We start from the raw sequence: 143,214 nt of genomic DNA on the forward strand, positions 1-143,214 counted from the left end.
CCTGTCTTTCTCTCTCTCCTTCTCACAAAGGGGCCTATCATCTCTCAGTCTCTCTCTGTCTCTCTCTCTCTAAGGAGTCTAGCATGTATCTCCCTCTCTCTCTCTCAAATTAGTCTAGTATCTCTCTCTTTCTCAAATGATCCTAGCATCTATCTCTTCCTCTCAAAGGTGTCTAGCATCTCTCTCTCTTTCTCACAGTAGACTAGAATCTCTCTCTAAGAGTTGCATAGCATCTCTGTCTGTCTCTCTCTCTCTAATTAGCCTAGCATCTCTCTCTCTCTCAAATTAGTCTAGATACTCTCTCTTCACTGTCCCTCTGTCTCTCTCTGTAATGAGCCTAGCATCACTCTCAAAGGAGCCTAGCATCTCTCTGTCTCTGTATATCTCTCTTTCTCTCTAAGGAGCCTAGAATCTCTCAACCCCCCCCTCTCTCTCAGAGTGGCCTGTTATCCCTCTCTCTCTCTCTCTCTCTCTCACAAAAGAGCCTATCATCTCTCTCTCTGTCCATTTCTCTCTGTTTCTCTCTCTGTGAAAGGAGACTTGCATGTAACTCTCTCTCTTTCAAAGGAGACTAGCATCCCCCTCTCTCTCGAAGCATAGCATCTCTCTGTCTCTGTATATCTCTCTTTCTCTTAAAGGAGCCTAGAATCTCTCTCCTTCTCTCTCTCTCTCTCTCAAAGGAGCCTACCATCACCCACCTCTCTCTCTCAAAGTAGACTAGCATCTCTCTCCACCCTCTCTCTCTCAAGGAAGCCTAGCATATCTCTCTCTCTCTCCAAGGATTCTAGCATCTCACCCTTTCTCTCTCTCCATAAGAAGCCTAGCATCACTCTCTCCCTCTTTCAAAGGAGCCTAACATCTTTCTCTCTCTTTCTCTCAAAGGAGACTATAATCTCCCTGTCTTTCTATCTCTCTCACTTTACCTATTACCCCAGGGTCCTGGGAATTTGTCCCCATGAGACCATCTATGGGATGTCCAGATAGAAGGAATATTGGAAAAGCTTCCCACATACACCCAGAGAAATCTACCACTTCTCCCCCAGAGTGGAGCTAATGCCCCTGTGTGGAAAGAGCTATGGAGGAACACAAGGAGGGTAAAAATATTCACACTTTGTTGGACGTCCAGGTTCTAAGTCTGTTCAAACTCACATTCGAATGTGGGGCTTGGTGTCATCCTTGATAACACAGCTGCCAGAAGAGTCATCCAGTTGATCTAGAAAACGCACAACAGAAAGCATCAAGAACACTGACTGGAAGTGATGCAGGATCCCCTTTTACCTGCTTTTGTAGAGCAGCTGAAAGCAGGGTTTCCAAGCTTGCAAGGACGGGAGCTCCCTCAGAACACTAACAGCAGTACTACCATATGATCCAGCAACCACACTTGTGGGTATTGACACAAAAGGACTAAAATCGGGCCCTCAACGAGACACCTGCACTCCATTGTTCACTGCAACGTGATTCTGAATAGCTCAGAGGTGGTAACAACCAAGATGCCCATCGACATATGAATGGGGAAAGAATATGTGGTTTATACATACAATGGAATCCAATTTAGCCTTGAAAAAAGGAAATTTTGCAATATGCAACAACATGGATGAATCCCTTGAGAACATTAAATGAAACAAGCCAGTCACAGGAAGAGAAATACTGCGTGAATACACTTAACATGTAGTATCTAATGTAGTCAAATCCATATAAACAAATGGTGGAATGGTGTTGGCCAGGGTTAGGGTCATGGGAAATGCGGAGTTACTAAACAAGGAGTGTAAAGTCTCAGTTAAGGAAGATGAATAAACTCTGGAGATCTGCTGTACGGCACTGCCAACAATACTACATTAAACACTAAAAAAACATCTGTTAGATGGTAGGTCTTATGTTAACTCTTAAAGCCACAACAAATATTGTTAAAAAATCACGAGGAGGAGGACTGGGACTTCTAGAAAGACAAATTGTAAATCAACAAAGTAACAGGTAAAAATTATTTTTAAAGCAGTTAAAGTCTCTAGAAGTTATCCTAAAGGTATACAGCATTTTAAGAAATATTCATTCAGGACAACTGAGTATTTGTCGGTAAGAATAGCGAGTTTGTGGCATCTGAGGTATGACTTGTAACCTTACCTACCAAACCCATGCACTGTGTATCAGAAGCTCTACTTGGAGTGCTCTACTCCTGGGAGGTGCAGGCAGGGACAAAGTGGGTACCTTTCCTCACAGCTCTCACACGTAAAGAGCTAAAGGAAGGTACAGTGAAAAAAGCTCATCAAAGAGAGAATACTATTGAGAGGTAGAAATTGTATTGTTTTAGAACCAAATGGAAATCTTGGAGTTAAGAACCATAACCAAAATGTAGATTTGAGCTGGCAGAAGTAACCAGCAGCCAACTTAAAGCGAGATCCATGGAGATTATGGATTTTGCAGAACAGAGAGAAAAATTAATGAATGAAGGAAAACGAAGAGCCACAGAGAAATGTGGGGCATCAATAAGTGCAGCCACACGTGCAATGCGAATACAAGCAGGATTGGAGAAAGTAACAGAAAAATATTTAAAGTGTTTAATGGCAGAAAATTCCCAAAATGTGACCAAGAAAGAATACATACATCCAAGAAACTCTATAAATTCCAAGGAGCATAAACACAAAGAGCTCTCCATCTGGGCACATCATAGGCAAAATACCGAAAGCCAAAGATAAAGATCTTGAAGGCAAAAAGAGAAAAATAACGTGATATACATGTACACTCCAGTAAGATTAACAGCTGACTTCTCATCAGACATGATAGCAGTTGGAAGGCAGTGGGGACAACATGTTCTCATTGCTGGAAGTAAAAACTCAAACAAGAATCTTATATCCAGCAAATTACCTTTCACAGATGAAGGTGAAAAAAGACATCCTTAGATAAATAAAAACTGAGGAAACTTGTTGCTAGCTGACATGTCTTACAAGGAACATTAAGGGGAGAGAATTATTCAGCCATGAGAAATATGAAGTTCTGATACACGCAACATGGGTGAAACCCTAAGTTTTCATGCTAACTGGAGGAAAACACAAAGAATCACACATTGTATGATTCTCACTTATATGAAATGTCCAGAAGAGCCGAGCCTACAGGACAGAAAGTACATTCGTGATTACCTACGGCTAGGGACAGTTCTCCCTTGTGTCATAATGAAAATATCTGAAAATTGATGGTAGCAATGGTGGCACAGCTCTGTGAATATACCAGCCACCACTCTATTGTGTATTTTAAGGGGATGAATTGTATGACATGTGAATTACACCTACACAATGAAAATAAATGCTACAGGAATTTCTTCAGACTGAAAAATTAAATTAAATGAGACAGCTGTCTGAATCCAAACAAACAGAAAACACTGGTAAATGTACTTCTATAGGTAATTATAAAAGTCAGTATAATTGCATACTTTTTCTCTTTACTTAATTCTCTCAAAGAATCCTAGCATCTCTCTCTCAAAGGAGCCTATATCCTCTCTGTCTCTCTCTGTTTAACTCTCTCTCAAAGAGCCAGCGTGTATTGCTCTCTCTCTCTCAAAGGAACCCAGAATCTCTATCTCTCTGTCTCACTCTGTCTCTCTCTCAGAGAAGCCTAGCATCTCTCTCTCTCTCTCTCTCTCTCTCTCTCTCTCTCTCTCTCTCTCTAAGGATTCTAGCATCTCTCAAATTCTCTCTCTCCCTAAGAAGCCTAGCACCACACTCTCCCTCTTTCAAAGGAGCCTAACATCTCTCAATCTCTCCCTCTTTCTCTCAAGTAGACTAGAATCTCCGTCTTTCTATCTATCTCTATTTCTCTCAAAGGAGCCTAGCATCCCTCAACCTCTCTCTCTCTCAAAGGAGCCTATCTTCTCTCTCTCTCTCTCTCTCCCTCTCTCTCTCTCGCTCTCAACAGTGTCAACCATCTCACTCTCTCTCTCTCCAAAGAGTAAATCGTCTCTCCCTCTCCCTCCCTCCCCCTCAAAGTGTACTACCATGCCTTTCTCTCTCTCTCTAAAGGGATTCTAGTATCTCTCTCTTACTCCCTCTCGCTAAGAAACCTACCATCACACTCGCTCTCTTTCAAAGGAGACTAGCATCTCTGTCAATCTCTCAAAGGACTCTAGCATCTCTCTCTTTCTCTCTCTCACTAAGAAGCCTAGCATCACACTCACTCTCTTTCAAAAGAGCTTACCATCTCTCTAACTATCTCTCTTTTTCTCAAAGGTGACTAGAATCTCCGTCTTTTTTCTCTCTTTCTCTCAAAGGAGCCTAGCATCCCTCACACTCTCTCTGTGTCTCTCAACAGAGTCTTGCATGTATATCTTTATCTCTCTCATTCTAAGGAGCCGAGCATGTCTCTCTCTCTCGAAGGAGCCTAGCATATCTCTGTTACTGTATATCTCGCTTTCTCTCAAAGTAGCCTAGAATATCTCTCCCTCTCTCTCTCAAAGAAGCCAAGCATCTCTCTCTCTGTCTCTCCCAAAGGAGCCTAGCAACTCCCTGTCTTTCTCTCTCTCCTTCTCACAAAGGGGCCTATCATCTCTCAGTCTCTCTCTGTCTCTCTCTCTCTAAGGAGTCTAGCATGTATCTCCCTCTCTCTCTCTCAAATTAGTCTAGTATCTCTCTCTCTTTCTCAAATGATCCTAGCATCTATCTCTTCCTCTCAAAGGTGTCTAGCATCTCTCTCTCTTTCTCACAGTAGACTAGAATCTCTCTCTAAGAGTTGCATAGCATCTCTGTCTGTCTCTCTCTCTCTAATTAGCCTAGCATCTCTCTCTCTCTCAAATTAGTCTAGATACTCTCTCTTCACTGTCCCTCTGTCTCTCTCTGTAATGAGCCTAGCATCACTCTCAAAGGAGCCTAGCATCTCTCTGTCTCTGTATATCTCTCTTTCTCTCTAAGGAGCCTAGAATCTCAACCCCCCCCCCCTCTCTCAGAGTGGCCTGTTATCCCTCTCTCTCTCTCTCTCTCACAAAAGAGCCTATCATCTCTCTCTCTGTCCATTTCTCTCTGTTTCTCTCTCTGTGAAAGGAGACTTGCATGTAACTCTCTCTCTTTCAAAGGAGACTAGCATCCCCCTCTCTCTCGAAGCATAGCATCTCTCTGTCTCTGTATATCTCTCTTTCTCTTAAAGGAGCCTAGAATCTCTCTCCTTCTCTCTCTCTCTCTCTCAAAGGAGCCTACCATCACCCACCTCTCTCTCTCAAAGTAGACTAGCATCTCTCTCCACCCTCTCTCTCTCAAGGAAGCCTAGCATATCTCTCTCTCTCCAAGGATTCTAGCATCTCACCCTTTCTCTCTCTCCATAAGAAGCCTAGCATCACTCTCTCCCTCTTTCAAAGGAGCCTAACATCTTTCTCTCTCTTTCTCTCAAAGGAGACTATAATCTCCCTGTCTTTCTATCTCTCTCACTTTACCTATTACCCCAGGGTCCTGGGAATTTGTCCCCATGAGACCATCTATGGGATGTCCAGATAGAAGGAATATTGGAAAAGCTTCCCACATACACCCAGAGAAATCTACCACTTCTCCCCCAGAGTGGAGCTAATGCCCCTGTGTGGAAGGAGCTATGGGGGAACACAAGGAGGGTAAAAATATTCACACTTTGTTGGACGCCCAGGTTCTAAGTCTGTTCAAACTCACATTCGAATGTGGGGCTTGGTGTCATCCTTGATAACACAGCTGCCAGAAGAGTCATCCAGTTGATCTAGAAAACGCACAACAGAAAGCATCAAGAACACTGACTGGAAGTGATGCAGGATCCCCTTTTACCTGCTTTTGTAGAGCAGCTGAAAGCAGGGTTTCCAAGCTTGCAAGGACGGGAGCTCCCTCAGAACACTAACAGCAGTACTACCATATGATCCAGCAACCACACTTGTGGGTATTGACACAAAAGGACTAAAATCGGGCCCTCAACGAGACACCTGCACTCCATTGTTCACTGCAACGTGATTCTGAATAGCTCAGAGGTGGTAACAACCAAGATGCCCATCGACATATGAATGGGGAAAGAATATGTGGTTTATACATACAATGGAATCCAATTTAGCCTTGAAAAAAGGAAATTTTGCAATATGCAACAACATGGATGAATCCCTTGAGAACATTAAATGAAACAAGCCAGTCACAGGAAGAGAAATACTGCGTGAATACACTTAACATGTAGTATCTAATGTAGTCAAATCCATATAAACAAATGGTGGAATGGTGTTGGCCAGGGTTAGGGTCATGGGAAATGCGGAGTTACTAAACAAGGAGTGTAAAGTCTCAGTTAAGGAAGATGAATAAACTCTGGAGATCTGCTGTACGGCACTGCCAACAATACTACATTAAACACTAAAAAAACATCTGTTAGATGGTAGGTCTTATGTTAACTCTTAAAGCTACAACAAATATTGTTAAAAAATCACGAGGAGGAGGACTGGGACTTCTAGAAAGACAAATTGTAAATCAACAAAGTAACAGGTAAAAATTATTTTTAAAGCAGTTAAAGTCTCTAGAAGTTATCCTAAAGGTATACAGCATTTTAAGAAATATTCATTCAGGACAACTGAGTATTTGTCGGTAAGAATAGCGAGTTTGTGGCATCTGAGGCATGACTTGTAAACTTACCTACCAAACCCATGCACTGTGTATCAGAAGCTCTACTTGGAGTGCTCTACTCCTGGGAGGTGCAGGCAGGGACAAAGTGGGTACCTTTCCTCACAGCTCTCACACGTAAAGAGCTAAAGGAAGGTACAGTGAAAAAAGCTCATCAAAGAGAGAATACTATTGAGAGGTAGAAATTGTATTGTTTTAGAACCAAATGGAAATCTTGGAGTTAAGAACCATAACCAAAATGTAGATTTGAGCTGGCAGAAGTAACCAGCAGCCAACTTAAAGCGAGATCCATGGAGATTATGGATTTTGCAGAACAGAGAGAAAAATTAATGAATGAAGGAAAACGAAGAGCCACAGAGAAATGTGGGGCATCAATAAGTGCAGCCACACGTGCAATGCGAATACAAGCAGGATTGGAGAAAGGAACAGAAAAATATTTAAAGTGTTTAATGGCAGAAAATTCCCAAAATGTGACCAAGAAACAATACATACATCCAAGAAACTCTATAAATTCCAAGGAGCATAAACACAAAGAGCTCTCCATCTGGGCACATCATAGGCAAAATACCGAAAGCCAAAGATAAAGATCTTGAAGGCAAAAAGAGAAAAATAACGTGATATACATGTACACTCCAGTAAGATTAACAGCTGACTTCTCATCAGACATGATAGCAGTTGGAAGGCAGTGGGGACAACATGTTCTCATTGCTGGAAGTAAAAACTCAAACAAGAATCTTATATCCAGCAAATTACGTTTCACAGATGAAGGTGAAAAAAGACATCCTTAGGTAAATAAAAACTGAGGAACCTTGTTGCTAGCTGACATGTCTTACAAGGAACATTAAGGGGAGAGAATTATTCAGCCATGAGAAATATGAAGTTCTGATACACGCAACATGGGTGAAACCCTAAGTTTTCATGCTAACTGGAGGAAAACACAAAGAATCACACATTGTATGATTCTCACTTATAGGAAATGTCCAGAAGAGCCGAGCCTACAGGACAGAAAGTACATTCGTGATTACCTACGGCTAGGGACAGTTCTCCCTTGTGTCATAATGAAAATATCTGAAAATTGATGGTAGCAATGGTGGCACAGCTCTGTGAATATACCAGCCACCACTCTATTGTGTATTTTAAGGGGATGAATTGTATGACATGTGAATTACACCTACACAATGAAAATAAATGCTACAGGAATTTCTTCAGACTGAAAAACTAAATTAAATGAGACAGCTGTCTGAATCCAAACAAACAGAAAACACTGGTAAATGTACTTCTATAGGTAATTATAAAAGTCAGTATAATTGCATACTTTTTCTCTTTACTTAATTCTCTCAAAGAATCCTAGCATCTCTCTCTCAAAGGAGCCTATATCCTCTCTGTCTCTCTCTGTTTATCTCTCTCTCAAAGAGCCAGCGTGTATTGCTCTCTCTCTCTCAAAGGAACCCAGAATCTCTATCTTTCTGTCTCACTCTGTCTCTCTCTCAGAGAAGCCTAGCATCTCTCTCTCTCTCTCTCTCTCTCTCTCTCTCTCTCTCTCTCTCTAAGGATTCTAGCATCTCTCAAATTCTCTCTCTCCCTAAGAAGCCTAGCACCACACTCTCCCTCTTTCAACGGAGCCTAACATCTCTCAATCTCTCCCTCTTTCTCTCAAGTAGACTAGAATCTCCGTCTTTCTATCTATCTCTATTTCTCTCAAAGGAGCCTAGCATCCCTCAACCTCTCTCTCTCTCTCAAAGGAGCCTATCTTCTCTCTCTCTCTCTCTCTCTCCCTCTCTCTCTCTCGCTCTCAACAGTGTCAACCATCTCACTCTCTCTCTCTCCAAGGAGTAAATCGTCTCTCCCTCTCCCTCCCTCCCCCTCAAAGTGTACTACCATGCCTTTCTCTCTCTCTCTAAAGGGATTCTAGTATCTCTCTCTTACTCCCTCTCGCTAAGAAACCTACCATCACACTCGCTCTCTTTCAAAGGAGACTAGCATCTCTGTCAATCTCTCAAAGGACTCTAGCATCTCTCTCTTTCTCTCTCTCACTAAGAAGCCTAGCATCACACTCACTCTCTTTCAAAAGAGCTTACCATCTCTCTAACTATCTCTCTTTTTCTCAAAGGTGACTAGAATCTCCGTCTTTTTTCTCTCTTTCTCTCAAAGGAGCCTAGCATCCCTCACTCTCTCTCTGTGTCTCTCAACAGAGCCTTGCATGTATATCTTTATCTCTCTCATTCTAAGGAGCCGAGCATGTCTCTCTCTCTCGAAGGAGCCTAGCATATCTCTGTTACTGTATATCTCGCTTTCTCTCAAAGTAGCCTAGAATATCTCTCCCTCTCTCTCTCAAAGAAGCCAAGCATCTCTCTCTCTGTCTCTCCCAAAGGAGCCTAGCAACTCCCTGTCTTTCTCTCTCTCCTTCTCACAAAGGGGCCTATCATCTCTCAGTCTCTCTCTGTCTCTCTCTCTCTAAGGAGTCTAGCATGTATCTCCCTCTCTCTCTCTCAAATTAGTCAAGTATCTCTCTCTCTTTCTCAAATTATCCTAGCATTTATCTCTTCCTCTCAAAGGTGTCTAGCATCTCTCTCTCTTTCTCACAGTAGACTAGAATCTCTCTCTAAGAGTTGCATAGCATCTCTGTCTGTCTCTCTCTCTCTAATTAGCCTAGCATCTCTCTCTCTCTCAAATTAGTCTAGATACTCTCTCTTCACTGTCCCTCTGTCTCTCTCTGTAATGAGCCTAGCATCACTCTCAAAGGAGCCTAGCATCTCTCTGTCTCTGTATATCTCTCTTTCTCTCTAAGGAGCCTAGAATCTCTCAACCCCCCCCTCTCTCTCAGAGTGGCCTGTTATCCCTCTCTCTCTCTCTCTCTCTCACAAAAGAGCCTATCATCTCTCTCTCTGTCCATTTCTCTCTGTTTCTCTCTCTGTGAAAGGAGACTTGCATGTAACTCTCTCTCTTTCAAAGGAGACTAGCATCCCCCTCTCTCTCGAAGCATAGCATCTCTCTGTCTCTGTATATCTCTCTTTCTCTTAAAGGAGCCTAGAATCTCTCTCCTTCTCTCTCTCTCTCTCTCAAAGGAGCCTACCATCACCCACCTCTCTCTCTCAAAGTAGACTAGCATCTCTCTCCACCCTCTCTCTCTCAAGGAAGCCTAGCATATCTCTCTCTCTCCAAGGATTCTAGCATCTCACCCTTTCTCTCTCTCCATAAGAAGCCTAGCATCACTCTCTCCCTCTTTCAAAGGAGCCTAACATCTTTCTCTCTCTTTCTCTCAAAGGAGACTATAATCTCCCTGTCTTTCTATCTCTCTCACTTTACCTATTACCCCAGGGTCCTGGGAATTTGTCCCCATGAGACCATCTATGGGATGTCCAGATAGAAGGAATATTGGAAAAGCTTCCCACATACACCCAGAGAAATCTACCACTTCTCCCCCAGAGTGGAGCTAATGCCCCTGTGTGGAAGGAGCTATGGGGGAACACAAGGAGGGTAAAAATATTCACACTTTGTTGGACGCCCAGGTTCTAAGTCTGTTCAAACTCACATTCGAATGTGGGGCTTGGTGTCATCCTTGATAACACAGCTGCCAGAAGAGTCATCCAGTTGATCTAGAAAACGCACAACAGAAAGCATCAAGAACACTGACTGGAAGTGATGCAGGATCCCCTTTTACCTGCTTTTGTAGAGCAGCTGAAAGCAGGGTTTCCAAGCTTGCAAGGACGGGAGCTCCCTCAGAACACTAACAGCAGTACTACCATATGATTCAGCAACCACACTTGTGGGTATTGACACAAAAGGACTAAAATCGGGCCCTCAACGAGACACCTGCACTCCATTGTTCACTGCAACGTGATTCTGAATAGCTCAGAGGTGGTAACAACCAAGATGCCCATCGACATATGAATGGGGAAAGAATATGTGGTTTATACATACAATGGAATCCAATTTAGCCTTGAAAAAAGGAAATTTTGCAATATGCAACAACATGGATGAATCCCTTGAGAACATTAAATGAAACAAGCCAGTCACAGGAAGAGAAATACTGCGTGAATACACTTAACATGTAGTATCTAATGTAGTCAAATCCATATAAACAAATGGTGGAATGGTGTTGGCCAGGGTTAGGGTCATGGGAAATGCGGAGTTACTAAACAAGGAGTGTAAAGTCTCAGTTAAGGAAGATGAATAAACTCTGGAGATCTGCTGTACGGCACTGCCAACAATACTACATTAAACACTAAAAAAACATCTGTTAGATGGTAGGTCTTATGTTAACTCTTAAAGCTACAACAAATATTGTTAAAAAATCACGAGGAGGAGGACTGGGACTTCTAGAAAGACAAATTGTAAATCAACAAAGTAACAGGTAAAAATTATTTTTAAAGCAGTTAAAGTCTCTAGAAGTTATCCTAAAGGTATACAGCATTTTAAGAAATATTCATTCAGGACAACTGAGTATTTGTCGGTAAGAATAGCGAGTTTGTGGCATCTGAGGCATGCCTTGTAACCTTACCTACCAAACCCATGCACTGTGTATCAGAAGCTCTACTTGGAGTGCTCTACTCCTGGGAGGTGCAGGCAGGGACAAAGTGGGTACCTTTCCTCACAGCTCTCACACGTAAAGAGCTAAAGGAAGGTACAGTGAAAAAAGCTCATCAAGGAGAGAATACTATTGAGAGGTAGAAATTGTATTGTTTTAGAACCAAATGGAAATCTTGGAGTTAAGAACCATAACCAAAATGTAGATTTGAGCTGGCAGAAGTAACCAGCAGCCAACTTAAAGCGAGATCCATGGAGATTATGGATTTTGCAGAACAGAGAGAAAAATTAATGAATGAAGGAAAACGAAGAGCCACAGAGAAATGTGGGGCATCAATAAGTGCAGCCACACGTGCAATGCGAATACAAGCAGGATTGGAGAAAGGAACAGAAAAATATTTAAAGTGTTTAATGGCAGAAAATTCCCAAAATGTGACCAAGAAACAATACATACATCCAAGAAACTCTATAAATTCCAAGGAGCATAAACACAAAGAGCTCTCCATCTGGGCACATCATAGGCAAAATACCGAAAGCCAAAGATAAAGATCTTGAAGGCAAAAAGAGAAAAATAACGTGATATACATGTACACTCCAGTAAGATTAACAGCTGACTTCTCATCAGACATGATAGCAGTTGGAAGGCAGTGGGGACAACATGTTCTCATTGCTGGAAGTAAAAACTCAAACAAGAATCTTATATCCAGCAAATTACCTTTCACAGATGAAGGTGAAAAAAGACATCCTTAGGTAAATAAAAACTGAGGAAACTTGTTGCTAGCTGACATGTCTTACAAGGAACATTAAGGGGAGAGAATTATTCAGCCATGAGAAATATGAAGTTCTGATACACGCAACATGGGTGAAACCCTAAGTTTTCATGCTAACTGGAGGAAAACACAAAGAATCACACATTGTATGATTCTCACTTATAGGAAATGTCCAGAAGAGCCGAGCCTACAGGACAGAAAGTACATTCGTGATTACCTACGGCTAGGGACAGTTCTCCCTTGTGTCATAATGAAAATATCTGAAAATTGATGGTAGCAATGGTGGCACAGCTCTGTGAATATACCAGCCACCACTCTATTGTGTATTTTAAGGGGATGAATTGTATGACATGTGAATTACACCTACACAATGAAAATAAATGCTACAGGAATTTCTTCAGACTGAAAAATTAAATTAAATGAGACAGCTGTCTGAATCCAAACAAACAGAAAACACTGGTAAATGTACTTCTATAGGTAATTATAAAAGTCAGTATAATTGCATACTTTTTCTCTTTACTTAATTCTCTCAAAGAATCCTAGCATCTCTCTCTCAAAGGAGCCTATATCCTCTCTGTCTCTCTCTGTTTATCTCTCTCTCAAAGAGCCAGCGTGTATTGCTCTCTCTCTCTCAAAGGAACCCAGAATCTCTATCTCTTTGTCTCACTCTGTCTTTCTCACAGAGAAGCCTAGCCTCTCTCTCTCTCTCTCTCTCTCTCTCTCTCTCTCTCTCTAAGGATTCTAGCATCTCTCAAATTCTCTCTCTCCCTAAGAAGCCTAGCACCACACTCTCCCTCTTTCAAAGGAGCCTAGCATCTCTCTGTCTCTGTATATCTCTCTTTCTCTCTAAGGAGCCTAGAAACTCTAAACCCCCCCCCTCTCTCTCAGAGTGGCCTGTTATCCCTCTCTCTCTCTCTCTCTCTCACAAAAGAGCCTATCATCTCTCTCTCTGTCCATTTCTCTCTGTTTCTCTTTCTGTGAAAGGAGACTTGCATGTAACTCTCTCTCTTTCAAAGGAGACTAGCATCCCCCTCTCTCTCGAAGCATAGCATCTCTCTGTCTCTGTATATCTCTCTTTCTCTTAAAGGAGCCTAGAATCTCTCTCCTTCTCTCTCTCTCTCTCTCAAAGGAGCCTACCATCACCCACCTCTCTCTCTCAAAGTAGACTAGCATCTCTCTCCACCCTCTCTCTCTCAAGGAAGCCTAGCATATCTCTCTCTCTCCAAGGATTCTAGCATCTCACCCTTTCTCTCTCTCCATAAGAAGCCTAGCATCACTCTCTCCCTCTTTCAAAGGAGCCTAACATCTTTCTCTCTCTTTCTCTCAAAGGAGACTATAATCTCCCTGTCTTTCTATCTCTCTCACTTTACCTATTACCCCAGGGTCCTGGGAATTTGTCCCCATGAGACCATCTATGGGATGTCCAGATAGAAGGAATATTGGAAAAGCTTCCCACATACACCCAGAGAAATCTACCACTTCTCCCCCAGAGTGGAGCTAATGCCCCTGTGTGGAAGGAGCTATGGGGGAACACAAGGAGGGTAAAAATATTCACACTTTGTTGGACGCCCAGGTTCTAAGTCTGTTCAAACTCACATTCGAATGTGGGGCTTGGTGTCATCCTTGATAACACAGCTGCCAGAAGAGTCATCCAGTTGATCTAGAAAACGCACAACAGAAAGCATCAAGAACACTGACTGGAAGTGATGCAGGATCCCCTTTTACCTGCTTTTGTAGAGCAGCTGAAAGCAGGGTTTCCAAGCTTGCAAGGACGGGAGCTCCCTCAGAACACTAACAGCAGTACTACCATATGATCCAGCAACCACACTTGTGGGTATTGACACAAAAGGACTAAAATCGGGCCCTCAACGAGACACCTGCACTCCATTGTTCACTGCAACGTGATTCTGAATAGCTCAGAGGTGGTAACAACCAAGATGCCCATCGACATATGAATGGGGAAAGAATATGTGGTTTATACATACAATGGAATCCAATTTAGCCTTGAAAAAAGGAAATTTTGCAATATGCAACAACATGGATGAATCCCTTGAGAACATTAAATGAAACAAGCCAGTCACAGGAAGAGAAATACTGCGTGAATACACTTAACATGTAGTATCTAATGTAGTCAAATCCATATAAACAAATGGTGGAATGGTGTTGGCCAGGGTTAGGGTCATGGGAAATGCGGAGTTACTAAACAAGGAGTGTAAAGTCTCAGTTAAGGAAGATGAATAAACTCTGGAGATCTGCTGTACGGCACTGCCAACAATACTACATTAAACACTAAAAAAACATCTGTTAGATGGTAGGTCTTATGTTAACTCTTAAAGCCACAACAAATATTGTTAAAAAATCACGAGGAGGAGGACTGGGACTTCTAGAAAGACAAATTGTAAATCAACAAAGTAACAGGTAAAAATTATTTTTAAAGCAGTTAAAGTCTCTAGAAGTTATCCTAAAGGTATACAGCATTTTAAGAAATATTCATTCAGGACAACTGAGTATTTGTCGGTAAGAAGAGTGAGTTTGTGGCATCTGAGGCATGACTTGCTCCCTTACCTACCAAACCCATGCACTGTGTATCAGAAGCTCTACTTGGAGTGCTCTACTCCTGGGAGGTGCAGGCAGGGACAAAGTGGGTACCTTTCCTCACAGCTCTCACACGTAAAGAGCTAAAGGAAGGTACAGTGAAAAAAGCTCATCAAGGAGAGAATACTATTGAGAGGTAGAAATTGTATTGTTTTAGAACCAAATGGAAATCTTGGAGTTAAGAACCATAACCAAAATGTAGATTTGAGCTGGCAGAAGTAACCAGCAGCCAACTTAAAGCGAGATCCATGGAGATTATGGATTTTGCAGAACAGAGAGAAAAATTAATGAATGAAGGAAAACGAAGAGCCACAGAGAAATGTGGGGCATCAATAAGTGCAGCCACACGTGCAATGCGAATACAAGCAGGATTGGAGAAAGGAACAGAAAAATATTTAAAGTGTTTAATGGCAGAAAATTCCCAAAATGTGACCAAGAAACAATACATACATCCAAGAAACTCTATAAATTCCAAGGAGCATAAACACAAAGAGCTCTCCATCTGGGCACATCATAGGCAAAATACCGAAAGCCAAAGATAATGATCTTGAAGGCAAAAAGAGAAAAATAACGTGATATACATGTACACTCCAGTAAGATTAACAGCTGACTTCTCATCAGACATGATAGCAGTTGGAAGGCAGTGGGGACAACATGTTCTCATTGCTGGAAGTAAAAACTCAAACAAGAATCTTATATCCAGCAAATTACCTTTCACAGATGAAGGTGAAAAAAGACATCCTTAGGTAAATAAAAACTGAGGAAACTTGTTGCTAGCTGACATGTCTTACAAGGAACATTAAGGGGAGAGAATTATTCAGCCATGAGAAATATGAAGTTCTGATACACGCAACATGGGTGAAACCCTAAGTTTTCATGCTAACTGGAGGAAAACACAAAGAATCACACATTGTATGATTCTCACTTATAGGAAATGTCCAGAAGAGCCGAGCCTACAGGACAGAAAGTACATTCGTGATTACCTACGGCTAGGGACAGTTCTCCCTTGTGTCATAATGAAAATATCTGAAAATTGATGGTAGCAATGGTGGCACAGCTCTGTGAATATACCAGCCACCACTCTATTGTGTATTTTAAGGGGATGAATTGTATGACATGTGAATTACACCTACACAATGAAAATAAATGCTACAGGAATTTCTTCAGACTGAAAAATTAAATTAAATGAGACAGCTGTCTGAATCCAAACAAACAGAAAACACTGGTAAATGTACTTCTATAGGTAATTATAAAAGTCAGTATAATTGCATACTTTTTCTCTTTACTTAATTCTCTCAAAGAATCCTAGCATCTCTCTCTCAAAGGAGCCTATATCCTCTCTGTCTCTCTCTGTTTATCTCTCTCTCAAAGAGCCAGCGTGTATTGCTCTCTCTCTCTCAAAGGAACCCAGAATCTCTATCTCTTTGTCTCACTCTGTCTTTCTCACAGAGAAGCCTAGCCTCTCTCTCTCTCTCTCTCTCTCTCTCTCTCTCTCTCTCTCTAAGGATTCTAGCATCTCTCAAATTCTCTCTCTCCCTAAGAAGCCTAGCACCACACTCTCCCTCTTTCAAAGGAGCCTAGCATCTCTCTGTCTCTGTATATCTCTCTTTCTCTCTAAGGAGCCTAGAAACTCTAAACCCCCCCCCTCTCTCTCAGAGTGGCCTGTTATCCCTCTCTCTCTCTCTCTCTCTCACAAAAGAGCCTATCATCTCTCTCTCTGTCCATTTCTCTCTGTTTCTCTTTCTGTGAAAGGAGACTTGCATGTAACTCTCTCTCTTTCAAAGGAGACTAGCATCCCCCTCTCTCTCGAAGCATAGCATCTCTCTGTCTCTGTATATCTCTCTTTCTCTTAAAGGAGCCTAGAATCTCTCTCCTTCTCTCTCTCTCTCTCTCAAAGGAGCCTACCATCACCCACCTCTCTCTCTCAAAGTAGACTAGCATCTCTCTCCACCCTCTCTCTCTCAAGGAAGCCTAGCATATCTCTCTCTCTCCAAGGATTCTAGCATCTCACCCTTTCTCTCTCTCCATAAGAAGCCTAGCATCACTCTCTCCCTCTTTCAAAGGAGCCTAACATCTTTCTCTCTCTTTCTCTCAAAGGAGACTATAATCTCCCTGTCTTTCTATCTCTCTCACTTTACCTATTACCCCAGGGTCCTGGGAATTTGTCCCCATGAGACCGTCTATGGGATGTCCAGATAGAAGGAATATTGGAAAAGCTTCCCACATACACCCAGAGAAATCTACCACTTCTCCCCCAGAGTGGAGCTAATGCCCCTGTGTGGAAGGAGCTATGGGGGAACACAAGGAGGGTAAAAATATTCACACTTTGTTGGACGCCCAGGTTCTAAGTCTGTTCAAACTCACATTCGAATGTGGGGCTTGGTGTCATCCTTGATAACACAGCTGCCAGAAGAGTCATCCAGTTGATCTAGAAAACGCACAACAGAAAGCATCAAGAACACTGACTGGAAGTGATGCAGGATCCCCTTTTACCTGCTTTTGTAGAGCAGCTGAAAGCAGGGTTTCCAAGCTTGCAAGGACGGGAGCTCCCTCAGAACACTAACAGCAGTACTACCATATGATCCAGCAACCACACTTGTGGGTATTGACACAAAAGGACTAAAATCGGGCCCTCAACGAGACACCTGCACTCCATTGTTCACTGCAACGTGATTCTGAATAGCTCAGAGGTGGTAACAACCAAGATGCCCATCGACATATGAATGGGGAAAGAATATGTGGTTTATACATACAATGGAATCCAATTTAGCCTTGAAAAAAGGAAATTTTGCAATATGCAACAACATGGATGAATCCCTTGAGAACATTAAATGAAACAAGCCAGTCACAGGAAGAGAAATACTGCGTGAATACACTTAACATGTAGTATCTAATGTAGTCAAATCCATATAAACAAATGGTGGAATGGTGTTGGCCAGGGTTAGGGTCATGGGAAATGCGGAGTTACTAAACAAGGAGTGTAAAGTCTCAGTTAAGGAAGATGAATAAACTCTGGAGATCTGCTGTACGGCACTGCCAACAATACTACATTAAACACTAAAAAAACATCTGTTAGATGGTAGGTCTTATGTTAACTCTTAAAGCCACAACAAATATTGTTAAAAAATCACGAGGAGGAGGACTGGGACTTCTAGAAAGACAAATTGTAAATCAACAAAGTAACAGGTAAAAATTATTTTTAAAGCAGTTAAAGTCTCTAGAAGTTATCCTAAAGGTATACAGCATTTTAAGAAATATTCATTCAGGACAACTGAGTATTTGTCGGTAAGAAGAGTGAGTTTGTGGCATCTGAGGCATGACTTGCTCCCTTACCTACCAAACCCATGCACTGTGTATCAGAAGCTCTACTTGGAGTGCTCTACTCCTGGGAGGTGCAGGCAGGGACAAAGTGGGTACCTTTCCTCACATCTCTCACACGTAAAGAGCTAAAGGAAGGTACAGTGAAAAAAGCTCATCAAAGAGAGAATACTATTGAGAGGTAGAAATTGTATTGTTTTAGAACCAAATGGAAATCTTGGAGTTAAGAACCATAACCAAAATGTAGATTTGAGCTGGCAGAAGTAACCAGCAGCCAACTTAAAGCGAGATCCATGGAGATTATGGATTTTGCAGAACAGAGAGAAAAATTAATGAATGAAGGAAAACGAAGAGCCACAGAGAAATGTGGGGCATCAATAAGTGCAGCCACACGTGCAATGCGAATACAAGCAGGATTGGAGAAAGGAACAGAAAAATATTTAAAGTGTTTAATGGCAGAAAATTCCCAAAATGTGACCAAGAAACAATACATACATCCAAGAAACTCTATAAATTCCAAGGAGCATAAACACAAAGAGCTCTCCATCTGGGCACATCATAGGCAAAATACCGAAAGCCAAAGATAAAGATCTTGAAGGCAAAAAGAGAAAAATAACGTGATATACATGTACACTCCAGTAAGATTAACAGCTGACTTCTCATCAGACATGATAGCAGTTGGAAGGCAGTGGGGACAACATGTTCTCATTGCTGGAAGTAAAAACTCAAACAAGAATCTTATATCCAGCAAATTACCTTTCACAGATGAAGGTGAAAAAAGACATCCTTAGATAAATAAAAACTGAGGAAACTTGTTGCTAGCTGACATGTCTTACAAGGAACATTAAGGGGAGAGAATTATTCAGCCATGAGAAATATGAAGTTCTGATACACGCAACATGGGTGAAACCCTAAGTTTTCATGCAAACTGGAGGAAAACACAAAGAATCACACATTGTATGATTCTCACTTATAGGAAATGTCCAGAAGAGCCGAGCCTACAGGACAGAAAGTAGATTCGTGATTACCTACGGCTAGGGACAGTTCTCCCTTGTGTCATAATGAAAATATCTGAAAATTGATGGTAGCAATGGTGGCACAGCTCTGTGAATATACCAGCCACCACTCTATTGTGTATTTTAAGGGGATGAATTGTATGACATGTGAATTACACCTACACAATGAAAATAAATGCTACAGGAATTTCTTCAGACTGAAAAATTAAATTAAATGAGACAGCTGTCTGAATCCAAACAAACAGAAAACACTGGTAAATGTACTTCTATAGGTAATTATAAAAGTCAGTATAATTGCATACTTTTTCTCTTTACTTTATTCTCTCAAAGAATCCTAGCATCTCTCTCTCAAAGGAGCCTATATCCTCTCTGTCTCTCTCTGTTTATCTCTCTCTCAAAGAGCCAGCGTGTATTGCTCTCTCTCTCTCAAAGGAACCCAGAATCTCTATCTCTCTGTCTCACTCTGTCTCTCTCTCAGAGAAGCCTAGCATCTCTCTCTCTCTCTCTCTCTTTCTCTCTCTCTCTCTCTCTCTCTCTCTCTCTCTAAGGATTCTAGCATCTCTCAAATTCTCTCTCTCCCTAAGAAGCCTAGCACAACACTCTCCCTCTTTCAAAGGAGCCTAACATCTCTCAATCTCTCCCTCTTTCTCTCAAGTAGACTAGAATCTCCGTCTTTCTATCTATCTCTATTTCTCTCAAAGGAGCCTAGCATCCCTCAACCTCTCTCTCTCTCAAAGGAGCCTATCTTCTCTCTCTCTCTCTCTCTCCCTCTCTCTCTCTCGCTCTCAACAGTGTCAACCATCTCACTCTCTCCCTCTCCAAGGAGTAAATCGTCTCTCCCTCTCCCTCCCTCCCCCTCAAAGTGTACTACCATGCCTTTCTCTCTCTCTCTAAAGGGATTCTAGTATCTCTCTCTTACTCCCTCTCGCTAAGAAACCTACCATCACACTCGCTCTCTTTCAAAGGAGACTAGCATCTCTGTCAATCTCTCAAAGGACTCTAGCATCTCTCTCTTTCTCTCTCTCACTAAGAAGCCTAGCATCACACTCACTCTCTTTCAAAAGAGCTTACCATCTCTCTAACTATCTCTCTTTTTCTCAAAGGTGACTAGAATCTCCGTCTTTTTTCTCTCTTTCTCTCAAAGGAGCCTAGCATCCCTCACTCTCTCTCTGTGTCTCTCAACAGAGCCTTGCATGTATATCTTTATCTCTCTCATTCTAAGGAGCCGAGCATGTCTCTCTCTCTCGAAGGAGCCTAGCATATCTCTGTTACTGTATATCTCGCTTTCTCTCAAAGTAGCCTAGAATATCTCTCCCTCTCTCTCTCAAAGAAGCCAAGCATCTCTCTCTCTGTCTCTCCCAAAGGAGCCTAGCAACTCCCTGTCTTTCTCTCTCTCCTTCTCACAAAGGGGCCTATCATCTCTCAGTCTCTCTCTGTCTCTCTCTCTCTAAGGAGTCTAGCATGTATCTCCCTCTCTCTCTCTCAAATTAGTCTAGTATCTCTCTCTCTTTCTCAAATGATCCTAGCATCTATCTCTTCCTCTCAAAGGTGTCTAGCATCTCTCTCTCTTTCTCACAGTAGACTAGAATCTCTCTCTAAGAGTTGCATAGCATCTCTGTCTGTCTCTCTCTCTCTAATTAGCCTAGCATCTCTCTCTCTCTCAAATTAGTCTAGATACTCTCTCTTCACTGTCCCTCTGTCTCTCTCTGTAATGAGCCTAGCATCACTCTCAAAGGAGCCTAGCATCTCTCTGTCTCTGTATATCTCTCTTTCTCTCTAAGGAGCCTAGAATCTCTCAAACCCCCCTCTCTCTCAGAGTGGCCTGTTATCCCTCTCTCTCTCTCTCTCTCTCTCTCACAAAAGAGCCTATCATCTCTCTCTCTGTCCATTTCTCTCTGTTTCTCTCTCTGTGAAAGGAGACTTGCATGTAACTCTCTCTCTTTCAAAGGAGACTAGCATCCCCCTCTCTCTCGAAGCATAGCATCTCTCTGTCTCTGTATATCTCTCTTTCTCTTAAAGGAGTCTAGAATCTCTCTCCTTCTCTCTCTCTCTCTCTCTCAAAGGAGCCTACCATCACCCACCTCTCTCTCTCAAAGTAGACTAGCATCTCTCTCCACCCTCTCTCTCTCAAGGAAGCCTAGCATATCTCTCTCTCTCTCCAAGGATTCTAGCATCTCACCCTTTCTCTCTCTCCATAAGAAGCCTAGCATCACTCTCTCCCTCTTTCAAAGGAGCCTAACATCTTTCTCTCTCTTTCTCTCAAAGGAGACTATAATCTCCCTGTCTTTCTATCTCTCTCACTTTACCTATTACCCCAGGGTCCTGGGAATTTGTCCCCATGAGACCATCTATGGGATGTCCAGATAGAAGGAATATTGGAAAAGCTTCCCACATACACCCAGAGAAATCTACCACTTCTCCCCCAGAGTGGAGCTAATGCCCCTGTGTGGAAGGAGCTATGGGGGAACACAAGGAGGGTAAAAATATTCACACTTTGTTGGACGCCCAGGTTCTAAGTCTGTTCAAACTCACATTCGAATGTGGGGCTTGGTGTCATCCTTGATAACACAGCTGCCAGAGGAGTCATCCAGTTGATCTAGAAAACGCACAACAGAAAGCATCAAGAACACTGACTGGAAGTGATGCAGGATCCCCTTTTACCTGCTTTTGTAGAGCAGCTGAAAGCAGGGTTTCCAAGCTTGCAAGGACGGGAGCTCCCTCAGAACACTAACAGCAGTACTACCATATGATCCAGCAACCACACTTGTGGGTATTGACACAAAAGGACTAAAATCGGGCCCTCAACGAGACACCTGCACTCCATTGTTCACTGCAACGTGATTCTGAATAGCTCAGAGGTGGTAACAACCAAGATGCCCATCGACATATGAATGGGGAAAGAATATGTGGTTTATACATACAATGGAATCCAATTTAGCCTTGAAAAAAGGAAATTTTGCAATATGCAACAACATGGATGAATCCCTTGAGAACATTAAATGAAACAAGCCAGTCACAGGAAGAGAAATACTGCGTGAATACACTTAACATGTAGTATCTAATGTAGTCAAATCCATATAAACAAATGGTGGAATGGTGTTGGCCAGGGTTAGGGTCATGGGAAATGCGGAGTTACTAAACAAGGAGTGTAAAGTCTCAGTTAAGGAAGATGAATAAACTCTGGAGATCTGCTGTACGGCACTGCCAACAATACTACATTAAACACTAAAAAAACATCTGTTAGATGGTAGGTCTTATGTTAACTCTTAAAGCCACAACAAATATTGTTAAAAAATCACGAGGAGGAGGACTGGGACTTCTAGAAAGACAAATTGTAAATCAACAAAGTAACAGGTAAAAATTATTTTTAAAGCAGTTAAAGTCTCTAGAAGTTATCCTAAAGGTATACAGCATTTTAAGAAATATTCATTCAGGACAACTGAGTATTTGTCGGTAAGAAGAGTGAGTTTGTGGCATCTGAGGCATGACTTGCTCCCTTACCTACCAAACCCATGCACTGTGTATCAGAAGCTCTACTTGGAGTGCTCTACTCCTGGGAGGTGCAGGCAGGGACAAAGTGGGTACCTTTCCTCACATCTCTCACACGTAAAGAGCTAAAGGAAGGTACAGTGAAAAAAGCTCATCAAAGAGAGAATACTATTGAGAGGTAGAAATTGTATTGTTTTAGAACCAAATGGAAATCTTGGAGTTAAGAACCATAACCAAAATGTAGATTTGAGCTGGCAGAAGTAACCAGCAGCCAACTTAAAGCGAGATCCATGGAGATTATGGATTTTGCAGAACAGAGAGAAAAATTAATGAATGAAGGAAAACGAAGAGCCACAGAGAAATGTGGGGCATCAATAAGTGCAGCCACACGTGCAATGCGAATACAAGCAGGATTGGAGAAAGGAACAGAAAAATATTTAAAGTGTTTAATGGCAGAAAATTCCCAAAATGTGACCAAGAAACAATACATACATCCAAGAAACTCTATAAATTCCAAGGAGCATAAACACAAAGAGCTCTCCATCTGGGCACATCATAGGCAAAATACCGAAAGCCAAAGATAAAGATCTTGAAGGCAAAAAGAGAAAAATAACGTGATATACATGTACACTCCAGTAAGATTAACAGCTGACTTCTCATCAGACATGATAGCAGTTGGAAGGCAGTGGGGACAACATGTTCTCATTGCTGGAAGTAAAAACTCAAACAAGAATCTTATATCCAGCAAATTACCTTTCACAGATGAAGGTGAAAAAAGACATCCTTAGATAAATAAAAACTGAGGAAACTTGTTGCTAGCTGACATGTCTTACAAGGAACATTAAGGGGAGAGAATTATTCAGCCATGAGAAATATGAAGTTCTGATACACGCAACATGGGTGAAACCCTAAGTTTTCATGCAAACTGGAGGAAAACACAAAGAATCACACATTGTATGATTCTCACTTATAGGAAATGTCCAGAAGAGCCGAGCCTACAGGACAGAAAGTAGATTCGTGATTACCTACGGCTAGGGACAGTTCTCCCTTGTGTCATAATGAAAATATCTGAAAATTGATGGTAGCAATGGTGGCACAGCTCTGTGAATATACCAGCCACCACTCTATTGTGTATTTTAAGGGGATGAATTGTATGACATGTGAATTACACCTACACAATGAAAATAAATGCTACAGGAATTTCTTCAGACTGAAAAATTAAATTAAATGAGACAGCTGTCTGAATCCAAACAAACAGAAAACACTGGTAAATGTACTTCTATAGGTAATTATAAAAGTCAGTATAATTGCATACTTTTTCTCTTTACTTTATTCTCTCAAAGAATCCTAGCATCTCTCTCTCAAAGGAGCCTATATCCTCTCTGTCTCTCTCTGTTTATCTCTCTCTCAAAGAGCCAGCGTGTATTGCTCTCTCTCTCTCAAAGGAACCCAGAATCTCTATCTCTCTGTCTCACTCTGTCTCTCTCTCAGAGAAGCCTAGCATCTCTCTCTCTCTCTCTCTCTTTCTCTCTCTCTCTCTCTCTCTCTCTCTCTCTCTAAGGATTCTAGCATCTCTCAAATTCTCTCTCTCCCTAAGAAGCCTAGCACAACACTCTCCCTCTTTCAAAGGAGCCTAACATCTCTCAATCTCTCCCTCTTTCTCTCAAGTAGACTAGAATCTCCGTCTTTCTATCTATCTCTATTTCTCTCAAAGGAGCCTAGCATCCCTCAACCTCTCTCTCTCTCAAAGGAGCCTATCTTCTCTCTCTCTCTCTCTCTCCCTCTCTCTCTCTCGCTCTCAACAGTGTCAACCATCTCACTCTCTCCCTCTCCAAGGAGTAAATCGTCTCTCCCTCTCCCTCCCTCCCCCTCAAAGTGTACTACCATGCCTTTCTCTCTCTCTCTAAAGGGATTCTAGTATCTCTCTCTTACTCCCTCTCGCTAAGAAACCTACCATCACACTCGCTCTCTTTCAAAGGAGACTAGCATCTCTGTCAATCTCTCAAAGGACTCTAGCATCTCTCTCTTTCTCTCTCTCACTAAGAAGCCTAGCATCACACTCACTCTCTTTCAAAAGAGCTTACCATCTCTCTAACTATCTCTCTTTTTCTCAAAGGTGACTAGAATCTCCGTCTTTTTTCTCTCTTTCTCTCAAAGGAGCCTAGCATCCCTCACTCTCTCTCTGTGTCTCTCAACAGAGCCTTGCATGTATATCTTTATCTCTCTCATTCTAAGGAGCCGAGCATGTCTCTCTCTCTCGAAGGAGCCTAGCATATCTCTGTTACTGTATATCTCGCTTTCTCTCAAAGTAGCCTAGAATATCTCTCCCTCTCTCTCTCAAAGAAGCCAAGCATCTCTCTCTCTGTCTCTCCCAAAGGAGCCTAGCAACTCCCTGTCTTTCTCTCTCTCCTTCTCACAAAGGGGCCTATCATCTCTCAGTCTCTCTCTGTCTCTCTCTCTCTAAGGAGTCTAGCATGTATCTCCCTCTCTCTCTCTCAAATTAGTCTAGTATCTCTCTCTCTTTCTCAAATGATCCTAGCATCTATCTCTTCCTCTCAAAGGTGTCTAGCATCTCTCTCTCTTTCTCACAGTAGACTAGAATCTCTCTCTAAGAGTTGCATAGCATCTCTGTCTGTCTCTCTCTCTCTAATTAGCCTAGCATCTCTCTCTCTCTCAAATTAGTCTAGATACTCTCTCTTCACTGTCCCTCTGTCTCTCTCTGTAATGAGCCTAGCATCACTCTCAAAGGAGCCTAGCATCTCTCTGTCTCTGTATATCTCTCTTTCTCTCTAAGGAGCCTAGAATCTCTCAAACCCCCCTCTCTCTCAGAGTGGCCTGTTATCCCTCTCTCTCTCTCTCTCTCTCTCTCACAAAAGAGCCTATCATCTCTCTCTCTGTCCATTTCTCTCTGTTTCTCTCTCTGTGAAAGGAGACTTGCATGTAACTCTCTCTCTTTCAAAGGAGACTAGCATCCCCCTCTCTCTCGAAGCATAGCATCTCTCTGTCTCTGTATATCTCTCTTTCTCTTAAAGGAGTCTAGAATCTCTCTCCTTCTCTCTCTCTCTCTCTCTCAAAGGAGCCTACCATCACCCACCTCTCTCTCTCAAAGTAGACTAGCATCTCTCTCCACCCTCTCTCTCTCAAGGAAGCCTAGCATATCTCTCTCTCTCTCCAAGGATTCTAGCATCTCACCCTTTCTCTCTCTCCATAAGAAGCCTAGCATCACTCTCTCCCTCTTTCAAAGGAGCCTAACATCTTTCTCTCTCTTTCTCTCAAAGGAGACTATAATCTCCCTGTCTTTCTATCTCTCTCACTTTACCTATTACCCCAGGGTCCTGGGAATTTGTCCCCATGAGACCATCTATGGGATGTCCAGATAGAAGGAATATTGGAAAAGCTTCCCACATACACCCAGAGAAATCTACCACTTCTCCCCCAGAGTGGAGCTAATGCCCCTGTGTGGAAGGAGCTATGGGGGAACACAAGGAGGGTAAAAATATTCACACTTTGTTGGACGCCCAGGTTCTAAGTCTGTTCAAACTCACATTCGAATGTGGGGCTTGGTGTCATCCTTGATAACACAGCTGCCAGAGGAGTCATCCAGTTGATCTAGAAAACGCACAACAGAAAGCATCAAGAACACTGACTGGAAGTGATGCAGGATCCCCTTTTACCTGCTTTTGTAGAGCAGCTGAAAGCAGGGTTTCCAAGCTTGCAAGGACGGGAGCTCCCTCAGAACACTAACAGCAGTACTACCATATGATCCAGCAACCACACTTGTGGGTATTGACACAAAAGGACTAAAATCGGGCCCTCAACGAGACACCTGCACTCCATTGTTCACTGCAACGTGATTCTGAATAGCTCAGAGGTGGTAACAACCAAGATGCCCATCGACATATGAATGGGGAAAGAATATGTGGTTTATACATACAATGGAATCCAATTTAGCCTTGAAAAAAGGAAATTTTGCAATATGCAACAACATGGATGAATCCCTTGAGAACATTAAATGAAACAAGCCAGTCACAGGAAGAGAAATACTGCGTGAATACACTTAACATGTAGTATCTAATGTAGTCAAATCCATATAAACAAATGGTGGAATGGTGTTGGCCAGGGTTAGGGTCATGGGAAATGCGGAGTTACTAAACAAGGAGTGTAAAGTCTCAGTTAAGGAAGATGAATAAACTCTGGAGATCTGCTGTACGGCACTGCCAACAATACTACATTAAACACTAAAAAAACATCTGTTAGATGGTAGGTCTTATGTTAACTCTTAAAGCCACAACAAATATTGTTAAAAAATCACGAGGAGGAGGACTGGGACTTCTAGAAAGACAAATTGTAAATCAACAAAGTAACAGGTAAAAATTATTTTTAAAGCAGTTAAAGTCTCTAGAAGTTATCCTAAAGGTATACAGCATTTTAAGAAATATTCATTCAGGACAACTGAGTATTTGTCGGTAAGAATAGCGAGTTTGTGGCATCTGAGGTATGACTTGTAACCTTACCTACCAAACCAATGCACTGTGTATCAGAAGCTCTACTTGGAGTGCTCTACTCCTGGGAGGTGCAGGCAGGGACAAAGTGGGTACCTTTCATCACAGCTCTCACACGTAAAGAGCTAAAGGAAGGTACAGTGAAAAAAGCTCATCAAAGAGAGAATACTATTGAGAGGTAGAAATTGTATTGTTTTAGAACCAAATGGAAATCTTGGAGTTAAGAACCATAACCAAAATGTAGATTTGAGCTGGCAGAAGTAACCAGTAGCCAACTTAAAGCGAGATCCATGGAGATTATGGATTTTGCAGAACAGAGAGAAAAATTAATGAATGAAGGAAAACGAAGAGCCACAGAGAAATGTGGGGCATGAATAAGTGCAGCCACACGTGCAATGCGAATACAAGCAGGATTGGAGAAAGGAACAGAAAAATATTTAAAGTATTTAATGGCAGAAAATTCCCAAAATGTGACCAAGAAACAATACATACATCCAAGAAACTCTATAAATTCCAAGGAGCATAAACACAAAGAGCTCTCCATCTGGGCACATCATAGGCAAAATACCGAAAGCCAAAGATAAAGATCTTGAAGGCAAAAAGAGAAAAATAACGTGATATACATGTACACTCCAGTAAGATTAACAGCTGACTTCTCATCAGACATGATAGCAGTTGGAAGGCAGTGGGGACAACATGTTCTCATTGCTGGAAGTAAAAACTCAAACAAGAATCTTATATCCAGCAAATTACCTTTCACAGATGAAGGTGAAAAAAGACATCCTTAGGTAAATAAAAACTGAGGAAACTTGTTGCTAGCTGACATGTCTTACAAGGAACATTAAGGAGAGAGAATTATTCAGCCATGAGAAATATGAAGTTCTGATACACGCAACATGGGTGAAACCCTAAGTTTTCATGCTAACTGGAGGAAAACACAAAGAATCACACATTGTATGATTCTCACTTATAGAAAATGTCCAGAAGAGCCGAGCCTACAGGACAGAAAGTACATTCGTGATTACCTACGGCTAGGGACAGTTCTCCCTTGTGTCATAATGAAAATATCTGAAAATTGATGGTAGCAATGGTGGCACAGCTCTGCGAATATACCAGCCACCACTCTATTGTGTATTTTAAGGGGATGAATTGTATGACATGTGAATTACACCTACACAATGAAAATAAAAGCTACAGGAATTTCTTCAGACTGAAAAATTAAATTAAATGAGACAGCTGTCTGAATCCAAACAAACAGAAAACACTGGTAAATGTACTTCTATAGGTAATTATAAAAGTCAGTATAATTGCATACTTTTTCTCTTTACTTAATTCTCTCAAAGAATCCTAGCATCTCTCTCTCAAAGGAGCCTATATCCTCTCTGTCTCTCTCTGTTTATCTCTCTCTCAAAGAGCCAGCGTGTATTGCTCTCTCTCTCTCAAAGGAACCCAGAATCTCTATCTCTCTGTCTCACTCTGTCTCTCTCTCAGAGAAGCTTAGCATCTCTCTCTCTCTCTCTCTCTCTCTCTCTCTCTAAAGATTCTAGCATCTCTCAAATTCTCTCTCTCCCTAAGAAGCCTAGCACCACACTCTCCCTCTTTCAAAGGAGCCTAACATCTCTCAATCTCTCCCTCTTTCTCTCAAGTAGACTAGAATCTCCGTCTTTCTATCTATCTCTATTTCTCTCAAAGGAGCCTAGCATCCCTCAACCTCTCTCTCTCTCAAAGGAGCCTATCTTCTCTCTCTCTCTCTCTCTCCCTCTCTCTCTCTCGCTCTCAACAGTGTCAACCATCTCACTCTCTCCCTCTCCAAGGAGTAAATCGTCTCTCCCTCTCCCTCCCTCCCCCTCAAAGTGTACTACCATGCCTTTCTCTCTCTCTCTAAAGGGATTCTAGTATCTCTCTCTTACTCCCTCTCGCTAAGAAACCTACCATCACACTCGCTCTCTTTCAAAGGAGACTAGCATCTCTGTCAATCTCTCAAAGGACTCTAGCATCTCTCTCTTTCTCTCTCTCACTAAGAAGCCTAGCATCACACTCACTCTCTTTCAAAAGAGCTTACCATCTCTCTAACTATCTCTCTTTTTCTCAAAGGTGACTAGAATCTCCGTCTTTTTTCTCTCTTTCTCTCAAAGGAGCCTAGCATCCCTCACTCTCTCTCTGTGTCTCTCAACAGAGCCTTGCATGTATATCTTTATCTCTCTCATTCTAAGGAGCCGAGCATGTCTCTCTCTCTCGAAGGAGCCTAGCATATCTCTGTTACTGTATATCTCGCTTTCTCTCAAAGTAGCCTAGAATATCTCTCCCTCTCTCTCTCAAAGAAGCCAAGCATCTCTCTCTCTGTCTCTCCCATAGGAGCCTAGCAACTCCCTGTCTTTCTCTCTCTCCTTCTCACAAAGGGGCCTATCATCTCTCAGTCTCTCTCTGTCTCTCTCTCTCTAAGGAGTCTAGCATGTATCTCCCTCTCTCTCTCTCAAATTAGTCTAGTATCTCTCTCTCTTTCTCAAATGATCCTAGCATCTATCTCTTCCTCTCAAAGGTGTCTAGCATCTCTCTCTCTTTCTCACAGTAGACTAGAATCTCTCTCTAAGAGTTGCATAGCATCTCTGTCTGTCTCTCTCTCTCTAATTAGCCTAGCATCTCTCTCTCTCTCAAATTAGTCTAGATACTCTCTCTTCACTGTCCCTCTGTCTCTCTCTGTAATGAGCCTAGCATCACTCTCAAAGGAGCCTAGCATCTCTCTGTCTCTGTATATCTCTCTTTCTCTCTAAGGAGCCTAGAATCTCTCAACCCCCCCCTCTCTCTCAGAGTGGCCTGTTATCCCTCTCTCTCTCTCTCTCTCTCTCTCACAAAAGAGCCTATCATCTCTCTCTCTGTCCATTTCTCTCTGTTTCTCTTTCTGTGAAAGGAGACTTGCATGTAACTCTCTCTCTTTCAAAGGAGACTAGCATCCCCCTCTCTCTCGAAGCATAGCATCTCTCTGTCTCTGTATATCTCTCTTTCTCTTAAAGGAGTCTAGAATCTCTCTCCTTCTCTCTCTCTCTCTCTCTCAAAGGAGCCTACCATCACCCACCTCTCTCTCTCAAAGTAGACTAGCATCTCTCTCCACCCTCTCTCTCTCAAGGAAGCCTAGCATATCTCTCTCTCTCTCCAAGGATTCTAGCATCTCACCCTTTCTCTCTCTCCATAAGAAGCCTAGCATCACTCTCTCCCTCTTTCAAAGGAGCCTAACATCTTTCTCTCTCTTTCTCTCAAAGGAGACTATAATCTCCCTGTCTTTCTATCTCTCTCACTTTACCTATTACCCCAGGGTCCTGGGAATTTGTCCCCATGAGACCATCTATGGGATGTCCAGATAGAAGGAATATTGGAAAAGCTTCCCACATACACCCAGAGAAATCTACCACTTCTCCCCCAGAGTGGAGCTAATGCCCCTGTGTGGAAGGAGCTATGGGGGAACACAAGGAGGGTAAAAATATTCACACTTTGTTGGATGCCCAGGTTCTAAGTCTGTTCAAACTCACATTCGAATGTGGGGCTTGGTGTCATCCTTGATAACACAGCTGCCAGAGGAGTCATCCAGTTGATCTAGAAAACGCTCAACAGAAAGCATCAAGAACACTGACTGGAAGTGATGCAGGATCCCCTTTTACCTGCTTTTGTAGAGCAGCTGAAAGCAGGGTTTCCAAGCTTGCAAGGACGGGAGCTCCCTCAGAACACTAACAGCAGTACTACCATATGATCCAGCAACCACACTTGTGGGTATTGACACAAAAGGACTAAAATCGGGCCCTCAACGAGACACCTGCACTCCATTGTTCACTGCAACGTGATTCTGAATAGCTCAGAGGTGGTAACAACCAAGATGCCCATCGACATATGAATGGGGAAAGAATATGTGGTTTATACATACAATGGAATCCAATTTAGCCTTGAAAAAAGGAAATTTTGCAATATGCAACAACATGGATGAATCCCTTGAGAACATTAAATGAAACAAGCCAGTCACAGGAAGAGAAATACTGCGTGAATACACTTAACATGTAGTATCTAATGTAGTCAAATCCATATAAACAAATGGTGGAATGGTGTTGGCCAGGGTTAGGGTCATGGGAAATGCGGAGTTACTAAACAAGGAGTGTAAAGTCTCAGTTAAGGAAGATGAATAAACTCTGGAGATCTGCTGTACGGCACTGCCAACAATACTACATTAAACACTAAAAAAACATCTGTTAGATGGTAGGTCTTATGTTAACTCTTAAAGCCACAACAAATATTGTTAAAAAATCACGAGGAGGAGGACTGGGACTTCTAGAAAGACAAATTGTAAATCAACAAAGTAACAGGTAAAAATTATTTTTAAAGCAGTTAAAGTCTCTAGAAGTTATCCTAAAGGTATACAGCATTTTAAGAAATATTCATTCAGGACAACTGAGTATTTGTCGGTAAGAATAGCGAGTTTGTGGCATCTGAGGTATGACTTGTAACCTTACCTACCAAACCAATGCACTGTGTATCAGAAGCTCTACTTGGAGTGCTCTACTCCTGGGAGGTGCAGGCAGGGACAAAGTGGGTACCTTTCATCACAGCTCTCACACGTAAAGAGCTAAAGGAAGGTACAGTGAAAAAAGCTCATCAAAGAGAGAATACTATTGAGAGGTAGAAATTGTATTGTTTTAGAACCAAATGGAAATCTTGGAGTTAAGAACCATAACCAAAATGTAGATTTGAGCTGGCAGAAGTAACCAGTAGCCAACTTAAAGCGAGATCCATGGAGATTATGGATTTTGCAGAACAGAGAGAAAAATTAATGAATGAAGGAAAACGAAGAGCCACAGAGAAATGTGGGGCATGAATAAGTGCAGCCACACGTGCAATGCGAATACAAGCAGGATTGGAGAAAGGAACAGAAAAATATTTAAAGTATTTAATGGCAGAAAATTCCCAAAATGTGACCAAGAAACAATACATACATCCAAGAAACTCTATAAATTCCAAGGAGCATAAACACAAAGAGCTCTCCATCTGGGCACATCATAGGCAAAATACCGAAAGCCAAAGATAAAGATCTTGAAGGCAAAAAGAGAAAAATAACGTGATATACATGTACACTCCAGTAAGATTAACAGCTGACTTCTCATCAGACATGATAGCAGTTGGAAGGCAGTGGGGACAACATGTTCTCATTGCTGGAAGTAAAAACTCAAACAAGAATCTTATATCCAGCAAATTACCTTTCACAGATGAAGGTGAAAAAAGACATCCTTAGGTAAATAAAAACTGAGGAAACTTGTTGCTAGCTGACATGTCTTACAAGGAACATTAAGGAGAGAGAATTATTCAGCCATGAGAAATATGAAGTTCTGATACACGCAACATGGGTGAAACCCTAAGTTTTCATGCTAACTGGAGGAAAACACAAAGAATCACACATTGTATGATTCTCACTTATAGAAAATGTCCAGAAGAGCCGAGCCTACAGGACAGAAAGTACATTCGTGATTACCTACGGCTAGGGACAGTTCTCCCTTGTGTCATAATGAAAATATCTGAAAATTGATGGTAGCAATGGTGGCACAGCTCTGCGAATATACCAGCCACCACTCTATTGTGTATTTTAAGGGGATGAATTGTATGACATGTGAATTACACCTACACAATGAAAATAAAAGCTACAGGAATTTCTTCAGACTGAAAAATTAAATTAAATGAGACAGCTGTCTGAATCCAAACAAACAGAAAACACTGGTAAATGTACTTCTATAGGTAATTATAAAAGTCAGTATAATTGCATACTTTTTCTCTTTACTTAATTCTCTCAAAGAATCCTAGCATCTCTCTCTCAAAGGAGCCTATATCCTCTCTGTCTCTCTCTGTTTATCTCTCTCTCAAAGAGCCAGCGTGTATTGCTCTCTCTCTCTCAAAGGAACCCAGAATCTCTATCTCTCTGTCTCACTCTGTCTCTCTCTCAGAGAAGCTTAGCATCTCTCTCTCTCTCTCTCTCTCTCTCTCTCTCTCTCTCTCTCTCTCTAAGGATTCTAGCATCTCTCAAATTCTCTCTCTCCCTAAGAAGCCTAGCACCACACTCTCCCTCTTTCAAAGGAGCCTAACATCTCTCAATCTCTCCCTCTTTCTCTCAAGTAGACTAGAATCTCCGTCTTTCTATCTATCTCTATTTCTCTCAAAGGAGCCTAGCATCCCTCAACCTCTCTCTCTCTCAAAGGAGCCTATCTTCTCTCTCTCTCTCTCTCTCTCTCTCCCTCTCTCTCTCTCGCTCTCAACAGTGTCAACCATCTCACTCTCTCCCTCTCCAAGGAGTAAATCGTCTCTCCCTCTCCCTCCCTCCCCCTCAAAGTGTACTACCATGCCTTTCTCTCTCTCTCTAAAGGGATTCTAGTATCTCTCTCTTACTCCCTCTCGCTAAGAAACCTACCATCACACTCGCTCTCTTTCAAAGGAGACTAGCATCTCTGTCAATCTCTCAAAGGACTCTAGCATCTCTCTCTTTCTCTCTCTCACTAAGAAGCCTAGCATCACACTCACTCTCTTTCAAAAGAGCTTACCATCTCTCTAACTATCTCTCTTTTTCTCAAAGGTGACTAGAATCTCCGTCTTTTTTCTCTCTTTCTCTCAAAGGAGCCTAGCATCCCTCACTCTCTCTCTGTGTCTCTCAACAGAGCCTTGCATGTATATCTTTATCTCTCTCATTCTAAGGAGCCGAGCATGTCTCTCTCTCTCGAAGGAGCCTAGCATATCTCTGTTACTGTATATCTCGCTTTCTCTCAAAGTAGCCTAGAATATCTCTCCCTCTCTCTCTCAAAGAAGCCAAGCATCTCTCTCTCTGTCTCTCCCAAAGGAGCCTAGCAACTCCCTGTCTTTCTCTCTCTCCTTCTCACAAAGGGGCCTATCATCTCTCAGTCTCTCTCTGTCTCTCTCTCTCTAAGGAGTCTAGCATGTATCTCCCTCTCTCTCTCTCAAATTAGTCTAGTATCTCTCTCTCTTTCTCAAATGATCCTAGCATCTATCTCTTCCTCTCAAAGGTGTCTAGCATCTCTCTCTCTTTCTCACAGTAGACTAGAATCTCTCTCTAAGAGTTGCATAGCATCTCTGTCTGTCTCTCTCTCTCTAATTAGCCTAGCATCTCTCTCTCTCTCAAATTAGTCTAGATACTCTCTCTTCACTGTCCCTCTGTCTCTCTCTGTAATGAGCCTAGCATCACTCTCAAAGGAGCCTAGCATCTCTCTGTCTCTGTATATCTCTCTTTCTCTCTAAGGAGCCTAGAATCTCTCAACCCCCCCCTCTCTCTCAGAGTGGCCTGTTATCCCTCTCTCTCTCTCTCTCTCACAAAAGAGCCTATCATCTCTCTCTCTGTCCATTTCTCTCTGTTTCTCTCTCTGTGAAAGGAGACTTGCATGTAACTCTCTCTCTTTCAAAGGAGACTAGCATCCCCCTCTCTCTCGAAGCATAGCATCTCTCTGTCTCTGTATATCTCTCTTTCTCTTAAAGGAGCCTAGAATCTCTCTCCTTCTCTCTCTCTCTCTCTCTCAAAGGAGCCTACCATCACCCACCTCTCTCTCTCAAAGTAGACTAGCATCTCTCTCCACCCTCTCTCTCTCAAGGAAGCCTAGCATATCTCTCTCTCTCTCCAAGGATTCTAGCATCTCACCCTTTCTCTCTCTCCATAAGAAGCCTAGCATCACTCTCTCCCTCTTTCAAAGGAGCCTAACATCTTTCTCTCTCTTTCTCTCAAAGGAGACTATAATCTCCCTGTCTTTCTATCTCTCTCACTTTACCTATTACCCCAGGGTCCTGGGAATTTGTCCCCATGAGACCATCTATGGGATGTCCAGATAGAAGGAATATTGGAAAAGCTTCCCACATACACCCAGAGAAATCTACCACTTCTCCCCCAGAGTGGAGCTAATGCCCCTGTGTGGAAGGAGCTATGGGGGAACACAAGGAGGGTAAAAATATTCACACTTTGTTGGACGCCCAGGTTCTAAGTCTGTTCAAACTCACATTCGAATGTGGGGCTTGGTGTCATCCTTGATAACACAGCTGCCAGAGGAGTCATCCAGTTGATCTAGAAAACGCACAACAGAAAGCATCAAGAACACTGACTGGAAGTGATGCAGGATCCCCTTTTACCTGCTTTTGTAGAGCAGCTGAAAGCAGGGTTTCCAAGCTTGCAAGGACGGGAGCTCCCTCAGAACACTAACAGCAGTACTACCATATGATCCAGCAACCACACTTGTGGGTATTGACACAAAAGGACTAAAATCGGGCCCTCAACGAGACACCTGCACTCCATTGTTCACTGCAACGTGATTCTGAATAGCTCAGAGGTGGTAACAACCAAGATGCCCATCGACATATGAATGGGGAAAGAATATGTGGTTTATACATACAATGGAATCCAATTTAGCCTTGAAAAAAGGAAATTTTGCAATATGCAACAACATGGATGAATCCCTTGAGAACATTAAATGAAACAAGCCAGTCACAGGAAGAGAAATACTGCGTGAATACACTTAACATGTAGTATCTAATGTAGTCAAATCCATATAAACAAATGGTGGAATGGTGTTGGCCAGGGTTAGGGTCATGGGAAATGCGGAGTTACTAAACAAGGAGTGTAAAGTCTCAGTTAAGGAAGATGAATAAACTCTGGAGATCTGCTGTACGGCACTGCCAACAATACTACATTAAACACTAAAAAAACATCTGTTAGATGGTAGGTCTTATGTTAACTCTTAAAGCCACAACAAATATTGTTAAAAAATCACGAGGAGGAGGACTGGGACTTCTAGAAAGACAAATTGTAAATCAACAAAGTAACAGGTAAAAATTATTTTTAAAGCAGTTAAAGTCTCTAGAAGTTATCCTAAAGGTATACAGCATTTTAAGAAATATTCATTCAGGACAACTGAGTATTTGTCGGTAAGAATAGCGAGTTTGTGGCATCTGAGGTATGACTTGTAACCTTACCTACCAAACCAATGCACTGTGTATCAGAAGCTCTACTTGGAGTGCTCTACTCCTGGGAGGTGCAGGCAGGGACAAAGTGGGTACCTTTCATCACAGCTCTCACACGTAAAGAGCTAAAGGAAGGTACAGTGAAAAAAGCTCATCAAAGAGAGAATACTATTGAGAGGTAGAAATTGTATTGTTTTAGAACCAAATGGAAATCTTGGAGTTAAGAACCATAACCAAAATGTAGATTTGAGCTGGCAGAAGTAACCAGTAGCCAACTTAAAGCGAGATCCATGGAGATTATGGATTTTGCAGAACAGAGAGAAAAATTAATGAATGAAGGAAAACGAAGAGCCACAGAGAAATGTGGGGCATGAATAAGTGCAGCCACACGTGCAATGCGAATACAAGCAGGATTGGAGAAAGGAACAGAAAAATATTTAAAGTATTTAATGGCAGAAAATTCCCAAAATGTGACCAAGAAACAATACATACATCCAAGAAACTCTATAAATTCCAAGGAGCATAAACACAAAGAGCTCTCCATCTGGGCACATCATAGGCAAAATACCGAAAGCCAAAGATAAAGATCTTGAAGGCAAAAAGAGAAAAATAACGTGATATACATGTACACTCCAGTAAGATTAACAGCTGACTTCTCATCAGACATGATAGCAGTTGGAAGGCAGTGGGGACAACATGTTCTCATTGCTGGAAGTAAAAACTCAAACAAGAATCTTATATCCAGCAAATTACCTTTCACAGATGAAGGTGAAAAAAGACATCCTTAGGTAAATAAAAACTGAGGAAACTTGTTGCTAGCTGACATGTCTTACAAGGAACATTAAGGAGAGAGAATTATTCAGCCATGAGAAATATGAAGTTCTGATACACGCAACATGGGTGAAACCCTAAGTTTTCATGCTAACTGGAGGAAAACACAAAGAATCACACATTGTATGATTCTCACTTATAGAAAATGTCCAGAAGAGCCGAGCCTACAGGACAGAAAGTACATTCGTGATTACCTACGGCTAGGGACAGTTCTCCCTTGTGTCATAATGAAAATATCTGAAAATTGATGGTAGCAATGGTGGCACAGCTCTGCGAATATACCAGCCACCACTCTATTGTGTATTTTAAGGGGATGAATTGTATGACATGTGAATTACACCTACACAATGAAAATAAAAGCTACAGGAATTTCTTCAGACTGAAAAATTAAATTAAATGAGACAGCTGTCTGAATCCAAACAAACAGAAAACACTGGTAAATGTACTTCTATAGGTAATTATAAAAGTCAGTATAATTGCATACTTTTTCTCTTTACTTAATTCTCTCAAAGAATCCTAGCATCTCTCTCTCAAAGGAGCCTATATCCTCTCTGTCTCTCTCTGTTTATCTCTCTCTCAAAGAGCCAGCGTGTATTGCTCTCTCTCTCTCAAAGGAACCCAGAATCTCTATCTCTCTGTCTCACTCTGTCTCTCTCTCAGAGAAGCTTAGCATCTCTCTCTCTCTCTCTCTCTCTCTCTCTCTCTCTCTCTCTCTCTCTAAGGATTCTAGCATCTCTCAAATTCTCTCTCTCCCTAAGAAGCCTAGCACCACACTCTCCCTCTTTCAAAGGAGCCTAACATCTCTCAATCTCTCCCTCTTTCTCTCAAGTAGACTAGAATCTCCGTCTTTCTATCTATCTCTATTTCTCTCAAAGGAGCCTAGCATCCCTCAACCTCTCTCTCTCTCAAAGGAGCCTATCTTCTCTCTCTCTCTCTCTCTCCCTCTCTCTCTCTCGCTCTCAACAGTGTCAACCATCTCACTCTCTCTCTCTCCAAGGAGTAAATCGTCTCTCCCTCTCCCTCCCTCCCCCTCAAAGTGTACTACCATGCCTTTCTCTCTCTCTCTAAAGGGATTCTAGTATCTCTCTCTTACTCCCTCTCGCTAAGAAACCTACCATCACACTCGCTCTCTTTCAAAGGAGACTAGCATCTCTGTCAATCTCTCAAAGGACTCTAGCATCTCTCTCTTTCTCTCTCTCACTAAGAAGCCTAGCATCACACTCACTCTCTTTCAAAAGAGCTTACCATCTCTCTAACTATCTCTCTTTTTCTCAAAGGTGACTAGAATCTCCGTCTTTTTTCTCTCTTTCTCTCAAAGGAGCCTAGCATCCCTCACTCTCTCTCTGTGTCTCTCAACAGAGCCTTGCATGTATATCTTTATCTCTCTCATTCTAAGGAGCCGAGCATGTCTCTCTCTCTCGAAGGAGCCTAGCATATCTCTGTTACTGTATATCTCGCTTTCTCTCAAAGTAGCCTAGAATATCTCTCCCTCTCTCTCTCAAAGAAGCCAAGCATCTCTCTCTCTGTCTCTCCCAAAGGAGCCTAGCAACTCCCTGTCTTTCTCTCTCTCCTTCTCACAAAGGGGCCTATCATCTCTCAGTCTCTCTCTGTCTCTCTCTCTCTAAGGAGTCTAGCATGTATCTCCCTCTCTCTCTCTCAAATTAGTCTAGTATCTCTCTCTCTTTCTCAAATGATCCTAGCATCTATCTCTTCCTCTCAAAGGTGTCTAGCATCTCTCTCTCTTTCTCACAGTAGACTAGAATCTCTCTCTAAGAGTTGCATAGCATCTCTGTCTGTCTCTCTCTCTCTAATTAGCCTAGCATCTCTCTCTCTCTCAAATTAGTCTAGATACTCTCTCTTCACTGTCCCTCTGTCTCTCTCTGTAATGAGCCTAGCATCACTCTCAAAGGAGCCTAGCATCTCTCTGTCTCTGTATATCTCTCTTTCTCTCTAAGGAGCCTAGAATCTCTCAACCCCCCCCTCTCTCTCAGAGTGGCCTGTTATCCCTCTCTCTCTCTCTCTCTCTCACAAAAGAGCCTATCATCTCTCTCTCTGTCCATTTCTCTCTGTTTCTCTCTCTGTGAAAGGAGACTTGCATGTAACTCTCTCTCTTTCAAAGGAGACTAGCATCCCCCTCTCTCTCGAAGCATAGCATCTCTCTGTCTCTGTATATCTCTCTTTCTCTTAAAGGAGCCTAGAATCTCTCTCCTTCTCTCTCTCTCTCTCTCTCAAAGGAGCCTACCATCACCCACCTCTCTCTCTCAAAGTAGACTAGCATCTCTCTCCACCCTCTCTCTCTCAAGGAAGCCTAGCATATCTCTCTCTCTCTCCAAGGATTCTAGCATCTCACCCTTTCTCTCTCTCCATAAGAAGCCTAGCATCACTCTCTCCCTCTTTCAAAGGAGCCTAACATCTTTCTCTCTCTTTCTCTCAAAGGAGACTATAATCTCCCTGTCTTTCTATCTCTCTCACTTTACCTATTACCCCAGGGTCCTGGGAATTTGTCCCCATGAGACCATCTATGGGATGTCCAGATAGAAGGAATATTGGAAAAGCTTCCCACATACACCCAGAGAAATCTACCACTTCTCCCCCAGAGTGGAGCTAATGCCCCTGTGTGGAAGGAGCTATGGGGGAACACAAGGAGGGTAAAAATATTCACACTTTGTTGGACGCCCAGGTTCTAAGTCTGTTCAAACTCACATTCGAATGTGGGGCTTGGTGTCATCCTTGATAACACAGCTGCCAGAGGAGTCATCCAGTTGATCTAGAAAACGCTCAACAGAAAGCATCAAGAACACTGACTGGAAGTGATGCAGGATCCCCTTTTACCTGCTTTTGTAGAGCAGCTGAAAGCAGGGTTTCCAAGCTTGCAAGGACGGGAGCTCCCTCAGAACACTAACAGCAGTACTACCATATGATCCAGCAACCACACTTGTGGGTATTGACACAAAAGGACTAAAATCGGGCCCTCAACGAGACACCTGCACTCCATTGTTCACTGCAACGTGATTCTGAATAGCTCAGAGGTGGTAACAACCAAGATGCCCATCGACATATGAATGGGGAAAGAATATGTGGTTTATACATACAATGGAATCCAATTTAGCCTTGAAAAAAGGAAATTTTGCAATATGCAACAACATGGATGAATCCCTTGAGAACATTAAATGAAACAAGCCAGTCACAGGAAGAGAAATACTGCGTGAATACACTTAACATGTAGTATCTAATGTAGTCAAATCCATATAAACAAATGGTGGAATGGTGTTGGCCAGGGTTAGGGTCATGGGAATTGCGGATTTACTAAACAAGGAGTGTAAAGTCTCAGTTAAGGAAGATGAATAAACTCTGGAGATCTGCTGTACGGCACTGCCAACAATACTACATTAAACACTAAAAAAACATCTGTTAGATGGTAGGTCTTATGTTAACTCTTAAAGCCACAACAAATATTGTTAAAAAATCACGAGGAGGAGGACTGGGACTTCTAGAAAGACAAATTGTAAATCAACAAAGTAACAGGTAAAAATTATTTTTAAAGCAGTTAAAGTCTCTAGAAGTTATCCTAAAGGTATACAGCATTTTAAGAAATATTCATTCAGGACAACTGAGTATTTGTCGGTAAGAATAGCGAGTTTGTGGCATCTGAGGTATGACTTGTAACCTTACCTACCAAACCAATGCACTGTGTATCAGAAGCTCTACTTGGAGTGCTCTACTCCTGGGAGGTGCAGGCAGGGACAAAGTGGGTACCTTTCATCACAGCTCTCACACGTAAAGAGCTAAAGGAAGGTACAGTGAAAAAAGCTCATCAAAGAGAGAATACTATTGAGAGGTAGAAATTGTATTGTTTTAGAACCAAATGGAAATCTTGGAGTTAAGAACCATAACCAAAATGTAGATTTGAGCTGGCAGAAGTAACCAGTAGCCAACTTAAAGCGAGATCCATGGAGATTATGGATTTTGCAGAACAGAGAGAAAAATTAATGAATGAAGGAAAACGAAGAGCCACAGAGAAATGTGGGGCATGAATAAGTGCAGCCACACGTGCAATGCGAATACAAGCAGGATTGGAGAAAGGAACAGAAAAATATTTAAAGTATTTAATGGCAGAAAATTCCCAAAATGTGACCAAGAAACAATACATACATCCAAGAAACTCTATAAATTCCAAGGAGCATAAACACAAAGAGCTCTCCATCTGGGCACATCATAGGCAAAATACCGAAAGCCAAAGATAAAGATCTTGAAGGCAAAAAGAGAAAAATAACGTGATATACATGTACACTCCAGTAAGATTAACAGCTGACTTCTCATCAGACATGATAGCAGTTGGAAGGCAGTGGGGACAACATGTTCTCATTGCTGGAAGTAAAAACTCAAACAAGAATCTTATATCCAGCAAATTACCTTTCACAGATGAAGGTGAAAAAAGACATCCTTAGGTAAATAAAAACTGAGGAAACTTGTTGCTAGCTGACATGTCTTACAAGGAACATTAAGGAGAGAGAATTATTCAGCCATGAGAAATATGAAGTTCTGATACACGCAACATGGGTGAAACCCTAAGTTTTCATGCTAACTGGAGGAAAACACAAAGAATCACACATTGTATGATTCTCACTTATAGAAAATGTCCAGAAGAGCCGAGCCTACAGGACAGAAAGTACATTCGTGATTACCTACGGCTAGGGACAGTTCTCCCTTGTGTCATAATGAAAATATCTGAAAATTGATGGTAGCAATGGTGGCACAGCTCTGCGAATATACCAGCCACCACTCTATTGTGTATTTTAAGGGGATGAATTGTATGACATGTGAATTACACCTACACAATGAAAATAAAAGCTACAGGAATTTCTTCAGACTGAAAAATTAAATTAAATGAGACAGCTGTCTGAATCCAAACAAACAGAAAACACTGGTAAATGTACTTCTATAGGTAATTATAAAAGTCAGTATAATTGCATACTTTTTCTCTTTACTTAATTCTCTCAAAGAATCCTAGCATCTCTCTCTCAAAGGAGCCTATATCCTCTCTGTCTCTCTCTGTTTATCTCTCTCTCAAAGAGCCAGCGTGTATTGCTCTCTCTCTCTCAAAGGAACCCAGAATCTCTATCTCTCTGTCTCACTCTGTCTCTCTCTCAGAGAAGCTTAGCATCTCTCTCTCTCTCTCTCTCTCTCTCTCTCTCTAAGGATTCTAGCATCTCTCAAATTCTCTCTCTCCCTAAGAAGCCTAGCACCACACTCTCCCTCTTTCAAAGGAGCCTAACATCTCTCAATCTCTCCCTCTTTCTCTCAAGTAGACTAGAATCTCCGTCTTTCTATCTATCTCTATTTCTCTCAAAGGAGCCTAGCATCCCTCAACCTCTCTCTCTCTCAAAGGAGCCTATCTTCTCTCTCTCTCTCTCTCCCTCTCTCTCTCTCGCTCTCAACAGTGTCAACCATCTCACTCTCTCTCTCTCCAAGGAGTAAATCGTCTCTCCCTCTCCCTCCCTCCCCCTCAAAGTGTACTACCATGCCTTTCTCTCTCTCTCTAAAGGGATTCTAGTATCTCTCTCTTACTCCCTCTCGCTAAGAAACCTACCATCACACTCGCTCTCTTTCAAAGGAGACTAGCATCTCTGTCAATCTCTCAAAGGACTCTAGCATCTCTCTCTTTCTCTCTCTCACTAAGAAGCCTAGCATCACACTCACTCTCTTTCAAAAGAGCTTACCATCTCTCTAACTATCTCTCTTTTTCTCAAAGGTGACTAGAATCTCCGTCTTTTTTCTCTCTTTCTCTCAAAGGAGCCTAGCATCCCTCACTCTCTCTCTGTGTCTCTCAACAGAGCCTTGCATGTATATCTTTATCTCTCTCATTCTAAGGAGCCGAGCATGTCTCTCTCTCTCGAAGGAGCCTAGCATATCTCTGTTACTGTATATCTCGCTTTCTCTCAAAGTAGCCTAGAATATCTCTCCCTCTCTCTCTCAAAGAAGCCAAGCATCTCTCTCTCTGTCTCTCCCAAAGGAGCCTAGCAACTCCCTGTCTTTCTCTCTCTCCTTCTCACAAAGGGGCCTATCATCTCTCAGTCTCTCTCTGTCTCTCTCTCTCTAAGGAGTCTAGCATGTATCTCCCTCTCTCTCTCTCAAATTAGTCTAGTATCTCTCTCTCTTTCTCAAATGATCCTAGCATCTATCTCTTCCTCTCAAAGGTGTCTAGCATCTCTCTCTCTTTCTCACAGTAGACTATAATCTCTCTCTAAGAGTTGCATAGCATCTCTGTCTGTCTCTCTCTCTCTAATTAGCCTAGCATCTCTCTCTCTCTCAAATTAGTCTAGATACTCTCTCTTCACTGTCCCTCTGTCTCTCTCTGTAATGAGCCTAGCATCACTCTCAAAGGAGCCTAGCATCTCTCTGTCTCTGTATATCTCTCTTTCTCTCTAAGGAGCCTAGAATCTCTCAACCCCCCCCTCTCTCTCAGAGTGGCCTGTTATCCCTCTCTCTCTCTCTCTCTCACAAAAGAGCCTATCATCTCTCTCTCTGTCCATTTCTCTCTGTTTCTCTCTCTGTGAAAGGAGACTTGCATGTAACTCTCTCTCTTTCAAAGGAGACTAGCATCCCCCTCTCTCTCGAAGCATAGCATCTCTCTGTCTCTGTATATCTCTCTTTCTCTTAAAGGAGCCTAGAATCTCTCTCCTTCTCTCTCTCTCTCTCTCAAAGGAGCCTACCATCACCCACCTCTCTCTCTCTCAAAGTAGACTAGCATCTCTCTCCACCCTCTCTCTCTCAAGGAAGCCTAGCATATCTCTCTCTCTCTCCAAGGATTCTAGCATCTCACCCTTTCTCTCTCTCCATAAGAAGCCTAGCATCACTCTCTCCCTCTTTCAAAGGAGCCTAACATCTTTCTCTCTCTTTCTCTCAAAGGAGACTATAATCTCCCTGTCTTTCTATCTCTCTCACTTTACCTATTACCCCAGGGTCCTGGGAATTTGTCCCCATGAGACCATCTATGGGATGTCCAGATAGAAGGAATATTGGAAAAGCTTCCCACATACACCCAGAGAAATCTACCACTTCTCCCCCAGAGTGGAGCTAATGCCCCTGTGTGGAAGGAGCTATGGGGGAACACAAGGAGGGTAAAAATATTCACACTTTGTTGGACGCCCAGGTTCTAAGTCTGTTCAAACTCACATTCGAATGTGGGGCTTGGTGTCATCCTTGATAACACAGCTGCCAGAGGAGTCATCCAGTTGATCTAGAAAACGCACAACAGAAAGCATCAAGAACACTGACTGGAAGTGATGCAGGATCCCCTTTTACCTGCTTTTGTAGAGCAGCTGAAAGCAGGGTTTCCAAGCTTGCAAGGACGGGAGCTCCCTCAGAACACTAACAGCAGTACTACCATATGATCCAGCAACCACACTTGTGGGTATTGACACAAAAGGACTAAAATCGGGCCCTCAACGAGACACCTGCACTCCATTGTTCACTGCAACGTGATTCTGAATAGCTCAGAGGTGGTAACAACCAAGATGCCCATCGACATATGAATGGGGAAAGAATATGTGGTTTATACATACAATGGAATCCAATTTAGCCTTGAAAAAAGGAAATTTTGCAATATGCAACAACATGGATGAATCCCTTGAGAACATTAAATGAAACAAGCCAGTCACAGGAAGAGAAATACTGCGTGAATACACTTAACATGTAGTATCTAATGTAGTCAAATCCATATAAACAAATGGTGGAATGGTGTTGGCCAGGGTTAGGGTCATGGGAAATGCGGAGTTACTAAACAAGGAGTGTAAAGTCTCAGTTAAGGAAGATGAATAAACTCTGGAGATCTGCTGTACGGCACTGCCAACAATACTACATTAAACACTAAAAAAACATCTGTTAGATGGTAGGTCTTATGTTAACTCTTAAAGCCACAACAAATATTGTTAAAAAATCACGAGGAGGAGGACTGGGACTTCTAGAAAGACAAATTGTAAATCAACAAAGTAACAGGTAAAAATTATTTTTAAAGCAGTTAAAGTCTCTAGAAGTTATCCTAAAGGTATACAGCATTTTAAGAAATATTCATTCAGGACAACTGAGTATTTGTCGGTAAGAATAGCGAGTTTGTGGCATCTGAGGTATGACTTGTAACCTTACCTACCAAACCAATGCACTGTGTATCAGAAGCTCTACTTGGAGTGCTCTACTCCTGGGAGGTGCAGGCAGGGACAAAGTGGGTACCTTTCATCACAGCTCTCACACGTAAAGAGCTAAAGGAAGGTACAGTGAAAAAAGCTCATCAAAGAGAGAATACTATTGAGAGGTAGAAATTGTATTGTTTTAGAACCAAATGGAAATCTTGGAGTTAAGAACCATAACCAAAATGTAGATTTGAGCTGGCAGAAGTAACCAGTAGCCAACTTAAAGCGAGATCCATGGAGATTATGGATTTTGCAGAACAGAGAGAAAAATTAATGAATGAAGGAAAACGAAGAGCCACAGAGAAATGTGGGGCATGAATAAGTGCAGCCACACGTGCAATGCGAATACAAGCAGGATTGGAGAAAGGAACAGAAAAATATTTAAAGTATTTAATGGCAGAAAATTCCCAAAATGTGACCAAGAAACAATACATACATCCAAGAAACTCTATAAATTCCAAGGAGCATAAACACAAAGAGCTCTCCATCTGGGCACATCATAGTCAAAATACCGAAAGCCAAAGATAAAGATCTTGAAGGTAAAAAGAGAAAAATAACGTGATATACATGTACATTCCAGTAAGATTAACAGCTGACTTCTCATCAGACATGATAGCAGTTGGAAGGCAGTGGGGACAACATGTTCTCATTGCTGGAAGTAAAAACTCAAACAAGAATCTTATATCCAGCAAATTACCTTTCACAGATGAAGGTGAAAAAAGACATCCTTAGGTAAATAAAAACTGAGGAAACTTGTTGCTAGCTGACATGTCTTACAAGGAACATTAAGGAGAGAGAATTATTCAGCCATGAGAAATATGAAGTTCTGATACACGCAACATGGGTGAAACCCTAAGTTTTCATGCTAACTGGAGGAAAACACAAAGAATCACACATTGTATGATTCTCACTTATAGAAAATGTCCAGAAGAGCCGAGCCTACAGGACAGAAAGTACATTCGTGATTACCTACGGCTAGGGACAGTTCTCCCTTGTGTCATAATGAAAATATCTGAAAATTGATGGTAGCAATGGTGGCACAGCTCTGCGAATATACCAGCCACCACTCTATTGTGTATTTTAAGGGGATGAATTGTATGACATGTGAATTACACCTACACAATGAAAATAAAAGCTACAGGAATTTCTTCAGACTGAAAAATTAAATTAAATGAGACAGCTGTCTGAATCCATACAAACAGAAAACACTGGTAAATGTACTTCTATAGGTAATTATAAAAGTCAGTATAATTGCATACTTTTTCTCTTTACTTAATTCTCTCAAAGAATCCTAGCATCTCTCTCTCAAAGGAGCCTATATCCTCTCTGTCTCTCTCTGTTTATCTCTCTCTCAAAGAGCCAGCGTGTATTGCTCTCTCTCTCTCAAAGGAACCCAGAATCTCTATCTCTCTGTCTCATTCTGTCTCTCTCTCAGAGAAGCTTAGCATCTCTCTCTCTCTCTCTCTCTCTCTCTCTCTCTCTCTAAGGATTCTAGCATCGCTCAAATTCTCTCTCTCCCTAAGAAGCCTAGCACCACACTCTCCCTCTTTCAAAGGAGCCTAACATCTCTCAATCTCTCCCTCTTTCTCTCAAGTAGACTAGAATCTCCGTCTTTCTATCTATCTCTATTTCTCTCAAAGGAGCCTAGCATCCCTCAACCTCTCTCTCTCTCAAAGGAGCCTATCTTCTCTCTCTCTCTCTCTCTCCCTCTCTCTCTCTCGCTCTCAACAGTGTCAACCATCTCACTCTCTCTCTCTCCAAGGAGTAAATCGTCTCTCCCTCTCCCTCCCTCCCCCTCAAAGTGTACTACCATGCCTTTCTCTCTCTCTCTAAAGGGATTCTAGTATCTCTCTCTTACTCCCTCTCGCTAAGAAACCTACCATCACACTCGCTCTCTTTCAAAGGAGACTAGCATCTCTGTCAATCTCTCAAAGGACTCTAGCATCTCTCTCTTTCTCTCTCTCACTAAGAAGCCTAGCATCACACTCACTCTCTTTCAAAAGAGCTTACCATCTCTCTAACTATCTCTCTTTTTCTCAAAGGTGACTAGAATCTCCGTCTTTTTTCTCTCTTTCTCTCAAAGGAGCCTAGCATCCCTCACTCTCTCTCTGTGTCTCTCAACAGAGCCTTGCATGTATATCTTTATCTCTCTCATTCTAAGGAGCCGAGCATGTCTCTCTCTCTCGAAGGAGCCTAGCATATCTCTGTTACTGTATATCTCGCTTTCTCTCAAAGTAGCCTAGAATATCTCTCCCTCTCTCTCTCAAAGAAGCCAAGCATCTCTCTCTCTGTCTCTCCCAAAGGAGCCTAGCAACTCCCTGTCTTTCTCTCTCTCCTTCTCACAAAGGGGCCTATCATCTCTCAGTCTCTCTCTGTCTCTCTCTCTCTAAGGAGTCTAGCATGTATCTCCCTCTCTCTCTCTCAAATTAGTCTAGTATCTCTCTCTCTTTCTCAAATGATCCTAGCATCTATCTCTTCCTCTCAAAGGTGTCTAGCATCTCTCTCTCTTTCTCACAGTAGACTATAATCTCTCTCTAAGAGTTGCATAGCATCTCTGTCTGTCTCTCTCTCTCTAATTAGCCTAGCATCTCTCTCTCTCTCAAATTAGTCTAGATACTCTCTCTTCACTGTCCCTCTGTCTCTCTCTGTAATGAGCCTAGCATCACTCTCAAAGGAGCCTAGCATCTCTCTGTCTCTGTATATCTCTCTTTCTCTCTAAGGAGCCTAGAATCTCTCAACCCCCCCCTCTCTCTCAGAGTGGCCTGTTATCCCTCTCTCTCTCTCTCTCTCACAAAAGAGCCTATCATCTCTCTCTCTGTCCATTTCTCTCTGTTTCTCTCTCTGTGAAAGGAGACTTGCATGTAACTCTCTCTCTTTCAAAGGAGACTAGCATCCCCCTCTCTCTCGAAGCATAGCATCTCTCTGTCTCTGTATATCTCTCTTTCTCTTAAAGGAGCCTAGAATCTCTCTCCTTCTCTCTCTCTCTCTCTCAAAGGAGCCTACCATCACCCACCTCTCTCTCTCTCAAAGTAGACTAGCATCTCTCTCCACCCTCTCTCTCTCAAGGAAGCCTAGCATATCTCTCTCTCTCTCCAAGGATTCTAGCATCTCACCCTTTCTCTCTCTCCATAAGAAGCCTAGCATCACTCTCTCCCTCTTTCAAAGGAGCCTAACATCTTTCTCTCTCTTTCTCTCAAAGGAGACTATAATCTCCCTGTCTTTCTATCTCTCTCACTTTACCTATTACCCCAGGGTCCTGGGAATTTGTCCCCATGAGACCATCTATGGGATGTCCAGATAGAAGGAATATTGGAAAAGCTTCCCACATACACCCAGAGAAATCTACCACTTCTCCCCCAGAGTGGAGCTAATGCCCCTGTGTGGAAGGAGCTATGGGGGAACACAAGGAGGGTAAAAATATTCACACTTTGTTGGACGCCCAGGTTCTAAGTCTGTTCAAACTCACATTCGAATGTGGGGCTTGGTGTCATCCTTGATAACACAGCTGCCAGAGGAGTCATCCAGTTGATCTAGAAAACGCACAACAGAAAGCATCAAGAACACTGACTGGAAGTGATGCAGGATCCCCTTTTACCTGCTTTTGTAGAGCAGCTGAAAGCAGGGTTTCCAAGCTTGCAAGGACGGGAGCTCCCTCAGAACACTAACAGCAGTACTACCATATGATCCAGCAACCACACTTGTGGGTATTGACACAAAAGGACTAAAATCGGGCCCTCAACGAGACACCTGCACTCCATTGTTCACTGCAACGTGATTCTGAATAGCTCAGAGGTGGTAACAACCAAGATGCCCATCGACATATGAATGGGGAAAGAATATGTGGTTTATACATACAATGGAATCCAATTTAGCCTTGAAAAAAGGAAATTTTGCAATATGCAACAACATGGATGAATCCCTTGAGAACATTAAATGAAACAAGCCAGTCACAGGAAGAGAAATACTGCGTGAATACACTTAACATGTAGTATCTAATGTAGTCAAATCCATATAAACAAATGGTGGAATGGTGTTGGCCAGGGTTAGGGTCATGGGAAATGCGGAGTTACTAAACAAGGAGTGTAAAGTCTCAGTTAAGGAAGATGAATAAACTCTGGAGATCTGCTGTACGGCACTGCCAACAATACTACATTAAACACTAAAAAAACATCTGTTAGATGGTAGGTCTTATGTTAACTCTTAAAGCCACAACAAATATTGTTAAAAAATCACGAGGAGGAGGACTGGGACTTCTAGAAAGACAAATTGTAAATCAACAAAGTAACAGGTAAAAATTATTTTTAAAGCAGTTAAAGTCTCTAGAAGTTATCCTAAAGGTATACAGCATTTTAAGAAATATTCATTCAGGACAACTGAGTATTTGTCGGTAAGAATAGCGAGTTTGTGGCATCTGAGGTATGACTTGTAACCTTACCTACCAAACCAATGCACTGTGTATCAGAAGCTCTACTTGGAGTGCTCTACTCCTGGGAGGTGCAGGCAGGGACAAAGTGGGTACCTTTCATCACAGCTCTCACACGTAAAGAGCTAAAGGAAGGTACAGTGAAAAAAGCTCATCAAAGAGAGAATACTATTGAGAGGTAGAAATTGTATTGTTTTAGAACCAAATGGAAATCTTGGAGTTAAGAACCATAACCAAAATGTAGATTTGAGCTGGCAGAAGTAACCAGTAGCCAACTTAAAGCGAGATCCATGGAGATTATGGATTTTGCAGAACAGAGAGAAAAATTAATGAATGAAGGAAAACGAAGAGCCACAGAGAAATGTGGGGCATGAATAAGTGCAGCCACACGTGCAATGCGAATACAAGCAGGATTGGAGAAAGGAACAGAAAAATATTTAAAGTATTTAATGGCAGAAAATTCCCAAAATGTGACCAAGAAACAATACATACATCCAAGAAACTCTATAAATTCCAAGGAGCATAAACACAAAGAGCTCTCCATCTGGGCACATCATAGTCAAAATACCGAAAGCCAAAGATAAAGATCTTGAAGGTAAAAAGAGAAAAATAACGTGATATACATGTACATTCCAGTAAGATTAACAGCTGACTTCTCATCAGACATGATAGCAGTTGGAAGGCAGTGGGGACAACATGTTCTCATTGCTGGAAGTAAAAACTCAAACAAGAATCTTATATCCAGCAAATTACCTTTCACAGATGAAGGTGAAAAAAGACATCCTTAGGTAAATAAAAACTGAGGAAACTTGTTGCTAGCTGACATGTCTTACAAGGAACATTAAGGAGAGAGAATTATTCAGCCATGAGAAATATGAAGTTCTGATACACGCAACATGGGTGAAACCCTAAGTTTTCATGCTAACTGGAGGAAAACACAAAGAATCACACATTGTATGATTCTCACTTATAGAAAATGTCCAGAAGAGCCGAGCCTACAGGACAGAAAGTACATTCGTGATTACCTACGGCTAGGGACAGTTCTCCCTTGTGTCATAATGAAAATATCTGAAAATTGATGGTAGCAATGGTGGCACAGCTCTGCGAATATACCAGCCACCACTCTATTGTGTATTTTAAGGGGATGAATTGTATGACATGTGAATTACACCTACACAATGAAAATAAAAGCTACAGGAATTTCTTCAGACTGAAAAATTAAATTAAATGAGACAGCTGTCTGAATCCATACAAACAGAAAACACTGGTAAATGTACTTCTATAGGTAATTATAAAAGTCAGTATAATTGCATACTTTTTCTCTTTACTTAATTCTCTCAAAGAATCCTAGCATCTCTCTCTCAAAGGAGCCTATATCCTCTCTGTCTCTCTCTGTTTATCTCTCTCTCAAAGAGCCAGCGTGTATTGCTCTCTCTCTCTCAAAGGAACCCAGAATCTCTATCTCTCTGTCTCATTCTGTCTCTCTCTCAGAGAAGCTTAGCATCTCTCTCTCTCTCTCTCTCTCTCTCTCTCTCTCTCTCTCTAAGGATTCTAGCATCGCTCAAATTCTCTCTCTCCCTAAGAAGCCTAGCACCACACTCTCCCTCTTTCAAAGGAGCCTAACATCTCTCAATCTCTCCCTCTTTCTCTCAAGTAGACTAGAATCTCCGTCTTTCTATCTATCTCTATTTCTCTCAAAGGAGCCTAGCATCCCTCAACCTCTCTCTCTCTCAAAGGAGCCTATCTTCTCTCTCTCTCTCTCTCTCCCTCTCTCTCTCTCGCTCTCAACAGTGTCAACCATCTCACTCTCTCTCTCTCCAAGGAGTAAATCGTCTCTCCCTCTCCCTCCCTCCCCCTCAAAGTGTACTACCATGCCTTTCTCTCTCTCTCTAAAGGGATTCTAGTATCTCTCTCTTACTCCCTCTCGCTAAGAAACCTACCATCACACTCGCTCTCTTTCAAAGGAGACTAGCATCTCTGTCAATCTCTCAAAGGACTCTAGCATCTCTCTCTTTCTCTCTCTCACTAAGAAGCCTAGCATCACACTCACTCTCTTTCAAAAGAGCTTACCATCTCTCTAACTATCTCTCTTTTTCTCAAAGGTGACTAGAATCTCCGTCTTTTTTCTCTCTTTCTCTCAAAGGAGGCTAGCATCCCTCACTCTCTCTCTGTGTCTCTCAACAGAGCCTTGCATGTATATCTTTATCTCTCTCATTCTAAGGAGCCGAGCATGTCTCTCTCTCTCGAAGGAGCCTAGCATATCTCTGTTACTGTATATCTCGCTTTCTCTCAAAGTAGCCTAGAATATCTCTCCCTCTCTCTCTCAAAGAAGCCAAGCATCTCTCTCTCTGTCTCTCCCAAAGGAGCCTAGCAACTCCCTGTCTTTCTCTCCTTCTCACAAAGGGGCCTATCATCTCTCAGTCTCTCTCTGTCTCTCTCTCTCTAAGGAGTCTAGCATGTATCTCCCTCTCTCTCTCTCAAATTAGTCTAGTATCTCTCTCTCTTTCTCAAATGATCCTAGCATCTATCTCTTCCTCTCAAAGGTGTCTAGCATCTCTCTCTCTTTCTCACAGTAGACTAGAATCTCTCTCTAAGAGTTGCATAGCATCTCTGTCTGTCTCTCTCTCTCTAATTAGCCTAGCATCTCTCTCTCTCTCAAATTAGTCTAGATACTCTCTCTTCACTGTCCCTCTGTCTCTCTCTATAATGAGCCTAGCATCACTCTCAAAGGAGCCTAGCATCTCTCTGTCTCTGTATATCTCTCTTTCTCTCTAAGGAGCCTAGAATCTCTCAACCCACCCCTCTCTCTCAGAGTGGCCTGTTATCCCTCTCTCTCTCTCTCTCTCACAAAAGAGCCTATCATCTCTCTCTCTGTCCATTTCTCTCTGTTTCTCTCTCTGTGAAAGGAGACTTGCATGTAACTCTCTCTCTTTCAAAGGAGACTAGCATCCCCCTCTCTCTCTCGAAACATAGCATCTCTCTGTCTCTGTATATCTCTCTTTCTCTTAAAGGAGCCTAGAATCTCTCTCCTTCTCTCTCTCTCTCTCTCAAAGGAGCCTACCATCACCCACCTCTCTCTCTCAAAGTAGACTAGCATCTCTCTCCACCCTCTCTCTCTCAAGGAAGCCTAGCATATCTCTCTATCTCTCCAAGGATTCTAGCATCTCACCCTTTCTCTCTCTCCATAAGAAGCCTAGCATCACTCTCTCCCTCTTTCAAAGGAGCCTAACATCTTTCTCTCTCTTTCTCTCAAAGGAGACTATAATCTCCCTGTCTTTCTATCTCTCTCACTTTACCTATTACCCCAGGGTCCTGGGAATTTGTCCCCATGAGACCATCTATGGGATGTCCAGATAGAAGGAATATTGGAAAAGCTTCCCACATACACCCAGAGAAATCTACCACTTCTCCCCCAGAGTGGAGCTAATGCCCCTGTGTGGAAGGAGCTATGGGGGAACACAAGGAGGGTAAAAATATTCACACTTTGTTGGACGCCCAGGTTCTAAGTCTGTTCAAACTCACATTCGAATGTGGGGCTTGGTGTCATCCTTGATAACACAGCTGCCAGAGGAGTCATCCAGTTGATCTAGAAAACGCACAACAGAAAGCATCAAGAACACTGACTGGAAGTGATGCAGGATCCACTTTTACCTGCTTTTGTAGAGCAGCTGAAAGCAGGGTTTCCAAGCTTGCAAGGACGGGAGCTCCTCAGAACACTAACAGCAGTACTACCATATGATCCAGCAACCACACTTGTGGGTATTGACACAAAAGGACTAAAATCGGGCCCTCAACGAGACACCTGCACTCCATTGTTCACTGCAACGTGATTCTGAATAGCTCAGAGGTGGTAACAACCAAGATGCCCATCGACATATGAATGGGGAAAGAATATGTGGTTTATACATACAATGGAATCCAATTTAGCCTTGAAAAAAGGAAATTTTGCAATATGCAACAACATGGTGAACCCCTTGAGAACATTAAATGAAACAAGCCAGTCACAGGAAGAGAAATACTGCGTGAATACACTTAACATGTAGTATCTAATGTAGTCAAATCCATATAAACAAATGGTGGAATGGTGTTGGCCAGGGTTAGGGTCATGGGAAATGCGGAGTTACTAAACAAGGAGTGTAAAGTCTCAGTTAAGGAAGATGAATAAACTCTGGAGATCTGCTGTACGGCACTGCCAACAATACTACATTAAACACTAAAAAAAAATCTGTTAGATGGTAGGTCTTATGTTAACTCTTAAAGCCACAACAAATATTGTTAAAAAATCACGAGGAGGAGGACTGGGACTTCTAGAAAGACAAATTGTAAATCAACAAAGTAACAGGTAAAAATTATTTTTAAAGCAGTTAAAGTCTCTAGAAGTTATCCTAAAGGTATACAGCATTTTAAGAAATATTCATTCAGGACAACTGAGTATTTGTCGGTAAGAATAGCGAGTTTGTGGCATCTGAGGTATGACTTGTAACCTTACCTACCAAACCAATGCACTGTGTATCAGAAGCTCTACTTGGAGTGCTCTACTCCTGGGAGGTGCAGGCAGGGACAAAGTGGGTACCTTTCATCACAGCTCTCACACGTAAAGAGCTAAAGGAAGGTACAGTGAAAAAAGCTCATCAAAGAGAGAATACTATTGAGAGGTAGAAATTGTATTGTTTTAGAACCAAATGGAAATCTTGGAGTTAAGAACCATAACCAAAATGTAGATTTGAGCTGGCAGAAGTAACCAGCAGCCAACTTAAAGCGAGATCCATGGAGATTATGGATTTTGCAGAACAGAGAGAAAAATTAATGAATGAAGGAAAACGAAGAGCCACAGAGAAATGTGGGGCATCAATAAGTGCAGCCACACGTGCAATGCGAATACAAGCAGGATTGGAGAAAGGAACAGAAAAATATTTAAAGTATTTAATGGCAGAAAATTCCCAAAATGTGACCAAGAAACAATACATACATCCAAGAAACTCTATAAATTCCAAGGAGCATAAACACAAAGAGCTCTCCATCTGGGCACATCATAGGCAAAATACCGAAAGCCAAAGATAAAGATCTTGAAGGCAAAAAGAGAAAAATAACGTGATATACATGTACACTCCAGTAAGATTAACAGCTGACTTCTCATCAGACATGATAGCAGTTGGAAGGCAGTGGGGACAACATGTTCTCATTGCTGGAAGTAAAAACTCAAACAAGAATCTTATATCCAGCAAATTACCTTTCACAGATGAAGGTGAAAAAAGACATCCTTAGGTAAATAAAAACTGAGGAAACTTGTTGCTAGCTGACATGTCTTACAAGGAACATTAAGGGGAGAGAATTATTCAGCCATGAGAAATATGAAGTTCTGATACACGCAACATGGGTGAAACCCTAAGTTTTCATGCTAACTGGAGGAAAACACAAAGAATCACACATTGTATGATTCTCACTTATAGAAAATGTCCAGAAGAGACGAGCCTACAGGACAGAAAGTACATTCGTGATTACCTACGGCTAGGGACAGTTCTCCCTTGTGTCATAATGAAAATATCTGAAAATTGATGGTAGCAATGGTGGCACAGCTCTGCGAATATACCAGCCACCACTCTATTGTGTATTTTAAGGGGATGAATTGTATGACATGTGAATTACACCTACACAATGAAAATAAAAGCTACAAGAATTTCTTCAGACTGAAAAATTAAATTAAATGAGACAGCTGTCTGAATCCAAACAAACAGAAAACACTGGTAAATGTACTTCTATAGGTAATTATGAAAGTCAGTATAATTGCATACTTTTTCTCTTTACTTAATTCTCTCAAAGAATCCTAGCATCTCTCTCTCAAAGGAGCCTATATCCTCTCTGTCTCTCTCTGTTTATCTCTCTCTCAAAGAGCCAGCGTGTATTGCTCTCTCTCTCTCAAAGGAACCCAGAATCTCTATCTCTCTGTCTCACTCTGTCTCTCTCTCAGAGAAGCTTAGCATCTCTCTCTCTCTCTCTCTCTCTCTCTCTCTCTCTAAGGATTCTAGCATCTCTCAAATTCTCTCTCTCCCTAAGAAGCCTAGCACCACACTCTCCCTCTTTCAAAGGAGCCTAACATCTCTCAATCTCTCCCTCTTTCTCTCAAGTAGACTAGAATCTCCGTCTTTCTATCTATCTCTATTTCTCTCAAAGGAGCCTAGCATCCCTCAACCTCTCTCTCTCTCAAAGGAGCCTATCTTCTCTCTCTCTCTCTCTCTCCCTCTCTCTCTCTCTCGCTCTCAACAGTGTCAACCATCTCACTCTCTCTCTCTCCAAGGAGTAAATCGTCTCTCCCTCTCCCTCCCTCCCCCTCAAAGTGTACTACCATGCCTTTCTCTCTCTCTCTAAAGGGATTCTAGTATCTCTCTCTTACTCCCTCTCGCTAAGAAACCTACCATCACACTCGCTCTCTTTCAAAGGAGACTAGCATCTCTGTCAATCTCTCAAAGGACTCTAGCATCTCTCTCTTTCTCTCTCTCACTAAGAAGCCTAGCATCACACTCACTCTCTTTCAAAAGAGCTTACCATCTCTCTAACTATCTCTCTTTTTCTCAAAGGTGACAAGAATCTCCGTCTTTTTTCTCTCTTTCTCTCAAAGGAGCCTAGCATCCCTCACTCTCTCTCTGTGTCTCTCAACAGAGCCTTGCATGTATATCTTTATCTCTCTCATTCTAAGGAGCCGAGCATGTCTCTCTCTCTCGAAGGAGCCTAGCATATCTCTGTTACTGTATATCTCGCTTTCTCTCAAAGTAGCCTAGAATATCTCTCCCTCTCTCTCTCAAAGAAGCCAAGCATCTCTCTCTCTGTCTCTCCCAAAGGAGCCTAGCAACTCCCTGTCTTTCTCTCTCTCCTTCTCACAAAGGGGCCTATCATCTCTCAGTCTCTCTCTGTCTCTCTCTCTCTAAGGAGTCTAGCATGTATCACCCTCTCTCTCTCTCAAATTAGTCTAGTATCTCTCTCTCTTTCTCAAATGATCCTAGCATCTATCTCTTCCTCTCAAAGGTGTCTAGCATCTCTCTCTCTTTCTCACAGTAGACTAGAATCTCTCTCTAAGAGTTGCATAGCATCTCTGTCTGTCTCTCTCTCTCTAATTAGCCTAGCATCTCTCTCTCTCTCAAATTAGTCTAGATAATCTCTCTTCACTGTCCCTCTGTCTCTCTCTGTAATGAGCCTAGCATCACTCTCAAAAGAGCCTAGCATCTCTCTGTCTCTGTATATCCCTCTTTCTCTCTAAGGAGCCTAGAATCTCTCAACCCCCCCTCTCTCTCAGAGTGGCCTGTTATCCCTCTCTCTCTCTTTCTCACAAAAGAGCCTATCATCTCTCTCTCTGTCCATCTCTCTCTGTTTCTCTCTCTGTGAAAGGAGACTTGCATGTAACTCTCTCTCTTTCAAAGGAGACTAGCATCCCCCTCTCTCTCGAAGCATAGCAACTTTCTGTCTCTGTATATCTCTCTTTCTCTTAAAGGAGCCTAGAATCTCTCTCCTTCTCTCTCTCTCTCTCTCAAAGGAGCCTACCATCACCCCCCTCTCTCTCTCAAAGTAGACTAGCATCTCTCTCCACACTCTCTCTCTCAACGAAGCCTAGCATATCTCTCTCTCTCTCCAAGGATTCTAGCATCTCACCCTTTCTCTCTCTCCATAAGAAGCCTAGCATCACTCTCTCCCTCTTTCAAAGGAGCCTAACATCTTTCTCTCTCTTTCTCTCAAAGGAGACTATAATCTCCCTGTCTTTCTATCTCTCTCACTTTACCTATTACCCCAGGGTCCTGGGAATTTGTCCCCATGAGACCATCTATGGGATGTCCAGATAGAAGGAATATTGGAAAAGCTTCCCACATACACCCAGAGAAATCTACCACTTCTCCCCCAGAGTGGAGCTAATGCCCCTCTGAGGAAGGAGCTATGGGGGAACTCAAGGAGGGTAAAAATATCCACACTTTGTCGGACGCCCAGGTTCTAAGTCTGTTCAAACTCACATTCGAATGTGGGGCTTGGTGTCATCCTTGATAACACAGCTGCCAGAGGAGTCATCCAGTTGATCTAGAAAACGCACAACAGAAAGCATCAAGAACACTGACTGGAAGTGATGCAGGATCCCCTTTTACCTGCTTTTGTAGAGCAGCTGAAAGCAGGGTTTCCAAGCTTGCAAGGACGGGAGCTCCCTCAGAACACTAACAGCAGTACTACCATATGATCCAGCAACCACACTTGTGGGTATTGACACAAAAGGACTAAAATCGGGCCCTCAACGAGACACCTGCACTCCATTGTTCACTGCAACGTGATTCTGAATAGCTCAGAGGTGGTAACAACCAAGATGCCCATCGACATATGAATGGGGAAAGAATATGTGGTTTATACATACAATGGAATCCAATTTAGCCTTGAAAAAAGGAAATTTTGCAATATGCAACAACATGGATGAATCCCTTGAGAACATTAAATGAAACAAGCCAGTCACAGGAAGAGAAATACTGCGTGAATACACTTAACATGTAGTATCTAATGTAGTCAAATCCATATAAACAAATGGTGGAATGGTGTTGGCCAGGGTTAGGGTCATGGGAAATGCGGAGTTACTAAACAAGGAGTGTAAAGTCTCAGTTAAGGAAGATGAATAAACTCTGGAGATCTGCTGTACGGCACTGCCAACAATACTACATTAAACACTAAAAAAACATCTGTTAGATGGTAGGTCTTATGTTAACTCTTAAAGCCACAACAAATATTGTTAAAAAATCACGAGGAGGAGGACTGGGACTTCTAGAAAGACAAATTGTAAATCAACAAAGTAACAGGTAAAAATTATTTTTAAAGCAGTTAAAGTCTCTAGAAGTTATCCTAAAGGTATACAGCATTTTAAGAAATATTCATTCAGGACAACTGAGTATTTGTCGGTAAGAATAGCGAGTTTGTGGCATCTGAGGTATGACTTGTAACCTTACCTACCAAACCAATGCACTGTGTATCAGAAGCTCTACTTGGAGTGCTCTACTCCTGGGAGGTGCAGGCAGGGACAAAGTGGGTACCTTTCATCACAGCTCTCACACGTAAAGAGCTAAAGGAAGGTACAGTGAAAAAAGCTCATCAAAGAGAGAATACTATTGAGAGGTAGAAATTGTATTGTTTTAGAACCAAATGGAAATCTTGGAGTTAAGAACCATAACCAAAATGTAGATTTGAGCTGGCAGAAGTAACCAGCAGCCAACTTAAAGCGAGATCCATGGAGATTATGGATTTTGCAGAACAGAGAGAAAAATTAATGAATGAAGGAAAACGAAGAGCCACAGAGAAATGTGGGGCATCAATAAGTGCAGCCACACGTGCAATGCGAATACAAGCAGGATTGGAGAAAGGAACAGAAAAATATTTAAAGTATTTAATGGCAGAAAATTCCCAAAATGTGACCAAGAAACAATACATACATCCAAGAAACTCTATAAATTCCAAGGAGCATAAACACAAAGAGCTCTCCATCTGGGCACATCATAGGCAAAATACCGAAAGCCAAAGATAAAGATCTTGAAGGCAAAAAGAGAAAAATAACGTGATATACATGTACACTCCAGTAAGATTAACAGCTGACTTCTCATCAGACATGATAGCAGTTGGAAGGCAGTGGGGACAACATGTTCTCATTGCTGGAAGTAAAAACTCAAACAAGAATCTTATATCCAGCAAATTACCTTTCACAGATGAAGGTGAAAAAAGACATCCTTAGGTAAATAAAAACTGAGGAAACTTGTTGCTAGCTGACATGTCTTACAAGGAACATTAAGGGGAGAGAATTATTCAGCCATGAGAAATATGAAGTTCTGATACACGCAACATGGGTGAAACCCTAAGTTTTCATGCTAACTGGAGGAAAACACAAAGAATCACACATTGTATGATTCTCACTTATAGAAAATGTCCAGAAGAGACGAGCCTACAGGACAGAAAGTACATTCGTGATTACCTACGGCTAGGGACAGTTCTCCCTTGTGTCATAATGAAAATATCTGAAAATTGATGGTAGCAATGGTGGCACAGCTCTGCGAATATACCAGCCACCACTCTATTGTGTATTTTAAGGGGATGAATTGTATGACATGTGAATTACACCTACACAATGAAAATAAAAGCTACAAGAATTTCTTCAGACTGAAAAATTAAATTAAATGAGACAGCTGTCTGAATCCAAACAAACAGAAAACACTGGTAAATGTACTTCTATAGGTAATTATGAAAGTCAGTATAATTGCATACTTTTTCTCTTTACTTAATTCTCTCAAAGAATCCTAGCATCTCTCTCTCAAAGGAGCCTATATCCTCTCTGTCTCTCTCTGTTTATCTCTCTCTCAAAGAGCCAGCGTGTATTGCTCTCTCTCTCTCAAAGGAACCCAGAATCTCTATCTCTCTGTCTCATTCTGTCTCTCTCTCAGAGAAGCTTAGCATCTCTCTCTCTCTCTCTCTCTCTCTCTCTCTCTCTCTCTCTAAGGATTCTAGCATCTCTCAAATTCTCTCTCTCCCTAAGAAGCCTAGCACCACACTCTCCCTCTTTCAAAGGAGCCTAACATCTCTCAATCTCTCCCTCTTTCTCTCAAGTAGACTAGAATCTCCGTCTTTCTATCTATCTCTATTTCTCTCAAAGGAGCCTAGCATCCCTCAACCTCTCTCTCTCTCAAAGGAGCCTATCTTCTCTCTCTCTCTCTCTCTCCCTCTCTCTCTCTCGCTCTCAACAGTGTCAACCATCTCACTCTCTCTCTCTCCAAGGAGTAAATCGTCTCTCCCTCTCCCTCCCTCCCCCTCAAAGTGTACTACCATGCCTTTCTCTCTCTCTCTAAAGGGATTCTAGTATCTCTCTCTTACTCCCTCTCGCTAAGAAACCTACCATCACACTCGCTCTCTTTCAAAGGAGACTAGCATCTCTGTCAATCTCTCAAAGGACTCTAGCATCTCTCTCTTTCTCTCTCTCACTAAGAAGCCTAGCATCACACTCACTCTCTTTCAAAAGAGCTTACCATCTCTCTAACTATCTCTCTTTTTCTCAAAGGTGACAAGAATCTCCGTCTTTTTTCTCTCTTTCTCTCAAAGGAGCCTAGCATCCCTCACTCTCTCTCTGTGTCTCTCAACAGAGCCTTGCATGTATATCTTTATCTCTCTCATTCTAAGGAGCCGAGCATGTCTCTCTCTCTCGAAGGAGCCTAGCATATCTCTGTTACTGTATATCTCGCTTTCTCTCAAAGTAGCCTAGAATATCTCTCCCTCTCTCTCTCAAAGAAGCCAAGCATCTCTCTCTCTGTCTCTCCCAAAGGAGCCTAGCAACTCCCTGTCTTTCTCTCTCTCCTTCTCACAAAGGGGCCTATCATCTCTCAGTCTCTCTCTGTCTCTCTCTCTCTAAGGATTCTAGCATGTATCACCCTCTCTCTCTCTCAAATTAGTCTAGTATCTCTCTCTCTTTCTCAAATGATCCTAGCATCTATCTCTTCCTCTCAAAGGTGTCTAGCATCTCTCTCTCTTTCTCACAGTAGACTAGAATCTCTCTCTAAGAGTTGCATAGCATCTCTGTCTGTCTCTCTCTCTCTAATTAGCCTAGCATCTCTCTCTCTCTCAAATTAGTCTAGATAATCTCTCTTCACTGTCCCTCTGTCTCTCTCTGTAATGAGCCTAGCATCACTCTCAAAAGAGCCTAGCATCTCTCTGTCTCTGTATATCCCTCTTTCTCTCTAAGGAGCCTAGAATCTCTCAACCCCCCCTCTCTCTCAGAGTGGCCTGTTATCCCTCTCTCTCTCTTTCTCACAAAAGAGCCTATCATCTCTCTCTCTCTGTCCATCTCTCTCTGTTTCTCTCTCTGTGAAAGGAGACTTGCATGTAACTCTCTCTCTTTCAAAGGAGACTAGCATCCCCCTCTCTCTCGAAGCATAGCAACTTTCTGTCTCTGTATATCTCTCTTTCTCTTAAAGGAGCCTAGACTCTCTCTCCTTCTCTCTCTCTCTCTCTCAAAGGAGCCTACCATCACCCCCCTCTCTCTCTCAAAGTAGACTAGCATCTCTCTCCACACTCTCTCTCTCAACGAAGCCTAGCATATCTCTCTCTCTCTCCAAGGATTCTAGCATCTCACCCTTTCTCTCTCTCCATAAGAAGCCTAGCATCACTCTCTCCCTCTTTCAAAGGAGCCTAACATCTTTCTCTCTCTTTCTCTCAAAGGAGACTATAATCTCCCTGTCTTTCTATCTCTCTCACTTTACCTATTACCCCAGGGTCCTGGGAATTTGTCCCCATGAGACCATCTATGGGATGTCCAGATAGAAGGAATATTGGAAAAGCTTCCCACATACACCCAGAGAAATCTACCACTTCTCCCCCAGAGTGGAGCTAATGCCCCTCTGAGGAAGGAGCTATGGGGGAACTCAAGGAGGGTAAAAATATCCACACTTTGTCGGACGCCCAGGTTCTAAGTCTGTTCAAACTCACATTCGAATGTGGGGCTTGGTGTCATCCTTGATAACACAGCTGCCAGAGGAGTCATCCAGTTGATCTAGAAAACGCACAACAGAAAGCATCAAGAACACTGACTGGAAGTGATGCAGGATCCCCTTTTACCTGCTTTTGTAGAGCAGCTGAAAGCAGGGTTTCCAAGCTTGCAAGGACGGGAGCTCCCTCAGAACACTAACAGCAGTACTACCATATGATCCAGCAACCACACTTGTGGGTATTGACACAAAAGGACTAAAATCGGGCCCTCAACGAGACACCTGCACTCCATTGTTCACTGCAACGTGATTCTGAATAGCTCAGAGGTGGTAACAACCAAGATGCCCATCGACATATGAATGGGGAAAGAATATGTGGTTTATACATACAATGGAATCCAATTTAGCCTTGAAAAAAGGAAATTTTGCAATATGCAACAACATGGATGAATCCCTTGAGAACATTAAATGAAACAAGCCAGTCACAGGAAGAGAAATACTGCGTGAATACACTTAACATGTAGTATCTAATGTAGTCAAATCCATATAAACAAATGGTGGAATGGTGTTGGCCAGGGTTAGGGTCATGGGAAATGCGGAGTTACTAAACAAGGAGTGTAAAGTCTCAGTTAAGGAAGATGAATAAACTCTGGAGATCTGCTGTACGGCACTGCCAACAATACTACATTAAACACTAAAAAAACATCTGTTAGATGGTAGGTCTTATGTTAACTCTTAAAGCCACAACAAATATTGTTAAAAAATCACGAGGAGGAGGACTGGGACTTCTAGAAAGACAAATTGTAAATCAACAAAGTAACAGGTAAAAATTATTTTTAAAGCAGTTAAAGTCTCTAGAAGTTATCCTAAAGGTATACAGCATTTTAAGAAATATTCATTCAGGACAACTGAGTATTTGTCGGTAAGAATAGCGAGTTTGTGGCATCTGAGGTATGACTTGTAACCATACCTACCAAACCAATGCACTGTGTATCAGAAGCTCTACTTGGAGTGCTCTACTCCTGGGAGGTGCAGGCAGGGACAAAGTGGGTACCTTTCATCACAGCTCTCACACGTAAAGAGCTAAAGGAAGGTACAGTGAAAAAAGCTCATCAAAGAGAGAATACTATTGAGAGGTAGAAATTGTATTGTTTTAGAACCAAATGGAAATCTTGGAGTTAAGAACCATAACCAAAATGTAGATTTGAGCTGGCAGAAGTAACCAGTAGCCAACTTAAAGCGAGATCCATGGAGATTATGGATTTTGCAGAACAGAGAGAAAAATTAATGAATGAAGGAAAACGAAGAGCCACAGAGAAATGTGGGGCATGAATAAGTGCAGCCACACGTGCAATGCGAATACAAGCAGGATTGGAGAAAGGAACAGAAAAATATTTAAAGTATTTAATGGCAGAAAATTCCCAAAATGTGACCAAGAAACAATACATACATCCAAGAAACTCTATAAATTCCAAGGAGCATAAACACAAAGAGCTCTCCATCTGGGCACATCATAGGCAAAATACCGAAAGCCAAAGATAAAGATCTTGAAGGCAAAAAGAGAAAAATAACGTGATATACATGTACACTCCAGTAAGATTAACAGCTGACTTCTCATCAGACATGATAGCAGTTGGAAGGCAGTGGGGACAACATGTTCTCATTGCTGGAAGTAAAAACTCAAACAAGAATCTTATATCCAGCAAATTACCTTTCACAGATGAAGGTGAAAAAAGACATCCTTAGGTAAATAAAAACTGAGGAAACTTGTTGCTAGCTGACATGTCTTACAAGGAACATTAAGGAGAGAGAATTATTCATCCATGAGAAATATGAAGTTCTGATACACGCAACATGGGTGAAACCCTAAGTTTTCATGCTAACTGGAGGAAAACACAAAGAATCACACATTGTATGATTCTCACTTATAGAAAATGTCCAGAAGAGCCGAGCCTACAGGACAGAAAGTACATTCGTGATTACCTACGGCTAGGGACAGTTCTCCCTTGTGTCATAATGAAAATATCTGAAAATTGATGGTAGCAATGGTGGCACAGCTCTGCGAATATACCAGCCACCACTCTATTGTGTATTTTAAGGGGATGAATTGTATGACATGTGAATTACACCTACACAATGAAAATAAAAGCTACAGGAATTTCTTCAGACTGAAAAATTAAATTAAATGAGACAGCTGTCTGAATCCAAACAAACAGAAAACACTGGTAAATGTACTTCTATAGGTAATTATAAAAGTCAGTATAATTGCATACTTTTTCTCTTTACTTAATTCTCTCAAAGAATCCTAGCATCTCTCTCTCAAAGGAGCCTATATCCTCTCTGTCTCTCTCTGTTTATCTCTCTCTCAAAGAGCCAGCGTGTATTGCTCTCTCTCTCTCAAAGGAACCCAGAATCTCTATTTCTCTGTCTCACTCTGTCTCTCTCTCAGAGAAGCTTAGCATCTCTCTCTCTATCTCTCTCTCTCTCAGGATTCTAGCATCTCTCAAATTCTCTCTCTCCCTAAGAAGCCTAGCACCACACTCTCCCTCTTTCAAAGGAGCCTAACATCTCTCAATCTCTCCCTCTTTCTCTCAAGTAGACTAGAATCTCCGTCTTTCTATCTATCTCTATTTCTCTCAAAGGAGCCTAGCATCCCTCAACCTCTCTCTCTCTCAAAGGAGCCTATCTTCTCTCTCTCTCTCTCTCTCCCTCTCTCTCTCTCGCTCTCAACAGTGTCAACCATCTCACTCTCTCTCTCTCCAAGGAGTAAATCGTCTCTCCCTCTCCCTCCCTCCCCCTCAAAGTGTACTACCATGCCTTTCTCTCTCTCTCTAAAGGGATTCTAGTATCTCTCTCTTACTCCCTCTCGCTAAGAAACCTACCATCACACTCGCTCTCTTTCAAAGGAGACTAGCATCTCTGTCAATCTCTCAAAGGACTCTAGCATCTCTCTCTTTCTCTCTCTCACTAAGAAGCCTAGCATCACACTCACTCTCTTTCAAAAGAGCTTACCATCTCTCTAACTATCTCTCTTTTTCTCAAAGGTGACTAGAATCTCCGTCTTTTTTCTCTCTTTCTCTCAAAGGAGGCTAGCATCCCTCACTCTCTCTCTGTGTCTCTCAACAGAGCCTTGCATGTATATCTTTATCTCTCTCATTCTAAGGAGCCGAGCATGTCTCTCTCTCTCGAAGGAGCCTAGCATATCTCTGTTACTGTATATCTCGCTTTCTCTCAAAGTAGCCTAGAATATCTCTCCCTCTCTCTCTCAAAGAAGCCAAGCATCTCTCTCTCTGTCTCTCCCAAAGGAGCCTAGCAACTCCCTGTCTTTCTCTCTCTCCTTCTCACAAAGGGGCCTATCATCTCTCAGTCTCTCTCTGTCTCTCTCTCTCTAAGGAGTCTAGCATGTATCTCCCTCTCTCTCTCTCAAATTAGTCTAGTATCTCTCTCTCTTTCTCAAATGATCCTAGCATCTATCTCTTCCTCTCAAAGGTGTCTAGCATCTCTCTCTCTTTCTCACAGTAGACTATAATCTCTCTCTAAGAGTTGCATAGCATCTCTGTCTGTCTCTCTCTCTCTAATTAGCCTAGCATCTCTCTCTCTCTCAAATTAGTCTAGATACTCTCTCTTCACTGTCCCTCTGTCTCTCTCTGTAATGAGCCTAGCATCACTCTTAAAGGAGCCTAGCATCTCTCTGTCTCTGTATATCTCTCTTTCTCTCTAAGGAGCCTAGAATCTCTCAACCCCCCCTCTCTCTCAGAGTGGCCTGTTATCCCTCTCTCTCTCTCTCTCTCTCTCTCACAAAAGAGCCTATCATCTCTCTCTCTGTCCATTTCTCTCTGTTTCTCTCTCTGTGAAAGGAGACTTGCATGTAACTCTCTCTCTTTCAAAGGAGACTAGCATCCCCCTCTCTCTCGAAGCATAGCATCTCTCTGTCTCTGTATATCTCTCTTTCTCTTAAAGGAGCCTAGAATCTCTCTCCTTCTCTCTCTCTCTCTCTCAAAGGAGCCTACCATCACCCACCTCTCTCTCTCAAAGTAGACTAGCATCTCTCTCCACCCTCTCTCTCTCAAGGAAGCCTAGCATATCTCTCTCTCTCTCCAAGGATTCTAGCATCTCACCCTTTCTCTCTCTCCATAAGAAGCCTAGCATCACTCTCTCCCTCTTTCAAAGGAGCCTAACATCTTTCTCTCTCTTTCTCTCAAAGGAGACTATAATCTCCCTGTCTTTCTATCTCTCTCACTTTACCTATTACCCCAGGGTCCTGGGAATTTGTCCCCATGAGACCATCTATGGGATGTCCAGATAGAAGGAATATTGGAAAAGCTTCCCACATACACCCAGAGAAATCTACCACTTCTCCCCCAGAGTGGAGCTAATGCCCCTGTGTGGAAGGAGCTATGGGGGAACACAAGGAGGGTAAAAATATTCACACTTTGTTGGACGCCCAGGTTCTAAGTCTGTTCAAACTCACATTCGAATGTGGGGCTTGGTGTCATCCTTGATAACACAGCTGCCAGAGGAGTCATCCAGTTGATCTAGAAAACGCACAACAGAAAGCATCAAGAACACTGACTGGAAGTGATGCAGGATCCCCTTTTACCTGCTTTTGTAGAGCAGCTGAAAGCAGGGTTTCCAAGCTTGCAAGGACGGGAGCTCCCTCAGAACACTAACAGCAGTACTACCATATGATCCAGCAACCACACTTGTGGGTATTGACACAAAAGGACTAAAATCGGGCCCTCAACGAGACACCTGCACTCCATTGTTCACTGCAACGTGATTCTGAATAGCTCAGAGGTGGTAACAACCAAGATGCCCATCGACATATGAATGGGGAAAGAATATGTGGTTTATACATACAATGGAATCCAATTTAGCCTTGAAAAAAGGAAATTTTGCAATATGCAACAACATGGATGAATCCCTTGAGAACATTAAATGAAACAAGCCAGTCACAGGAAGAGAAATACTGCGTGAATACACTTAACATGTAGTATCTAATGTAGTCAAATCCATATAAACAAATGGTGGAATGGTGTTGGCCAGGGTTAGGGTCATGGGAAATGCGGAGTTACTAAACAAGGAGTGTAAAGTCTCAGTTAAGGAAGATGAATAAACTCTGGAGATCTGCTGTACGGCACTGCCAACAATACTACATTAAACACTAAAAAAACATCTGTTAGATGGTAGGTCTTATGTTAACTCTTAAAGCCACAACAAATATTGTTAAAAAATCACGAGGAGGAGGACTGGGACTTCTAGAAAGACAAATTGTAAATCAACAAAGTAACAGGTAAAAATTATTTTTAAAGCAGTTAAAGTCTCTAGAAGTTATCCTAAAGGTATACAGCATTTTAAGAAATATTCATTCAGGACAACTGAGTATTTGTCGGTAAGAATAGCGAGTTTGTGGCATCTGAGGTATGACTTGTAACCTTACCTACCAAACCAATGCACTGTGTATCAGAAGCTCTACTTGGAGTGCTCTACTCCTGGGAGGTGCAGGCAGGGACAAAGTGGGTACCTTTCATCACAGCTCTCACACGTAAAGAGCTAAAGGAAGGTACAGTGAAAAAAGCTCATCAAAGAGAGAATACTATTGAGAGGTAGAAATTGTATTGTTTTAGAACCAAATGGAAATCTTGGAGTTAAGAACCATAACCAAAATGTAGATTTGAGCTGGCAGAAGTAACCAGTAGCCAACTTAAAGCGAGATCCATGGAGATTATGGATTTTGCAGAACAGAGAGAAAAATTAATGAATGAAGGAAAACGAAGAGCCACAGAGAAATGTGGGGCATGAATAAGTGCAGCCACACGTGCAATGCGAATACAAGCAGGATTGGAGAAAGGAACAGAAAAATATTTAAAGTATTTAATGGCAGAAAATTCCCAAAATGTGACCAAGAAACAATACATACATCCAAGAAACTCTATAAATTCCAAGGAGCATAAACACAAAGAGCTCTCCATCTGGGCACATCATAGGCAAAATACCGAAAGCCAAAGATAAAGATCTTGAAGGTAAAAAGAGAAAAATAACGTGATATACATGTACATTCCAGTAAGATTAACAGCTGACTTCTCATCAGACATGATAGCAGTTGGAAGGCAGTGGGGACAACATGTTCTCATTGCTGGAAGTAAAAACTCAAACAAGAATCTTATATCCAGCAAATTACCTTTCACAGATGAAGGTGAAAAAAGACATCCTTAGGTAAATAAAAACTGAGGAAACTTGTTGCTAGCTGACATGTCTTACAAGGAACATTAAGGAGAGAGAATTATTCAGCCATGAGAAATATGAAGTTCTGATACACGCAACATGGGTGAAACCCTAAGTTTTCATGCTAACTGGAGGAAAACACAAAGAATCACACATTGTATGATTCTCACTTATAGAAAATGTCCAGAAGAGCCGAGCCTACAGGACAGAAAGTACATTCGTGATTACCTACGGCTAGGGACAGTTCTCCCTTGTGTCATAATGAAAATATCTGAAAATTGATGGTAGCAATGGTGGCACAGCTCTGCGAATATACCAGCCACCACTCTATTGTGTATTTTAAGGGGATGAATTGTATGACATGTGAATTACACCTACACAATGAAAATAAAAGCTACAGGAATTTCTTCAGACTGAAAAATTAAATTAAATGAGACAGCTGTCTGAATCCATACAAACAGAAAACACTGGTAAATGTACTTCTATAGGTAATTATAAAAGTCAGTATAATTGCATACTTTTTCTCTTTACTTAATTCTCTCAAAGAATCCTAGCATCTCTCTCTCAAAGGAGCCTATATCCTCTCTGTCTCTCTCTGTTTATCTCTCTCTCAAAGAGCCAGCGTGTATTGCTCTCTCTCTCTCAAAGGAACCCAGAATCTCTATCTCTCTGTCTCACTCTGTCTCTCTCTCAGAGAAGCTTAGCATCTCTCTCTCTCTCTCTCTCTCTCTCTCTCTCTCTCTCTCTCTCTAAGGATTCTAGCATCTCTCAAATTCTCTCTCTCCCTAAGAAGCCTAGCACCACACTCTCCCTCTTTCAAAGGAGCCTAACATCTCTCAATCTCTCCCTCTTTCTCTCAAGTAGACTAGAATCTCCGTCTTTCTATCTATCTCTATTTCTCTCAAAGGAGCCTAGCATCCCTCAACCTCTCTCTCTCTCAAAGGAGCCTATCTTCTCTCTCTCTCTCTCTCTCCCTCTCTCTCTCTCGCTCTCAACAGTGTCAACCATCTCACTCTCTCTCTCTCCAAGGAGTAAATCGTCTCTCCCTCTCCCTCCCTCCCCCTCAAAGTGTACTACCATGCCTTTCTCTCTCTCTCTAAAGGGATTCTAGTATCTCTCTCTTACTCCCTCTCGCTAAGAAACCTACCATCACACTCGCTCTCTTTCAAAGGAGACTAGCATCTCTGTCAATCTCTCAAAGGACTCTAGCATCTCTCTCTTTCTCTCTCTCACTAAGAAGCCTAGCATCACACTCACTCTCTTTCAAAAGAGCTTACCATCTCTCTAACTATCTCTCTTTTTCTCAAAGGTGACTAGAATCTCCGTCTTTTTTCTCTCTTTCTCTCAAAGGAGGCTAGCATCCCTCACTCTCTCTCTGTGTCTCTCAACAGAGCCTTGCATGTATATCTTTATCTCTCTCATTCTAAGGAGCCGAGCATGTCTCTCTCTCTCGAAGGAGCCTAGCATATCTCTGTTACTGTATATCTCGCTTTCTCTCAAAGTAGCCTAGAATATCTCTCCCTCTCTCTCTCAAAGAAGCCAAGCATCTCTCTCTCTGTCTCTCCCAAAGGAGCCTAGCAACTCCCTGTCTTTCTCTCTCTCCTTCTCACAAAGGGGCCTATCATCTCTCAGTCTCTCTCTGTCTCTCTCTCTCTAAGGAGTCTAGCATGTATCTCCCTCTCTCTCTCTCAAATTAGTCTAGTATCTCTCTCTCTTTCTCAAATGATCCTAGCATCTATCTCTTCCTCTCAAAGGTGTCTAGCATCTCTCTCTCTTTCTCACAGTAGACTATAATCTCTCTCTAAGAGTTGCATAGCATCTCTGTCTGTCTCTCTCTCTCTAATTAGCCTAGCATCTCTCTCTCTCTCAAATTAGTCTAGATACTCTCTCTTCACTGTCCCTCTGTCTCTCTCTGTAATGAGCCTAGCATCACTCTTAAAGGAGCCTAGCATCTCTCTGTCTCTGTATATCTCTCTTTCTCTCTAAGGAGCCTAGAATCTCTCAACCCCCCCCTCTCTCTCAGAGTGGCCTGTTATCCCTCTCTCTCTCTCTCTCTCTCTCACAAAAGAGCCTATCATCTCTCTCTCTGTCCATCTCTCTCTGTTTCTCTCTCTGTGAAAGGAGACTTGCATGTAACTCTCTCTCTTTCAAAGGAGACTAGCATCCCCCTCTCTCTCGAAGCATAGCAACTTTCTGTCTCTGTATATCTCTCTTTCTCTTAAAGGAGCCTAGAATCTCTCTCCTTCTCTCTCTCTCTCTCTCAAAGGAGCCTACCATCACCCCCCTCTCTCTCTCAAAGTAGACTAGCATCTCTCTCCACACTCTCTCTCTCAACGAAGCCTAGCATATCTCTCTCTCTCTCCAAGGATTCTAGCATCTCACCCTTTCTCTCTCTCCATAAGAAGCCTAGCATCACTCTCTCCCTCTTTCAAAGGAGCCTAACATCTTTCTCTCTCTTTCTCTCAAAGGAGACTATAATCTCCCTGTCTTTCTATCTCTCTCACTTTACCTATTACCCCAGGGTCCTGGGAATTTGTCCCCATGAGACCATCTATGGGATGTCCAGATAGAAGGAATATTGGAAAAGCTTCCCACATACACCCAGAGAAATCTACCACTTCTCCCCCAGAGTGGAGCTAATGCCCCTGTGTGGAAGGAGCTATGGGGGAACACAAGGAGGGTAAAAATATTCACACTTTGTTGGACGCCCAGGTTCTAAGTCTGTTCAAACTCACATTCGAATGTGGGGCTTGGTGTCATCCTTGATAACACAGCTGCCAGAGGAGCCATCCAGTTGATCTAGAAAACGCACAACAGAAAGCATCAAGAACACTGACTGGAAGTGATGCAGGATCCCCTTTTACCTGCTTTTGTAGAGCAGCTGAAAGCAGGGTTTCCAAGCTTGCAAGGACGGGAGCTCCCTCAGAACACTAACAGCAGTACTACCATATGATCCAGCAACCACACTTGTGGGTATTGACACAAAAGGACTAAAATCGGGCCCTCAACGAGACACCTGCACTCCATTGTTCACTGCAACGTGATTCTGAATAGCTCAGAGGTGGTAACAACCAAGATGCCCATCGACATATGAATGGGGAAAGAATATGTGGTTTATACATACAATGGAATCCAATTTAGCCTTGAAAAAAGGAAATTTTGCAATATGCAACAACATGGATGAATCCCTTGAGAACATTAAATGAAACAAGCCAGTCACAGGAAGAGAAATACTGCGTGAATACACTTAACATGTAGTATCTAATGTAGTCAAATCCATATAAACAAATGGTGGAATGGTGTTGGCCAGGGTTAGGGTCATGGGAAATGCGGAGTTACTAAACAAGGAGTGTAAAGTCTCAGTTAAGGAAGATGAATAAACTCTGGAGATCTGCTGTACGGCACTGCCAACAATACTACATTAAACACTAAAAAAACATCTGTTAGATGGTAGGTCTTATGTTAACTCTTAAAGCCACAACAAATATTGTTAAAAAATCACGAGGAGGAGGACTGGGACTTCTAGAAAGACAAATTGTAAATCAACAAAGTAACAGGTAAAAATTATTTTTAAAGCAGTTAAAGTCTCTAGAAGTTATCCTAAAGGTATACAGCATTTTAAGAAATATTCATTCAGGACAACTGAGTATTTGTCGGTAAGAATAGCGAGTTTGTGGCATCTGAGGTATGACTTGTAACCTTACCTACCAAACCAATGCACTGTGTATCAGAAGCTCTACTTGGAGTGCTCTACTCCTGGGAGGTGCAGGCAGGGACAAAGTGGGTACCTTTCATCACAGCTCTCACACGTAAAGAGCTAAAGGAAGGTACAGTGAAAAAAGCTCATCAAAGAGAGAATACTATTGAGAGGTAGAAATTGTATTGTTTTAGAACCAAATGGAAATCTTGGAGTTAAGAACCATAACCAAAATGTAGATTTGAGCTGGCAGAAGTAACCAGTAGCCAACTTAAAGCGAGATCCATGGAGATTATGGATTTTGCAGAACAGAGAGAAAAATTAATGAATGAAGGAAAACGAAGAGCCACAGAGAAATGTGGGGCATGAATAAGTGCAGCCACACGTGCAATGCGAATACAAGCAGGATTGGAGAAAGGAACAGAAAAATATTTAAAGTATTTAATGGCAGAAAATTCCCAAAATGTGACCAAGAAACAATACATACATCCAAGAAACTCTATAAATTCCAAGGAGCATAAACACAAAGAGCTCTCCATCTGGGCACATCATAGGCAAAATACCGAAAGCCAAAGATAAAGATCTTGAAGGTAAAAAGAGAAAAATAACGTGATATACATGTACATTCCAGTAAGATTAACAGCTGACTTCTCATCAGACATGATAGCAGTTGGAAGGCAGTGGGGACAACATGTTCTCATTGCTGGAAGTAAAAACTCAAACAAGAATCTTATATCCAGCAAATTACCTTTCACAGATGAAGGTGAAAAAAGACATCCTTAGGTAAATAAAAACTGAGGAAACTTGTTGCTAGCTGACATGTCTTACAAGGAACATTAAGGAGAGAGAATTATTCAGCCATGAGAAATATGAAGTTCTGATACACGCAACATGGGTGAAACCCTAAGTTTTCATGCTAACTGGAGGAAAACACAAAGAATCACACATTGTATGATTCTCACTTATAGAAAATGTCCAGAAGAGCCGAGCCTACAGGACAGAAAGTACATTCGTGATTACCTACGGCTAGGGACAGTTCTCCCTTGTGTCATAATGAAAATATCTGAAAATTGATGGTAGCAATGGTGGCACAGCTCTGCGAATATACCAGCCACCACTCTATTGTGTATTTTAAGGGGATGAATTGTATGACATGTGAATTACACCTACACAATGAAAATAAAAGCTACAGGAATTTTTTCAGACTGAAAAATTAAATTAAATGAGACAGCTGTCTGAATCCAAACAAACAGAAAACACTGGTAAATGTACTTCTATAGGTAATTATAAAAGTCAGTATAATTGCATACTTTTTCTCTTTACTTAATTCTCTCAAAGAATCCTAGCATCTCTCTCTCAAAGGAGCCTATATCCTCTCTGTCTCTCTCTGTTTATCTCTCTCTCAAAGAGCCAGCGTGTATTGCTCTCTCTCTCTCAAAGGAACCCAGAATCTCTATCTCTCTGTCTCACTCTGTCTCTCTCTCAGAGAAGCTTAGCATCTCTCTCTCTCTCTCTCTCTCTAAGGATTCTAGCATCTCTCAAATTCTCTCTCTCCCTAAGAAGCCTAGCACCACACTCTCCCTCTTTCAAAGGAGCCTAACATCTCTCAATCTCTCCCTCTTTCTCTCAAGTAGACTAGAATCTCCGTCTTTCTATCTATCTCTATTTCTCTCAAAGGAGCCTAGCATCCCTCAACCTCTCTCTCTCTCAAAGGAGCCTATCTTCTCTCTCTCTCTCTCTCTCCCTCTCTCTCTCTCTCGCTCTCAACAGTGTCAACCATCTCACTCTCTCTCTCTCCAAGGAGTAAATCGTCTCTCCCTCTCCCTCCCTCCCCCTCAAAGTGTACTACCATGCCTTTCTCTCTCTCTCTAAAGGGATTCTAGTATCTCTCTCTTACTCCCTCTCGCTAAGAAACCTACCATCACACTCGCTCTCTTTCAAAGGAGACTAGCATCTCTGTCAATCTCTCAAAGGACTCTAGCATCTCTCTCTTTCTCTCTCTCACTAAGAAGCCTAGCATCACACTCACTCTCTTTCAAAAGAGCTTACCATCTCTCTAACTATCTCTCTTTTTCTCAAAGGTGACTAGAATCTCCGTCTTTTTTCTCTCTTTCTCTCAAAGGAGCCTAGCATCCCTCACTCTCTCTCTGTGTCTCTCAACAGAGCCTTGCATGTATATCTTTATCTCTCTCATTCTAAGGAGCCGAGCATGTCTCTCTCTCTCGAAGGAGCCTAGCATATCTCTGTTACTGTATATCTCGCTTTCTCTCAAAGTAGCCTAGATTATCTCTCCCTCTCTCTCTCAAAGAAGCCAAGCATCTCTCTCTCTGTCTCTCCCAAAGGAGCCTAGCAACTCCCTGTCTTTCTCTCCTTCTCACAAAGGGGCCTATCATCTCTCAGTCTCTCTCTGTCTCTCTCTCTCTAAGGAGTCTAGCATGTATCTCCCTCTCTCTCTCTCAAATTAGTCTAGTATCTCTCTCTCTTTCTCAAATGATCCTAGCATCTATCTCTTCCTCTCAAAGGTGTCTAGCATCTCTCTCTCTTTCTCACAGTAGACTAGAATCTCTCTCTAAGAGTTGCATAGCATCTCTGTCTGTCTCTCTCTCTCTAATTAGCCTAGCATCTCTCTCTCTCTCAAATTAGTCTAGATACTCTCTCTTCACTGTCCCTCTGTCTCTCTCTGTAATGAGCCTAGCATCACTCTCAAAGGAGCCTAGCATCTCTCTGTCTCTGTATATCTCTCTTTCTCTCTAAGGAGCCTAGAATCTCTCAACCCACCCCTCTCTCTCAGAGTGGCCTGTTATCCCTCTCTCTCTCTCTCTCTCACAAAAGAGCCTATCATCTCTCTCTCTGTCCATTTCTCTCTGTTTCTCTCTCTGTGAAAGGAGACTTGCATGTAACTCTCTCTCTTTCAAAGGAGACTAGCATCCCCCTCTCTCTCTCGAAACATAGCATCTCTCTGTCTCTGTATATCTCTCTTTCTCTTAAAGGAGCCTAGAATCTCTCTCCTTCTCTCTCTCTCTCTCTCAAAGGAGCCTACCATCACCCACCTCTCTCTCTCAAAGTAGACTAGCATCTCTCTCCACCCTCTCTCTCTCAAGGAAGCCTAGCATATCTCTCTCTCTCTCCAAGGATTCTAGCATCTCACCCTTTCTCTCTCTCCATAAGAAGCCTAGCATCACTCTCTCCCTCTTTCAAAGGAGCCTAACATCTTTCTCTCTCTTTCTCTCAAAGGAGACTATAATCTCCCTGTCTTTCTATCTCTCTCACTTTACCTATTACCCCAGGGTCCTGGGAATTTGTCCCCATGAGACCATCTATGGGATGTCCAGATAGAAGGAATATTGGAAAAGCTTCCCACATACACCCAGAGAAATCTACCAGTTCTCCCCAGAGTGGAGCTAAAGCCCCTGTGAGGAAGGAGCTATGGGGGAACACAAGGAGGGTAAAAATATCCACACTTTGGTTGGACGCCCAGGTTCTAAGTCTGTTCAAACTCACATTCGAATGTGGGGCTTGGTGTCATCCTTGATAACATAGCTGCCAGAAGAGTCATCCAGTTGATCTAGAAAACGCACAACAGAAAGCATCAAGAACACTGACTGGAAGTGATGCATGATCCCCTTTTACCTGCTTTTTTGAGCAGCTGAAAGCAGGGTTTCCAAGCTTGCAAGGACGGGAGCTCCCTCAGAACACTAACAGCAGAACTACCGTATGATCCAGCAACCACACTTCTGGGTATTGATACAAAAGGACTAAAATCGGGCTCTCAACGAGACACCTGCACTCCATTGTTCCCTGCAACGTGATTCTGAATAGCTAAGAGGTGGTAACAACCAAGATGACCATCGACACATGGATGGGGAAAGAATATGTGGTTTATACATACGATGGAATCCAATTTAGCCTTGAAAAAATAAAATTTTGCAATAAGCAACAACATGGATGAACCCCTTGAGAACATTAAATGAAACAAGCCAGTCACAGAAAGAGAAATACTGCATGAATACACTTAACATGTAGTATCTAAAGTAGTCAAATCCATATAACTTAAGGTGGAGTGGTGCTGGTCAGGGTTAGGGTCATGCGAAATGCAGAGTTACTAAACAAGGAGTGTAAAGTCTCAGTTAAGGAAGATGAATAAACTCTGGAGATCTGCTGTACGGCACTGCCAACAATACTACATTAAAAACTAAAAAAAACATCTGTTAGATGGTAGGTCTTATGTTAACTCTTAAAGCCACAACAAATATTGTTAAAAAATCATGTGGAAGAAGACTGGGACTTCTAGAAAGACAAATTGTAAATCAACAAAGTAACAGGTAAAAATTATTTTTAAAGCAGTTAAAGTCTCTAGAAGTTATCCTAAAGGTATACAGCATTTTAAGAAATATTCATTCAGGACAACTATTTGTCGGTAAGAATATCGAGTTTGTGGCATCTGATGCATGACTTGTAACCTTACCTACCAAACCCATGCACTGTGTATCAGAAGCTCTACTTGGAGTGCTCTACTCCTGGGAGGTGCAGGCAGGGACAAAGTGGGTACCTTTCCTCACATCTCTCACACGTATAGAGCTAAAGGAAGGTAAAGTGATAAAAGCTCATCAAAGAGAGAATACTATTGAGAGGTATAAATTGTATTTTTTTAGAACCAAATGGAAATCTTGGAGTTAAGAACCATAACCAAAATGTAGATTTGAGCTGGCAGAAGTAACCAGCAGCCAACTTAAAGCGAGATCCATGGAGATTATGGATTTTGCAGAACAGAGAGAAAAATTAATGAATGAAGGAAAACGAAGAGCCACAGAGAAATATGCGGCATCAATAAGTGCAGCCACACGTGCAATGCGAATACAAGCAGGATTGGAGAAAGGAACAGAAAAATATTTAAAGTATTTAATGGCAGAAAATTCTCAAAATTTTACCAAGAAACAATACATACATCCAAGAAACTCTATAAATTCCAAGGAGCATAAACACAAAGAGCTCTCCATCTGGGCACATCATAGGCAAAATACCGAAAGCCAAAGATAAAGATCTTGAAGGCAAAAAGAGAAAAATAACGTGATATACATGTACACTCCAGTAAGATTAACAGCTGACTTCTCATCAGACATGATAGCAGTTGGAAGGCAGTGGGGACAACATGTTCTCATTGCTGAAAGTAAAAACTCAAACAAGAATCCTATATCCAGCAAATTACCTTTCACAGATGAAGGTGAAAAAAGACATCCTTAGGTAAATAAAAACTGAGGAAACTTGTTGCTAGCTGACATGTCTTACAAGGAACATTAAGGGGAGAAAATTATTCATCCATGAGAAATATGAAGTTCTGATACACGCAACATGGGTGAAACCCTAAGTTTTCATGCTAACTGGAGGAAAACACAAAGAATCACACATTGTATGATTCTCACTTATAGGAAATGTCCAGAAGAGCCGAGCCTACAGGACAGAAAGTACATTCGTGATTACCTACGGCTAGGGACAGTTCTCCCTTGTGTCATAATGAAAACATCTGAAAATTGATGGTAGCAATGGTGGCACAGCTCTGTGAATATACCAGCCACCACTCTATTGTGTATTTTAAGGGGATGAATTGTATGACATATGAATTCCACCTACACAAGGAAAATAAATGCTACAGGAATTTCTTCAGACTGAAAAATTAAATTAAATGAGACAGCTGTCTGAATCCAAATAAAAGGAAAACACTGGTAAATGTACTTCTATAGGTAATTATAAAAGTCAGTATAATTGCATACTTTTTCTCTTTACTTAATTCTCTCAAAGAATCCTAGCATCTATCTCTCAAAGGTGCCTATATGCTCTCTGTCTCTCTCTGTTTATCTCTCTCCCAAAGAGCAAGCGTGAATTGCTCTCTCTCTCTCAAAGGAACCCAGAATCTCTATCTCTCTGTCTCACTCTGTCTCTCTCTCAGAGAAGCCTAGCTTCTCTCTCTCTCTCTCTCTCTCTAAGGATTCTAGCATCTCTCAAATTAACTCTCTCCCTAAGTAGCCTAGCACCACTCTCTCCCTCTTTCAAAGGAGCCTAACATCTCTCAATCTCTCCCTCTTTCTCTCAAATAGACTCGAATCTCCGTCTTTCTGTCTATCTCTATTTCTCTCAAAGGAGCCTAGCATCCCTCAACCTCTCTCTCTCTCAAAGGAGCCTATCTTCTCTCTCTCTCTCTCTCTCTCTCTCTCTCTCTCTCTCTCTCTCTCTCTCTTTCTCTCTCTGTTTATGTCTCTCTCAAGGTGCCAGCGTGTATTGCTCTCACTCTCTCAATGGAACCTAGAATCTATATCTCTCTGTCTCTCTCTGACTCTCTGTCTCTCAAAGAAGCCTAGCATCTCTCTCTCTCTCTCAAAGGATTCTAGCATCGCTCTCTTTCTCTCTCTCCCTAAGAAGCCTAGCATCACACTGTCTGTCTTTCAAAGGAGCCTAATATCTATCCGTCTACATCTCTCTCTTCCTCCCAAAGCAGAATATACACACTCTCTCACTCTCTCTCTCAAAGAAGCCTACCATCTCTCTCTATCTCTATCTCAAAGGAGCCTACCAGCCCTCTCTCTCTCTCTCTTAAAGTAGAATAGCATCTCTCTCCCTCTCTGTCTCTCTCAAAGAAGTATAGTATATATACATATATATACATTTATATATATATCAAAGTATATTAGCATCCCACTTTCCCTGTCTCCGTAAGAGACCTTGCATCACACTCTTTCTCTTTCAAATCTGCCCAGCATCTCTCTTTCTACAACTCTCTCTTTCTCTCAAAGGAGACTAGAATCACTCTCCCTCACTCTGCCTCTCTCAAAGAATCCTTGCATATATAACTCTCTCTCTCTGAAAGGAGTCTAGCATCCCTATGTCTCTCACTCTCAAAGAAGAGTAGCATCTCTCTCTCTTTGTCTCTCAGAGGAGCTCAGCATCTCTCTCTCTCAATGGAGCCAAGCATCTCTCTCTCCCTCTCTCTCAAGAAGATTTGCATCTCTCTCTCTCTCTCTCTCTCTCTCTCTCTCTCTCTCTCTCTCTCTCAAAGGAGACTACAATCTCCCTGTCTTTCTATCTCCCTCTTTCTCTCAAAAGAGCCGAGCATTCCTCACTCTCTCTAATTCTAACGAGTCTTTCATCTCTCTCTGTCTGTCTCTCTCTCCCCAAACGGAACCTAGCATGTATCTCTCTCTGTCTCTCATTCAAAGGAGTCTAGCATCACTCTCTCTATCAAAGTAGCCTGGAGTCTCTCGGTCTCTGTATATCTTTCTTTCTTTAAAAGGAGCCTAGCATCTCTCTCTCTCTGTCTCTCCCGGTCTCTCTCTCTCTCTCTCAACGAAGACTAGCATATTTATCCCTCTTCCTCTCTCTAAGGAGCCTAGCATATCTCTCCCTCCCTCTCTCTCAAAGTAGCCTAGCATATCTCTATCTCTCCCTCTCTCTTTGTCTCGAAGCAGCTTAGCATTTCTCTCCCTCTCTCTCTCTCGCTCTCAACAGTGTCAACAATCTCACTCTCTCTCTCTCTCCAAGGAGTAAATCGTCTCTCCCTCTCCCTCCCTCCCCCTCAAAGTGTACTAGCATGTCTTTCTCTCTCTCTCTAAAGGGATTCTAGGATCTCTATCTTTCTCCCTCTCGCTAAGAACCCTCCATCACACTCGCTCTCATTCAAAGGAGACTAGCATCTCTGTCTATCTCTCAAAGGATTCTAGCATCTCTCTCTTTCTCTCTCTCACTAAGAAGCCTAGCATCACACTCTCTCTCTTTCAAAAGAGCTTACCATCTCTCTAACTATCTCTCTTTTTCTCAAAGGAGACTAGAATCTCCGTCTTTTTTCTTTCTTTATCTCAAAGGAGCCAGGCATCCCTCACTCTCTCTCTGTGTCTCTCAACAGAGCCTTCCATGTATATCTTTCTCTCTCTGATTCAAAGGAGCCTAGCATGTCTCTCTCTCTCGAAGGAGCCTAGCATATCTCTGTTACTGTATATCTCTCTTTCTCTCAAAGTAGCCTAGAATATCTCTCCCTCTCTCTCTCAAAGAAGCCAAGCATCTCTCTCTCTGTCTCTCCCAAAGGAGCCTAGCAACTCCCTGGCTTTCTCCCTCTCCTTCTCACAAAGGGGCCTTTCATCTCTCAGTCTCTCTCTGTCTATTTCTCTCTAATGAGTCTAGCATGTATCACCCTCTCTCTCTCTCAAATGAGTCTAGTATCTCTCTCCTTCTCCCTCTCTGTCTCAAAGAATCCTAGAATATATCTCTCTGTCTCATTCAAAGGATTCTAGCATCTCTCTCTTTCTCTCTCTAAGAATCCTAGCATCACTCACTCTCTCTCTCAAAGCAGCCTACCAGCCCTCCCTCTCTGACAAAGTAGCCGAGCAACTCTCTCTCTCTTTCTCTCAAAGGAGATTACCATCTCTCTCTTTCTCAAAGGAGCTAAGCATCTCTGTCTCCGTCTCTCTCTCTCTCACCTAGGAGCATATAATCTCTCTCTCTCCCTCTCTCTATCAAAGGAGCCTCTGATCCCTCTCTCACTGTCTCTCTTTCTCTAAAAGGAACCCAGCATCTCTCTGTTTCTCTAGCTCTCCCCTTTCTCGAAAGGAGCCTAGCATATCTCTTTCTCTCTCAAGGGAGCCTAGTATCTCTCTCTCTCTCAGAACGGAGCCTCAGAGCTCTCTTGATGTCTCTCTCAAAGGAGACAAGCATCTATCTCTCTCCCTCTCAAAGGAATCTAGCATCTCTCTCTATCTCTGTCTCTCTCTAAGAAGCTTAGAAACTCTATCTCTCTCTCAAAGGAGCCCAGCATATCTTTGTCTCTCTATCTATCTCTATTTCTCTCATAGGAGCCTAGAAACTTTATGTCTCCGTCTCTCTCTCTCTCAAGAGAGCCTCGCAGCTCTCTCCCTCTCTCTCCCTCTCTCTCTCTCTCTCACTCTCTCTCCGAGGAGCATATCATCTATATTTCTCTCTCTCTCTCAATCGAGCCTATGATCCCTCTCTGTCTGTCCTCTCTCTCTTAAAGTAGAATAGCATACATCTCTCTTTGTATCTCTCCGCTTTCTATCAAAGGATCCCACGATCTCTCTCTCTCTCTCCCCATCCCTCTCTCTCTCTCAAAGAAGCCAAGCATCTCTATCTCTCTCCAAGAATTCTAGCATTTTTCTCTTTCTCTCTCTCAGTTTACGAAGTCTAGCTTCTCTCTCTCTCTCAAAGGAGCGTAGCAACTCTCTGTCTCTCTATCTCTCCACTTTCTCTCAAAGGAGCCTATAATCTCTCTATCTTTCTCAAAGGAGACTAGAATCCCTCTCTCTCTCTCTCTCTCTAACTCTCTCTCTCCCTCTCAATCTCTCTCCAAGGAGCATATCGTCTATATTCCTCTCTCTCTCTCAATCGAGAATATGAGCCCTCTCTCTCTGTCCTCTCTCTCTTAAAGTAGAATAGCATACATCTCTCTTTGTATCTCTCCACTTACTATCAAAGTATCCCAGCATCTCTCTCTCACTCGCTCTCTCGCTCTCCCTCTCTCTCTCAAAGGAGCATAGCATATCTCTCTCTCTCCAAGTATAGCATCTCTCTCTTTTTCTCTGTCTCTTTCTAAGAAGTCTAGCATCTCTCTCTCTCAAAGGGGAATAGCAACTCTCTGTCTCTCTAGGACTCCCCTTTCTCTCAAAGGAGCCTAGAATCTCTCTCTCATTCTCAAAGGGGACTAGAATCCCTCTCTCTCCCTCTCTCTAAGGAGCCTAGCATGTATCTGTCTCACTCTCTCGTTCACAGGAGCCTAGCATCTCTCTCTTTCCTCTCTCCCTCAGTCTCCCTCAAAGGAGCCTAGCATCTCTCTCTCTTTCTCTTTCTTTCTCTTTTTCTCATAAAGCTTATCATATCTCTCTCTCTAAATGGACCCAAACAACTCTCTCTCCCTCTCTCTCTCTGCCTCTCTCTCCCTCTCTCTCTCTCTCTCTCTCTATGGAGACTAGCATGTATCTCTCTCACTCTCTCGTTCACAGGCGCCTAACGTCTCTCTCTTTCCTCTCTACCTCAGTCTCTCTCAATGGAACCTAGCATCTCTCTCTGTCTATTTCTTTCTCTTTTTCTCAAAATGCTTAGCATATCTCTCTCTCTAAAAGGACCCAAACATCTCTCTCCCTCTCTCCTTCTCTCTCTCTCTGTCTCTCTCTCTCTCTCTCCCTCTCTCTCTCCAAAGAGAATATATTTTCTCCCTCACTCACTCTCTCTCTCTCTAAGGGCCAAGGAACCCTCTCTCTCTCTGTCTGTCTCTCTCTCCGTCGAAGGAGCCTACCATCTCCATCTCTCTGTTTATCTCTCTTTTGCTCAAAGGAGCCTAGAATCTCTCACTCTCCCTCCCTCTCTCTGTCTCAAATGAGCCTAGCATCTCTCTCTATCTCTGTCTCTCTCAGTCTCTTTCTCTCTCTCAAATAATCCTAGAATATATCTCTCTGTCTCATTCAAAGGACTCTAGCATCTCTCTCTTTCTCTCTCTAAGACTCCTAGCATCACTCACTCTCTCTCTCAAAGCAGCCTACCAGCCCTCCCTCTCTGACAATGTAGCCGAGCAACTCTCTCTCTTTTTCTCTCAAAGGAGTTTACCATCTCTCTCTTTCTCAAAGGAGCTAAGCATCTCTGTCTCCGACTCTCTCTCTCACACCTAGGAGCATATATTCTCTATCTCTCCCTCCCTCTCTCAAAGGAGCCACTGATCCCTCAATCACTGTCTCTCTTTCTCTAAAAGGAACCCAGCATCTCTCTGTCTCTCTAGCTCTCCTCTTTCTCTAATGGAGCCTAGCATATCTCTTTCTCTCTCAAGGGAGCCTATTATCTCTCTCTCTCTCAGAAAGGAGCCTCAGAGCTCTCTCGCTGTCTCTCCCAAAGGAGACAAGCATCTATCTCTCTCCCTCTCAAAGGAATCTAGCATCTCTCTCTTTCTCTGTCTCTCTCTAAGAAGCTTAGAAACTCTATCTCTCTCTCAAAGGAGCCCAGCATATCTTTGTCTCTCTATCTATCTCTATTTATCTCATAGGAGCCTAGAAACTTTATGTCTCCGTCTCTCTCTCTCTCAAGGGAGCCTCGCAGCTCTCTCCCTCTCTCTCCCTCTCCCTCTCTCTCTCCCTCTCTCTCCGAGGAGCATATCATCTATATTTCTCTCTCTCTATCAATCGAGCCTATGATCCCTCTCTGTCTGTCCTCTCTCTCTTAAAGTGGAATAGCAGACATCTCTCTTTGTATCTCTCCGCTTTCTCTCAAAGGATCCCACGATCTCTCTCTCTCTCTCCCTGTCCCTCTCTCTCTCTCAAAGGAGCCAAGCATCTCTCTCTCTCTCTCCAAGAATTCTAGCATCTTTCTCTTTCTCTCTCTCTCTGTTTACGAAGTCTAGCTTCTATCTCTCTCAAAGGAGCGTAGCAACTCTCTGTCTCTCTACCTCTCCACTTTCTCTCAAAGGAGCCTATAATCTCTCTATCTTTCTCAAAGGAGACTAGAATCCCCACCTCTCTCTCTCTAAGGAGCCTAGCATGTATCTCTCTCACTCTCTCGTTCACAGGATCCTAGCATCTCTCTCTTTCTTCTCTCCCTCAGTCTCTCTCAAAGGAGCCTAGCATCTCTCTCTCTGTCTCTTTCTTTGTCTTTCTTTAAAAAAGCTTGGCATATCTCTCTCTCTAAATGGACCCAAACAGCTCTCTCCCTCTCTCTCTCTCTCTCTGTCTCTCTCTTTCTCTCTCTCTCTCTCCCTCTCTCTCTCCAAAGAGAATATATTTTCTCCCTCACTCTCTCTTTCTCTCTCAAAGGGCCTAGGATCCCTCTTTCTCTCTGTCTGTCTCTCTCTCTGTCAAAGGAGCCTAGCATCTCCTTGTCTCTCTTCATCTCTCTTTCGCCCAAAGGAGCCTAGAATCTCTTCCTCTCCTTCCCTCTCTCTCTCAGTTGAGCCTAGCATCTCTCTCTATCTCTGTCTCTCTTAGTCTCTTTCTCTCCCTGAAAGAGTCCTACAATATATCTCTTTGTCTCATTCAAAGGATTCCAGCATCTCTCCCTTTCTCTCTCTGCGAATCCAAGCATCACTCACTCTCTCTCTCACAGAGCCTACCATCCCTCCCTCTCTGACAAAGTAGCCTAGCATTTATCTCTCTCTATCTCACAAAGGAGACTACCGTCTCTCTCTTTCTCAAAGGAGATAAGCATCTCTCTCTCTATCTCTCTCTCTCTCACCTAGGAGCATATATTCTCTCTCTCCCTCTCTCTCTCTCAAAGGAGCCTCTGATCCCTCACTCACTGTCTCTCTTTCTCTAAAAGGAACCCAGCATCTCTGTGTCTCTCTAGGTCTCCTCTTTCTCTCAAAGGAGCCTAGCATATCTCTTTCGCTCCCAAAGGAGCCTAGTATCTCTCTCTCTAAGAATTGAGCCTCAGAGATCTCACCCTCTGTCTCTGTCAAAGGAGGCAAGCATCAATCTCTCTCTCTCTCAAAGGAATCAAGCATCTCTCTCTTTCTCTGTCTCTCTCTAAGAAGCTTAGAAACTCTCTCTCTCACTCAAAGGAGCCCAGCATATCTCTGTCTAACTATCTCTATTTCTCTCATAGGAGCCTACAATCTTTATCTCTCCATCTCTCTCTCTCAAAGGAGCCTCGCAGCTCTCTCTCTCTCTCCCTCTCTCTCTCCCTCTCACTCTCTCTCCAAGGAGCATATCGTCTATATTTCCCTCTCTCTCTCTCAATCGAGCCTATGATCCCTCTATGTCTGTCCTCTCTCTCTTAAAGTAGAATAGCATACATCTCTCTTTGTATCTCTCCACTTTCTATCAAAGGATCCCATGACCTCTCTCTCACTCCCTGTACCCCTCTCTCTCTCAAAGTAGCCAAGCATATCTCTCTCTCTCTCCAAGAATTCTAGCATCTTTCTCTTTCTCTCTCTGTTTACGAAGTCTAGCTTCTCTCTCTCTCAAAGGAGCGTAGCAACTCTCTGTCTCTCTATCTCTCCTCTTTCTCTCAAAAGAGCCTATAATCTCTCTATCTTTCCCAAAGGCGACTAGAATCACTCTCTCTCTCTCTCTCTCTCTCTCTCTCTCTCTAAGGACCCTAGCATGTATCTCTCTCACTCTATCTTTCACAGGATCCTAGCATCTCTCTCTTTCTTCTCTCCCTCAGTCTCTCTCAAAGGAGCCTAGCATCTCTCTCTCTGTCTCTTTCTTTGTCTTTCTCTCAAAAAGCTTAGCACATCTCTCTCTCTAAAAGGACCCAAACTTCTCTCTCCCTCTCTCTCTCTTTCTCTCTTTCTCTTTCTCTCTCTCTCTCCCTCTCTCTCTCCAAAGAGAATATATTTTCTCCCTCACTCTCTCTCTTTCTCTCAAAGGGCCTAGGATCCCTCTGTCTCTCTGTCTGTCTCTCTCTCTGTCAAAGGAGCCTAGCATCTCCTTGTCTCTGTACATCTCTCTTTCGCCCAAAGGAGCCTAGAATCTCTTCCTCTCCCTCCCTCTCTCTGTCTCAGTTGAGCCTAGCATCTCTCTCTATGTCTGTCTCTCTTAGTCTCTTTCTCTAGCTGAAAGAATCCTACAATATATCTCTCTGTCTCACTCAAAGGATTCCAGCATCTCTCCCTTTCTCTCTCTACGAATCCAAGCATCACTCAATCTCTCTCTCACAGAGCCTACCATCCCTCCCTCTCTGACAAAGTAGCCTAGCATTTATCTCTCTCTATCTCACAAAGGAGAGTACGGTCTCTCTCTTTCTCAAAGGAGCTAAGCATCTCTCTCTCTATATCTCTCTCTCTCACCTAGGAGCATATATTCTCTCTCTCCCTCTCTCTCTCTCAAAGGAGCCTCTGATCCCTCTCTCAGTGTCTCTCTTTCTCTAAAAGGAACCCAGCATCTCTCTGTCTCTCTAGCTCTCCTCTTTCTCTCAAAGGATCCTAGCATATCTCTTTCGCTCTCAAAGGAGCCCAGTATCTCTCTCTCTCAGAAAGGAGCCTCAGAGCTCTCTCCCTCTGTCTCTGTCAAAGGAGAGAAGCATCCATCTCTCTCTCTCTCTCTCAAAGGAATCTAGCATCTCTCTCTTTCTCTGTCGCTCTCTAAGAAGCTTAGAAACTCTCTCTCTCACTCATAGGAGCCGAGCATATCTCTGTCTATCTATCTCTATTTCTCTCATAGGAGCCTACAATCTTTATATCTCCATCTCTCTCTCTCAAAGGAGCCTCGCTACTCTCGCTCTCTCTCCCTCTCTCACTCCCTCTCTCTCTCCCTCTCACTCTCTCTCCAAGGAGCATATCGTCTATAATTCTCTCTCTCTCTCTCAATCGAGCCTATGATCCCTCTCTCTCTGTCCTCTCTCTCTTAAAGTGGAATAGCATACATCTCTCTTTGTATCTCTCCGCTTTCTATCAAAGGATCCCACGATCTCTCTCTCTCTCTCCCTGTCCCTCTCTCTCTCTCAAAGGAGCCAAGCATCTCTCTCTCTCTCTCCAAGAATTCTAGCATCTTTCTCTTTCTCTCTCTCTCTGTTTACGAAGTCTAGCTTCTCTCTCTCTCAAAGGAGCGTAGCAACTCTCTGTCTCTCTATCTCTCCACTTTCTCTCAAAGGAGCCTATAATCTCTCTATCTTTCTCAAAGGAGACTAGAATCCCTCTCTCTCTCTCTCTCTCTAAGGAGCCTAGCATGTATCTCTCTCACTCTCTCGTTCACAGGATCCTAGCATCACTCTCTTTCTTCTCTCCCTCAGTCTCTCTCAAAGGAGCCTAGCATCTCTCTCTCTGTCTCTTTCTTTGATTTTCTCTCAAAAAGGTTAGCATATCTCGCTCTCTAAATGGACCCAAACAGCTCTCTCCCTCTCTCTCTCTTTCTCTCTCTCTCTTTCTCTCTATCTCTCTCACCCTCTCTCTCTCCAAAGAGAATATATTTTCTCCCTCACTCTCTCTCTCTCTCTCTCAAAGGGCCTAGAATCCCCCTGTCTCTCTGTCTGTCTCTCTCTCTGTCAAAGGAGCCTAGCATCTCCTTGTCTCTGTACATCTCTCTTTCGCCCAAAGGAGCCTTGAATCTCTTCCTCTCCCTCCCTCTCTCTGCCTCAGTTGAGCCTAGCATCTCTCTCTATCTCTGTCTCTCTTAGTCTCTTTCTCTCCCTGAAAGAATCCTACAATATATCTCTCTGTCTCACTCAAAGGATTCCAGCATCTCTCCCTTTCTCTCTCTACGAATCCAAGCATCACTCACTCTCTCTCTCACAGAGCCTACCATCCCTCCCTCTCTGACAAAGTAGCCTAGCATTTATCTCTCTCTATCTCACAAAGGAGATTACCGTCTCTCTCTTTCTCAAAGGAGCTAAGCATCTCTCTCTCTATCTCTCTCTCTCTCACCTAGGAGCATATATTCTCTCTCTCCCTCTCTCTCTCTCAAAGGAGCCTCTGATCCCTCTCTCAGTGTATCTCTTTCTCTAAAAGGAACCCAGCATCTCTCTGTCTCTCTAGCTCTCCTCTTTCTCTCAAAGGAGCCTAGCATATCTCTTTCGCTCCCAAAGGAGCCTAATATCTCTCTCTCTCAGAAATGAGCCTCAGACCTCTCTCCCTCTGCCTCTGTCAAAGGAGAGAAGCATCCATCTCTCTCTTTCTCTCTCTAAGGAAACTAGCATCTCTCTCTATCTCTGTCGCTCTCTAAGACGCTTAGAAACTCTCTCTCTCACTCAAAGGAGCAAAGCATATCTCTGTCTATCTATCTCTATTTCTCTCATAGGAGCCTACAATCATTATCTCTCCACCTCTCTCTCTCAAAGGAGCCTCGCAGCTCTCGCTCTCTCTCCCTCTCTCTCTCCCTCTCTCTCTCCCTCTCACTCTCTCTCCAAGGAGCATATCGTCTATATTTCTCTCTCTCTCTCTCAATCGAGCCTATGTTCCCTCTCTCTCTGTCATCTCTCTCTTAAAGTAGAATAGCATACATCTCTCTTTGTATCTCTCCACTTTCTATCAAAGGATCCTAGCATCTCTCTCTCACTCGCTCTCTCCCTCTCCCTCTCTCTCTCAAAGGAGCATAGCATATCTCTCCCTCTCTCCAAGTATTCAAGCATCTCCCTCTTTTTTCTGTCTCTTTCTAAGTAGTCTAGCATCTCTCTCTCTCAAAGGGGAATAGCAACTCTCTGTCTCTCAAGGTCTCCCCTTTCTCTCAAAGGAGCCTAGAATCTCTCCCTCATTCTCAAAGGAGACTAGAATCCCTCTCTCTCCCTCTCTCTAAGGAGCCTAGCATGTATCTGTCTCACTCTCCCGTTCACAGGAGCCTAGCATCTCTCTCTTTCCTCTCTCCCTCAGTCTCCCTCAAAGGAGCCTAGCATCTCTCTCTGTGTCTCTTTCTTTCTCTTTTTCTCATAAAGCTTATCATATCTCTCTCCAAAAGGACCCAAACAACTCTCTATCCCTCTCCCTCTCTGCCTCTCTCTCTCTCTCTCTCTCTCTCTCTCTCTCTCTGGAGCCTAGCATGTATCTCTCTCACTCTCTAGTTCACAGGCGCCTAGCATCTCTCTCTTTCCTCTCTCCCTCAGTCTCTCTCAATGGAACCCAGCATCTCTCTCTGTCTATTTCTTTCTCTTTCTCTCAAAAGGCTTAGCATATCTCTCTCTCTAAAAGGACGCAAACATCTCTCTCCCTCTCTCTTTCTCTTTCTCTCTCTCTCTCTCTCCCTCTCTCTCTCCCAGGGAATATATCCTCTCCCTCATTCTCTCTCTCTCTCTCTCTCTCTCAAATGGCATAGGATCCCTCTCTGTCTCTGTCTGTCTCTCTCTCCGTCGAAGGAGCCTACCATCTCCATCTCTCTGTATATCTCTCCTTTGCTCAAAGGAGCCTAGAATCTCTCACTCTCCCTCCCTCTCTCTGTCTCAAATGAGCCTAGCATCTCTCTCTATCTCTGTCTCTCTCAGTCTCTTTCTCTCTCTCAAAGAATCCTAGAATATATCTCTCTGTCTCATTCAAAGGATTCTAGCATCTCTTTCTCTCTCTAAGAATCCTAGCATCAGTCACTCTATCTCTCAAAGCAGCCTACCAGCCCTCCCTCTCTCACGAAGTAGCCGAGCAACTCTCTCTCTCTTTCTATCAAAGGAGATTACCATCTCTCTCTTTCTCAAAGGAGCTAAGCATCTCTCTCTCCGTCTCTCTCTCTCTCTCACCTAGGAGCATATATTCTCTCTCTCTCCCTCTCTCTCTCAAAGGAGCCTCTGATCCCTCTCTCACTGTCTCTCTTTCTCTAAAAGGAACCCAGCATCTCTCTGTCTCTCTAGCTCTCCTCTTTCTCTAAAGGAGCCTAGCATATCTCTTTCTCTCTCAAGGGAGCCTAGTATCTCTCTCTCTCTCATAAAGGAGCCTCAGAGCTCTCTCGCTGTCTCTCTCAAAGGAGACAAGAAACTATCTCTCTCCCTCTCAAAGGAATCTAGCATCTTTCTCTATCTCTGTCTCTCTCTAAGAAGCTTAGAAACTCTATCTCTCTCTCAAAGGAGCCCAGCATATCTTTGTCTCTCTATCTATCTCTATTTCTCTCATAGGAGCCTAGAATCTTTATGTCTCTGTCTCTCTCTCTCAAGGGAGCCTCGCAGCTCTCTCCCTCTCTCTCCCTCTCTCTCTCTCTCTCACTCTCTCTCTGAGGAGCATAACATCTATATTTCTCTCTCTCTCTCAATCGAGCCTATGATCCCTCTCTGTCTGTCCTCTCTCTCTTAAAGTAGAGTAGCATACATCTCTCTTTGTATCTCTCCGCTTTAGATCAAAGGATCCCACGATCTCTCTCTCTCTCTCCCTGTCCCTCTTTCTCTCTCAAAGGAGCCAAGCATCTCTCTTTCTCCAAGAATTCTAGCATCTTTCTCTTTCTCTCTCTCTCTGTTTACGAAGTCTAGCTTCTCTCTCTCTCAAAGGAGCTTAGCAACTCTCTGTCTCTCTATCTCTCCACTTTCTCTCAAAGGAGCCTATAATCTATCTTTCTCAAAGGAGACTAGAATCCCTCTCTCTCTCTCTCTCTCTCTAAGGAGCCTAGCATGTATCTCTCTCACTCTCTCGTTCACAGGATCCTAGCATCTCACTCTTTCTTCTCTAACTCAGTCTCTCTCAAAGGAGCCTAGCATCTCTCTCTCTGTCTCTTTCTTTGTCTTTCTGTCAAAAAGCTTAGCATATCTCTCTCTCTAAATATACAAAAAACAGCTCTCTCCCTCTCTCTCTCTCCCTCTCTCTCTCCCTCTCTCTCTCCAAAGAGAATATATTTTCTCCCTCACTCTCTCTCTCTCTCTCAAAGGGCCTAGGATCCCTCTGTCTCTCTGTCTGTCTCTCTCTCTGTCAAAGGAGCCTAGCATCTCCTTGTCTCTCTACATCTCTCTTTCGCCCAAAGGAGCCTAGAATCTCTTCCTCTCCCTCCCTCTCTCTGTCTCAGTTCAGCCTAGCATCTCTCTCTATGTCTGTCTCTCTTAGTCTCTTTCTCTCCCTGAAAGAATCCTACAATATATCTCTCGGTCTCACTCAAAGGATTCCAGCATCTCTCCCTTTCTCTCTCTACGCATCCAAGCATCACTCACTCTCTCTCTCACAGAGCCTACCATCACTCCCTCCGTGACATAGTAGCCTAGCATTTATCTCTCTCTATCTCACAAAGGAGATTACGGTCTCTCTCTTTCTCAAAGGAGTTAAGCATCTCTCACTCTATCTCTCTCTCACCTAGGAGCATATATTCTCTCTCTCCCTCTCTCTCTGTCACAGGAGCCTCTGATCCCTCTCTCACTGTCTCTCTTTCTCTAAAAGGAACCCAGCATCTCTCTGTCTCTCTAGCTCTCCTCTTTCAATCAAAGGAGCCTAGCATACCTCTTTCGCTCTCAAAGGAGCCTAGTATCGCTCTCTCTCAGAAAGGAGCCTCAGAGCTCTCTCCCTCTGTCTCTGTCAAAAGAGACAAGCATCCATCTCTCTCTCTCTCTCTCTCAAAGGTATCTAGCATCTCTCTCTTTCTCTGTCGCTCTCTAATTAGCTTAGAAACTCTCTCTCTCACTCAAAGAAGCCAAGCATATCTCTGTCTATCTATCTCTATTTCTCTCATAGGAGCCTATAATCTTTATCTCTCCATCTCTCTCTCTCAAAGGAGCCTCGCAGCTCTCTCTCTCTCTCCCTCTCTCTCTCCCTCTCACTCTCTCTCCAAGGAGCATATCGTCTATATTTATCTCTCTCTCTCTCAATCGAGAATATGAGCCCTCTCTCTCTGTCCTCTCTCTCTTAAAGTAGAATAGCATACATCTCTCTTTGTATCTCTCCACTTACTATCAAAGGATCCCAGCATCTCTCTCTCACTCGCTCTCTCCCTCTCCCTCTCTCTCTCTCAAAGGAGCATAGCATATATCTCTCTCTCCAAGTATACTAGCATCTCTCTCTTTTTCTCTGTCTCTTTCTAAGAAGTCTAGCATCCCTCTCTCTAAAAGGAGCGTAGCAACTCTCTGTCTCTCTATCTCTCCACTTTCTCCCAAAGGAGCCTATAATCTCTCTATCTTTCTCAAAGGAGACTAGAATCCAGACCCCTCTCTCTAAGGAGCCTGGCATGTATCTCTCTCACTCTCTCGTTCACAGGATCCTAGCATCTCTCTCTTTCTTCTCTCCCTCAGTCTCTCTCAAAGGAGCCTAGCATCTCTCTCTCTGTCTCTTTCTTTGACTTTCTCTCAAAAAGCTTAGCATATCTCTCTCTCTAAATGGACCCAAACAGCTCTCTCCCTCTCTCTCTCTCTCTCTTTATCTCTCTCTCTCTCTCCCTCTCTCTCTCCAAAGAGAATATATTTTCTCCCTCACTCTCTCTCTCTCTCTCTCAAAGGGAATAGAATCCCCCTGTCTCTCTTTATGTCTCTCTCTCTGTCAAAGGAGCCTAGCATCTCCTTGTCTCTGTACATCTCTCTTTCGCCCAAAGGAGCCTAGAATCTCTTCCTCATCCTCCCTCTCTCTGTCTCAGTTGAGCCTAGCATCTCTCTCTATGTCTGTCTCTCTTAGTCTCTTTCTCTCCCTGAAAGAATCCTAAAATATATCTCTCTGTCTCACTCAAAGGATTCCAGCATCTCTCCCTTTCTCTCTCTACGAATCCAAGCATCACTCACTCTCTTTCTCACAGAGCCTACCATCACTCCCTCCCTGACATAGTAGACTAGCATTTATCTCTCTATATCTCACAAAGGAGATTACCGTCTCTCTCTTTCTCAAAGGAGCTAAGCATCTCTCTCTCTATCTCTCTCTCTCTCACATAGGAGCATATATTCTCTCTCTCCCTCTCTCTCTCTCAAAGGAGCCTCTGATCCCTCTCTCACTGTCTCTCTTTCTCTAAAAGAACCCAGCATCTCTCTGTCTCTCTAGCTCTCCTCTTTCTCTAAAGGAGACTAGCATATCTCTTTCTCTCTCAAGGGAGCCTTGTATCTCTCTCTCTCTCAGAAAGGAGCCTCAGAGCTCTCTCGCTGTCTCTCTCAAAGGAGACAAGCATTTATCTCTCTCCCTCTCAAAGGAATCTAGCATCTCTCTCTATCTCTGTCTCTCTCTAAGAAGCTTAGAAACTCTATCTCTCTCTCAAAGGAGCCCAGCATATCTTTGTCTATCTATTTCTATTTCTCTCATAGGAGCCTAGTATCTTTATGTCTCCGTCTCTCTCTCTCAAGGGAGACTCGCAGCTCTCTCCCTCTCTCTCTCTCTCTCACTCTCTCTCTGAGGAGCATATCATCTATATTTCTCTCTCTCTATCAATCGAGCATATGATCCCTCTCTGTCTGTCCTCTCTCTCTTAAAGTAGAATAGCATACATCTCTCTTTGTATCTCTCCGCTTTCTATCAAAGGATCCCACGATCTCTCTCTCTCTCTCCCTGTCCCTCTCTCTCTCTCAAACAAGCCAAGCATCTCCCTCTCTCTCCAAGAATTCTAGCATCTTTCTCTATCTCTCTCTCTCTCTTTATGAAGTCTAGTTTCTCTCTCTCTCAAAGGAGCGTAGCAACTCTCTGTCTCTCTATCTATCCACATTCTCTCAAAAGAGCCTATAATCTCTCTATCTTTCTCAAAGAAGACTAGAATCCCTCTCTCTCTCTCTCTCTCTCTCTCTCTCTCTCTCTCTCTCTCTCTCTCAGGAGCCTAGCATGTATCCCTGTCACTCTATCTTTCACAGGATCCTAGCATCTCTCTCTTTCTTCTCTCCCTCAGTCTCTCTCAATGGAGCCTAGCATCTCTCTCTGTCTCTTTCTTTGTCTTTATCTCAAAAAGCTTAGCATATCTCTCTCTCTAAATGGACCCAAACATCTCTCTCCCTCTCTCTCTCTTTCTCTCTCTCTCTTTCTCTGTCTCTCTCCCTCTCTCTCTCCAAAGAGAATATATTTTCTCCCTCACTCTCTCTCTCTCTCTCAAAGGGCCTGGGATCCCTGTGTCTCTCTGTCTGTCTCTCTCTCTGTCAAAGGAGCCTAGCATCTCCTTGTCTCTGTACATCTCTCTTTCGCCCAAAGGAGCCTAGAATCTCTTCCTCTCCCTCCCTCTCTCTGTCTCAGTTGAGCCTAGCATCTCTCTCTATGTCTGTCTCTCTTAGTCTCTTTCTCTCCCTGAAAGAATCCTACAATATATCTCTCTGTCTCACTCAAAGGATTCCAGCATCTCTCCCTTTCTCTCTCTGCGAATCGAAGCATCACTCACTCTCTCTCTCACAGAGCCTACCATCCCTCCCTCTCTGACAAAGTAGCCTGGCATTTATCTCTCTCTATCTCACAAAGGAGATTACGGACTCTCTCTTTCTCAAAGGAGCTAAGCATCTCTCTCTCTATATCTCTCTCTCTCACCTAGGAGCATATATTCTCTCTCTCCCTCTCTCTCTCTCAAAGGAGCCTCTGATCCCTCTCTCAGTGTCTCTCTTTCTCTAAAAGGAACCCAGCATCTCTCTGTCTCTCTAGCTCTCCTCTTTCTCTCAAAGGATCCTAGCATATCTCTTTCGCTCTCAAAGGAGCCCAGTATCTCTCTCTCTCAGAAAGGAGCCTCAGAGCTCTCTCCCTCTGTCTCTGTCAAAGGAGAGAAGCATCCATCTCTCTCTCTCTCTCTCAAAGGAATCTAGCATCTCTCTCTTTCTCTGTCGCTCTCTAAGAAGCTTAGAAACTCTCTCTCTCACTCATAGGAGCCGAGCATATCTCTGTCTATCTATCTCTATTTCTCTCATAGGAGCCTACAATCTTTATATCTCCATCTCTCTCTCTCAAAGGAGCCTCGCTACTCTCGCTCTCTCTCCCTCTCTCTCTCCCTCTCTCTCTCCCTCTCACTCTCTCTCCAAGGAGCATATCGTCTATAATTCTCTCTCTCTCTCTCAATCGAGCCTATGATCCCTCTCTCTCTGTCCTCTCTCTCTTAAAGTGGAATAGCATACATCTCTCTTTGTATCTCTCCGCTTTCTATCAAAGGATCCCACGATCTCTCTCTCTCTCTCCCTGTCCCTCTCTCTCTCTCAAAGGAGCCAAGCATCTCTCTCTCTCTCTCCAAGAATTCTAGCATCTTTCTCTTTCTCTCTCTCTCTGTTTACGAAGTCTAGCTTCTCTCTCTCTCAAAGGAGCGTAGCAACTCTCTGTCTCTCTATCTCTCCACTTTCTCTCAAAGGAGCCTATAATCTCTCAATCTTTCTCAAAGGAGACTAGAATCCCTCTCTCTCTCTCTCTCTAAGGAGCCTAGCATGTATCTCTCTCACTCCCTCGTTCACAGGATCCTAGCATCACTCTCTTTCTTCTCTCCCTCAGTCTCTCTCAAAGGAGCCTAGCATCTCTCTCTCTGTCTCTTTCTTTGATTTTCTCTCAAAAAGCTTAGCATATCTCTCTCTCTAAATGGACCCAAACAGCTCTCTCCCTCTCTCTCTCTTTCTCTCTCTCTCTTTCTCTCTATCTCTCTCACCCTCTCTCTCTCCAAAGAGAATATATTTTCTCCCTCACTCTCTCTCTCTCTCTCTCAAAGGGCCTAGAATCCCCCTGTCTCTCTGTCTGTCTCTCTCTCTGTCAAAGGAGCCTAGCATCTCCTTGTCTCTGTACATCTCTCTTTCGCCCAAAGGAGCCTTGAATCTCTTCCTCTCCCTCCCTCTCTCTGCCTCAGTTGAGCCTAGCATCTCTCTCTATCTCTGTCTCTCTTAGTCTCTTTCTCTCCCTGAAAGAATCCTACAATATATCTCTCTGTCTCACTCAAAGGATTCCAGCATCTCTCCCTTTCTCTCTCTACGAATCCAAGCATCACTCACTCTCTCTCTCACAGAGCCTACCATCCCTCCCTCTCTGACAAAGTAGCCTAGCATTTATCTCTCTCTATCTCACAAAGGAGATTACCGTCTCTCTCTTTCTCAAAGGAGCTAAGCATCTCTATCTCTATCTCTCTCTCTCTCACCTAGGAGCATATATTCTCTCTCTCCCTCTCTCTCTCTCAAAGGAGCCTCTGATCCCTCTCTCAGTGTATCTCTTTCTCTAAAAGGAACCCAGCATCTCTCTGTCTCTCTAGCTCTCCTCTTTCTCTCAAAGGAGCCTAGCATATCTCTTTCGCTCCCAAAGGAGCCTAATATCTCTCTCTCTCAGAAATGAGCCTCAGACCTCTCTCCCTCTGCCTCTGTCAAAGGAGAGAAGCATCCATCTCTCTCTTTCTCTCTCTAAGGAAACTAGCATCTCTCTCTATCTCTGTCGCTCTCTAAGACGCTTAGAAACTCTCTCTCTCACTCAAAGGAGCAAAGCATATCTCTGTCTATCTATCTCTATTTCTCTCATAGGAGCCTACAATCATTATCTCTCCACCTCTCTCTCTCAAAGGAGCCTCGCAGCTCTCGCTCTCTCTCCCTCTCTCTCTCCCTCTCTCTCTCCCTCTCACTCTCTCTCCAAGGAGCATATCGTCTATATTTCTCTCTCTCTCTCTCAATCGAGCCTATGATCCCTCTCTCTCTGTCATCTCTCTCTTAAAGTAGAATAGCATACATCTCTCTTTGTATCTCTCCACTTTCTATCAAAGGATCCTAGCATCTCTCTCTCACTCGCTCTCTCCCTCTCCCTCTCTCTCTCAAAGGAGCATAGCATATCTCTCCCTCTCTCCAAGTATTCTAGCATCTCCCTCTTTTTTCTGTCTCTTTCTAAGTAGTCTAGCATCTCTCTCTCTCAAAGGGGAATAGCAACTCTCTGTCTCTCAAGGTCTCCCCTTTCTCTCAAAGGAGCCTAGAATCTCTCCCTCATTCTCAAAGGAGACTAGAATCCCTCTCTCTCCCTCTCTCTAAGGAGCCTAGCATGTATCTGTCTCACTCTCCCGTTCACAGGAGCCTAGCATCTCTCTCTTTCCTCTCTCCCTCAGTCTCCCTCAAAGGAGCCTAGCATCTCTCTCTGTGTCTCTTTCTTTCTCTTTTTCTCATAAAGCTTATCATATCTCTCTCCAAAAGGACCCAAACAACTCTCTATCCCTCTCCCTCTCTGCCTCTCTCTCTCTCTCTCTCTCTCTCTCTCTCTCTCTCTCTCTCTCTCTGGAGCCTAGCATGTATCTCTCTCACTCTCTAGTTCACAGGCGCCTAGCATCTCTCTCTTTCCTCTCTCCCTCAGTCTCTCTCAATGGAACCCAGCATCTCTCTCTCTGTCTATTTCTTTCTCTTTCTCTCAAAAGGCTTAGCATATCTCTCTCTCTAAAAGGACGCAAACATCTCTCTCCCTCTCTCTTTCTCTTTCTCTCTCTCTCTCTCTCCCCTCTCTCTCTCCCAGGGAATATATCCTCTCCCTCATTCTCTCTCTCTCTCTCTCTCTCTCAAATGGCATAGGATCCCTCTCTGTCTCTGTCTGTCTCTCTCTCCGTCGAAGGAGCCTACCATCTCCATCTCTCTGTATATCTCTCCTTTGCTCAAAGGAGCCTAGAATCTCTCACTCTCCCTCCCTCTCTCTGTCTCAAATGAGCCTAGCATCTCTCTCTATCTCTGTCTCTCTCAGTCTCTTTCTCTCTCTCAAAGAATCCTAGAATATATCTCTCTGTCTCATTCAAAGGATTCTAGCATCTCTTTCTCTCTCTAAGAATCCTAGCATCAGTCACTCTATCTCTCAAAGCAGCCTACCAGCCCTCCCTCTCTCACGAAGTAGCCGAGCAACTCTCTCTCTCTTTCTATCAAAGGAGATTACCATCTCTCTCTTTCTCAAAGGAGCTAAGCATCTCTCTCTCCGTCCTCTCTCTCTCTCTCACCTAGGAGCATATATTCTCTCTCTCTCCCTCTCTCTCTCAAAGGAGCCTCTGATCCCTCTCTCACTGTCTCTCTTTCTCTAAAAGGAACCCAGCATCTCTCTGTCTCTCTAGCTCTCCTCTTTCTCTAAAGGAGCCTAGCATATCTCTTTCTCTCTCAAGGGAGCCTAGTATCTCTCTCTCTCTCATAAAGGAGCCTCAGAGCTCTCTCGCTGTCTCTCTCAAAGGAGACAAGAAACTATCTCTCTCCCTCTCAAAGGAATCTAGCATCTTTCTCTATCTCTGTCTCTCTCTAAGAAGCTTAGAAACTCTATCTCTCTCTCAAAGGAGCCCAGCATATCTTTGTCTCTCTATCTATCTCTATTTCTCTCATAGGAGCCTAGAATCTTTATGTCTCCGTCTCTCTCTCTCAAGGGAGCCTCGCAGCTCTCTCCCTCTCTCTCCCTCTCTCTCTCTCTCTCACTCTCTCTCTGAGGAGCATAACATCTATATTTCTCTCTCTCTCTCAATCGAGCCTATGATCCCTCTCTGTCTGTCCTCTCTCTCTTAAAGTAGAGTAGCATACATCTCTCTTTGTATCTCTCCGCTTTAGATCAAAGGATCCCACGATCTCTCTCTCTCTCTCCCTGTCCCTCTTTCTCTCTCAAAGGAGCCAAGCATCTCTCTTTCTCCAAGAATTCTAGCATCTTTCTCTTTCTCCTCTCTCTCTGTTTACGAAGTCTAGCTTCTCTCTCTCTCAAAGGAGCTTAGCAACTCTCTGTCTCTCTATCTCTCCACTTTCTCTCAAAGGAGCCTATAATCTATCTTTCTCAAAGGAGACTAGAATCCCTCTCTCTCTCTCTCTCTCTCTAAGGAGCCTAGCATGTATCTCTCTCACTCTCTCGTTCACAGGATCCTAGCATCTCACTCTTTCTTCTCTAACTCAGTCTCTCTCAAAGGAGCCTAGCATCTCTCTCTCTGTCTCTTTCTTTGTCTTTCTGTCAAAAGCTTAGCATATCTCTCTCTCTAAATATACAAAAAACAGCTCTCTCCCTCTCTCTCTCTCCCTCTCTCTCTCCCTCTCTCTCTCCAAAGAGAATATATTTTCTCCCTCACTCTCTCTCTCTCTCTCAAAGGGCCTAGGATCCCTCTGTCTCTCTGTCTGTCTCTCTCTCTGTCAAAGGAGCCTAGCATCTCCTTGTCTCTCTACATCTCTCTTTCGCCCAAAGGAGCCTAGAATCTCTTCCTCTCCCTCCCTCTCTCTGTCTCAGTTCAGCCTAGCATCTCTCTCTATGTCTGTCTCTCTTAGTCTCTTTCTCTCCCTGAAAGAATCCTACAATATATCTCTCGGTCTCACTCAAAGGATTCCAGCATCTCTCCCTTTCTCTCTCTACGCATCCAAGCATCACTCACTCTCTCTCTCACAGAGCCTACCATCACTCCTCCGTGACATAGTAGCCTAGCATTTATCTCTCTCTATCTCACAAAGGAGATTACGGTCTCTCTCTTTCTCAAAGGAGTTAAGCATCTCTCACTCTATCTCTCTCTCACCTAGGAGCATATATTCTCTCTCTCCCTCTCTCTCTGTCACAGGAGCCTCTGATCCCTCTCTCACTGTCTCTCTTTCTCTAAAAGGAACCCAGCATCTCTCTGTCTCTCTAGCTCTCCTCTTTCAATCAAAGGAGCCTAGCATACCTCTTTCGCTCTCAAAGGAGCCTAGTATCGCTCTCTCTCAGAAAGGAGCCTCAGAGCTCTCTCCCTCTGTCTCTGTCAAAAGAGACAAGCATCCATCTCTCTCTCTCTCTCTCTCAAAGGTATCTAGCATCTCTCTCTTTCTCTGTCGCTCTCTAATTAGCTTAGAAACTCTCTCTCTCACTCAAAGAAGCCAAGCATATCTCTGTCTATCTATCTCTATTTCTCTCATAGGAGCCTATAATCTTTATCTCTCCATCTCTCTCTCTCAAAGGAGCCTCGCAGCTCTCTCTCTCTCTCCCTCTCTCTCTCCCTCTCACTCTCTCTCCAAGGAGCATATCGTCTATATTTATCTCTCTCTCTCTCAATCGAGAATATGAGCCCTCTCTCTCTGTCCTCTCTCTCTTAAAGTAGAATAGCATACATCTCTCTTTGTATCTCTCCACTTACTATCAAAGGATCCCAGCATCTCTCTCTCACTCGCTCTCTCCCTCTCCCTCTCTCTCTCTCAAAGGAGCATAGCATATATCTCTCTCTCCAAGTATACTAGCATCTCTCTCTTTTTCTCTGTCTCTTTCTAAGAAGTCTAGCATCCCTCTCTCTAAAAGGAGCGTAGCAACTCTCTGTCTCTCTATCTCTCCACTTTCTCCCAAAGGAGCCTATAATCTCTCTATCTTTCTCAAAGGAGACTAGAATCCAGACCCCTCTCTCTAAGGAGCCTGGCATGTATCTCTCTCACTCTCTCGTTCACAGGATCCTAGCATCTCTCTCTTTCTTCTCTCCCTCAGTCTCTCTCAAAGGAGCCTAGCATCTCTCTCTCTGTCTCTTTCTTTGACTTTCTCTCAAAAAGCTTAGCATATCTCTCTCTCTAAATGGACCCAAACAGCTCTCTCCCTCTCTCTCTCTCTCTCTTTATCTCTCTCTCTCTCTCCCTCTCTCTCTCCAAAGAGAATATATTTTCTCCCTCACTCTCTCTCTCTCTCTCTCAAAGGGAATAGAATCCCCCTGTCTCTCTTTATGTCTCTCTCTCTGTCAAAGGAGCCTAGCATCTCCTTGTCTCTGTACATCTCTCTTTCGCCCAAAGGAGCCTAGAATCTCTTCCTCATCCTCCCTCTCTCTGTCTCAGTTGAGCCTAGCATCTCTCTCTATGTCTGTCTCTCTTAGTCTCTTTCTCTCCCTGAAAGAATCCTACAATATATCTCTCTGTCTCACTCAAAGGATTCCAGCATCTCTCCCTTTCTCTCTCTACGAATCCAAGCATCACTCACTCTCTTTCTCACAGAGCCTACCATCACTCCCTCCCTGACATAGTAGACTAGCATTTATCTCTCTATATCTCACAAAGGAGATTACCGTCTCTCTCTTTCTCAAAGGAGCTAAGCATCTCTCTCTCTATCTCTCTCTCTCTCACATAGGAGCATATATTCTCTCTCTCCCTCTCTCTCTCTCAAAGGAGCCTCTGATCCCTCTCTCACTGTCTCTCTTTCTCTAAAAGAACCCAGCATCTCTCTGTCTCTCTAGCTCTCCTCTTTCTCTAAAGGAGACTAGCATATCTCTTTCTCTCTCAAGGGAGCCTTGTATCTCTCTCTCTCTCAGAAAGGAGCCTCAGAGCTCTCTCGCTGTCTCTCTCAAAGGAGACAAGCATTTATCTCTCTCCCTCTCAAAGGAATCTAGCATCTCTCTCTATCTCTGTCTCTCTCTAAGAAGCTTAGAAACTCTATCTCTCTCTCAAAGGAGCCCAGCATATCTTTGTCTATCTATTTCTATTTCTCTCATAGGAGCCTAGTATCTTTATGTCTCCGTCTCTCTCTCTCAAGGGAGACTCGCAGCTCTCTCCCTCTCTCTCTCTCTCTCACTCTCTCTCTGAGGAGCATATCATCTATATTTCTCTCTCTCTATCAATCGAGCATATGATCCCTCTCTGTCTGTCCTCTCTCTCTTAAAGTAGAATAGCATACATCTCTCTTTGTATCTCTCCGCTTTCTATCAAAGGATCCCACGATCTCTCTCTCTCTCTCCCTGTCCCTCTCTCTCTCTCAAACAAGCCAAGCATCTCCCTCTCTCTCCAAGAATTCTAGCATCTTTCTCTATCTCTCTCTCTCTCTTTATGAAGTCTAGTTTCTCTCTCTCTCAAAGGAGCGTAGCAACTCTCTGTCTCTCTATCTATCCACATTCTCTCAAAAGAGCCTATAATCTCTCTATCTTTCTCAAAGAAGACTAGAATCCCTCTCTCTCTCTCTCTCTCTCTCTCTCTCTCTCTCTCTCTCTCTCTCTCAGGAGCCTAGCATGTATCCCTGTCACTCTATCTTTCACAGGATCCTAGCATCTCTCTCTTTCTTCTCTCCCTCAGTCTCTCTCAATGGAGCCTAGCATCTCTCTCTGTCTCTTTCTTTGTCTTTATCTCAAAAAGCTTAGCATATCTCTCTCTCTAAATGGACCCAAACATCTCTCTCCCTCTCTCTCTCTTTCTCTCTCTCTCTTTCTCTGTCTCTCTCCCTCTCTCTCTCCAAAGAGAATATATTTTCTCCCTCACTCTCTCTCTCTCTCTCAAAGGGCCTGGGATCCCTGTGTCTCTCTGTCTGTCTCTCTCTCTGTCAAAGGAGCCTAGCATCTCCTTGTCTCTGTACATCTCTCTTTCGCCCAAAGGAGCCTAGAATCTCTTCCTCTCCCTCCCTCTCTCTGTCTCAGTTGAGCCTAGCATCTCTCTCTATGTCTGTCTCTCTTAGTCTCTTTCTCTCCCTGAAAGAATCCTACAATATATCTCTCTGTCTCACTCAAAGGATTCCAGCATCTCTCCCTTTCTCTCTCTGCGAATCGAAGCATCACTCACTCTCTCTCTCACAGAGCCTACCATCCCTCCCTCTCTGACAAAGTAGCCTGGCATTTATCTCTCTCTATCTCACAAAGGAGATTACGGACTCTCTCTTTCTCAAAGGAGCGAAGCATCTCTCTCTCTATATCTCTCTCTCTCACCTAGGAGCATATATTCTCTCTCTCCCTCTCTCTCTCTCAAAGGAGCCTCTGATCCCTCTCTCAGTGTCTCTCTTTCTCTAAAAGGAACCCAGCATCTCTCTGTCTCTCTAGCTCTCCTCTTTCTCTCAAAGGATCCTAGCATATCTCTTTCGCTCTCAAAGGAGCCCAGTATCTCTCTCTCTCAGAAAGGAGCCTCAGAGCTCTCTCCCTCTGTCTCTGTCAAAGGAGAGAAGCATCCATCTCTCTCTCTCTCTCTCAAAGGAATCTAGCATCTCTCTCTTTCTCTGCCGCTCTCTAAGAAGCTTAGAAACTCTCTCTCTCACTCATAGGAGCCGAGCATATCTCTGTCTATCTATCTCTATTTCTCTCATAGGAGCCTACAATCTTTATATCTCCATCTCTCTCTCTCAAAGGAGCCTCGCTACTCTCGCTCTCTCTCCCTCTCTCTCTCCCTCTCTCTCTCCCTCTCACTCTCTCTCCAAGGAGCATATCGTCTATAATTCTCTCTCTCTCTCTCAATCGAGCCTATGATCCCTCTCTCTCTGTCCTCTCTCTCTTAAAGTGGAATAGCATACATCTCTCTTTGTATCTCTCCGCTTTCTATCAAAGGATCCCACGATCTCTCTCTCTCTCTCCCTGTCCCTCTCTCTCTCTCAAAGGAGCCAAGCATCTCTCTCTCTCTCTCCAAGAATTCTAGCATCTTTCTCTTTCTCTCTCTCTCTGTTTACGAAGTCTAGCTTCTCTCTCTCTCAAAGGAGCGTAGCAACTCTCTGTCTCTCTATCTCTCCACTTTCTCTCAAAGGAGCCTATAATCTCTCAATCTTTCTCAAAGGAGACTAGAATCCCTCTCTCTCTCTCTCTCTAAGGAGCCTAGCATGTATCTCTCTCACTCCCTCGTTCACAGGATCCTAGCATCACTCTCTTTCTTCTCTCCCTCAGTCTCTCTCAAAGGAGCCTAGCATCTCTCTCTCTGTCTCTTTCTTTGATTTTCTCTCAAAAAGCTTAGCATATCTCTCTCTCTAAATGGACCCAAACAGCTCTCTCCCTCTCTCTCTCTTTCTCTCTCTCTCTTTCTCTCTATCTCTCTCACCCTCTCTCTCTCCAAAGAGAATATATTTTCTCCCTCACTCTCTCTCTCTCTCTCTCAAAGGGCCTAGAATCCCCCTGTCTCTCTGTCTGTCTCTCTCTCTGTCAAAGGAGCCTAGCATCTCCTTGTCTCTGTACATCTCTCTTTCGCCCAAAGGAGCCTTGAATCTCTTCCTCTCCCTCCCTCTCTCTGCCTCAGTTGAGCCTAGCATCTCTCTCTATCTCTGTCTCTCTTAGTCTCTTTCTCTCCCTGAAAGAATCCTACAATATATCTCTCTGTCTCACTCAAAGGATTCCAGCATCTCTCCCTTTCTCTCTCTACGAATCCAAGCATCACTCACTCTCTCTCTCACAGAGCCTACCATCCCTCCCTCTCTGACAAAGTAGCCTAGCATTTATCTCTCTCTATCTCACAAAGGAGATTACCGTCTCTCTCTTTCTCAAAGGAGCTAAGCATCTCTATCTCTATCTCTCTCTCTCTCACCTAGGAGCATATATTCTCTCTCTCCCTCTCTCTCTCTCAAAGGAGCCTCTGATCCCTCTCTCAGTGTATCTCTTTCTCTAAAAGGAACCCAGCATCTCTCTGTCTCTCTAGCTCTCCTCTTTCTCTCAAAGGAGCCTAGCATATCTCTTTCGCTCCCAAAGGAGCCTAATATCTCTCTCTCTCAGAAATGAGCCTCAGACCTCTCTCCCTCTGCCTCTGTCAAAGGAGAGAAGCATCCATCTCTCTCTTTCTCTCTCTAAGGAAACTAGCATCTCTCTCTATCTCTGTCGCTCTCTAAGACGCTTAGAAACTCTCTCTCTCACTCAAAGGAGCAAAGCATATCTCTGTCTATCTATCTCTATTTCTCTCATAGGAGCCTACAATCATTATCTCTCCACCTCTCTCTCTCAAAGGAGCCTCGCAGCTCTCGCTCTCTCTCCCTCTCTCTCTCCCTCTCTCTCTCCCTCTCACTCTCTCTCCAAGGAGCATATCGTCTATATTTCTCTCTCTCTCTCTCAATCGAGCCTATGATCCCTCTCTCTCTGTCATCTCTCTCTTAAAGTAGAATAGCATACATCTCTCTTTGTATCTCTCCACTTTCTATCAAAGGATCCTAGCATCTCTCTCTCACTCGCTCTCTCCCTCTCCCTCTCTCTCTCAAAGGAGCATAGCATATCTCTCCCTCTCTCCAAGTATTCTAGCATCTCCCTCTTTTTTCTGTCTCTTTCTAAGTATTCTAGCATCTCTCTCTCTCAAAGGGGAATAGCAACTCTCTGTCTCTCAAGGTCTCCCCTTTCTCTCAAAGGAGCCTAGAATCTCTCCCTCATTCTCAAAGGAGACTAGAATCCCTCTCTCTCCCTCTCTCTAAGGAGCCTAGCATGTATCTGTCTCACTCTCCCGTTCACAGGAGCCTAGCATCTCTCTCTTTCCTCTCTCCCTCAGTCTCCCTCAAAGGAGCCTAGCATCTCTCTCTGTGTCTCTTTCTTTCTCTTTTTCTCATAAAGCTTATCATATCTCTCTCCAAAAGGACCCAAACAACTCTCTATCCCTCTCCCTCTCTCTCTCTCTCTCTCTCTCTCTCTCTCTCTCTCTCTCTCTGGAGCCTAGCATGTATCTCTCTCACTCTCTAGTTCACAGGCGCCTAGCATCTCTCTCTTTCCTCTCTCCCTCAGTCTCTCTCAATGGAACCCAGCATCTCTCTCTCTGTCTATTTCTTTCTCTTTCTCTCAAAAGGCTTAGCATATCTCTCTCTCTAAAAGGACGCAAACATCTCTCTCCCTCTCTCTTTCTCTTTCTCTCTCTCTCTCTCTCCCTCTCTCTCTCCCAGGGAATATATCCTCTCCCTCATTCTCTCTCTCTCTCTCTCTCAAATGGCATAGGATCCCTCTCTGTCTCTTTCTGTCTCTCTCTCCGTCGAAGGAGCCTACCATCTCCATCTCTCTGTATATCTCTCCTTTGCTCAAAGGAGCCTAGAATCTCTCACTCTCCCTCCCTCTCTCTGTCTCAAATGAGCCTAGCATCTCTCTCTATCTCTGTCTCTCTCAGTCTCTTTCTCTCTCTCAAAGAATCCTAGAATATATCTCTCTGTCTCATTCAAAGGATTCTAGCATCTCTTTCTCTCTCTAAGAATCCTAGCATCAGTCACTCTATCTCTCAAAGCAGCCTACCAGCCCTCCCTCTCTCACGAAGTAGCCGAGCAACTCTCTCTCTCTTTCTATCAAAGGAGATTACCATCTCTCTCTTTCTCAAAGGAGCTAAGCATCTCTCTCTCCGTCTCTCTCTCTCTCTCACCTAGGAGCATATATTCTCTCTCTCTCCCTCTCTCTCTCAAAGGAGCCTCTGATCCCTCTCTCACTGTCTCTCTTTCTCTAAAAGGAACCCAGCATCTCTCTGTCTCTCTAGCTCTCCTCTTTCTCTAAAGGAGCCTAGCATATCTCTTTCTCTCTCAAGGGAGCCTAGTATCTCTCTCTCTCTCATAAAGGAGCCTCAGAGCTCTCTCGCTGTCTCTCTCAAAGGAGACAAGAAACTATCTCTCTCCCTCTCAAAGGAATCTAGCATCTTTCTCTATCTCTGTCTCTCTCTAAGAAGCTTAGAAACTCTATCTCTCTCTCAAAGGAGCCCAGCATATCTTTGTCTCTCTATCTATCTCTATTTCTCTCATAGGAGCCTAGAATCTTTATGTCTCCGTCTCTCTCTCTCAAGGGAGCCTCGCAGCTCTCTCCCTCTCTCTCCCTCTCTCTCTCTCTCTCACTCTCTCTCTGAGGAGCATAACATCTATATTTCTCTCTCTCTCTCAATCGAGCCTATGATCCCTCTCTGTCTGTCCTCTCTCTCTTAAAGTAGAGTAGCATACATCTCTCTTTGTATCTCTCCGCTTTAGATCAAAGGATCCCACGATCTCTCTCTCTCTCTCCCTGTCCCTCTTTCTCTCTCAAAGGAGCCAAGCATCTCTCTTTCTCCAAGAATTCTAGCATCTTTCTCTTTCTCTCTCTCTCTGTTTACGAAGTCTAGCTTCTCTCTCTCTCAAAGGAGCTTAGCAACTCTCTGTCTCTCTATCTCTCCACTTTCTCTCAAAGGAGCCTATAATCTATCTTTCTCAAAGGAGACTAGAATCCCTCTCTCTCTCTCTCTCTCTCTAAGGAGCCTAGCATGTATCTCTCTCACTCTCTCGTTCACAGGATCCTAGCATCTCACTCTTTCTTCTCTAACTCAGTCTCTCTCAAAGGAGCCTAGCATCTCTCTCTCTGTCTCTTTCTTTGTCTTTCTGTCAAAAAGCTTAGCATATCTCTCTCTCTAAATATACAAAAAACAGCTCTCTCCCTCTCTCTCTCTCCCTCTCTCTCTCCCTCTCTCTCTCCAAAGAGAATATATTTTCTCCCTCACTTTCTCTCTCTCTCTCAAAGGGCCTAGGATCCCTCTGTCTCTCTGTCTGTCTCTCTCTCTGTCAAAGGAGCCTAGCATCTCCTTGTCTCTCTACATCTCTCTTTCGCCCAAAGGAGCCTAGAATCTCTTCCTCTCCCTCCCTCTCTCTGTCTCAGTTCAGCCTAGCATCTCTCTCTATGTCTGTCTCTCTTAGTCTCTTTCTCTCCCTGAAAGAATCCTACAATATATCTCTCGGTCTCACTCAAAGGATTCCAGCATCTCTCCCTTTCTCTCTCTACGCATCCAAGCATCACTCACTCTCTCTCTCACAGAGCCTACCATCACTCCCTCCGTGACATAGTAGCCTAGCATTTATCTCTCTCTATCTCACAAAGGAGATTACGGTCTCTCTCTTTCTCAAAGGAGTTAAGCATCTCTCACTCTATCTCTCTCTCACCTAGGAGCATATATTCTCTCTCTCCCTCTCTCTCTGTCACAGGAGCCTCTGATCCCTCTCTCACTGTCTCTCTTTCTCTAAAAGGAACCCAGCATCTCTCTGTCTCTCTAGCTCTCCTCTTTCAATCAAAGGAGCCTAGCATATCTCTTTCGCTCTCAAAGGAGCCTAGTATCGCTCTCTCTCAGAAAGGAGCCTCAGAGCTCTCTCCCTCTGTCTCTGTCAAAAGAGACAAGCATCCATCTCTCTCTCTCTCTCTCTCAAAGGTATCTAGCATCTCTCTCTTTCTCTGTCGCTCTCTAATTAGCTTAGAAACTCTCTCTCTCACTCAAAGGAGCCGAGCATATCTCTGTCTATCTATCTCTATTTCTCTCATAGGAGCCTATAATCTTTATCTCTCCATCTCTCTCTCTCAAAGGAGCCTCGCAGCTCTCTCTCTCTCTCCCTCTCTCTCTCCCTCTCACTCTCTCTCCAAGGAGCATATCGTCTATATTTATCTCTCTCTCTCTCAATCGAGAATATGAGCCCTCTCTCTCTGTCCTCTCTCTCTTAAAGTAGAATAGCATACATCTCTCTTTGTATCACTCCACTTACTATCAAAGGATCCCAGCATCTCTCTCTCACTCGCTCTCTCCCTCTCCCTCTCTCTCTCTCAAAGGAGCATAGCATATATCTCTCTCTCCAAGTATACTAGCATCTCTCTCTTTTTCTCTGTCTCTTTCTAAGAAGTCTAGCATCCCTCTCTCTAAAAGGAGCGTAGCAACTCTCTGTCTCTCTATCTCTCCACTTTCTCCCAAAGGAGCCTATAATCTCTCTATCTTTCTCAAAGGAGACTAGAATCCAGACCCCTCTCTCTAAGGAGCCTGGCATGTATCTCTCTCACTCTCTCGTTCACAGGATCCTAGCATCTCTCTCTTTCTTCTCTCCCTCAGTCTCTCTCAAAGGAGCCTAGCATCTCTCTCTCTGTCTCTTTCTTTGACTTTCTCTCAAAAAGCTTAGCATATCTCTCTCTCTAAATGGACCCAAACAGCTCTCTCCCTCTCTCTCTCTCTCTCTTTATCTCTCTCTCTCTCTCCCTCTCTCTCTCCAAAGGGAATATATTTTCTCCCTCACTCTCTCTCTCTCTCTCTCAAAGGGAATAGAATCCCCCTGTCTCTCTTTATGTCTCTCTCTCTGTCAAAGGAGCCTAGCATCTCCTTGTCTCTGTACATCTCTCTTTCGCCCAAAGGAGCCTAGAATCTCTTCCTCATCCTCCCTCTCTCTGTCTCAGTTGAGCCTAGCATCTCTCTCTATGTCTGTCTCTCTTAGTCTCTTTCTCTCCCTGAAAGAATCCTACAATATATCTCTCTGTCTCACTCAAAGGATTCCAGCATCTCTCCCTTTCTCTCTCTACGAATCCAAGCATCACTCACTCTCTTTCTCACAGAGCCTACCATCACTCCCTCCCTGACATAGTAGACTAGCATTTATCTCTCTATATCTCACAAAGGAGATTACCGTCTCTCTCTTTCTCAAAGGAGCTAAGCATCTCTCTCTCTATCTCTCTCTCTCTCACATAGGAGCATATATTCTCTCTCTCCCTCTCTCTCTCTCAAAGGAGCCTCTGATCCCTCTCTCACTGTCTCTCTTTCTCTAAAAGAACCCAGCATCTCTCTGTCTCTCTAGCTCTCCTCTTTCTCTAAAGGAGACTAGCATATCTCTTTCTCTCTCAAGGGAGCCTTGTATCTCTCTCTCTCTCAGAAAGGAGCCTCAGAGCTCTCTCGCTGTCTCTCTCAAAGGAGACAAGCATTTATCTCTCTCCCTCTCAAAGGAATCTAGCATCTCTCTCTATCTCTGTCTCTCTCTAAGAAGCTTAGAAACTCTATCTCTCTCTCAAAGGAGCCCAGCATATCTTTGTCTATCTATTTCTATTTCTCTCATAGGAGCCTAGTATCTTTATGTCTCCGTCTCTCTCTCTCAAGGGAGACTCGCAGCTCTCTCCCTCTCTCTCTCTCTCTCACTCTCTCTCTGAGGAGCATATCATCTATATTTCTCTCTCTCTATCAATCGAGCATATGATCCCTCTCTGTCTGTCCTCTCTCTCTTAAAGTAGAATAGCATACATCTCTCTTTGTATCTCTCCGCTTTCTATCAAAGGATCCCACGATCTCTCTCTCTCTCTCCCTGTCCCTCTCTCTCTCTCAAACAAGCCAAGCATCTCCCTCTCTCTCCAAGAATTCTAGCATCTTTCTCTATCTCTCTCTCTCTCTTTATGAAGTCTAGTTTCTCTCTCTCTCAAAGGAGCGTAGCAACTCTCTGTCTCTCTATCTATCCACATTCTCTCAAAAGAGCCTATAATCTCTCTATCTTTCTCAAAGAAGACTAGAATCCCTCTCTCTCTCTCTCTCTCTCTCTCTCTCTCTCTCTCTCTCTCTCAGGAGCCTAGCATGTATCCCTGTCACTCTATCTTTCACAGGATCCTAGCATCTCTCTCTTTCTTCTCTCCCTCAGTCTCTCTCAATGGAGCCTAGCATCTCTCTCTGTCTCTTTCTTTGTCTTTATCTCAAAAAGCTTAGCATATCTCTCTCTCTAAATGGACCCAAACATCTCTCTCCCTCTCTCTCTCTTTCTCTCTCTCTCTTTCTCTGTCTCTCTCCCTCTCTCTCTCCAAAGAGAATATATTTTCTCCCTCACTCTCTCTCTCTCTCTCAAAGGGCCTGGGATCCCTGTGTCTCTCTGTCTGTCTCTCTCTCTGTCAAAGGAGCCTAGCATCTCCTTGTCTCTGTACATCTCTCTTTCGCCCAAAGGAGCCTAGAATCTCTTCCTCTCCCTCCCTCTCTCTGTCTCAGTTGAGCCTAGCATCTCTCTCTATGTCTGTCTCTCTTAGTCTCTTTCTCTCCCTGAAAGAATCCTACAATATATCTCTCTGTCTCACTCAAAGGATTCCAGCATCTCTCCCTTTCTCTCTCTGCGAATCGAAGCATCACTCACTCTCTCTCTCACAGAGCCTACCATCCCTCCCTCTCTGACAAAGTAGCCTGGCATTTATCTCTCTCTATCTCACAAAGGAGATTACGGACTCTCTCTTTCTCAAAGGAGCTAAGCATCTCTCTCTCTATATCTCTCTCTCTCACCTAGGAGCATATATTCTCTCTCTCCCTCTCTCTCTCTCAAAGGAGCCTCTGATCCCTCTCTCAGTGTCTCTCTTTCTCTAAAAGGAACCCAGCATCTCTCTGTCTCTCTACCTCTCCACTTTCTCTCAAAGGAGCCTATAATCTATCTTTCTCAAAGGAGACTAGAATCCCTCTCTCTCTCTCTCTCTCTCTAAGGAGCCTAGCATGTATCTCTCTCACTCTCTCGTTCACAGGATCCTAGCATCTCACTCTTTCTTCTCTATCTCAGTCTCTCTCAAAGGAGCCTAGCATCTCTCTCTCTGTCTCTTTCTTTGTCTTTCTGTCAAAAAGCTTAGCATATCTCTCTCTCTAAATATACAAAAAACAGCTCTCTCCCTCTCTCTCTCTCCCTCTCTCTCTCCCTCTCTCTCTCCAAAGAGAATATATTTTCTCCCTCACTTTCTCTCTCTCTCTCAAAGGGCCTAGGATCCCTCTGTCTCTCTGTCTGTCTCTCTCTCTGTCAAAGGAGCCTAGCATCTCCTTGTCTCTCTACATCTCTCTTTCGCCCAAAGGAGCCTAGAATCTCTTCCTCTCCCTCCCTCTCTCTGTCTCAGTTCAGCCTAGCATCTCTCTCTATGTCTGTCTCTCTTAGTCTCTTTCTCTCCCTGAAAGAATCCTACAATATATCTCTCGGTCTCACTCAAAGGATTCCAGCATCTCTCCCTTTCTCTCTCTACGCATCCAAGCATCACTCACTCTCTCTCTCTCACAGAGCCTACCATCACTCCCTCCGTGACATAGTAGCCTAGCATTTATCTCTCTCTATCTCACAAAGGAGATTACGGTCTCTCTCTTTCTCAAAGGAGTTAAGCATCTCTCACTCTATCTCTCTCTCACCTAGGAGCATATATTCTCTCTCTCCCTCTCTCTCTGTCACAGGAGCCTCTGATCCCTCTCTCACTGTCTCTCTTTCTCTAAAAGGAACCCAGCATCTCTCTGTCTCTCTAGCTCTCCTCTTTCAATCAAAGGAGCCTAGCATATCTCTTTCGCTCTCAAAGGAGCCTAGTATCGCTCTCTCTCAGAAAGGAGCCTCAGAGCTCTCTCCCTCTGTCTCTGTCAAAAGAGACAAGCATCCATCTCTCTCTCTCTCTCTCTCAAAGGTATCTAGCATCTCTCTCTTTCTCTGTCGCTCTCTAATTAGCTTAGAAACTCTCTCTCTCACTCAAAGGAGCCGAGCATATCTCTGTCTATCTATCTCTATTTCTCTCATAGGAGCCTATAATCTTTATCTCTCCATCTCTCTCTCTCAAAGGAGCCTCGCAGCTCTCTCTCTCTCTCCCTCTCTCTCTCCCTCTCACTCTCTCTCCAAGGAGCATATCGTCTATATTTATCTCTCTCTCTCTCAATCGAGAATATGAGCCCTCTCTCTCTGTCCTCTCTCTCTTAAAGTAGAATAGCATACATCTCTCTTTGTATCACTCCACTTACTATCAAAGGATCCCAGCATCTCTCTCTCACTCGCTCTCTCCCTCTCCCTCTCTCTCTCTCAAAGGAGCATAGCATATATCTCTCTCTCCAAGTATACTAGCATCTCTCTCTTTTTCTCTGTCTCTTTCTAAGAAGTCTAGCATCCCTCTCTCTAAAAGGAGCGTAGCAACTCTCTGTCTCTCTATCTCTCCACTTTCTCCCAAAGGAGCCTATAATCTCTCTATCTTTCTCAAAGGAGACTAGAATCCAGACCCCTCTCTCTAAGGAGCCTGGCATGTATCTCTCTCACTCTCTCGTTCACAGGATCCTAGCATCTCTCTCTTTCTTCTCTCCCTCAGTCTCTCTCAAAGGAGCCTAGCATCTCTCTCTCTGTCTCTTTCTTTGACTTTCTCTCAAAAAGCTTAGCATATCTCTCTCTCTAAATGGACCCAAACAGCTCTCTCCCTCTCTCTCTCTCTCTCTTTATCTCTCTCTCTCTCTCCCTCTCTCTCTCCAAAGAGAATATATTTTCTCCCTCACTCTCTCTCTCTCTCTCTCAAAGGGAATAGAATCCCCCTGTCTCTCTTTATGTCTCTCTCTCTGTCAAAGGAGCCTAGCATCTCCTTGTCTCTGTACATCTCTCTTTCGCCCAAAGGAGCCTAGAATCTCTTCCTCATCCTCCCTCTCTCTGTCTCAGTTGAGCCTAGCATCTCTCTCTATGTCTGTCTCTCTTAGTCTCTTTCTCTCCCTGAAAGAATCCTACAATATATCTCTCTGTCTCACTCAAAGGATTCCAGCATCTCTCCCTTTCTCTCTCTACGAATCCAAGCATCACTCACTCTCTTTCTCACAGAGTCTACCATCACTCCCTCCCTGACATAGTAGACTAGCATTTATCTCTCTATATCTCACAAAGGAGATTACCGTCTCTCTCTTTCTCAAAGGAGCTAAGCATCTCTCTCTCTATCTCTCTCTCTCTCACATAGGAGCATATATTCTCTCTCTCCCTCTCTCTCTCTCAAAGGAGCCTCTGATCCCTCTCTCACTGTCTCTCTTTCTCTAAAAGAACCCAGCATCTCTCTGTCTCTCTAGCTCTCCTCTTTCTCTAAAGGAGACTAGCATATCTCTTTCTCTCTCAAGGGAGCCTTGTATCTCTCTCTCTCTCAGAAAGGAGCCTCAGAGCTCTCTCGCTGTCTCTCTCAAAGGAGACAAGCATTTATCTCTCTCCCTCTCAAAGGAATCTAGCATCTCTCTCTATCTCTGTCTCTCTCTAAGAAGCTTAGAAACTCTATCTCTCTCTCAAAGGAGCCCAGCATATCTTTGTCTATCTATTTCTATTTCTCTCATAGGAGCCTAGTATCTTTATGTCTCCGTCTCTCTCTCTCAAGGGAGACTCGCAGCTCTCTCCCTCTCTCTCTCTCTCTCACTCTCTCTCTGAGGAGCATATCATCTATATTTCTCTCTCTCTATCAATCGAGCATATGATCCCTCTCTGTCTGTCCTCTCTCTCTTAAAGTAGAATAGCATACATCTCTCTTTGTATCTCTCCGCTTTCTATCAAAGGATCCCACGATCTCTCTCTCTCTCTCCCTGTCCCTCTCTCTCTCTCAAACAAGCCAAGCATCTCCCTCTCTCTCCAAGAATTCTAGCATCTTTCTCTATCTCTCTCTCTCTCTTTATGAAGTCTAGTTTCTCTCTCTCTCAAAGGAGCGTAGCAACTCTCTGTCTCTCTATCTATCCACATTCTCTCAAAAGAGCCTATAATCTCTCTATCTTTCTCAAAGAAGACTAGAATCCCTCTCTCTCTCTCTCTCTCTCTCTCTCTCTCTCTCTCAGGAGCCTAGCATGTATCCCTGTCACTCTATCTTTCACAGGATCCTAGCATCTCTCTCTTTCTTCTCTCCCTCAGTCTCTCTCAATGGAGCCTAGCATCTCTCTCTGTCTCTTTCTTTGTCTTTATCTCAAAAAGCTTAGCATATCTCTCTCTCTAAATGGACCCAAACATCTCTCTCCCTCTCTCTCTCTTTCTCTCTCTCTCTTTCTCTGTCTCTCTCCCTCTCTCTCTCCAAAGAGAATATATTTTCTCCCTCACTCTCTCTCTCTCTCTCAAAGGGCCTGGGATCCCTGTGTCTCTCTGTCTGTCTCTCTCTCTGTCAAAGGAGCCTAGCATCTCCTTGTCTCTGTACATCTCTCTTTCGCCCAAAGGAGCCTAGAATCTCTTCCTCTCCCTCCCTCTCTCTGTCTCAGTTGAGCCTAGCATCTCTCTCTATGTCTGTCTCTCTTAGTCTCTTTCTCTCCCTGAAAGAATCCTACAATATATCTCTCTGTCTCACTCAAAGGATTCCAGCATCTCTCCCTTTCTCTCTCTGCGAATCGAAGCATCACTCACTCTCTCTCTCACAGAGCCTACCATCCCTCCCTCTCTGACAAAGTAGCCTGGCATTTATCTCTCTCTATCTCACAAAGGAGATTACGGACTCTCTCTTTCTCAAAGGAGCTAAGCATCTCTCTCTCTATATCTCTCTCTCTCACCTAGGAGCATATATTCTCTCTCTCCCTCTCTCTCTCTCAAAGGAGCCTCTGATCCCTCTCTCAGTGTCTCTCTTTCTCTAAAAGGAACCCAGCATCTCTCTGTCTCTCTAGCTCTCCTCTTTCTCTCAAAGGATCCTAGCATATCTCTTTCGCTCTCAAAGGAGCCCAGTATCTCTCTCTCTCAGAAAGGAGCCTCAGAGCTCTCTCCCTCTGTCTCTGTCAAAGGAGAGAAGCATCCATCTCTCTCTCTCTCTCTCAAAGGAATCTAGCATCTCTCTCTTTCTCTGCCGCTCTCTAAGAAGCTTAGAAACTCTCTCTCTCACTCATAGGAGCCGAGCATATCTCTGTCTATCTATCTCTATTTCTCTCATAGGAGCCTACAATCTTTATATCTCCATCTCTCTCTCTCAAAGGAGCCTCGCTACTCTCGCTCTCTCTCCCTCTCTCTCTCCCTCTCTCTCTCCCTCTCACTCTCTCTCCAAGGAGCATATCGTCTATAATTCTCTCTCTCTCTCTCAATCGAGCCTATGATCCCTCTCTCTCTGTCCTCTCTCTCTTAAAGTGGAATAGCATACATCTCTCTTTGTATCTCTCCGCTTTCTATCAAAGGATCCCACGATCTCTCTCTCTCTCTCCCTGTCCCTCTCTCTCTCTCAAAGGAGCCAAGCATCTCTCTCTCTCTCTCCAAGAATTCTAGCATCTTTCTCTTTCTCTCTCTCTCTGTTTACGAAGTCTAGCTTCTCTCTCTCTCAAAGGAGCGTAGCAACTCTCTGTCTCTCTATCTCTCCACTTTCTCTCAAAGGAGCCTATAATCTCTCAATCTTTCTCAAAGGAGACTAGAATCCCTCTCTCTCTCTCTCTCTAAGGAGCCTAGCATGTATCTCTCTCACTCCCTCGTTCACAGGATCCTAGCATCACTCTCTTTCTTCTCTCCCTCAGTCTCTCTCAAAGGAGCCTAGCATCTCTCTCTCTGTCTCTTTCTTTGATTTTCTCTCAAAAAGCTTAGCATATCTCTCTCTCTAAATGGACCCAAACAGCTCTCTCCCTCTCTCTCTCTTTCTCTCTCTCTCTTTCTCTCTATCTCTCTCACCCTCTCTCTCTCCAAAGAGAATATATTTTCTCCCTCACTCTCTCTCTCTCTCTCTCAAAGGGCCTAGAATCCCCCTGTCTCTCTGTCTGTCTCTCTCTCTGTCAAAGGAGCCTAGCATCTCCTTGTCTCTGTACATCTCTCTTTCGCCCAAAGGAGCCTTGAATCTCTTCCTCTCCCTCCCTCTCTCTGCCTCAGTTGAGCCTAGCATCTCTCTCTATCTCTGTCTCTCTTAGTCTCTTTCTCTCCCTGAAAGAATCCTACAATATATCTCTCTGTCTCACTCAAAGGATTCCAGCATCTCTCCCTTTCTCTCTCTACGAATCCAAGCATCACTCACTCTCTCTCTCACAGAGCCTACCATCCCTCCCTCTCTGACAAAGTAGCCTAGCATTTATCTCTCTCTATCTCACAAAGGAGATTACCGTCTCTCTCTTTCTCAAAGGAGCTAAGCATCTCTATCTCTATCTCTCTCTCTCTCACCTAGGAGCATATATTCTCTCTCTCCCTCTCTCTCTCTCAAAGGAGCCTCTGATCCCTCTCTCAGTGTATCTCTTTCTCTAAAAGGAACCCAGCATCTCTCTGTCTCTCTAGCTCTCCTCTTTCTCTCAAAGGAGCCTAGCATATCTCTTTCGCTCCCAAAGGAGCCTAATATCTCTCTCTCTCAGAAATGAGCCTCAGACCTCTCTCCCTCTGCCTCTGTCAAAGGAGAGAAGCATCCATCTCTCTCTTTCTCTCTCTAAGGAAACTAGCATCTCTCTCTATCTCTGTCGCTCTCTAAGACGCTTAGAAACTCTCTCTCTCACTCAAAGGAGCAAAGCATATCTCTGTCTATCTATCTCTATTTCTCTCATAGGAGCCTACAATCATTATCTCTCCACCTCTCTCTCTCAAAGGAGCCTCGCAGCTCTCGCTCTCTCTCCCTCTCTCTCTCCCTCTCTCTCTCCCTCTCACTCTCTCTCCAAGGAGCATATCGTCTATATTTCTCTCTCTCTCTCTCAATCGAGCCTATGATCCCTCTCTCTCTGTCATCTCTCTCTTAAAGTAGAATAGCATACATCTCTCTTTGTATCTCTCCACTTTCTATCAAAGGATCCTAGCATCTCTCTCTCACTCGCTCTCTCCCTCTCCCTCTCTCTCTCAAAGGAGCATAGCATATCTCTCCCTCTCTCCAAGTATTCTAGCATCTCCCTCTTTTTTCTGTCTCTTTCTAAGTATTCTAGCATCTCTCTCTCTCAAAGGGGAATAGCAACTCTCTGTCTCTCAAGGTCTCCCCTTTCTCTCAAAGGAGCCTAGAATCTCTCCCTCATTCTCAAAGGAGACTAGAATCCCTCTCTCTCCCTCTCTCTAAGGAGCCTAGCATGTATCTGTCTCACTCTCCCGTTCACAGGAGCCTAGCATCTCTCTCTTTCCTCTCTCCCTCAGTCTCCCTCAAAGGAGCCTAGCATCTCTCTCTGTGTCTCTTTCTTTCTCTTTTTCTCATAAAGCTTATCATATCTCTCTCCAAAAGGACCCAAACAACTCTCTATCCCTCTCCCTCTCTGCCTCTCTCTCTCTCTCTCTCTCTCTCTCTCTCTCTGGAGCCTAGCATGTATCTCTCTCACTCTCTAGTTCACAGGCGCCTAGCATCTCTCTCTTTCCTCTCTCCCTCAGTCTCTCTCAATGGAACCCAGCATCTCTCTCTCTGTCTATTTCTTTCTCTTTCTCTCAAAAGGCTTAGCATATCTCTCTCTCTAAAAGGACGCAAACATCTCTCTCCCTCTCTCTTTCTCTTTCTCTCTCTCTCTCTCTCCCTCTCTCTCTCCCAGGGAATATATCCTCTCCCTCATTCTCTCTCTCTCTCTCTCTCAAATGGCATAGGATCCCTCTCTGTCTCTTTCTGTCTCTCTCTCCGTCGAAGGAGCCTACCATCTCCATCTCTCTGTATATCTCTCCTTTGCTCAAAGGAGCCTAGAATCTCTCACTCTCCCTCCCTCTCTCTGTCTCAAATGAGCCTAGCATCTCTCTCTATCTCTGTCTCTCTCAGTCTCTTTCTCTCTCTCAAAGAATCCTAGAATATATCTCTCTGTCTCATTCAAAGGATTCTAGCATCTCTTTCTCTCTCTAAGAATCCTAGCATCAGTCACTCTATCTCTCAAAGCAGCCTACCAGCCCTCCCTCTCTCACGAAGTAGCCGAGCAACTCTCTCTCTCTTTCTATCAAAGGAGATTACCATCTCTCTCTTTCTCAAAGGAGCTAAGCATCTCTCTCTCCGTCTCTCTCTCTCTCTCACCTAGGAGCATATATTCTCTCTCTCTCCCTCTCTCTCTCAAAGGAGCCTCTGATCCCTCTCTCACTGTCTCTCTTTCTCTAAAAGGAACCCAGCATCTCTCTGTCTCTCTAGCTCTCCTCTTTCTCTAAAGGAGCCTAGCATATCTCTTTCTCTCTCAAGGGAGCCTAGTATCTCTCTCTCTCTCATAAAGGAGCCTCAGAGCTCTCTCGCTGTCTCTCTCAAAGGAGACAAGAAACTATCTCTCTCCCTCTCAAAGGAATCTAGCATCTTTCTCTATCTCTGTCTCTCTCTAAGAAGCTTAGAAACTCTATCTCTCTCTCAAAGGAGCCCAGCATATCTTTGTCTCTCTATCTATCTCTATTTCTCTCATAGGAGCCTAGAATCTTTATGTCTCCGTCTCTCTCTCTCAAGGGAGCCTCGCAGCTCTCTCCCTCTCTCTCCCTCTCTCTCTCTCTCTCACTCTCTCTCTGAGGAGCATAACATCTATATTTCTCTCTCTCTCTCAATCGAGCCTATGATCCCTCTCTGTCTGTCCTCTCTCTCTTAAAGTAGAGTAGCATACATCTCTCTTTGTATCTCTCCGCTTTAGATCAAAGGATCCCACGATCTCTCTCTCTCTCTCCCTGTCCCTCTTTCTCTCTCAAAGGAGCCAAGCATCTCTCTTTCTCCAAGAATTCTAGCATCTTTCTCTTTCTCTCTCTCTCTGTTTACGAAGTCTAGCTTCTCTCTCTCTCAAAGGAGCTTAGCAACTCTCTGTCTCTCTATCTCTCCACTTTCTCTCAAAGGAGCCTATAATCTATCTTTCTCAAAGGAGACTAGAATCCCTCTCTCTCTCTCTCTCTCTCTAAGGAGCCTAGCATGTATCTCTCTCACTCTCTCGTTCACAGGATCCAAGCATCTCACTCTTTCTTCTCTAACTCAGTCTCTCTCAAAGGAGCCTAGCATCTCTCTCTCTGTCTCTTTCTTTGTCTTTCTGTCAAAAAGCTTAGCATATCTCTCTCTCTAAATATACAAAAAACAGCTCTCTCCCTCTCTCTCTCTCCCTCTCTCTCTCCCTCTCTCTCTCCAAAGAGAATATATTTTCTCCCTCACTTTCTCTCTCTCTCTCAAAGGGCCTAGGATCCCTCTGTCTCTCTGTCTGTCTCTCTCTCTGTCAAAGGAGCCTAGCATCTCCTTGTCTCTCTACATCTCTCTTTCGCCCAAAGGAGCCTAGAATCTCTTCCTCTCCCTCCCTCTCTCTGTCTCAGTTCAGCCTAGCATCTCTCTCTATGTCTGTCTCTCTTAGTCTCTTTCTCTCCCTGAAAGAATCCTACAATATATCTCTCGGTCTCACTCAAAGGATTCCAGCATCTCTCCCTTTCTCTCTCTACGCATCCAAGCATCACTCACTCTCTCTCTCACAGAGCCTACCATCACTCCCTCCGTGACATAGTAGCCTAGCATTTATCTCTCTCTATCTCACAAAGGAGATTACGGTCTCTCTCTTTCTCAAAGGAGTTAAGCATCTCTCACTCTATCTCTCTCTCACCTAGGAGCATATATTCTCTCTCTCCCTCTCTCTCTGTCACAGGAGCCTCTGATCCCTCTCTCACTGTCTCTCTTTCTCTAAAAGGAACCCAGCATCTCTCTGTCTCTCTAGCTCTCCTCTTTCAATCAAAGGAGCCTAGCATATCTCTTTCGCTCTCAAAGGAGCCTAGTATCGCTCTCTCTCAGAAAGGAGCCTCAGAGCTCTCTCCCTCTGTCTCTGTCAAAAGAGACAAGCATCCATCTCTCTCTCTCTCTCTCTCAAAGGTATCTAGCATCTCTCTCTTTCTCTGTCGCTCTCTAATTAGCTTAGAAACTCTCTCTCTCACTCAAAGAAGCCAAGCATATCTCTGTCTATCTATCTCTATTTCTCTCATAGGAGCCTATAATCTTTATCTCTCCATCTCTCTCTCTCAAAGGAGCCTCGCAGCTCTCTCTCTCTCCCCCTCTCTCTCTCCCTCTCACTCTCTCTCCAAGGAGCATATCGTCTATATTTATCTCTCTCTCTCTCAATCGAGAATATGAGCCCTCTCTCTCTGTCCTCTCTCTCTTAAAGTAGAATAGCATACATCTCTCTTTGTATCACTCCACTTACTATCAAAGGATCCCAGCATCTCTCTCTCACTCGCTCTCTCCCTCTCCCTCTCTCTCTCTCAAAGGAGCATAGCATATATCTCTCTCTCCAAGTATACTAGCATCTCTCTCTTTTTCTCTGTCTCTTTCTAAGAAGTCTAGCATCCCTCTCTCTAAAAGGAGCGTAGCAACTCTCTGTCTCTCTATCTCTCCACTTTCTCCCAAAGGAGCCTATAATCTCTCTATCTTTCTCAAAGGAGACTAGAATCCAGACCCCTCTCTCTAAGGAGCCTGGCATGTATCTCTCTCACTCTCTCGTTCACAGGATCCTAGTATCTCTCTCTTTCTTCTCTCCCTCAGTCTCTCTCAAAGGAGCCTAGCATCTCTCTCTCTGTCTCTTTCTTTGACTTTCTCTCAAAAAGCTTAGCATATCTCTCTCTCTAAATGGACCCAAACAGCTCTCTCCCTCTCTCTCTCTCTCTCTTTATCTCTCTCTCTCTCTCCCTCTCTCTCTCCAAAGAGAATATATTTTCTCCCTCACTCTCTCTCTCTCTCTCTCAAAGGGAATAGAATCCCCCTGTCTCTCTTTATGTCTCTCTCTCTGTCAAAGGAGCCTAGCATCTCCTTGTCTCTGTACATCTCTCTTTCGCCCAAAGGAGCCTAGAATCTCTTCCTCATCCTCCCTCTCTCTGTCTCAGTTGAGCCTAGCATCTCTCTCTATGTCTGTCTCTCTTAGTCTCTTTCTCTCCCTGAAAGAATCCTACAATATATCTCTCTGTCTCACTCAAAGGATTCCAGCATCTCTCCCTTTCTCTCTCTACGAATCCAAGCATCACTCACTCTCTTTCTCACAGAGCCTACCATCACTCCCTCCCTGACATAGTAGACTAGCATTTATCTCTCTATATCTCACAAAGGAGATTACCGTCTCTCTCTTTCTCAAAGGAGCTAAGCATCTCTCTCTCTATCTCTCTCTCTCTCACATAGGAGCATATATTCTCTCTCTCCCTCTCTCTCTCTCAAAGGAGCCTCTGATCCCTCTCTCACTGTCTCTCTTTCTCTAAAAGAACCCAGCATCTCTCTGTCTCTCTAGCTCTCCTCTTTCTCTAAAGGAGACTAGCATATCTCTTTCTCTCTCAAGGGAGCCTAGTATCTCTCTCTCTCTCAGAAAGGAGCCTCAGAGCTCTCTCGCTGTCTCTCTCAAAGGAGACAAGCATTTATCTCTCTCCCTCTCAAAGGAATCTAGCATCTCTCTCTATCTCTGTCTCTCTCTAAGAAGCTTAGAAACTCTATCTCTCTCTCAAAGGAGCCCAGCATATCTTTGTCTATCTATTTCTATTTCTCTCATAGGAGCCTAGTATCTTTATGTCTCCATCTCTCTCTCTCAAGGGAGACTCGCAGCTCTCTCCCTCTCTCTCTCTCTCTCACTCTCTCTCTGAGGAGCATATCATCTATATTTCTCTCTCTCTATCAATCGAGCATGTGATCCCTCTCTGTCTGTCCTCTCTCTCTTAAAGTAGAATAGCATACATCTCTCTTTGTATCTCTCCGCTTTCTATCAAAGGATCCCACGATCTCTCTCTCTCTCTCCCTGTCCCTCTCTCTCTCTCAAACAAGCCAAGCATCTCCCTCTCTCTCCAAGAATTCTAGCATCTTTCTCTATCTCTCTCTCTCTCTTTATGAAGTCTAGTTTCTCTCTCTCTCAAAGGAGCGTAGCAACTCTCTGTCTCTCTATCTATCCACATTCTCTCAAAAGAGCCTATAATCTCTCTATCTTTCTCAAAGAAGACTAGAATCTCTCTCTCTCTCTCTCTCTCTCTCTCTCTCTCTCTCTCTCAGGAGCCTAGCATGTATCTCTGTCACTCTATCTTTCACAGGATCCTAGCATCTCTCTCTTTCTTCTCTCCCTCAGTCTCTCTCAATGGAGCCTAGCATCTCTCTCTGTCTCTTTCTTTGTCTTTATCTCAAAAAGCTTAGCATATCTCTCTCTCTAAATGGACCCAAACATCTCTCTCCCTCTCTCTCTCTTTCTCTCTCTCTCTTTCTCTCTCTCTCTCTCTCCCTCTCTCTCTCCAAAGAGAATATATTTTCTCCCTCACTCTCTCTCTCTCTCTCAAAGGGCCTGGGATCCCTGTGTCTCTCTGTCTGTCTCTCTCTCTGTCAAAGGAGCCTAGCATCTCCTTGTCTCTGTACATCTCTCTTTCGCCCAAAGGAGCCTAGAATCTCTTCCTCTCCCTCCCTCTCTCTGTCTCAGTTGAGCCTAGCATCTCTCTCTATGTCTGTCTCTCTTAGTCTCTTTCTCTCCCTGAAAGAATCCTACAAAATATCTCTCTGTCTCACTCAAAGGATTCCAGCATCTCTCCCTTTCTCTCTCTGCGAATCGAAGCATCACTCACTCTCTCTCTCACAGAGCCTACCATCCCTCCCTCTCTGACAAAGTAGCCTGGCATTTATCTCTCTCTATCTCACAAAGGAGATTACGGTCTCTCTCTTTCTCAAAGGAGCTAAGCATCTCTCTCTCTATCTCTCTCTTTCTCACCTAGGAGCATATATTCTCTCTCTCCCTCTCTCTCTCTCTCAAAGGAGCCTCAGATCCCTCTCTCACTGTCTCTCTTTCTCTAAAAGTAACCCAGCATCTCTCTGTCTCTCTAGCTCTCCTCTTTCAATCAAAGGAGCCTAGCATATCTCTTTCGCTCCCAAAGGAGCCTAGTATCTCTCTCTCAGAAATGAGCCTCAGAGCTCTCTCACTCTGTCTCTGTCAAAGGAGACAAGCATCCATCTCTCTCTCTCTCTCTCAAAGGAATCGAGCATCTCTCTCTTTCTCTGTCGCTCCCTGAGAAGCTTAGAAACTCTCTCTCTCACTCAAAGGAGCCCAGCATATCTCTGTCTATCTATCTCTATTTCTCTCATAGGAGCCTACAATCTTTATCTCTCCATCTCTCTCTCTCAAAGGAGCCTCGCAGCTCTCTCTCTCTCTCTCCCTCTCTCTCTCCCTCTCACTCTCTCTCCAAGGAGCATATCGTCTATATTTCCCTCTCTCTCTCTCAATCGAGCCTATGATCCCTCTATGTCTGTCCTCTCTCTCTTAAAGTAGAATAGCATACATCTCTCTTTGTATCTCTCCACTTACTATCAAAGTATCCCAGCATCTCTCTCTCACTCGCTCTCTCCCTCTCCCTCTCTCTCTCAAAGGAGCATAGCATATCTCTCTCTCACCAAGTATTATAGCATCTCTCTCTTTTTCTCTGTCTCTTTCTAAAAAGTCTAGCATCTCTCTCTCTCAAAGGGGAATAGCAACTCTCTGTCTCTCTAGGACTCCCCTTTCTCTCAAAGGAGCCTAGAATCTCTCTCTCATTCTCAAAGGGGACTAGAATCCCTCTCTCTCCCTCTCTCTAAGGAGCCTAGCATGTATCTGTCTCACTCTCTCGTTCACAGGAGCCTAGCATCTCTCTCTTTCCTCTCTCCCTCAGTCTCCCTCAAAGGAGCCTAGCATCTCTCTCTCTTTCTCTTTCTTTCTCTTTTTCTCATAAAGCTTATCATATCTCTCTCTCTAAATGGACCCAAACAACTCTCTCTCCCTCTCTCTCTCTGCCTCTCTCTCCCTCTCTCTCTCTCTCTCTCTCTATGGAGACTAGCATGTATCTCTCTCACTCTCTCGTTCACAGGCGCCTAACGTCTCTCTCTTTCCTCTCTCCCTCAGTCTCTCTCAATGGAACCTAGCATCTCTCTCTGTCTATTTCTTTCTCTTTTTCTCAAAATGCTTAGCATATCTCTCTCTCTAAAAGGACCCAAACATCTCCCTCTCTCTCTCTTTCTCTCTCTCTCTTTCTCTCTCTCTCTCTCTCCCTCTCTCTCTCCAAAGAGAATATATTTTCTCCCTCACTCACTCTCTCTCTCTCTAAGGGCCAAGGAACCCTCTCTCTCTCTGTCTGTCTCTCTCTCCGTCGAAGGAGCCTACCATCTCCATCTCTCTGTTTATCTCTCTTTTGCTCAAAGGAGCCTAGAATCTCTCACTCTCCCTCCCTCTCTCTGTCTCAAATGAGCCTAGCATCTCTCTCTATCTCTGTCTCTCTCAGTCTCTTTCTCTCTCTCAAATAATCCTAGAATATATCTCTCTGTCTCATTCAAAGGACTCTAGCATCTCTCTCTTTCTCTCTCTAAGACTCCTAGCATCACTCACTCTCTCTCTCAAAGCAGCCTACCAGCCCTCCCTCTCTGACAATGTAGCCGAGCAACTCTCTCTCTTTTTCTCTCAAAGGAGTTTACCATCTCTCTCTTTCTCAAAGGAGCTAAGCATCTCTGTCTCCGACTCTCTCTCTCACACCTAGGAGCATATATTCTCTATCTCTCCCTCCCTCTCTCAAAGGAGCCACTGATCCCTCAATCACTGTCTCTCTTTCTCTAAAAGGAACCCAGCATCTCTCTGTCTCTCTAGCTCTCCTCTTTCTCCAATGGAGCCTAGCATATCTCTTTCTCTCTCAAGGGAGGCTATTATCTCTCTCTCTCTCAGAAAGGAGCCTCAGAGCTCTCTCGCTGTCTCTCCCAAAGGAGACAAGCATCTATCTCACTCCCTCTCAAAGGAATCTAGCATCTCTCTCTTTCTCTGTCTCTCTCTAAGAAGCTTAGAAACTCTATCTCTCTCTCAAAGGAGCCCAGCATATCTTTGTCTCTCTATCTATCTCTATTTATCTCATAGGAGCCTAGAAACTTTATGTCTCCGTCTCTCTCTCTCTCAAGGGAGCCTCGCAGCTCTCTCCCTCTCTCTCCCTCTCTCTCTCCCTCTCTCTCTCCCTCTCACTCTCTCTCCAAGGAGCATATCGTCTATATTTCTCTCTCTCTCTCTCAATCGAGCCTATGATCCCTCTCTCTCTGTCCTCTCTCTCTTAAAGTAGAATAGCATACATCTCTCTTTGTATCTCTCCACTTTCTATCAAAGGATCCCAGCATCTCTCTATCACTCGCTCTCTCCCTCTCCCTCTCTCTCTCAAAGGAGCATAGCATATCTCTCTCTCTCTCTCCAAGTATTCTAGCATCTCTCTCTTTTTCTCTGTCTCTTTCTAAGAAGTCTAGCATCTCTCTCTCTCTCAAAGGGGAATAGCAACTCTCTGTCTCTCTAGGTTTCCCCTTTCTCTCAAAGGAGCCTAGAATCTATCTCTCATTCTCAAAGGAGACTAGAATCCCTCTCCCTCCCTCTCGCTAAAGAGCCTAGCATGTATCTGTCTCACTCTCTCGTTCACAGGAGCCTAGCATCTCTCTCTTTCCTCTCTCCCTCAGTCTCCCTCAAAGGAGCCTAGCATCTCTCTCTCTTTCTCTTTCTTTCTCTTTTTCTCATAAAGCTTATCATATCTCTCTCTCTAAAAGGACCCAAACAACTCTCTCTAACTCTCTCTCTCTTTCTCTCTCTCCCTTTCTCTCTCTCTCTCTCTCTCCCTCTCTCTCTCCAAAGAGAATATATTTTCTCCCTCACTCACTCTCTCTCTCTCTAAGGGCCAAGGAACCCTCTCTCTCTCTGTCTGTCTCTCTCTCCGTCGAAGGAGCCTACCATCTCCATCTCTCTGTATATCTCTCTTTCGCTCAAAGGAGCCTAGAATCTCTCACTCTCCCTCCCTCTCTCTGTCTCAAATGAGCCTAGCATCTCTCTTTATCTCTGTCTCTCTCAGTCTCTTTCTCTCTCTCCAAGAATCCTAGAATATATCTCTCTGTCTCATTCAAAGGATTCTAGCATCTCTCTCTTTCTCTCTCTCTGAGAATCCTAGCATCACTCACTCTCTCTCTCAAAGCAGCCTACCAGCCCTCCCTCTCTGAAAAAGTAGCCGAGCAACTCTCTCTCTCTTTCTCTCAAAGGAGATTACCATCTCTCTCTTTCAAAAAGGAGCTAAGCATCTCTCTCTGTCTTTCTCTCTCTCACCTAGGAGCATATATTCTCTCTCTCTCCCTCTCTCTCTCAAAGGAGCCTCTGATCACTCTCTCACTGTCTCTCTTCCTCTAAAAGGAACCCAGCATCTCTCTGTCTCTCTAGCTCTCCTCTTTCTCTAAAGGAGCCTAGCATATCTCTTTTTCTCTCAAGGGAGCCTAGTATATCTCTCTCTCTCAGAAAGGAGCCTCAGAGCTCTCTCGCTGTCTCTCTCAAAGGAGACAAGCATCTATCTCTCTCCCTCTCAAAGGAATCTAGCATCTCTCTCTATCTCTGTCTCTCTCTAAGAAGCTTAGAAACTCTATCTCTCTCTCAAAGGAGCCCAGCATATCTTTGTCTCTCTATCTATCTCTATTTATCTCATAGGAGCCTAGAAACTTTATGTCTCCGTCTCTCTCTCTCTCAAGGGAGCCTCGCAGCTCTCTCCCTCTCTCTTCCTGTCCCTCTCTCTCTCCCTCTCTCTCCAAGGAGCATATCGTCTATATTTATCTCTCTCTCTCTCAATCGAGAATATGAGCCCTCTCTCTCTGTCCTCTCTCTCTTAAAGTAGAATAGCATACATCTCTCTTTGTATCTCTCCACTTACTATCAAAGGATCCCAGCATCTCTCTCTCACTCGCTCTCTCCCTCTCCCTCTCTCTCTCTCAAAGGAGCATAGCATATATCTCTCTCTCCAAGTATACTAGCATCTCTCTCTTTTTCTCTGTCTCTTTCTAAGAAGTCTAGCATCCCTCTCTCTAAAAGGAGCGTAGCAACTCTCTGTCTCTCTATCTCTCCACTTTCTCCCAAAGGAGCCTATAATCTCTCTATCTTTCTCAAAGGAGACTAGAATCCAGACCCCTCTCTCTAAGGAGCCTGGCATGTATCTCTCTCACTCTCTCGTTCACAGGATCCTAGCATCTCTCTCTTTCTTCTCTCCCTCAGTCTCTCTCAAAGGAGCCTAGCATCTCTCTCTCTGTCTCTTTCTTTGACTTTCTCTCAAAAAGCTTAGCATATCTCTCTCTCTAAATGGACCCAAACAGCTCTCTCCCTCTCTCTCTCTCTCTCTTTATCTCTCTCTCTCTCTCCCTCTCTCTCTCCAAAGAGAATATATTTTCTCCCTCACTCTCTCTCTCTCTCTCTCAAAGGGAATAGAATCCCCCTGTCTCTCTTTATGTCTCTCTCTCTGTCAAAGGAGCCTAGCATCTCCTTGTCTCTGTACATCTCTCTTTCGCCCAAAGGAGCCTAGAATCTCTTCCTCATCCTCCCTCTCTCTGTCTCAGTTGAGCCTAGCATCTCTCTCTATGTCTGTCTCTCTTAGTCTCTTTCTCTCCCTGAAAGAATCCTACAATATATCTCTCTGTCTCACTCAAAGGATTCCAGCATCTCTCCCTTTCTCTCTCTACGAATCCAAGCATCACTCACTCTCTTTCTCACAGAGCCTACCATCACTCCCTCCCTGACATAGTAGACTAGCATTTATCTCTCTATATCTCACAAAGGAGATTACCGTCTCTCTCTTTCTCAAAGGAGCTAAGCATCTCTCTCTCTATCTCTCTCTCTCTCACCTAGGAGCATATATTCTCTCTCTCCCTCTCTCTCTCTCTCAAAGGAGCCTCTGATCCCTCTCTCAGTGTATCTATTTCTCTAAAAGGAACCCAGCATCTCTCTGTCTCTCTAGCTCTCCTCTTTCTCTCAAAGGAGCCTAGCATATCTCTTTCGCTCCCAAAGGAGCCTAATATTTCTCTCTCTCAGAAATGAGCCTCAGACCTCTCTCCCTCTGCCTCTGTCAAAGGAGAGAAGCATCCATCTCTCTCTTTCTCTCTCTAAGGAAACTAGCATCTCTCTCTAACTCTGTCGCTCTCTAAGACGCTTAGAAACTCTCTCTCTCACTCAAAGGAGCAAAGCATATCTCTGTCTATCTATCTCTATTTCTCTCATAGGAGCCTACAATCATTATCTCTCCACCTCTCTCTCTCAAAGGAGCCTCGCAGCTCTCTCTCTCTCTCCCTCTCTCTCTCCCTCTCTCTCTCCCTCTCACTCTCTCTCCAAGGAGCATATCGTCTATATTTCTCTCTCTCTCTCTCAATCGAGAGTATGATCCCTCTCTCTCTGTCATCTCTCTCTTAAAGTAGAATAGCATACATCTCTCTTTGTATCTCTCCACTTTCTATCAAAGGATCCTAGCATCTCTCTCTCACTCGCTCTCTCCCTCTCCCTCTCTCTCTCAAAGGAGCATAGCATATCTCTCCCTCTCTCCAAGTATTCTAGCATCTCCCTCTTTTTTCTGTCTCTTTCTAAGTAGTCTAGCATCTCTCTCTCTCAAAGGGGAATAGCAACTCTCTGTCTCTCAAGGTCTCCCCTTTCTCTCAAAGGAGCCTAGAATCTCTCACTCATTCTCAAAGGAGACTAGAATCCCTCTCTCTCCCTCTCTCTAAGGAGCCTAGCATGTATCTGTCTCACTCTCCCGTTCACAGGAGCCTAGCATCTCTCTCTTTCCTCTCTCCCTCAGTCTCCCTCAAAGGAGCCTAGCATCTCTCTCTGTGTCTCTTTCTTTCTCTTTTTCTCATAAAGCTTATCATATCTCTCTCCAAAAGGACCCAAACAACTCTCTATCCCTCTCCCTCTCTGCCTCTCTCTCTCTCTCTCTCTCTCTCTCTCTCTCTCTCTCTCTCTCTCTCTGGAGCCTAGCATGTATCTCTCTCACTCTCTAGTTCACAGGCGCCTAGCATCTCTCTCTTTCCTCTCTCCATCAGTCTCTCTCAATGGAACCCAGCATCTCTCTCTCTGTCTATTTCTTTCTCTTTCTCTCAAAAGGCTTAGCATATCTCTCTCTCTAAAAGGACGCAAACATCTCTCTCCCTCTTTCTTTCTCTTTCTCTCTCTCTCTCTCTCCCTCTCTCTCTCCCAGGGAATATATCCTCTCCCTCATTCTCTCTCTCTCTCTCTCAAATGGCATAGGATCCCTCTCTGTCTCTGTCTGTCTCTCTCTCCGTCGAAGGAGCCTACCATCTCCATCTCTCTGTATATCTCTCTTTCGCTCAAAGGAGCCTAGAATCTCTCACTCTCCCTCCCTCTCTCTGTCTCAAATGAGCCTAGCATCTCTCTCTATCTCTGTCTCTCTCAGTCTCTTTCTCTCTCTCAAAGAATCCTAGAATATATCTCTCTGTCTCATTCAAAGGATTCTAGCATCTCTTTCTCTCTCTAAGAATCCTAGCATCAGTCACTCTATCTCTCAAAGCAGCCTACCAGCCCTCCCTCTCTCACGAAGTAGCCGAGCAACTCTCTCTCTCTTTCTATCAAAGGAGATTACCATCTCTCTCTTTCTCAAAGGAGCTAAGCATCTCTCTCTCCGTCTCTCTCTCTCTCTCACCTAGGAGCATATATTCTCTCTCTCTCCCTCTCTCTCTCAAAGGAGCCTCTGATCCCTCTCTCACTGTCTCTCTTTCTCTAAAAGGAACCCAGCATCTCTCTGTCTCTCTAGCTCTCCTCTTTCTCTAAAGGAGCCTAGCATATCTCTTTCTCTCTCAAGGGAGCCTAGTATCTCTCTCTCATAAAGGAGCCTCAGAGCTCTCTCGCTGTCTCTCTCAAAGGAGACAAGAAACTATCTCTCTCCCTCTCAAAGGAATCTAGCATCTTTCTCTATCTCTGTCTCTCTCTAAGAAGCTTAGAAACTCTATCTCTCTCTCAAAGGAGCCCAGCATATCTTTGTCTCTCTATCTATCTCTATTTCTCTCATAGGAGCCTAGAATCTTTATGTCTCCGTCTCTCTCTCTCAAGGGAGCCTCGCAGCTCTCTCCCTCTCTCTCCCTCTCTCTCTCTCTCTCACTCTCTCTCTGAGGAGCATAACATCTATATTTCTCTCTCTCTCTCAATCGAGCCTATGATCCCTCTCTGTCTGTCCTCTCTCTCTTAAAGTAGAGTAGCATACATCTCTCTTTGTATCTCTCCGCTTTAGATCAAAGGATCCCACGATCTCTCTCTCTCTCTCCCTGTCCCTCTTTCTCTCTCAAAGGAGCCAAGCATCTCTCTTTCTCCAAGAATTCTAGCATCTTTCTCTTTCTCTCTCTCTCTGTTTACGAAGTCTAGCTTCTCTCTCTCTCAAAGGAGCTTAGCAACTCTCTGTCTCTCTATCTCTCCACTTTCTCTCAAAGGAGCCTATAATCTATCTTTCTCAAAGGAGACTAGAATCCCTCTCTCTCTCTCTCTCTCTCTAAGGAGCCTAGCATGTATCTCTCTCACTCTCTCGTTCACAGGATCCTAGCATCTCACTCTTTCTTCTCTAACTCAGTCTCTCTCAAAGGAGCCTAGCATCTCTCTCTCTGTCTCTTTCTTTGTCTTTCTGTCAAAAAGCTTAGCATATCTCTCTCTCTAAATATACAAAAAACAGCTCTCTCCCTCTCTCTCTCTCCCTCTCTCTCTCCCTCTCTCTCTACAAAGAGAATATATTTTCTCCCTCACTCTCTCTCTCTCTCTCAAAGGGCCTAGGATCCCTCTGTCTCTCTGTCTGTCTCTCTCTCTGTCAAAGGAGCCTAGCATCTCCTTGTCTCTCTACATCTCTCTTTCGCCCAAAGGAGCCTAGAATCTCTTCCTCTCCCTCCCTCTCTCTGTCTCAGTTCAGCCTAGCACCTCTCTATATGTCTGTCTCTCTTAGTCTCTTTCTCTCCCTGAAAGAATCCTACAATATATCTCTCGGTCTCACTCAAAGGATTCCAGCATCTCTCCCTTTCTCTCTCTACGCATCCAAGCATCACTCACTCTCTCTCTCACAGAGCCTACCATCACTCCCTCCGTGACATAGTAGCCTAGCATTTATCTCTCTCTATCTCACAAAGGAGATTACGGTCTCTCTCTTTCTCAAAGGAGTTAAGCATCTCTCACTCTATCTCTCTCTCACCTAGGAGCATATATTCTCTCTCTCCCTCTCTCTCTGTCAAAGGAGCCTGTGATTACTCTCTCACTGTCTCTCTTTCTCTAAAAGGAACCCAGCATCTCTCTGTCTCTCTAGCTCTCCTCTTTCAATCAAAGGAGCCTAGCATATCTCTTTCGCTCTCAAAGGAGCCTAGTATCGCTCTCTCTCAGAAAGGAGCCTCAGAGCTCTCTCCCTCTGTCTCTGTCAAAAGAGACAAGCATCCATCTCTCTCTCTCTCTCTCTCAAAGGTATCTAGCATCTCTCTCTTTCTCTGTCGCTCTCTAATTAGCTTAGAAACTCTCTCTCTCACTCAAAGGAGCCGAGCATATCTCTGTCTATCTATCTCTATTTCTCTCATAGGAGCCTATAATCTTTATCTCTCCATCTCTCTCTCTCAAAGGAGCCTCGCAGCTCTCTCTCTCTCTCCCTCTCTCTCTCCCTCTCACTCTCTCTCCAAGGAGCATATCGTCTATATTTATCTCTCTCTCTCTCAATCGAGAATATGAGCCCTCTCTCTCTGTCCTCTCTCTCTTAAAGTAGAATAGCATACATCTCTCTTTGTACCTCTCCACTTACTATCAAAGGATCCCAGCATCTCTCTCTCACTCGCTCTCTCCCTCTCCCTCTCTCTCTCAAAGGAGCATAGCATATATCTCTCTCTCCAAGTATACTAGCATCTCTCTCTTTTTCTCTGTCTCTTTCTAAGAAGTCTAGCATCCCTCTCTCTAAAAGGAGCGTAGCAACTCTCTGTCTCTCTATCTCTCCACTTTCTCCCAAAGGAGCCTATAATCTCTCTATCTTTCTCAAAGGAGACTAGAATCCAGACCCCTCTCTCTAAGGAGCCTGGCATGTATCTCTCTCACTCTCTCGTTCACAGGATCCTAGCATCTCTCTCTTTCTTCTCTCCCTCAGTCTCTCTCAAAGGAGCCTAGCATCTCTCTCTCTGTCTCTTTCTTTGACTTTCTCTCAAAAAGCTTAGCATATCTCTCTCTCTAAATGGACCCAAACAGCTCTCTCCCTCTCTCTCTCTCTCTCTTTATCTCTCTCTCTCTCTCCCTCTCTCTCTCCAAAGAGAATATATTTTCTCCCTCACTCTCTCTCTCTCTCTCTCAAAGGGAATAGAATCCCCCTGTCTCTCTTTATGTCTCTCTCTCTGTCAAAGGATCCTAGCATCTCCTTGTCTCTGTACATCTCTCTTTCGCCCAAAGGAGCCTAGAATCTCATCCTCATCCTCCCTCTCTCTGTCTCAGTTGAGCCTAGCATCTCTCTCTATGTCTGTCTCTCTTAGTCTCTTTCTCTCCCTGAAAGAATCCTACAATATATCTCTCTGTCTCACTCAAAGGATTCCAGCATCTCTCCCTTTCTCTCTCTACGAATCCAAGCATCACTCACTCTCTTTCTCACAGAGCCTACCATCACTCCCTCCCTGACATAGTAGACTAGCATTTATCTCTCTATATCTCACAAAGGAGATTACCGTCTCTCTCTTTCTCAAAGGAGCTAAGCATCTCTCTCTCTATCTCTCTCTCTCTCACATAGGAGCATATATTCTCTCTCTCCCTCTCTCTCTCTCAAAGGAGCCTCTGATCCCTCTCTCACTGTCTCTCTTTCTCTAAAAAACCCAGCATCTCTCAGTCTCTCTAGCTCTCCTCTTTCTCTCAAAGGATCCTAGCATATTTCTTTCGCTCCCAAAGGAGCCTAGTATCTCTCTCTCTCAGAAAGGAGCCTCAGAGCTCTTTCCCTCTGTCTCTGTCTAAGGAGACAAGCATCCATCTCTCTCTCTCTCTCTCAAAGGAATCTAGCATCTCTCTCTTTCTCTGTCTCTCTCTAAGAAGCTTAGAAATTCTCTCTCTCACTCAAAGGAGCCCAGCATATCTCTGTCTATCTATCTCTATTTCTCTCATAGGAGCCTACAATCTTTATCTCTCCATCTCTCTCTCTCAAAGGAGACTCGCAGCACTCTGTCTCTCTCTCCCTCTCTCTCTCCCTCTCTCTCTCCCTCTCACTCTCTCTCCAAGGAGCATATCGTCTATATTTCTCTCTCTCTCTCTCAATCGAGCCTATGATCCCTCTCTCTCTGTCCTCTCTCTCTTAAACTAGAATAGCATACATCTCTCTTTGTATCTCTCCACTTTCTATCAAAGGATCCTAGCATCTCTCTCTCACTCACTCTCTCCCTCTCCCTTTCTCTCTCAAAGGAGCATAGCATATCTCTCCCTCTCTCCAAGTATTCTAGCATCTCTCTCTTTTTCCCTGTGTCTTTCTAAGAAGTCTAGCAACTCTCTCTCTCAAAGGGGAATAGCAACTCTCTGTCTCTCAAGATCTCCCCTTTCTCTCAAAGGAGCCTAGAATATCTCCCTCATTCTCAAAGGAGACTAGAATTCCTCTCTCTCCCTCTCTCTAAGGAGCCTAGCATGTATCTGTCTCACTCTCTCGTTCACAGGAGCCTAGCATCTCTCTCATTCCTCTCTCCCTCAGTCTCCCTCAAAGGAGCCTAGCATCTCTCTCTCTTTCTCTTTCTTTCTCGTTTTCTCATAAAGCTTATCATATCTCTCTCTAAAAGGAACCAAACAACTCTCTATCCCTCTCTCTCTCTGCCCCTCTCTCTCTCTCTCTCTCTCTCTCTCTCTATGGAGCCTAGCATGTATCTCTCTCACCCTCTCGTTCACAGGCGCCTAGCATCTCTCTCTTTCCTCTCTCCCTCAGTCTCTCTCTATGGAACCTAGCATCTCTCTCTCTGTCTATTTCTTTCTCTTTCTCTCAAAAGGCTTAGCATATCTCTCTCTCTAAAAGGACACAAACATCTCTCTCCCTCTCTATTTCTCTTTCTCTCTCTCTCTCTCCCTCTCTCTCTCCAAGGCGAATATATCCTCTCCCTCATTCTCTCTCTCTCTCTCTCAAAGGGCCTAGGATCCCTCTCTCTCTCTGTCTGTCTCTCTCTCCGTCGAAGGAGCCTACCATCTCCATCTCTCTGTATATCTATCTTTCGCTCAAAGGAGCCTAGAATCTCTCACTCTCCCTCCCTCTCTCTGTCTCAAATGAGCCTAGCATCTCTCTCTATCTCTGTCTCTCTCAGTCTCTTTCTCTCTCTCAAAGAATCCTAGAGTATATCTCTCTGTCTCATTCAAAGGATTCTAGCATTTCTCTCTTTCTCTCTCTAAGAATCCTAGCATCACTCACTCTCTCTTCAAAGGAGCCTATCATCCCTCCCTCTCTGACAAAATAACCGAGCAACTCTCTCTCTCTTTCTCTCAAAGGAGACTACCATCTCTCTTTCTCAAAGGAGCTAAGCATCTCTCTCTCTGTCTCTCTCTCTCATACATAGGAGCATATATTCTCTCTCTCTCCCTCTCTCTCTCAAAGGAGCCTCTGATCCCTCTCTCACTGTCTCTCTTTCTCTAAAAGGAACCCAGCATCTCTCTGTCTCTCTAGCTCTCCTCTTTCTCTAAAGGAGCCTAGCATATCTCTTTCTCTCTCAAGGGAGCCTAGTATCTCTCTCTCTCTCAGAAAGGAGCCTCAGAGCTCTCTCGCTGTCTCTCTCAAATGAGACAAGCATCTATCTCTCTCCCTCTCAAAGGAATCTAGCATATTTCTATATCTCTGTCTCTCTCTAAGAAGCTTAGAAACTCTATCTCTCTCTCAAAGGAGCCCAGCATATCTTTGTCTCTCTATCTATCTCTATTTCTCTCATAGGAGCCTAGAATCTTTATTTCTCCGTCTCTCTCTCTCAAGGGAGCCTCGCAGCTCTCTCCCTCTCTCTCCCTCTCTCTCTCTCTCTCACTCTCTCTCCAAGGAGCATATCATCTATATTTCTCTCTCTCTATCAATCGAGCCTATGATCCCTCTCTGTCTGTCCTCTCTCTCTTAAAGTAGAATAGCATACATCTCTCTTTGTATCTCTCCGCTTTCTATCAAAGGATCCCACGATCTCTCTCTCTCTCTCCCTGTCCCTCTCTCTCTCTCAAAGGAGCCAACCATCTCTCTCTCTCCAAGAATTCTAGCATCTTTCTCTTTCTATCTCTCTATTTACGAAGTCTAGCTTCTCTCTCTCTCAAAGGAGCGTAGCAACTCTCTGTCTCTCTATCTCTCCACTTTCTCTCAAAGGAGCCTATAATCTCTCTATCTTTCCAAAAGGAGACTACAATCCCTCTCCCTCTCTCTCTCTCTCTAAGGAGCCTAGCATGTATCTCTCTCACTCTATCGTTCACAGGATCCTAGCATCTCTCTCTTTCTTCTCTCCCTCAGTCTCTCTCAAAGGAGCCTAGCATCTCTCTCTCTGGCTCTTTCTTTGTCTTTCTGTCAAAAAGCTTAGCATATCTCTCTCAAAATGGACCCAAACAGCTCTCTCCCTCTCTCTCTCTTTCTCTCTCTCTCTCTCTCTCTCTTTATCTCTCTCTCTCTCTCCCTCTCTCTCTCCAAAGAGAATATATTTTCTCCCTCACTCTCTCTCTCTCTCTCAAAGGGCCTAGGATCCCTCTGTCTCTCTGTCTGTCTCTCTCTCTGTCAAAGGAGCCTAGCATCTCCTTGTCTCTGTACATCACTCTTTCGCCCAAAGGAGCCTAGAATCTCTTCCTCTCCCTCCCTCTCTCTGTCTCAGTTGAGCCTAGCATCTCTCTCTATGTCTGTCTCTCTTAGTCTCTTTCTCTCCCTGAAAGAATCCTACAATATATCTCTCGGTCTCACTCAAAGGATTGAAGCATCTCTACCTTTCTCTCTCTACGCATCCAAGCATCACTCACTCTCTCTCTCACAGAGCCTACCATCACTCCCTCCCTGACAAAGTAGCCTAGCATTTATCCCTCTCTATCTCACAAAGGAGATTACGGTCTCTCTCTTTCTCAAAGGAGCTAAGCATCTCTCTCGTTATCTCTCTCTCTCTCACCTAGGAGCATATATTCTCTCTCTCCCTCTCTCTCTCTCAAAGGAGCCTCTGATCCCTCTCTCACTGTCTCTCTTTCTCTAAAAGAACCCAGCATCTCTCAGTGTCTCTAGCTCTCCTCTTTCTCTCAAAGGATCCTAGCATATCTCTTTCGCTCCCAAAGGAGCCTAGTATCTCTCTCTCTCAGAAAGGAGCCTCAGAGCTCTCTCCCTCTGTCTCTGTCAAAGGAGACAAGCATCCATCTCTCTCTCTCTCTCTCAAAGGAATCTAGCATCTCTCTCTTTCTCTGTCGCTCTCTAAGAAGCTTAGAAACTCTCTCTCTCACTCATAGGAGCCCAGCATATCTCTGTCTATCTATCTCTAATTCTCTCATAAGAGCCTACCATCTTTATCTCTCCATCTCTCTCTCAAAGGAGCCTCGCAGCTCTATCTCTCTCTCCCTCTCTCTCTCCCTCTCACTCTCTCTCCAAGGAGCATATCGTCTATATTCCTCTCTCTCTCTCTCAATCGAGAATATGAGCCCTCTCTCTCTGTCCTCTCTCTCTTAAAGTAGAATAGCATACATCTCTCTTTGTATCTCTCCACTTACAATCAAAGGATCCCAGCATCTCTCTCTCACTCGCTCTCTCCCTCTCCCTCTCTCTCTCAAAGGAGCATAGCATATCTCTCTCTCTCTACAAGTATTCTAGCATCTCTCTCTTTTTCTCTGTCTCTTTCTAAGAAGTCTAGCATCTCTCTCTCTCTCAAAGGGGAATAGCAACTCTCTGTCTCTCTAGGTTTTCCCTTTCTCTCAAAGGAGACTAGAATCTATCTCTCATTCTCAAAGGAGACTAGAATCCCTCTCTCTCCCTCTCTCTAAGGAGCCTAGCATGTATCTGTCTCACTCTCTCGTTCACAGGAGCCTAGCATCTCTCTCTTTCCTCTCGCCCTCAGTCTCCCTCAAAGGAGCATAGCATCTCTCTCTCTGTCTCTTTCTTTCCCTTTTTCTCATAAAGCTTATCATATATCTCTCTCTAAAAGGACCCAAACATCTCTCTCCCTCTCTTTCTTTCTCTCTCTCTCTCTCTCCCTCTCTCTCTCCAAGGAGAATATATTCTCTCCCTCACTCTCTCTCTCTCTCTCTCTTTAAGGGCCTAGGATCCCTCTCTCTCTCTGTCTGTCTCTCTCTCCGTCGAAGGAGCCTACCATCTCCATCTCTCTTTATATCTCTCTTTCGCTCAAAGGAGCCTAGTATCTCTCACTCTCCCTCCCTCTCTCAGTCTCAAATGAGCCTAGCATCTCTCTCACTCTCTGTCTCTCTCAGTCTCTTTCTCTCTCTCAAGGAATCCTAGAATATATCTCTCTGTCTCATTCAAAGCAATCTAGCATCTCTCTCTTTCTCTCTCTAAGAATCCTAGCATCACTCACTCTCTCTCTCAAAGCAGCCTACCAGCCCTCCCTCTCTGACAAAGTAGCCGAGCAACTCTCTCTCTCTTTCTCTCAAAGGAGATTACCATCTCTCTCTTTCTCAAAGGAGCTAAGCATCTCTGTCTCCGTCTCTCTCTCTCTCTCACCTAGGAGCATATAATCTCTCTCTCTCCCTCTCTCTCTCTCAAAGGAGCCTCTGATCCCTCTCTCACTGTCTCTCTTTCTCTAAAAGAAAACCAGCATCTCTCTGTCTCTCTAGCTCTCCTCTTTCTCTAAAGGAGCCTAGCATATCTCTTTCTCTCTCAAGGGAGCCTAGTATCTCTCTCTCTCTCAGAAAGGAGCCTCAGAGCTCTCTCGCTGTCTCTCTCAAAGGAGACAAGCATCTTTCTCTCTCCCTCTCAAAGGAATCTAGCATCTCTCTCTTTCTCTGTCGCTCTCTAAGAAGCTTAGAAACTCACTCTCTCACTCAAAGGAGCCCAGCATATCTCTGTCTATCTATCTCTATTTCTCTCATAGGAGCCTACAATCTTTATCTCTCCATCTCTCTCTCTCAAAGGAGCCTCGCAGCTCGCTCTCTCTCTCCCTCTCTCTCTCTCTCTCACTCTCTCTCCGAGGAGCATATCATCTATATTTCTCTCTCTCTCTAAATCGAGCCTATGATCCCTCTCTGTCTGTCCTCTCTCTCTTAAAGTGGAATAGCATACATCTCTCTTTGTATCTCTCCGCTTTCTATCAAAGGATCCCACGATCTCTCTCTCTCTCTCCCTGACTCTCTCTCTCTCTCGAAGGAGCCAAGCATCTCTCTCTCTCTCTCCAAGAATTCTAGCATCTTTCTCTTTCTCTCTCTCTGTTTACGAAGTCTAGCTTCTCTCTCTCTCAAAGGAGCGTAGCAACTCTCTGTCTCTCTACCTCTCCACTTTCTCTCAAAGGAGCCTATAATCTCTCTAACTTTCTCAAAGGAGACTAGAATCCCCCCCCTCTCTCTCTCTCTAAGGAGCCTAGCATGTATCTCTCTCACTCTCTCGTTCACAGGATCCTAGCATCTCTCTCTTTCTTCTCTCCGTCAGTCTCTCTCAAAGGAGCCTAGCATCTCTCTCTCTGTCTCTTTCTTTGTCTTTCTGTCAAAAAAGCTTAGCATATCTCCCTCTCTAGATGGACCCAAACATCTCTCTCCCTCTCTCTCTCTTTCTCTCTCTCTCTTTCTCTCTCTCTCTCTCCCTCTCTCTCTCCAAAGAGAATATATTTTCTCCCTCACTCTCTCTCTCTCTCTCAAAGGGCCTAGGAACACTCTCTCTCTCTGTCTGTCTCTCTCTCCGTCGAAGCAGCCTACCATCTCCATCTCTCTGTATATCTCTCTTTCGCTCAAAGGAGCCTAGAATCTCTCACTCTCCCTCCCTCTCTCTGTCTCAAATGAGCCTAGCATCTCTCTCTATCTCTGTCTCTCTCAGTCTCTTTCTCTCTCTCAAAGAATCCTAGAATATATCTCTCTGTCTCATTCAAAGGATTCTAGCATCTCTCTCTTTCTCTCTCTAAGAATCCTAGCATCACTCACTCTCTCTCTCAAAGCAGCCTACCAGCCCTCCCTCTCTGACAAAGTAGCCGAGCAACTCTCTCTCTCTTTCTCTCAAAGAAGATTACCAACTCTCTCTTTCTCAAAGGAGCTAAGCATCTCTGTCTCCGTCTCTCTCTCTCTCACCTAGGAGCATATATTCTCTCTCTCTCCCTCTCTCTCTCCAAGGAGCCTCTGATACCTCTCTCACTGTCTCTCTTTCTCTAAAAGGAACCCAGCATCTCTCGGTCTCTCTAGCTCTCCTCTTTCTCTAAAGGAGCCTAGCATATCTCTTTCTCTCTCAAGGGAGCCTAGTATCTCTCTCTCTCTCAGAAAGGAGCCTCAGAGCTCTCTCGCTGTCTCTCTCAAATGAGACAAGCATCTATCTCTCTCCCTCTCAAAGGAATCTAGCATCTTTCTCTATCTCTGTCTCTCTCTAAGAAGCTTAGAAACTCTATCTCTCTCTCAAAGGAGCCCAGCATATCTTTGTCTCTCTATCTATCTCTATTTCTCTCATAGGAGCCTAGAATCTTTATGTCTCTTTCTCCCTCTCTAAAGGGAGCCTCGCAGCTCTCACCCTCTCTCTCCCTCTCTCTCTCTCTCTCACTCTCTCTCCGAGGAGCATATCATCTATATTTCTCTCTCTCTCTAAATCGAGCCTATGATCCCTCTCTGTCTGTCCTCTCTCTCTTAAAGTGGAATAGCATACATCTCTCTTTGTATCTCTCCGCTTTCTATCAAAGGATCCCACGATCTCTCTCTCTCCTTGTCTCTCTCTCTCTCTCAAAGGAGCCAAGCATCTCTCTCTCTCTCCAAGAAATCTAGCATCTTTCTCTTTCTCTCTCTCTCTGTTTACGAAGTCTAGCTTCTATCTCTCTCAAAGGAGCGTAGCAACTCTCTGTCTCTCTGCCTCTGCACTTTCTCTCAAAGGAGCCTATAATCTCACTATCTTTCTCAAAGGAGACTAGAATCCCCCTCTCTCTCACTCTCTCTCTAAGGAGCCTAGCATGTATCACTCTCACTCTCTCGTTCACAGGATCCTAGCATCTCTCTCTTTCTTCTCTCCCTCAGTCTCTCTCAAAGGAGCCTAGCATCTCTCTCTCTGTCTCTTTCTTTGTCTTTCTGTCAAAAAGATTAGCATATCTCTCTCTCTAAATGGACCCAAACATCTCTCTCCCTCTCTCTCTCATTCTCTCTCTCTCTTTCTCTCTCTCTCTCTCTCCCTCTCTCTCTCCAAAGAGAATATATTTTCTCCCTCACTCTCTCTCTCTCTCTCAAAGGGCCTAGGAACCCTCTCTCTCTCTGTCTGTCTCTCTCTCCGTCGAAGGAGCCTACCTTCTCCATCTCTCTGTTTATCTCTCTTTCGCTCAAAGGAGCCTAGAATCTCTCACTCTCCCTCCCTCTCTCTGTCTCAAATGAGCCTAGCATCTCTCTCTATCTCTGTCTCTCTCGGTCTCTTTCTCTCTCTCAAAGAATCCTAGAATTTATCTCTCTGTCTCATTCAAATGATTATAGCATCTCTCTCTTTCTCTCTCTAAGAATCCTAGCATCACTCACTCTCTCTCTCAAAGCAGCCTACCAGCCCTCCCTCTCTGACAAAGTAGCCGAGCAACTCTCTCTCTCTTTCTCTCAAAGGAGATTACCATCTCTCTCTTTCTCAAAGGAGCTAAGCATCTCTGTCTCCGCCTCTCTCTCTCTCACCTAGGAGCATATATTCTCTCTCTCTACCTCTCTATCTCAAAGGAGCCTCTGATCCCTCTCTCACTGTCTCTCTTTCTCTAAAAGGAACCCAGCATCTCTCTGTCTCTCTAGCTCTCCTCTTTCTCTAAAGGAGCCTAGCATATCTCTTTCTCTCTCAAGGGAGCCTAGTATCTCTCTCTCTCTCAGAAAGGAGCCTCAGAGCTCTCTCGCTGTCTCTCTCAAAGGAGACAAGCATCTATCTCTCTCCCTCTTAAAGGAATCTAGCATCTCTCTCAATCTCTGTCTCTCTCTAAGAAGCTTAGAAACTCTATCTCTGTCTCAAAGGAGCCCAGCATATCTTTGTCTTTCTATCTATCTCTATTTCTCTCATAGGAGCCTAGAATCTTTATGTCTCTGTCTCCCTCTCTCAAGGGAGCCTCGCAGATCTCTCCCTCTCTCTCTCTCTCTCACTCTCTCTCCGAGGAGCATATCATCTATATTTCTCTCTCTCTCTAAATCGAGCCTATGATCCCTCTCTGTCTGTCCTCTCTCTCTTAAAGTGGAATAGCATACATCTCTCTTTGTATCTCTCCACTTTCTATCAAAGGATCCCAGCATCTCTCTCTCACTCGCTCTCTCCCTCTCCCTCTCTCTCTCAAAGGAGAATAGCATATCTCTCTCTCTCCAAGTGTTCTAGCATCTCTCTCTTTTTCTCTGTCTCTTTCTAAGAAGTCTAGCATCTCTCTCTCTCTCAAAGGGGAATAGAAACTCTCTGTCTCTCTAGGTCGCCCATTTCTCTCAAAGGAGCGTAGAATCTCTCTCTCATCCTCAAAGGAGACTAGAATCTCTCTCTCTCCCTCTCTCTAAGGAGACTAGCATGTATCTGTCTCACTCTCTCGTTCACAGGAGCCTAGCATCTCTCTCTTTCCTCTCTCCCTCAAAGGAGCCTAGCATCTCTCTCTCTTTCTCTTTCTTTCTCTTTTTCTCATAAAGCTTATCATATCTCTCTCTCTAAAAGGACCCAAACAACTCTCTCTCTCCCTCTCTCTCTCTTTCTCTCTCTCTCTTCAATCTCTCTCTCTCTCTCCCTCTCTCTCTACAAAGAGAATATATTTTCTCCCTCACTCTCTCTCTCTCTCTCAAAGGGCCTAGGAACCCTCTCTCTCTCTGTCTGTCTCTCTCTCCGTCGAAGGAGCCTACCATCTCCATCTCTCTGTATATCTCTCTTTCGCTCAAAGGAGCCTAGAATCTCTCACTCTCACTCCCTCCCTCTGTCTCGAATGAGCCTAGCATCTCTCTCACTCTCTGTCTCTCTCAGTCTCTTTCTCTCTCTCAAAGAATCCTAGAATATATCTCTCTGTCTCATTCAAAGGATTCAAGCATCTCTCTCTTTCTCTCTCTAAGAATCCTAGCATCACTCACTCTCTCTCTCAAAGCAGCCTACCAGCCCTCCCTCTCTGACAAAGTAGCCGAGCAACTCTCTCTCTCTTTCTCTCAAAGAAGATTACCATCTCTCTCTTTCTCAAAGGAGCTAAGCATCTCTGTCTCCGTCTCTCTCTCTCTCACCTAGGAGCATATATTCTCTCTCTCTCCCTCTCTCTCTCCAAGCAGCCTCTGATACCTCTCTCACTGTCTCTCTTTCTCTAAAAGGAACCCAGAATCTCTCTGTCTCTCTAGCTCTCCTCTTTCTCTAAAGGAGCCTAGCATATCTCTTTCTCTCTCAAGGGAGCCTAGTATCTCTCTCTCTCTCAGAAAGGAGCCACAGTGCTCTCTCGCTGTCTCTCTCAAAGGATACAAGCAACTATCTCTCTCACTCAAAGGAATCTAGCATCTCTCTCTGTCTCTGTCTCTCTCTAAGAAGCTTAGAAACTCTATCTCTCTCTCAAAGGAGCTCAGCATATCTTTGTCTCTCTATCTATCTCTATTTCTCTCATAGGAGCCTAGAATCTTTATGTATCCGTCTCTCTCTCTCAAGGGAGCCTCGCAGCTCTCTCCCTCTCTCTCCCTCTCTCTCTCTCTCTCACTCTCTCTCCGAGGAGCATATCATCTATATTTCTCTCTCTCTCTAAATCGAGCCTATGATCCCTCTCTGTCTGTCCTCTCTCTCTTAAAGTGGAATAGCATACATCTCTCTTTGTATCTCTCCGCTTTCTATCAAAGGATCCCACGATCTCTCTCTCTCTCTCTCCCCATCCCTCTCTCTCTCTCAAAGGAGCCAAGCATCTCTCTCTCTCTCTCCAAGAATTCTAGCATTTTTCTCTTTCTCTCTCTCAGTTTACGAAGTCTAGCTTCTCTCTCTCTCAAAGGAGCGTAGCAACTCTCTGTCTCTCTATCTCTCCACTTTCTCTCAAAGGAGCCTATAATCTCTCTATCTTTCTCAAAGGAGACTAGAATCCCTCTCTCTCTCTCTCTCTAAGGAGCCTAGCATGTATCTCTCTCACTCTCTCGTTCACAGGATCCTAGCATCTCTCTCTTTCTTCTCTCCCTCAGTCTCTCTCAAAGGAGCCTAGCATCTCTCTGTCTCTTGCTTTGTCTTTCTGTCAAAGAGCTTAGCATATCTCTCTCTCTAAATGGACCCAAACATCTCTCTCCCTCTCTCTCTCTTTCTCTCTCTCTCTTTCTCTCTCTCTCTCTCTCCCTCTCTCTCTCCAAAGAGAATATATTTTCTCCCTCACTCTCTCTCTCTCTCTCAAAGGGCCTAGGATCCCTCTGTCTCTCTGTCTGTCTCTCTCTCTGTCAAAGGAGCCTAGCATCTCCTTGTCTCTGTACATCACTCTTTCGCCCAAAGGAGCCTAGAATCTCTTCCTCTCCCTCCCTCTCTCTGTCTCAGTTGAGCCTAGCATCTCTCTCTATGTCTGTCTCTCTTAGTCTCTTTCTCTCCCTGAAAGAATCCTACAATATATCTCTCTGTCTCACTCAAAGGATTCCAGCATTTCTCCCTTTCTCTCTCTACGAATCCAAGCATCACTCACTCTCTCTCTCACAGAGCCTACCATCACTCCCTCCCTGACAAAGTAGCCTAGCATTTATCTCTCTCTATCTCACAAAGGAGATTACCGTCTCTCTCTTTCTCAAAGGAGCTAAGCATCTCTCTCTCTATCTCTCTCTCTCTCACCTAGGAGCATATATTCTCTCTCTCTCCCTCTCTCTCTCAAAGGAGCCTCTGATACCTCTCTCACTGTCTCTCTTTCTCTAAAAGGAACCCAGCATCTCTCTGTCTCTCTAGCTCTCCTCTTTCTCTAAAGGAGCCTAGCATATCTCTTTCTCTCTCAAGGGAGCCTAGTATCTCTCTCTCTCTCAGAAAGGAGCCTCAGAGCTGTCTCGCTGTCTCTCTCAAAGGAGACAAGCATCTATCTCTCTCCCTCTCAAAGGAATCTAGCATCTCTCTCTATCTCTGTCTCTCTCTAAGAAGCTTAGAAACTCTATCTCTCTCTCAAAAGAGCCCAGCATATCTTTGTCTTTCTATCTATCTCTATTTCTCTCATAGGAGCCTAGAATCTTTATGTCTCTGTCTCCCTCTCTCAAGGGAGCCTCGCAGCTCTCTCCCTCTCTCTCCCTCTCTCTCTCTCTCACTCGCTCTCCGAGGAGCATATCATCTATATTTCTCTCTCTCTCTAAATCGAGCCATGATCCCTCTCTGTCTGTCCTCTCTCTCTTAAAGTGGAATAGCATACATCTCTCTTTGTATCTCTCCACTTTCTATCAAAGGATCCCACGATCTCTCTCTCTCTCTCCCTGTCTCTCTCTCTCTCTCAAAGGAGCCAAGCATCTCTCTCTCTCTCCATGAAATCTAGCATCTTTCTCTTTCTCTCTCTCTCTGTTTACGAAGTCTAGCTTCTCTCTCTCTCAAAGGAGTGTAGCAACTCTCTGTCTCTCTGCCTCTCCACTTTCTCTCAAAGGAGCCTATAATCTCTCTATCTTTCTCAAAGGAGACTAGAATCCCCCTCTCTGTCTCTCTCTCTCTAAGGAGCCTAGCATGTATCTCTCTCACTCTCTCGTTCACAGGATCCTAGCATCTCTCTCTTTCTTCTCTCCCTCAGTCTCTCTC

Source organism: Manis pentadactyla, chromosome 15 (assembly GCF_030020395.1).
Source record: "Manis pentadactyla isolate mManPen7 chromosome 15, mManPen7.hap1, whole genome shotgun sequence".
Taxonomy (NCBI): domain Eukaryota; kingdom Metazoa; phylum Chordata; class Mammalia; order Pholidota; family Manidae; genus Manis; species Manis pentadactyla.